This window comes from Kogia breviceps, chromosome 7 (assembly GCF_026419965.1).
Source record: "Kogia breviceps isolate mKogBre1 chromosome 7, mKogBre1 haplotype 1, whole genome shotgun sequence".
NCBI lineage: Eukaryota > Metazoa > Chordata > Mammalia > Artiodactyla > Physeteridae > Kogia > Kogia breviceps.
In genome coordinates, this window is record NC_081316.1 from 72,306,910 (window position 1) to 72,451,088 (window position 144,179).

Genomic DNA, 144,179 nt, shown 5'->3' on the forward strand with positions numbered 1-144,179 from the left:
GGGTTAGACTGACCCTTTTTTGTTGTTGTTTTTTTTTAATAGAAATTTTTCTTCTTAATAATTATTTTTTATTTTAATAACTATACTTTATCCTATTTTATTTTGTCTTCTCCCTTTCTTTCTTTCTTTCTTCTTTCCTTTCTTTGCTCCTTCCCTCCTTTCTTCCTCCCTTCTTTCCTCCCTTCCTTCCTCTCTTCCTTCCTCCCTTTCTTCCTCTCCTCCTTCCTTCCTCCCTTTCTTCCTCTCCTCCTTTCTTCCTTTATTGCTTTCTTCCTTCCTTCATTTCTTCCTTCCTTTCTTCCTTCCTTCCTTTCTTCCTTCCCTCCCTCCCTCCTTCCTTCCTTCCTTCCTTTTCTTTCCTTTCTATTTTTTCTCCCTTTTATTTTGAGCCATGTGGATTAAAGGCTCTTGGCGCTCCAGCCAGGTGTCAGGGCTGTGTCTCTGAGGTGGGAGAACCAACCTCAGGACACTGGTCCAAAAGAGACCTCCCAGCTCCACGCAATATCAAACTGTAAAAATCTCACAGAGATCTCCATCTCAACACCAAGACCCAGCTTCACTCAATGACCAGCAACAAACAGTGCTGGACACCCTATCCCCAACAAAGAGCAAGACAGGTCTACAGCCCCATCCATTAGCAGAGAGGCTGCCTAAAATCATAATAAGGCTAAAGACACTCAAAAACACACCAACAGAGGTGGACCTGCCCAAGAGAAAGACAAGATAAAGCCTCATCCACCAGAACACAGGCACTAGTCCCCCCAACCAGGAAACCTACTCAACCCACTGAACCAACCTTAGCCACTGGGGACAGCCACCAAAAACAATGGGAACTACGAACCTGCAGCCTGCAAAAAGGAGACCCCAAACACAGTAAGATAAGCAAAATGAGAAGACAGAAAAACACACAGCAGATGAAGGAGCAAGATAAAAACCCACCAGACCTAACAAATGAAGAGGAAATAGGCAGTCTACCTGAAAAAGAATTCAGAATAATGATAATAAAGATGATTCAAAATCTTGGAAATAGAATAGAAAAATTGCAAGAAACAGTTAACAAGGACCTAGAAGAAATAAAGAGGAAGCAAGCAACGATGAGCAACACAATAAATGAAATGAAAAAATACTCTAGATGGGATCAATATCAGAATAACTGAGTCAGAAGGACAGATAAGTGGCCTGGAAGATAAAATAATGGAAATAACTACTGCAGAGCAGAATAAAGAAAAAAGAATGAAAAGAACTGAGGACAGTCTCAGAGACCTCTGGGACAACAATAAATGCACCAACATTCCAATTATAGGGATCCTAGAAGAAGAAGAGAAACAGAAAAGGACTGAGAAAATATTTGAAGAGATGATAGTTGAAAACTTCCCTAATATAGGAAAGGAAATAGTCAATCAAGTCCAGGAAGTACAGAGAGTCCCATACAGGATAAACCCAAGGATAAACATGCCAAGACACATAATAATCAAACTGTCAAAAATTAAATAAAAGAAAACATATTAAAAGCAGCAAGAGAAAAACAACAAATAACACACAAGGGAATCCCCATAAGGTTAACATCTGATCTTTCAGCAGAAACTCTACAAGCCAGAAGGGAGTGGCAGGACATATTTAAAGTGATGAAGGAAAAAACCCTACAACCAATATTTTTGTACCCAGAAAGGATCTCATTCATATTTGATGGAGAAATTAAAACCTTTACAGACAAGGAAAAGCTGAGAGAGTTCATCACCACCAAACCAGCTCTACAACAAATGCTAAAGGAACTTCTCTAGACAAGAAACACAAGAGAAGGAAAAGACCTACAAGAACAACCCAAAACAATTAAGTAAATGGTAATAGGAACATACATGTCGATAATTACCTTAAATGTAAATGGATTAAATGCTCCCACCAAAAGACACAGATTGGATGAATGGATACAAAAACAAGACCCATATATGTGCTGTCTACAAGAGACCCACTTCAGACCTAGGGACACATACAGACTGAAAGTGAGGGGATGGAAAAAGATATTCCATGCAAATGGAAATCAGAAGAAAGCTGGAGTAGCAATTCTCATATCAGACAAAATAGACTTTAAAATAAAGACTATTACAAGAGACAAAGAAGGACACTACATAATGATCAAGGGATCGATCCATGAAGAAGATATAACAATTGTAAATATTTATGCACCCAACATAGGAGCACTTCAATACATAAGGCAAATACTAACAGCCATAAAAGGAGAAATCGACAGTAACACAATCATAGTAGGGGACTTTAACACCCCACTTTCACCAATGGACAGATCATCCAAAATGAAAATAAATAAGGAAACACAAGCTTTAAATGATACATTAAAAAAGATGGCCTTAATTGATATTTATAGGACATTCCATCCAAAAACATCAGAATACACATTTGTCTCAAGTACTCATGGAATATTCTTCAGGATAGATCATATATTGGTTCACAAATCTACCGTTGGCAAATTAAAGAAAATTGAAATCATATCTAGTATCTTTTCTGACCACAATGCTATGAGATTAGATATCAATTACAGGAAAATATCTGTAAAAAATACAAACACATCGAGGCTAAACAATACACTACTTAATAACGAAGTGATCACTGAAGAAATCAAAGAGGAAATTTAAAAATACCTAGAAACAAATGACAATGGAGACACGATGACCCAAAACGTGTGGGATGCAGCAAAAGGAGTTCTAAGAGGGAAATTTATAGCAATACAATCCTACCTTAAGAAACAGGAAACATCTAGAATAAACAACCTAACTTTGCACCTAAAGCAATTAGAGAAAGAAGAACCAAAAAACCCCAAATTTAGTAGAAGGAAAGAAATCATAAAGATCAGATCAGAAATAAATGAAAAAGAAATGAAGGAAACAATAACAAAGATCAATAAAACTAAAAGCTGGTTCTTTGAGAAGATAAATAAAATTGATAAACCATTAGCCAGACTCATCAAGAATAAAAGGGAGAAGACTCAGATCAATAGAATTAGAAATGAAAAAGGAGAAGTAACAACAGACACTGCAGAAATACAAAAGATTATTAGAGATTACTACAAGCAACTGTATGCCAATAAAATGGACAACCTGGAAGAAATGGACAAATTCTTAGAAATGCACAACCTGCTGAGACTGAACCAGGAAGAAATAGAAAATATGAACAGACCAATCACAAGCACTGAAATTGAAAGTGTGATAAAAATCTTCCAACAAACAAAAGCCCAGGACCAGATGGCTTCACAGGCGAATTCTATCAAACATTTAGAGAAGAGCTAACACCTATCCTTCTCAAACTCTTCCAAAAGATAGCAGAGGGAGGAACACGCCCAAACTCATTCTATGAGGCCACCATCACCCTGATACCAAAACCAGACAAAGACGTCACAAAGAAAGAAAACTACAGGCCAATATCACTGATGAACATAGATGCAAAAATCCTCAACAAAATACTAGCAAACAGAATCCAACAGCACATTAAAAGGATCATACACCATGATCAAGTGGGGTTTATTACAGGAATGCAAGGATTCTTCAATATATGCAAAACAATCAACGTGATACACCATATCAACAAACTGAAGGAGAATAACCATATGATCATCTCAATAGATGCAGAGAAAGCTTTTGACAAAATTCAACACCCATTTATGATAAAAACCCTGCAGAAAGTAGGCATAGAGGGAACTTTCCTCAGCGTAATAAAGGCCATATATGACAAACCCACAGCCAATACCATCCTCAATGGTGAAAAACTGAAACCATTTCCACTAAGATCAGGATCAAGACAAGGTTCCCCAATCTCACCACTATTATTCAACAAAGTTTTGGAAGTTTTCACCACAGCAATCAGAGAAAAAAAGGAAATAAAAGAAATCCAAATAGGAAAAGCAGAAATAAAGCTGTCACTGTTTGTAGATGACATGATACTACACATAGAGAATCCTAAAGATGCTACCAGAAAACTACTAGAGCTAATCAATGAATTTGGCAAAGTAGCAGGATACAAAATTAATGCACAGAAATCTCTGGCATTCTTATACACTAATGATGAAAAAAATCTGAGAGTGAAATTAAGAAAACACTCTCATTTACCATTGCAACATAAAGAATAAAATAGCTAGGAATAAACCTACCTAAGAAGACAAAAGACTTGTATGCAGAAAAGTATAAGACACTGATGAAAGAAATTAAAGATGATGCAAATAGATGCAGAGATATACCATGTTCTTAGATTGGAATAATCAACATTGTGAAAATGACTCTACTACCCAAAGCAATCTACAGATTCAATGCAATCCCTATCAAATTACCAATGGCATGTTTTACAGAACTAGAACAAAAATTTCACAATTTGTATGGAAACCCAAAAGACCCCGAATAGCCAAAGCAATCTTGAGAACGAAATATGGAGCTGGAGGAGTCAGGCTCCCTGACTTCAGACTATACTACAAGGCTACAGTAATCAAGACAGTATGGTACTGGCACAAAAACAGCAATATAGATCAATGGAACCGTATAGAAATCCCAGAGATAAACCAACACACATATGGTCACCTTATCTTTGATAAAGAAGGGAAGGATATACAGTGGAGAAAAGACAGCGTCTTCAATAAGTGGTGCTGGGAAAACTGGACAGCTACATGTAAAAGTATGAAATTACAACACTCCCTAACACCACACACAAAAATAAACTCAAAATGGGTTAAAGACCTAAATGTAAGGCCAGACACTATCAAACTCTTAGAGGAAAACATAGGCAGAACACTCTATGACATAAATCACAGCAAGATCCTTTTTGACCCACCTCCTAGAGAAATGGAAATAAAAACAAAAATAAACAAATGGGACCTAATGAAACTTAGAAGATTTTGCACAGCAAAGGATACCATAAACAAGACCAAAAGACAACCCTCAGAATGGGAGAAAATATTTGCAAATGAAGCAACTGACAAAGGATTAATCTCCAAATTTTATAAGCAACTCATGCAGCTCAATAACAAAAAAACAAACAACCCAATCCAAAAATGGGCAGAAAAACTAAATAGACATTTCTCCAAAGAAGATATAAAGATTGCCAACAAACACATGAAAGAATGCTCAACATCATTAATCATTAGAGAAATGTAAATCAAAACTACAATGAGATATCATCTCACACCGGTCAGATTAGCCATCATCAAAAACTCTAGAAACAATAAATGCTGGAGAGAGTGTGGAGAAAAGGGAACACTCTTGCACTGCTAGTGGGAATGTAAATTGATACAGCCACTATGGAGGACAGTATGGAGGTTCCTTAAATAAACTACAAATAGAACTGCCATACGACCCAGCAATACCACTACTGGGCATATACCCTGAGAAAACCATAATTCAAAAAGAGTCATGTACCAAAATGTTCATTGCAGCTCTATTTAGAATAGCCAGAATATGGAAGCCACCTTAGTGTCCATCAACAGATGAATGAATAAAGAAGATGTGGCACATATATATACAATGGAATATTACTCAGCCATAAAAAGAAATGAAACTGAGTTATTTGTAATGAGGTGGATAGACCTGGAGTCTGTCATACAGAGTGAAGTAAGTCAGAATGAGAAAAACAAATACCGTATGCTAACACATATATATGGAATCTAAGAAAAAAAAGTCATGAAGAGATTAGTGGTAGGATGGGAATAAAACACAGACCTACAAGAGGATTGCCTTGAGGATATGGGGAGGGGGAAGGGTAAGCTGTGATGAAGTAAGAGTGGCAGGGACATATACACACTACCAAATGTAAATTAGATAGCTAGTGGGAAGCAGCTACATAGCACAGGGAGATGAGCTCTGTGCTTTGTGACCACATAGAGTGGTGGGATAGGGAGGGTGGGAGGGAGGGTGATGCAAGAGGGAAGAGATATGGGAACATATGTATATGTATAACTGATTCACTTTGTTGTAAAGGAGAAACTAACACACTATTGTAAAACAGTTATACTCCAATAAAGATGTTAAAAAAAAAGTGTAAGGGGAATTGTAAATAAGTATATGAGGAAACAGGTATAAACAGTCAGTGACTCAACCAACCAACACATATGCTTATTCATGGTACATAGAACTATTCATGCATTTAAAAAATTTTATTTATTTATTTTTGGCTGCATTGGGTCTTCATTGCTGTTTGTGGGCTTTCTCTCTAGTTGCGGCGAGTGGAGGCTACTCTTTGTTGTGGGGCTTGGGCTTCTTGTTGCGGTGTCTTCTCTTTATCGTGGAGCATGGGCTCTGGCACATGGGCTTCAGTAGTGGTGGCTCACAGGCTCTAGAGCGTAGGCTCAGTAGTTGTGGCGCACGGGCTTAGTTGTCCTGTGGCATGTGGGATCTTCCCAGACCAGTGTTCCCTGCATTGGCAGGCAGATTCTTAACCACTGCACCACCAGGGAAGTCCTTATTTTTCTGTTTGAGAGCTGAGAATGTGTTATGGATCTTCATATCCTCTGTCTAGTAAGGTACTTGGCATATAGTAGATAGTTAAATGCTTAAACTAATACAGGGATAAAATAATTGATTAATTAAATACAATATACAGATTTGAGTTATGACCCATAAAAGGAAACAGCAGAATTTCATCCATTCACCCCAGTTCTATAAAAGTAGCCAAAATACCAATAGAATGTTTTACTGACATTTTTTCCTGAAGAATAAATGTTTACAAATTTGAGAAAATAATTACTGAGAAAGGATTCATTAAAAATAACGATAAATGAGAAAATGAAAGAACCAAGTACAGGACACTATCTACAACTAACCCTTTTAAGATTACATGAAATGTATTTAAAGGTTTCAAAAAATTATTTAGTAAATTTACAGGAAATAAAAAGTCATTCATGTTTGGTGAGTTAACTTAGAATAGCTGAACTAAATAACCCATGTTACTTATCTCCTTGAGCCCTACAGAATATAGACTGACAATGCCATGGTTTCTTCAAATGATAGGGAAGACAGTTTACAATGGAAAAAAGTTCAGAATATTAGAAAATATTAATAAGGTAATTAAGGCACAGAAAATATGAGAAAGGGCTTGTAGCTATGAAAAGGGCAGATGGCAGTTGACAGGTAGAAGAAAGATAAACAAGCCAATGTTTTGAAAAGTAGAGATTAAGTTCATGAAATGGTACTTTACTGGCAACTAGGAGACTTTGTTTCTTTTAATCTTTGCTCTAAATTATATTTCTTTCTCTAGAAGTAGAAAATAGAAGGTATACAAAATACATACATATTTATGTATGTATATATAACATATGCACACATATAACATGTACAAAAAACAGGACATAGGTAAGTATAAGTATACTGAACATAGGTAAGTGTAAGTATACTGAACAATTCTCTACTCCTTTAATTTCCATCCTTAAAGTAAGTAAATCCACTGGGTCTCTGGTAAATCACTTTGGCATCATTACTACCTTGGTAGCTATATATGATCTGGGAGAAACTTAATTTTTCTGCAGGAGTTTCCAGCAAGCTCAATTCCTTATAAGCAATACAAATATCAGGGTACTATTCTTAATTTTGTCAACTCAGTATAACAACAGGGTCCTAACTGAACTCATTGACAATCAATATAGAAACATTTGATTCACAAACAAAATGGTAAAAATCATCAGAGGCTGAAATTAAACTATAAGTTCTGTTAAATCACTAAAAATTTAGTTCAACTACTGAATTTCCTACAGTCAACCAAATAGATCTTTTAAAAAAAATTTAACTACTATCTAACATGTATAGATATAACTTTAAAATATAATTGAAAAAATTGTCTGCATTTTTTAAAGAAAGCCATTGAAAAATTGTCAATTCTTACCTAGGGACTCTTGGTATTTTTAGGTTGTGGGCTCCCTGGAAGTCATAATTCTTCTTATGGAATACTATAAAATATCAATATATTAAAAATAAAATCATTAAACATGGAATTCTACAATATCTTAAACTAAATTCAACTGTATATAGGTAGCAGCAGATCCCAAATTAAAGAGAAAAATAATTAATTTTTAAAGTAAAATGTTGGAAATTCCACATATGCTATTTTTACTCAAATTTGGATGAGATGATATAGCTAATATTCTCTTTTATATGGTAAAAATTAGTACACATCCTTGTGGTGAACATTTTGTAATATATAGAAATATTGAATGCACTATGTTGTGACCTGAAACTAACATAATATTGTACAATAAGTCAATTATACTTCAATTTTTTAAATTTTAAAATAAAAAAATAGTGCACATTCTTAAATAGCAGAGTTTGCTGTTATGCTCTCCAGTTAGCAAGCAATCTTATTAATTAGTATTGTTAACAGGCATCTGGGAAGACACAGGGTCTCTAGGCATGAGTAGAACAGACACCAGATTAAGTAAATCATAGTATCTGCAGTTCAGAATAGTGGTCGGAACACAGAAGAAGCTAGTGTCTTGCAAATAAACGAGGGTGGATGGAGTGCCAGGCAAGGCATGGGCAGGGAAGACCCAATCAGCACCAAAGAAGAGTACAATGGAAACACTTTTAAGTGACACTAGGATACCTACCCAAAAAGATAGAGTCAAAAGATGAGATTGATAAATTTATGTGAATATGAGCTGAGACTTTAAGATTCTTTAGTTCAATCCCTTCTTTTTTTAAAAAAATAAACTGAGGTTCAAGTATCTTAACGTGACAAATGTCATAGAGCTAGTTAATTGCAGATGCAACCATAGAATCCAGATTTCCAGAATTCTAATCCACCATTTTCCCAAGAAATTACCATGGGATAGACTATTGGGATAGATAGACATGTTCTAGGGCTCAAAGGAACAAAAAATTTTATTAATCAAAATTTGGGGCAAATATTCTTAACAACATATATTTCCTTTTCTGTTTTGTGAACTTTCTTTTACTCTCAGGAGACACATTCTCAAACCCACATATTCAGACACACAAAATTCAAGTTTATAATATTGAGATAAGAGTATTCAGCTATTTGTGAAAAATTATTCTTAAATTTGGTAAGTTAAGTCAGTCAGATTGGGTTCCATTTCCAGTAATGACAGAGTAGCATGTAGTAGACTAATCCACCCACAATTAACAATTATAAAATGTGGACGATATATATAAAGACTACTATTTAAAAACATTGGAGAGTCACCAAAAGCAGGGTAAAAAATGGAGTGGAGTTAAATCTCAAATGAGAGGGACTGCACTGGGTAAAAAATATATTTATACAGCTTTTCACCTAAAAGTACTATCCAGTCTGCCTGGTGTGGAGCAGCTGGAACTTAAGGAGAAAGAAAGATACAGTCTTAATATGTTGGGAAGTAAAAGGATGTATTTCAGGTCTGCAAGAGAAATTTGAAATGGGGGAGCACAGAAAGTGGTTTGCTATAGAGAGGGGAACACTAAAATCTGAGTAAAATTTTGCCAAATGCCTTAGTTGATCCCTGATCTTTGCATTCACAATGACCAGCAAGAAGGTAAAAAATAAAAGGCTGAAAGAAGTGAGCTGAGCTTTCAAGCACTAAAGGAGAGATAGAGTGTAGATTCAGTCCAGGCAAGCAAGTTTTCTGCTAGAGCAAAACCAACAATCTTTAGATGAAGACACAGAATCTAGAACCTCTAAAATGCATCATTTACAATGTCCAGGAGTCAATGAAAAATAACTAGACATGCAAAGGAACAGGAAAATGGGATCCATAGTCAAGAAAAAAAAAAGAAAAATAGAAACTGACATCAACGAGACAAAGGTTTTGGAATTAGCAAAGAAAAGACTTAATTGCCATGCAAATGTTCAAGAGGTAAAGGAAAATATGCTCACAAGAATCAACAAATGATGTATTAATACATAAATGGAAAATATATGTAAGAATCAAATGGAAATTATAAAACTGAAAACTACAGTGTCTGAAATAAGAAATTAACTGCATGGGTTTGATAACAGATTGGAGATGCAATAAGAAAAAAAGAGAAAATGTGAAAAACATATTAATGGAAATTACCCAATCTAAATAATAGAAAAAAGTTGACAAAAATGAATAAAGGTTCAATGCAAATCATTCTAGCATAACACAATTATATTTCCAGTAAGAGAAAAAATAATCAGGGCAAAAAATATTTGCACAAATAACAGCCAAATAATTCCTCAGATTTGGTGAAGAAGAATAAACTTACAGAGATAAAAATCAGCAAACCATGCTCAGTAAAATTTCAAAGGAGGAAAATCAAACTTCTGCAAAACAAAAAAAGAAAATCTTTAGTCCAACTAGGCAAAAAAGATGTATGATATATTTGGGATAATGGCATGATAGATATAGCTAACTTCCTGTCAGAAATTATGAATGCCAAAATACAACAAAATGACATTTAAAATAATAGGCTGAGAGGGGAAACTGTCCTGCCAGGATTAAATATCCAGTAAAAATATCCCCTAAATTTTTAAGGTGAAAAACCACCACCTTCACATAAACTGGAAGTGAATTTGTCAGCAGCAGACTTGTTGTATAAGAAATGCTAAAGAAAGAAAATCTACAGGAAGGAAAATAGAACTGTTAAATTGAAAAATATGTTAGTAAATATAAATGATTAATTTTCTTCTCATAATTATTTCAAAAGATGTGTGATTTATAAAGAAAAATTGTAACAGTATATTCTAGAGTTGATAATAAATATAAATATATTATCTACAACAAAATTACCAAGAAGAATGGGGTAAAGGGTAAAAGGATCTATACTGTTGCTAGCTTCTTACATTTTGAGAGAAATAATATATGGTAAACTTAAGTAGAATGTGATGAGTTAAAAGTGCATATTGTAATCCCTAGGGCAATCATTCAAAATAATACAAAGAAGCACAGCTCAAAAGTCAGAAAAAAATTAATACCAAAAAAATTTTTAAAGATACTTGACTAACCCAAAAGATAGAAGGACAGAAGGAACAGAGAAAAAACAGAGATTGAAAAATAGAGTACACATGGCAAACATATCAGGCAGAGATTGTAGAAAGGATGAAAGATTGAAAGCCAGCTATATGTTGTCTAAAAGAAACAAACTTGAAATATAAGATAAAGTAAGAAGTTGAAAAAAAGATGCATCAAGCAACCAGTAAGCATAAGAATGCTGGAGTAGCTATGTTAATATGAGCAATTTCTCAAGACAAAGAATAATACAAGAGATAAAGAGATCAATTTATAAAGAAGACTTAACAATCATAAATATGTGCCCAAATAATTGAGCTTCAAGTACATAAAGCAAACACTGAAAAACATTGTAAGAAATAGACAAATCTACAATCAAAGCTGAAGATGTTACCAAACAGAAGTGTCAAGAATATAGAAAATCTGAACATTTAAAACCTCCTTGGCCTAATAGATTTATAGAACACTACATCCAACAACTTCGAATGCATATTTTAAAAAAATACACCTGGTCTGTTCATCATAAAGACCATAAAACGAATGAAAGTCTTAATGATAGAGTCAAAACACTGAAATCCTGTATCTCAGAAGACAATATGCTCTGACCAAAATATAATTAAATTAGAAATAAAAAGCAAAAGGAAATATTGAAAAGAAAAAAGCCCCAATGCTTTTTATCCAATGATTATTTTATCAACTATTAAAGCTAGAAAATATGAGCAAATTAAATACAAACTAAAAAGGAGGAAGGATTAGTGTAGATATCAATGATATACAAAATGGAGAAAATTGACAAAGGCAAAATTTGGTTCTTCTAAAAAAATTAATAAAATTGACAAGTTACTAGTAAGGTTTATCAAAAAAATAAGAAAAAAATAAAAATTATGAATCTTGAGAATAAAAAATGGCCTATCACTAAAGACTCTATAGACATTAAAGGATAACAAAGGATCATTAACAGTTTTATGCCAACAAATTCATCTTGTTTCAAAATCCTTTACCAAAGATAAAACTTACCAAAAATTGAAACATTAGATCTGTATGGTCTTATATTTATTAAAGAAGAAAGTTAAATTTAAGAACACTCCCACTAATAAATTTAGAGGCCCAGATGGTTTTATGGGAAATTAAATCAATTATTTAAGGAAAAATTAATTAAAATATTATGCAAATATTTTTTAGAAATAGAGGAGGGGAGAATACATTCTGACTCATTTTATGAGGCCAACATAACCTAATACCAAATCATGATAAAGACATAACAAGACAAAAAAAATCACAGACCAATATCTCTCATGAATGTAGATGAAGAAAATCCTTAACAAAATATTATCAGATAGGATTCAATAACATATAAAAGAATAATACATTATAAGAAGGTAAAGTTGTTTTACCATTCAAAAATCAATTAATTTAATTCACTACATTAGTAGAATAAAGAGAAAACCATATGATTATCTCAAATGATGCTCAAAAGTTTTGAAAAATTTTAAAACCATTCTTGATAAGAACACTCAGAAAACTAAGGACAAGAAAATTCCTCAAAAGAATTTTTGAAAATCCTACAGACATTATCTTACTTGAGTGTGAAATATTTAATGTGACCTTCCTCAGATCAGAATCAGTGCACAAATGCCACACTCACTACTTTCATTCAATATACTTCTCAAAGTTTTAGGCATTGCAACAAAAAGAAATAAAGGATATCAAAATTAGAAAGGAGAATTAGTAAAAATTTTTATGGACAGATGACTTCATTGCTTTTATAAAAAGTCCTAAAGAATATACAAGGAAATAATTAGAAATAATACCTAAGTTTAGAGACAAGAGACTATAAAATTAACACACAAAAATTAATTGTATGTTTACATACTAGATCAAACAATTGAAAATGAGATTAATGAAATGATTACATTTACAATAGTGTCAACATACAATACAAATACATTTGACAAAAGAAATGCAAAATATCTGCATTGAATACCACAAAAATTTACTTTGGTAAATCTAAGTAAATGACTATAGATTGAAAGACAATATTTTATAATGTCAATGTCAAATCTAGCCAAATTGATCTATTTATTCAATGCAATTTCAATCAAAACCCAAGCAGATTTTTTGGTAGACATTAACAAACTAATTTTATTTTTTTTAATTAATTTTTTGGAGTATAGTTGATTTACAACATTGTGTTAGTTTCTGCTGTACAGCAAAGTGAATCAGTTATACAAATATCCACTCTTTTTTAGATCATTTTCCCATATAGGTCATTACAGAGTATTGAGTAGTGTTCCCTGTGTGTAGTAGGTCCTTATTATTAACTATTTTATATATAGTAGTGTGTACATGTCAATCCCAATCTCCCAATTTATCCCTCCACACCCCCTCCCCACCTTGGTAACCATAGTTTGTTTTATAAATCTGTGACAATATTTCTGTTTTGTAAATACATTCATTTTTACCCTTTTATACATTCCACATATAAGTGATATCATATGATATTTGCCTTTCTGTGTCTGACATACTTCTCTCAGTATGACAATCTTTAGGCCCATCCATGTCACTGCAAATGGCATTATTTCATTCTGTTTTATGCCTAATATTCCATTGTTTACATGTACCACAACTTCTTTATCCATTCCTCTGTTGATGGACATTTAAGTTGCTTCCATCTCCTGGCTATTGTAAACAGTTCTGCAGTAAACATTGGGGTGCATTGGTGCATTGGCCATTCTGACTGGTGTGAGGTGATATCTCATTGTAGTTTTGATTAGAATTTCTCTAATGTTAATAATGTTGAGCATCTTTTTATTTATTTATTTATTTATTTATTTTTTAGATTCCATATATATACGTGTTATCATACAGTATTTATTTTTCTCCTTCAGACTTACTTCACTTCATATGACTCTAGGTCTCCTATAGTCTCTAGGTCTATCCACCTCACTACAAATAGTTCAATTTCATTTCTTTTTATGGTTGAGTAACATTCCATTGTATATATGTGCCATATCTTCTATATCCATTCATCTGTCGATGGACACTTAGGTTTCTTCCATGTCCTGGCTATTGTAATAGAGCTGCAATGAACATTGTCATACTTGACTCTTTTTGAATTATGTTTTTCTCAGGGTATATGCCCAGTAGTGGGATTGATGGGTCATATGGTCATTCTATTTTTAGTTTTTTAAGGAACCTCCATACTGTTCTCCATAGTGGCTGTATCAATTTACATTCCCACCAGCAGTGCAAGAGTGTTCCCTTTTTTCCACACCCTCTCCAGCATTTATTGTTTCTAGATTTTTTGATGATGGCCATTCTGACAGGTGTGAGATAATATCTCATTGTACTTTTGATTTGCATTTCTCTAATGATTAATGATGTTGAGCATTCCTTCATGTGTTTGCTGGCAATCTGTATATCTTCTTTGGAGAAATGTCTATTTAGGTCTTCTGCCCATTTTTGGATTGGGTTGTTTGGTTTTTTTTGTTATTGAGATGCATGAGTTGCATATAAATTTTGGAGATTAATCCTTTGTCAGTTGCTTCATTTGCAAATATTTTCTCCCATTCTCAGGGTTGTCTTTTCATCTTGTTTACGATTTCCTTTTTTGTGCAAAACCTTTTAAGTTTTGTTAGGTCCCATTTGTTTATTTTTGTTTTTATTTCCATTACTCTAGGAGGTGGGTCAAAAAGGATCTTGCTGTGATTGATGTCATAGAGTGTTCTGCCTATGTTTTCCTCTAAGAGTTTTATAGTGTCTGGCCTGACATTTAGATGTTTAATCTATTTTCTGTTTACTTTTGTGTATGGTGTTAGGGAGTGCTCCCATTTCATTCTTTTACATGTAGCTGTCCGGTTTTCCCAGCACCACTTATTGAAGTGGCTGTTTTTTCTCCATTATATATTCTTGCCTCCTTTGTCATAGATAAGGTGACCATAGGTGCATGGTTTTATCTGTGGACTTTCTATCCTGTTCCATTGATCTATATTGCTGTTTTTGTGCCATTACCATACTGTTTTGATTACTGTAGCTTTGTAGTATATTCTGAAGTCAAGGAATCTGATTCCTCTCGTTCTGTTTTTCTTTCTCAAGATTGCTTTGTCTATTCGGATTCTTTTGTGTTTCCATATAAATTGTAAAAACTTTTGTTCTAATTCTGTGAAAAATGTTATTGGGTAATTTGATAGGGATTGCATTGAATCTGTAAATTACTTTGGGTAGTATAGTCATTTCAGCCATAAAAGGAGAATTCAACAATAACACAATAATTTGTGGGGGGCATTAGCACCACATTTACACCAATGGACAGATCATCCACACAGAAAATTAATAAGGAAATACAAGTTTTAAAAGATACATTAGACCAGATAGTCTTAATTGATATCTATAGGACATTCCATCTGAGAACAGCAGACTACACATTCTTCTTAAGTGCACATGGAACATTCTCTGGGATAGATCATATCTTGGGCCACAAATCAAGCCTCAGTAAGTTTAAGAAAACTGAAATCATATCAAGCATTTTTTCCAACCAAAACACTATGAAATTAGAAATCATTTACAAGAAAAAAAACTGTAAAAGACACAAACACATGGAGTCTAAACAATATGTCACTAAACCACCAATGAATCACTGAAGAAATCAAACAGGAAATCAAAAAATACCTAGCAACAAATGACAATGAAAACACAACAATCCAAAACCTATGGGATGTAGTAAAAGCAGTTCTAAGAGGGAAGTTTATAGCAATACAATCTTAACTCAGGAAACCATAAAAATCTCAAATAAACAACCAACCTTACACTTAAAGCAACTAGAGAAAGAAGAATAAACAAAATCCAAAGTTAATAGAAGGAAAGAAATCATAAAGATCAGAGCAGAAATAAATAAAATAAAGATAAAGAAACAATAGCAAAGATCAATTAAACTAAAACCTCGTTCTTTGTAAAGATAAACAAAACTTATAAACCTTCAGCCAGACTCATCATGAGGAAAAGGAAGAGGACTCAAATCAATAAAATTAGACATGAAAAAGGAAAAGCTACCATGGACACCACAGAAATACAAAGGATCATAAGAAACTATACAACAATTAATTGGACAACATAGAGGAAATGGACAAATTCTTAGAAAGGTACAACCTTCAAGATTGAACCAGGAAAAAATATGAAGTATGAACAGACCAATTACAAGTATTCAAATTGAAACTGATTTAAAAACTTCCAATAAACAAAAGTCTTGGAACATATAGCTTCACAGGCAAATTCTATCAAACATTTAGAGAAGAGTTAACACCTATCCTGCTGAAACTCTTCCAAAAATTGCAGAGGAAGGAACACTCCTAAGCTCATTCTACAAGGCCACCATCACCCTGATACCAAAACCAGACAAAGATATCACACACAAAAAAATTACAGGTCTATTATCACTAATGAACATAGACACAAAAATCCTCAACAAAATACTAGCAAACTAAACCCAACAACACATTAAATTGATCATACACCATGATCAAGTGGGATTTATCCCAGGGGTACAAGGATTCTTCAATATAAATAAATCAGTGTGATTTGACACATTAACAAACTGAAGAATAAATACCATATGATCATCTCAATAGATGCAGAAAAAGCTTTTGACAAAATTCAATACCTATTTGTGGTAAAAACTCTCCAGAAACTGGGTATTGAGGGAATGTACCTCAACATAATAAAGGCCATATACCACATACCCACAGCAAACATTATCCTCAGTGGTGAAAAACTGAAAGCATTTCCTCTAAGACCAGTAATAAGACAAAGATGTCCACTCTCACCACTTTTATTCAATCTAGTTTTGGAAGTCCTAGCCATGGCAATCAGAGAAGAAAAAGAAGTAAAGGAATCCAAATTCAAAAAGAAGTAAAAATGTCACTGTTTGCAGTTGACAAGATACTATATATAGAAAATCCTAAAGATACTACCATAAAAATACTAGAGCTCATCAGTGAATTTCATAAAGTTGCAGTATATAAAATTAATATACAGAAATGTCTTGCATTCCTATACACTAGCAATGAAAGATCAGAAAGAGAAATAAAGGAAAAAATCCCATTTACCATCACATCAAAAAGAATAATATATCTAGGAATAAACCTACCTAAGGAAGCAAAAGACCAGTACTCAGAAGAGTTATAAGATACTGATGAAAGAAATCAAAGATGACAGAAACAGATGGAGAGATATACCATGTTCTTGGATTGGAAGAATCAATACAAGATAATTTTGAAAGTTCAAAGAACCTAGATTATCCCAAACAATTTTGAAAATGTTGCCTGACTTACACTACCTGACTTACTGTAAAGCTATAATAACCAAAACAATGTGATGGCTGGCAAGAGAATCAACAAATAAATCAGTGAAACAAGACAGAGAGCCTAAAAGTAGATCTGCACCTATGTAACAATTAGATTCATGACAGAAGCATCAAAGCTACAATCCAATGAGGAAAGAAAAGTCTTTTCAACACATGGTGTTGGAACAACTTGGTAGTCATATAGAAAAAGATAAATCTTCACCCCGTAACTCACAGTACACAAAGATTAATTTGAGGTGGATCATGGATCTAAATATGAATGCTGAAATTATAAAGCTTAGAAGAAAAGAGGAGAATATTGTTGTGACTTGGGGGTAGACAAAGATTTCTTAGACTGGACACAGAAAGCAATAACCATGAAAAAAATGGCTAAACTTCATCAATATTTAACATTTCTCTTCATCAAAAGCTGCTGTAAGAAAGTGAACAATCAAACCACACATAGGGAGGATATATTTACAATGCATATATTCGAAAAAGGTGACAAAAGATTGGTATCCATAACATGTAAAGAACGACTACAACTCAATAATAAATATAAAAATAACACAATTTTTTAAATGTGCAAAAAATTTGAAGAGGGGCTTCCCTGGTGGCACAGTGGTTGGGAGTCTGCCTGCCAATGCAGGGGATGCAGGTTCGAGCCCTGGTCTGGGAGGATCCCACATGTTGCAGAGCAACTGGGCCCATGAGCCACAATTACTGAGCCTGCACATCTGGAGCCTGTGCTCTGCAGAAGGAGAGGCCACGATAGTGAGAGGCCCACACACCGTGAGAAGAGAGTCCCCCGCTTACCGCAGCTGGAGAAGACCCTTGTGCAGAAATGAAGACCCAACACAGCCATAAATAAATAAATAAATAAATAAATAAATAAATAAAAATTTTAAAAATTTGAAGAGATTCTTCAGAAAAGAAGATATACAAATGGCAAAAATGAAAACAACATTAAAAAGTTCTCAAAATAATTAGTCATCAGGGAAATGAAAATTAAGACTACAATGAGAAATCAGAACACACTCACAGAATGGCTAAAATTAAAAAGGCTAATAGCACCAAATGTTGATGAGCATGTAGAGAACTGAACTTTACATACAAGTTGGTGGGAATGTAAAATGGTACTTTGTAAAAGGGTGTTGAATTCTTTGAAAAAATAAAACTATACTTACCTTGTAACCTAAGTATTTACCCAAGAGAAATAATAAAAACGTGTACAAAAAGAAAAAAAGACATGTACAAGATTGTCCATAGAAAACTTATTAATAATAGCTAAAATTTGTAAATAAGTTAGATGTCCATCAGTAGGAGAATGAATAACAAACTATTGTGTATTTATACAAAGGAATAGTACTCGGCAATTTTAAAAAAACAATGAACTATTGATACATGTAACAGTATAGATGAATTTCAAAAACATTGGCTGAGCTAAAGAAGCCTTACACAAAAATGTACATATTGTATGATCCCACTTATATAAAGTTCTAGAGCAGGCAGAGGTATATAGTGGTTGCCTCAAGGAGTTGACTGAGAAAAGGGCATGAGGGATCTTTCTGGGGTAACGGTAATGTTCCATATCTAAATAGCTATTTGTATTTTAAAGGTGTATGCAATTGTCAAAATTCAGTTTATCTTCACCTAAGATTTGTGCTTTTAATTGGATATAAATATTATTTCAAAGGAAAAAACTGTAGGGAAAAGCTGTACTAGGTGTTAGGGGTAAGTCTGCTGATGGCAATTTTCTTTGAAATGCATCCAAAAATAAGATGCATGAATGGTTAGAGGAATGGAGAGATGAGTAAGTAAGTTAGAGGGCAAATATAATAGTATTGATGGTAGAATTGGTGTGGTGGGTATATGGGTGTTCACTATGATTTTTTTTTCAAATTTTCTGTTTACTAGCACATTTCCATAGAAAAAGGTCAAGAAAGAATTTATATATCCATACACCTATAAGGTATGCATTTCACTGTATATTGACCTCAAAAAAAGAGAACTGTAAAAAAGTGAGACTCCACGCCACTTATTCCTTGCACATTTTACTCTGTATCTTTGTACTCTTTTCTATGCCTTCTCCATCCTTTTCCTTTCCTCCTTTTTTCTCTTCTCCTTTCCATGCTTTCTTCTCTCCCTCTCCCTTCCCTTTCTCACTACTCTTTCTCCTTTATGCCACACCACAACACCACCCTCTCTCTCTTCAACCCTCTCTCTCTCCCCCCACCCACTTATATCCTCCAGTCAGAAACAGAAGTGGTGGTGGTGGGGTGGGGGGTGATACACAAATACATTTTTAAAGTATCTTCATTGTAGTGAAAACCATTGCAAATTAATGGCCATTCTTTTTAATAAATATACAATCTGATTGCTAAACCATAAAGATGTATCATTAATTTTAAATGAATAAAGCCATCAGCTAGTCCACAGACCACATTTTGAGTTCCACTGGTCTAGAGGATAGAGACTGTTGAAACGTTTTCTTTATTTCTTAACTGATATGTCCTAGGTGGCTACAACAGGGCCCAACACATTATAAAGAAGTATTAAGTAAGTATTTATTGAACTGCATGTGTCATGATACACCTAAGTGTGGGGTGTGTGTGTGTGTGTGTGTGTGTGTGTGTGTGTGTACACATGCATACTGTTAAATTACTTAAACAAGATGGCCATTAGACTGAGGGGGCTCTAATGCTGTGGCAGCCCATGTAAGCAAACCAAAATCCATGCCTATAAATGCCTCAGGTTACAAAATCATTAAGGACAACCAGTCACAAACAGCCAAAACGTCCAACTAGGCTTTAACCAGTAGCCAAGTAAATAATTTCTTTCTTTGCTTCTACACTTTCTCTAGATGTCTTTCTCCTGTCTTCTGTATTCCAAGTGCTCTAACCACTTCCAGTTTGGTGCTGCCTGATTGAAATTGATTTTTGCTCAAACTCTTAAAATTTTTAATATGTCTCAGTTTATCTTTTAACAGGGAGAGGGTGAAGAGAGGGAGGGAGGGAGAGAGAGGGACTGGAGGACCCCCCAAATAATTTTCTTCATGATTTTGTCCCAAGTCAGCTTTATCATTAACAACAAAACCATGTTGGAAAAGATAAAAATCATTCTACCCATAGTGATGAGCATAAGGCCAAGCCTGCAATTATTGGGGGCTCTGCTCAGCCCAGTGGTTCTATATCCTCTCCTGCTACTTTAAAAGATTCACTCCCTGTAAATGGTGTCGTGTTATGACTTTTGTGGGCCAAGGGCATCTTTGTCTTTGTGGGACCTTCCTCCATGAAACCTGTTAAAATTATATTTTATGACAATGTTGCTATGAAAACAAATATATTCCTGACTAGATTTATTATTATATACTTATTATTTTCATTTTTCTTCAAATTTAAATGATATTAAAACCTTTTTATTTTCATGGACCATTATAAGTATCCTAGGGCCCAGGCACTGTTCCTTCTGTGCTCAGTGGACAAGTTGGCCCTGACTGTTAGGGTTCTTTAATGAATAATAATTTTTGATAGTTTTCTAAAAAATTTTCCTTTCTTCAGCTGGCAACCTTTTAATTTCTCTTTCTGAGAGTAGAGAAGTCAGCCTGTTATACATTTATCTTCTTCTCAAGCAGAGCCTAGCTTGATCAGAGAGCTTCTATTGAATTGAGACAGTACAGTTTAATATGCCCTGGGCTTTTGAATGAGAGCAGTGCTCCTTGTCCTGTTACCTAATACAAATGAAAAGCCTACTCTTTCTCCTGCAGTCCTGAAATGAATTTAAAAATAAATATGAGTAGTAATCTTTTCTTACATTAAAAAGACACATCAGGGAGTCCAGTAATTTTTGAAAATATTAATTTGTATTACCTTTTTCTAGTAAGACCAAAGAATATGGAAGCTGATCATTATTCCAGGATAAGTATAGATGAAAACCATTCAGTCCAACATACCTATTTTGAGAACCTATATATTCTGCCTTGCATCCTAGGCACTGAGGTTATATGAAACATGAGTAAAGCAATATTTATGCCCTTAAGGAATGTGAAGTCTACACAAGGAAATAAATAGAGCAAAAAATACTATCAATAAAATGTGTTAAATTCTATAATAGGAAATACATAGGGAACAAGTGTCATGGAAGCAAAGAAAGCTTCAGAGACCATCCCCAACTATCCTTCTACTTCATATGAGCATTATCTATATCCACATCCACATCAGTGTCACTTGGGGTACATATCTGTAGGTAGAGTATATTTTTCCATTCCATTATCAGGCTTGGCCTGGGCCAATGGAGTATTAGCAGAAGTGATATTGTGCCAATCACAAGCAGAAGCTTTAAAATGAACTGCTCGTTTGGGCTTGGTCTGTCGAAGTTCTTCCCTTTGCCTCAAAAATAGCATGTCCTAGATAGGGACTATTCCTTCTTCCTGGATCTTAGAAGGAGAATATATGTGCACCCAAATAGAGCATAATCAGGCTGAGCTGCACAAAAACCACTCCACATATCATGAGCAAAAAACAAATGCTTCTGGTTGTAAGCTGCTGAGAACTTTTAAAAATTATTACAGGAAAGGTTGAAAATACATATACGTTTAGTCATCATAGTTTATCACAGATTTTCTATGACCATCCATACATCTGAATCTTAGAAGCAGAAAATATACTACTTAACTGGCATTGATACAATTACTTGGAAAATTAACCCAAAAACCATGATGGCTTACCATAGTTCTTTAAAATGATCCAGAAGATCATACCACAAAAATTATATGGATAAAAATCTGATTTTATGAACTTCTTGTGAAATTTGTATACTCATTATTTCCTGATGGCACTGTAATTGGTCCCACATCTTGGGGAAAGTAATTACGTGAACTGTACAAACGTTTCTATTTTGGTTCAATTATACCATTCTTGGAATTATGTTTTAAGGACATTTTTTTAATGAGAAAAAAGCATTTCATTGAAGAATGTTTTTCCCAAAATTATCCATGATGGTAGAAAATTATAAAATTATTACTAACTAGACAACGTTATATTGACATATTAGGGAAATTATGGCAAACCAGTTTTATAGAACGTTATTAAATGTTCAGCTGGTACTTATGAACCCCATATAGCAATAGAGCAAAGGTTTATGAAGTAATGTTAGTTGAAAAGAACAGAATAAGTTGTAATACACACTATAACTATGTAAAATATGCAAGCATAAGGACTAGAATAAAAATTAGAAAAAGTATTTAATATCCTATCACCTTAAGTCAACTAACTTTAATACTTTCTTTGATGTGTCTGATATGGAACTGGAAAAAACAAAATCGAATTATTATGGCAAAGAGGCAACACTTTCAATCCAGCAGCCCTCTCATACTCAAGTTCAGTAACTCACTGCCAAAAATTCTCTAAAGTTTTGGTTGCAAATCTGTGCCTAGTCTACAAAATTGTCTTTGCTTATTCAAATCAGAATCTTAGTTCAGAGTATTTTTAAACAACGTGAATATATATTTTAAAAGATGCAAAGCCAAAATAGAAAATATGATGTATTAGACACAATTAAAACAATTAAGAATATTTAGCTTGGAGAAGAGGAGATTTAAGGAGGTGGAAGATTTTTCTACTAGTACATGAAGATTTTAATTAGTCTATGGGGAAGAAAAGGCAGAAGTGTGAACAATGGGTCAAAATTAGAAAAAGAAACTATCAAAGTCATAAAAGGAAAAGGCCAAGTAATAGTTCCAGATTGTAACAAAATAAAGGGAAATGCAATGTGTTATCCTGGATGGGATCCTGGACCATAAGAAAAAAGCCTTATTAATACACGTAGAACATTTTCAGTGGGGTCTGTGGATTAGATGGCATTGTTGCATTAATGCTTGTATTTCTTTTTTGGACAGTTGTATGATGGTAATGTTGGGAAGGGTCCTTGTCCTTGGGAAATATTCATTGGAGGATGTATGAGTGATGGCACAATATGTCTGAAGCTTGTTCAAATGGTTCTGAAAAAGATAAATAATTAGATAGATAGATAGCTAAAGAGAGGATAAGTGTGGCAAAATATTCAGAATTCAGAAATCTTGGTAAAAGACAGACAGGTGTGGCAAGTTGTATAGGATCTTGAAATTATTTTAACATAAGTTACATCAAAAATTAAACTGCAGAAATAATCAGGAAAAATTCAATATGAGAAGTTAAATTTAAGTTGTCCCAGTTTGATAATTTCCCCTTGCCACTGGCAGAAATAAATCAAACCCTCTCAGATAAAATATTCTTCATCCAGATTTCTCAAGATTCCCAAAGATCAAGTTCAACTAATTATGATCTCACAATTAAAATTTACCAAATACATGAATATATAATTCACCAAGAGTCAGCAGAAATAACAAAAAAAAATTTAGAACTCTCAAGAATTTAGATATTGGGATTTTCAAATGAAGAATATAAAATGATTATACTTAATACTTTTAAAGAAATAAGTCTAGAATCAAAAATAAATGGGCAAGAAATAATGCACTATCAAAAACAGACAGGCATAAATGACAATGTACCAAGAGATCCTCCAGAAACAAAAATATAATTATTGAATTTGTAGGATAACTAATGAAAAAATTATTTAACTGGAAAATAGATCTAAAAGTTCATTACTCAGAATGCAGCCCAGGGGAGAGAGAAGATGGCGGAAGAGTAAGACACAGAGATCACCTTCCTCCCCAGAGATACATCAGAAATACATCTACACGTGGAACTGCTCCTATAGAACACCCACTGAACCCTGGCAGAAGACCTCAGTCCTTCCAAAAGGCAAGAAACTCCCCAATGTACCTGGGTAGGGGAAAAGAAAAAACAATAAACAGAGACAAAAGAATAGGGATGGGACCTACACCAGTGGGAGGGAGCTGTGAAGGAGGAAAGGTTTCCACACACTAGAAGCCCCTTCACAGGCAGAGACTGCGGGTGGTGGAAGGGGAGCTTCAGAGCCATGGAGGAGGAGAGTGCAGTAACAGGAAGTGGAGGGCAAAGCAGAGAGATTCCCGCACAGAGGATCGGTGCCGACCAGCACTCACCAGCCCGAGAGGCTTGTCTGCTCACCCGCCGGGGTGGGCGGGGGCTGGGAGCTGAGGCTCGGGCTTTGATCAGATCGCAGGGAGAGGACTGGGGTTGGCTGCATGAACACAGCCTGAAGGGGTTAGTGCACCATGGCTAGCCAGGAGGGAGTCTGGGAGAAGTCTGGAGCTGCTGAAGAGGCAAAAGACTTTTTCTTCCCTCTTTGCTTCCTGGTGCTCGAGGAGAGGGGATTAAGCGCACCACTTAAAGGAGCTCCAGAAATGGGCGCGAGTTGAGGCTATCAGTGCAAACACCAGAGATGGGCATGACACACTAATGCTGCTGCGGCCACTACCAAGAAGCATGTGTGCGAGCACAGGTCACTCTGCACACCTCCCCTCCCAGGGGCCTGTGCAGCCGGGCCATTGCCAGTGTTGTGGGATGCAGGGACAACTTCCCCAGGAGAACACACAGCACGCCTTAGGCTGTTGCAATGGCACACTGGGCTCTGCCACCACAGGCTCACCCTGCATCAGAATCCCTCCCTCCCCGTGGACTGAGTGAGCCAGAGCCACCGAATCAGCTGCTCCTTTAACCCCGTCCTGTCTGAGCGAAGGGCAGACGCCCTCAGGTGACCTACATGCAGAGGCGGGGCCAAATGCAAAGCTGAAACTCTGCAGCTGCGCAAACAAAGAAGAGAAAGGGAAATCTCTCCCAGTAGCCTCAGAAGCAGGGGATTAAAGGTCCACAATCAATTTGATGTACACTGCATCTGTGGAATACCTGAATAGACAACGAATCACTCCAAATTGAGGAGGTGGATTATGGGAGCAAGATATATTATTTATTTCCCCTTTTTCTCTTTTTGTGAGTGTGTATGTGTATGCTTCTGTGTGAGATTTTGTCTGTATAGCTTGCTTCACCATTTGCTTAGGTTTCTGACCATCCTTGGTTTTTTGTTTGTTTACTTTAAAATTTTTTCTTCTTAATAATTATTTTTTATTTTATTTTATCCTACTTTATTTTATTTTATTTCTTTTTTCCTTCCTTCCTCCTTTTCTTTCTTTCTTTTTCTCCTTTCTTTCTTTCTTTCTTTCTTTCTTTCTTTATTTATTTATTTATTTTTCTTTCTTTCTTTCTTTCTCTCTCTCTCTCTTTCTCTCTCTCTCTTTCTCTTTCTTTCTTTCTTTCTTTCTTTCTTTCTTTCTTTCTTTCTTTCTTTCTTTCTTTCTTTCTTTCTTTCTTTCTTTCTTTCTTTCTTTCTTTCTTTCTTTCTTTCTTTTTTTCTCCCTTTTATTCTGAGCTGTGTGGGTTAAAGGCTCTTGGTGCTCCATCAGGCATCAGGGCTGTGACTCTGAGGTGGGAGAACGAACTTCAGGACACTGGTCCACAAGTGACCTCCCAGCTCCATGATATATCAAATCATGAAAATCTCTCAGAGATATCCATCTCAACACCTAGACCCAGCTTCACTCAACAACCAGCAAGCTACAGTGCTGGACACCCTATGCCAAATAAATAGCAACACAGGAAAACAGCCCCATCCAATACCAGAGAGGCTGCCTAAAATCATAAGGCTAAAAACACCCCAAAACACACCACCAGACGTGGATTTGCCCACCAGAAAGACAAGCTCCAGCCTCATCCACCAGAACACACTAGTCCCCTCAACCAGGAAACCTACTCAACCCACTGAAGCAACCTTCGCCACTGGGGAGAGACACCAAAAACTACAGGAACTACGAACCTGCTGCCTGCAAAAAGCAGACACCAAACACAGTAAGATAAGCAAAATGAAAAGACAGAAAAACACACAGTAGATGAAGGAGCAACGTAAAAATGCACCAGACCTAACAAATGAAGAGGAAATAGGCAGTCTACCTGAAAAACAATTCAGAATAATGATAGTAAAGATGATCCAAAATCTTGCAATTAAAATAGACAAAATGCAAGAAACATTTAAAAAGGACCTAGAAGAACTAAAGAGGAAGCAAGCAATGATGAACAACACAATAAATGAAATTGAAAATACACTATATGGAATCAATAGCAGAATAACTGAGGCAGAAGAACGGATAAGTTACCTGGAACATAAAATAGTAGAAATAACTACTACAGAGCAGAAAAAGGAAAAAAGAATGAAAAGAACTGAGGACAGTCTCAGAGACATCTGGGACAACATTAAACACACAAACATTCGAATTATAGGGGTTCCAGAAGAAAAAGAGAAAAAGAAAGGGACAGAGAAAAAATTTAAAGAGATTATACTTGAAAACTTCCCTAATATGGGAAAAGAAATAGTTAATCAAGTCCAGGAAGCACAGAGAGTCCCATACACGATAAATCCAAGGAGATACATGCCAAGACATATATTAATCAAACTAACAAAATTTTAAAAAAATAAAAAATATTAAAAGCAGCAAGAGAAAAACAACAAATAACACACAAGGGAATCCTGATAAGGTTAACAGCTCATCTTTCAGCAGAAACTCTGCAAGCCAGAAGGGAATGGCAGGACATATTTAAAGTGATTAAGGAGAAAAACCTACAACCAAGATTACTCTACCCAGCAAGGATCTCATTCAGATTTGATGGAGAAATTAAAAGCTTTATGGACAAGCAAAAGCTGAGAGAGTTCAGCACCACCAAACCAGCTTTACAACAAATGTTAATGGAACTTCTCTAGGCAGGAAAAACAAGAGAAGGAAAAAACCTAAAATAACAAACACAAACAGTTAAGAAAATGAGAATAGGAACATACATATTGATAATTACCTTAAATGTAAATGGATTAAATGCTTCCACCAAAAGACACAGACTGGCTGAATGGATACAAAAACAAGACCCATATATATGCTGTCTAGAAGAGACCCACTTCACACATAGGGACACATACAGACTGAAAGTGAGAGGATGGAAAAAGATATTCCATGCAAATGGAAATCAGAAGAAAGCTGGAGTAGCAATTCTCGTATCAGGCAAAATAGACTTTAAAATAAAAACTATTACAAGAGACAAAGAAGGACACTACATAATGATCAAGGGATCGATCCATGAAGAAGGTATAACAATTGTAAATATTTATGCACCCAACATAGGAGCACTTCAATACATAAGACAAATACTAACAGCCATAAAAGGGGAAATCGACAGTAACACAATCATAGCAGGGGACTTTAACACCCCAGTTTCACCAATGGACAGATCATCCAAAATGAAAACAAATAAGGAAACACAAGTTTTAAATGTACATTTAAAAAGATGGACTTAATTGATATTTATAGGACATTCCATCCAAAAACAACAGAATACACATTTTTCTCAAGTGCTCATGGAACATTCTCCAGGATAGATCATATATTGGGTCACAAATCTACCCTTGGCAAATTAAAGAAAATTGAAATTGTATCAAGTGTCTTTTCAACCACAATGCAATGAGACTACATATCAATTACAGGAAAGATCTGTAAAAAATACAAACACATGGAGGCTAAACAATACACTACTTAATAACGAAGTGATCACTGAAGAAATCAAAGTGGGAATCAAAAAATACTTAGAAACAAATGACAAGGGAGACACGACGACCCAAAACCTATGGGATACAGCAAAAGCAGTTCTAAGAGGCAAGTTTATAGCAATACAATCATACCTTACGAAACAGGAAACACTTCGAATAAACACCCTCACTTTGCTCCTAGAGCAATTAGAGAAAGAAAAACAAAAAAACCCCAAAATTAGCAGAAAGAAAGAAATCATAAAGATTAGATCAGAAATAAATGAAAAAGAAATGAAGGAAACAATAGCAAAGATCAATAAAACTAAAAGCTGGTTCTTTGAGAAGATAAATAAAATTGATAAACCATTAGCCAGACTCATCAAGAAAAAAAGGGAGAAGACTCAAATCAATAGAATTAGAAATGAAAAAGGAGATGTAACAACTGACACTGCAGAAATACAAAAGATTATAAGAGATTACTACAAGCAACTGTATGGCAAAAAATGAACAATCTGGAAGAAATGGACAAATTCTTAGAAATGCACAACCTGCCGAGAGTGAACCAGGAAGAAATAGAAAATATGAACAGACCAATCACAAGCACTGAAATTGAAACTGTGATTAAAAATCTTCCAAAAAACAAAAGCCCAGGACCAGTTTACTTCACCGACGAATTCTATCAAACATTTAGGAAAGAGCCAACAACTATCCTTCCCAAACTCGTCCAAAACATAGCAGAGGGAGGAACACGCCCAAACTCATTCTGAGGCCACCATCACCCTGATACCAAAACCAGACACAGACGTCACAAAGAAAGAAAACTACAGGCCAATATCACTGATGAACATAGATGCAAAAATCCTCAACAAAATACTAGCAAACAGAATCCAATAACACATTAAAAGGGTCATACATCATGATCAAGTGGGGTTTATTCCAGGAATGCAAAGATTCTTCAATATATGCAAATCAATCAAAATGATACACCATATCAACAAACTGAAGGAAAAAAAAACATATGAGCATCTCAATAGATGCAGAGAAAGCTTTTAACAAAATTCAACACCAATTTATGATAAAAACCCTGCAGAAAGTAGGCATAGAGGGAACTTTCCTCAGAATAATAAGGGCCATATATGACAAACCCACAGCCAACATTGTCCTCAATGGTGAAAAACAGAAACCATTTCCTCGAAGATCAGGAACAAGACAAGGTTGCCCACTCTCACCACTCTTATTCAACATAGTTTTGGAAGTTCTAGCCACAGCAATCAGAGAAGAAAAAGAAATAAAAGGAATGCAAATCAGAAAAGAAGTAAAGATGTCACTGTTTGCAGATGACATGATACTATACATAAAGAATCCTAAAGATGCCACCAGAAAACTACTAGAGCTAATTCATGAATTGGGTAAAGTAGCAGGATACAAAATTTATGCACAGAAATCTCTGACATTCTTATACACTAATGATGAAAAATCTGAGAGTGAAATTAAGAAAACACTCCCATTTACCAATGCAACAAAAAGAATAAAATAGCTAGGAATAAACCTACCTAAGGAGAAAAAAGACCTGTATGCAGAAAATTATAACACACTGATGTAAGTAATTAAAGATAATACATATAGGTGGAGAGATATGCCATGTTCTTGGATTGGAAGAATCAAGATTGTGAAAATGACTCTACTACCCAAAGCAATCTACAGATTCAATGCAATCCCTATCAAACTACCACTGGCATTTTTTTACAGAACTAGAACCAAAATGTTCAAAATTTGTATGGAAACACAAAAAGACCCCAAATAGCCAATGCAATTTTGAGAACGAAAAATGGTGCTGGAGGAATCAGGCTCCCTGACTTCAGAATATACTACAAGGCTACAGTAATCAAGTCAGTATGGTACTGGCACAAAAACAGAAATATAGATCAATGGAACAGGATAGAAAGCCAGAGATAAACCCATACACATAAGGTCACCTTATCTTTGATAAAGGAGGGAAGGAAACACAGTGGAGAAAAGACAGCCTCTTCAATAAGTGGTGCTTGGAAAACTTGACAGGTACATGTAAAAGTTTGAAATTAGAACACTCCCTAACACTATACACAAAAATAAACTTAAAATGGGTTAAAGGCCTAAAAGTAAGGCCAGACACTATAAAATTCTTAGAGGAAAACATAGGCAGAAAACTATGACAGACAGAAATCACAGCAAGATACTTTTAGACCCACCCCCTAGAGAAATGGAAATTAAAAACAAAAATAAACAAATGGGACATAATGAAACTTAAAAGGTTTTGCACAGCAAAGGATACCATAAACAAGACCAAAGACAACCCTCAGAATGGGAGAAAATAGTTGTAAATGAAGCAACTGACAAAGGATTAATCTCCAAAATTTACAAGCAACTCATGCAGCTCAATAACAAAAAAACAAACAACCCAATCCAAAAATGGGAAGAAGACCTAAATAGACATTTCTCCAAAGAAGATATACAGATTGCCAACAAACACATGAAAGAATGCTTAACATCATTAATCATTAGCGAAATGCAAATCAAAACTACAATGAGGTATTATCTCACGCCTGTCAGAATGGCCATCATCAAAAACTCTAGAAACAATAAATGCTGGAGAGGGTGTGGAGAAAAGAGAACACTCTTGCACTGTTGGTGGGAATGTAAATTAGTACAGACACTATGGAGAGGAGTATGGAGGTTCCTTAAAAAACTACAAATAGAACTACCATATGACACAACAATCCCACTACTGGGCATATACCCTGAGAAAACCATAATTCAAAAAGACTTATGTACCACAATGTTCATTGCAGCTCTATTTACAATAGCCAGGAGATGGAAGCAACCTAAGTGTCCATCAACAGAGGAACAGATAAAGAAGATGTGGCACAAATATACAATGGATTATAATGAACCTTAGTTATTTGTAGTGAGGTGAATGGACCTGTAGTCTCTCATGCACAGTGAAGTAAGTCAGGAGAAAAATAAATTCTGTATGCTAACACATATATATGGAATCTAAAAAAAAAAAAAAAAAGTCATGAGGAACCGAGGGGTAAGATGGGAATAAAGACACAGACCTACTAGAGAATGGACTTGAGGATATGAGGAGGGGGAAGGTTAAGCTGTGACAAAGTGAGAGAGTGGCATGGACATATATACACTACCAAACGTAGGGTGGATAGGTAGTGGGAAGCAGCTGCATGGCACTGGAAGATCAGCTAGATGGTTTGTGACCACCTAGATGGGTGGGATAGGGAGGGTGGGAGGGAGGGAGACACAAGAGGGAAGATATATGGGAACATATGTATATGTATAACTGATTCACTTCGTTGTAAAGCAGAAACTAGCATACCATTGTAAAGCAATTATACTCCAATAAAGATGTTAAAAAAAAAAGAATGCAGCCCAGAGATATGGAAAGATAAAAGAACATTAAAAAGCAGTAAGCAACCTAAAAAAATAAAAAACATATATCTAATTGAAATTCCAGAAAAGACAACAACAAAAATGAGAGAAAGCCAATATTGGAAAAGATAATGGCTGAGGATAAATCCACTGGCACAAAATTTATCAAGAAAGATAAATATAAATAAAACCATATTTAGACACACCAAAATTAAATTTCAGGGCAATTAAGACAAAGAAAATATCCTGGTTATAAACTGATAAATTTTTTTCTGAGCTCATCTTTCTTATAATAATTTACAAAAGACAGACATAGAAGCCAACACACCACAAAAATAAATATTTTCTGATCCCTCCTCTATAACAAGAAGTTTATTAGGCATAAGATATTTGGTCCCCAAAACCAAAGGGGCTAATTTCACTGAATGTTTTGCCACTGCACAAAATAGACTGTCACCTTTCCAGTCTCTAATAGCAACTTTCTCACCATACATACTCTGATTATTAAGCCAATGCCAATTGCTTTTATATATTTTAGGTTGCTGTTAGGCATCGTAGTTTGAATAACAATTTATGTACAGATCAAGATGGTCCAGGTAATAAACGATTCCTGAAAGTTAAGGGTCCTAAAACAATAAAGATTTATTTTTCACTCTGCCAGTTGGTTAGAGGCTCTGTTTCATGTCATACTAACTTAGTGATTCAGGATGAGAAAGAAATCACCACTGGGAATGTCACTTTTGGTGGGTAGAAACAAAAACGCCCTACCTAGAAGCCTTTTGGAAGAAGTAATTTCTGTTCAGCTGCATAGAATAGAGTCATCAGACAGCTGCCCAGCTGTCAGGGCCAGATTTAGATTGACGTAAATCAGGTAAATGAGGCACTTGACTCAGGTGCTAAATTTAAAGGGACACCAAAAAAACTCAGCAATCAAGATGTCATGTTTTAATAAAATATTTTGAAAATCAAAAGTAATGAAAAACTCCACAATAAAAATGTGAAATTTTTTTAACATCTTTATTGGAGTATAATTGCTTTACAATGGTGTGTTAGTTTCTGCTTGATAACAAAGTGAATCAGTTATACATATACATATGTTCCCATATCTCTTCCCTCTTCCATCTCCCTCCCTCCCACCCTCCCTATCCCACCCCTCTAGGTGGTCACCAAGCACCGAGCTGATCTCCCTGTGCTATGCGGCTGCTTCCAAATAGCTATCTATTTTACGTTTGGTAGTGTATATAGTTCCATGCCACTCTCTCACTTTGTCACAGTTTACCCTTCCCCCTCCCCATATCCTCAAGTCCATTCTCTAGTAGGTCTGTGTCTTTATTCCCATCTTACCCCTAGGTTCATGACCTTTTTTTTCCCTTAGATTCTATATATATGTGCTAGCATACGGTATTTGTTTTTCTCTTTCTGACTTACTTCACTGTGCATGGCAGACTACAGGTCCATCCACCTTACTACAAATAACTCAGTTTCATTGCTTTTTATGGCTGAGTAATATTCCATTGTATATATGTGCTACATCTTCTTTATCCATTCCTCTGTTGATGGACACTTAGGTTGCTTCCATCTTCTGGTTATTGTAAATAGAGCTGCAACGAATATTGTGGTACATGACTCTTTTCGAATTATGGTTTTCTCAGGGTATATACCCAGTAGTGGGATTGCTGGGTCGTATGGTAGTTCTATTTGTAGTTTTTTAAGGAACCTCCATACTGTTCTCCATAGTGGCTGTATCAATTTACATTCCCACCAACAGTGCAAGAATGTTCCCTTTTCTCCACACCCTCTCCAGCATTTATAGTTTCTAGATTTTTTGATGATGGCCATTCTGACTGGTGTGAGATGATATCTCATTGTAGTTTTGATTTGCATTTCTCTAATGATTAATGATGTTAAGCATTCTTTCATGTGTTTGTTGGCAATCTTTATGAGATTAGAACACTCCCTAACACCATACACAAAAATAAGCTCAAAATGGATTAAAGATCTAAATGTAAGGCCAGAAACTATCAAACTCTTAGAGGAAAACACAGGCAGAACACTCTATGACATAAATCACAGCAAGATCCTTTTTGACCTACCTCCTAGAGAAATGGAAATAAAAATAAAAATAAACAAATGGGACCTAATGAAACTTAAAAGCTTTTGCACAGCAAAGGAAACCATAAACAAGACCAAAAGAAAACCCTCAGAATGGGAGGAAATATTTGCAAATGAAGCAACTGACAAAGGATTAATCTCCAAAATTTACAAGCAACTTATGCAGCTCAATAACAAAAAAACAAACAACCCAATCCAAAAATGGGCAGAAGACTTAAATAGACATTTCTCCAAAAAATGTGAAATTTTAAATAAAGACTGGCTATCATCTCCTTTAGGGTCAGTCTCAACTACAGAAAGCCCCTTTGCCCAAGGTCACGATCTTCCTGGTGCAGCCAGTGTCTGGTGACTGAGTGAGTTTGGAGTACAAAGGAATAGGCACTGAATGCTAAACTATAATGTTGAGTGAAAAAAGCACATTGCAGAAAGACACAAACAGAATGATACCAACTATTTTAAAATTTTTAAATAAATAAATAATAATAGGTATACAAACATATATACTAATATTATAACAAAATTTAAAAGAGTGATTAGCTTTCAGTGTTAGAAAAAGGACACAGGAAGTTTCTCTAGGTCTCTTTCCCCACAGGCGTGAAGATTTGGAGGCAACTCTAGGGCAAGGGCTTTCAAACCACCACCTACCTCCTGATACCTCTGGAAGGAAAAGCTGGCCCAGCTGAGGCAGGGGAGTCAAGGAAAAGTCTGTGGACTTGTATGCATCATATTCCTGGCTTTAGATTTTAAGAACATGGGAGAAAATGAACCGTGTCTCAAGATAATCCATTGCACAATGTTTCAGGATGTAGAACACTTATATGTGAACTATCCCAAATGAAGTTGGAGCATCCACATTGAAATTCCTTTGTATTGTGGCAACGAAGACCTTCAAAGATGGCAGAGGAGTAAGATGTGGAGATCACCTTCCTCCACACAAATACATGAAAACACATCTACATTGAACAACTCTTACATAACACCTACAGAATGCTGGAAGAAGACCTCAAACTTCCCCAAAGCTGTGCAGCTGACAGGGTCTTGGTGCTCTGGCCAGGTGTCAGGCCTGAGCCTCTGAGGTGGGAGAGCTGAGTTCAGGACATAAGACCCCCAGAGACACCCTGGGCCCACATAATATCAATCAGTGAGAGTTCTCCCAGAGATATCCGTTTCAACACTAAGACCCAATTCCACTCAATGACCAGAAAGCTCCAGTGCTGGACACCCATGCCAAACAACTAGGAAGAAAGGAACACAACCCCACGCATTAGAAGAGAGGCTGCCTAAAATCATAATAAGTTCACAGACACCCCAAAACACACCACTGGACATGGTTCTACCCACCAGAAAGACAAGATCCAGCCATATCCACCAGAACACAGGCACCAGTCCCCTCCAACAGGAAACCTACACAACCCACTCAACCAAATGTACCCACTGGGGGCAGACACCAAAAACAATGAGAACTATGAACTGGCAGCCTGTGAAAAGAAGACCCCAAACACAGTAAGGAAAGCAAAATGAGAAGACAGAAATATGCACCATATGAAGGAGCAAGGTAAAAACCTAACAGACCAAAAAAAATGAAGAATACATAGGCAGTCTACCTGAAAAAGAATTCAGAGTAATGATGCTAAACATGATTCAAAATCTTGGAAATAGAATGGAGAAAATAAAAGAAATGTTAAGCAAGGACATAGAAGAGCTAAAGAGCAACAAAACAATGATGAGCAACACAATAAATGAAATTAAAAATTTTCTAGAAGGAATCACTTGCAGAATAACTGAGACAGAAGAACGGATAAGTGACCTGGAAGATAAAATAGTTTAACTAACTACTGCAGAGCAGAATAAAGAAAAAAGAATGAAAAGAATTGAGGACAGTCTCATAGACCTCTGGGACAACATTAAAGGCACCAACATTTGAATTATAGGAGTCCTAGAAGAAGAAGAGAATAAAAAACGGACTGAGAAAATATTTGATGAGATTATACTTGAAAACTTCCCTAATATGGAAAAGGAAATAGTCAATTAAGTCCAGGAAGCACAGAGCGTCCCATACAGGACAAATCCAAGGAGAAACATGCCACGATACATATTAATCAAACTATCAAAAATCAAATAAAAAGGAAAAATATTAAAAGCAGCAAGGGAAAAGTAACAAATAACATAAAAGGGAATCCCAAGTAGGTTAACAGCTGATATTTCAGAAGAAATTCTGCAAGCAAGAAGGGAGCGGCAGGACATATTTAAAGTGATGAGGGGAAAAACCTATGACCAAGATTACTCTACCCAACAAGGACTTCTTTCAGATTGACGGAGAAATTAAAATGCTTACAAACAAGCAAAAGCTACAAGAATTCAGCACCACCAAACCAGCTTTACAAAAAATGCTAACAAAACTTCTCTAGGGAGGAAACACAAGAGAAGGAAAAGATCTACAATAACAAACCCAAAACAGTTAAGAAAATGGGAATAGGACCATACAGATCAATAATTACCTTAAATGTAAATGGATTAAATGCTCCAATTAAAAGACATAGACTGGCTAAATGGATACCAAAAAAAAGACCTGAATATATGCTGTATGAGAGACCCACTTCAGACCTAGGGACACATACAGACTGAAAGTAAGGGGATGGAAAAAGATATTCCATGCAAATGGAAATATAAAGAAAGCTGGAGTAGCAATTCTTGTAACAGACAAAATAGACTTTAAAATAAAGACTATTACAAGAGAAAAAGAAGAACACTACATAATGATCAAGGGATCAATCCAAGAAGAAGATATAACAATTGTAAATATTTATGAACCCAATATAGGAGCACATCAATACATAAGGCAAATGCTAACAGCCATAAAAGGGGAAATCAACAGTAACACAATCATAGTAGGAGACTTTAACTCCCCACTATCACCAAGGGACAGATTAACGAAAATGAAAATAAATAAGGAAAAAAAGCTTTAAATGACACATTAAACAAAATGGACTTAATTGATATTTATAGGACATTCCATCCAACAACAACAGAATACACTTTCTTCCCAAGTGCCCATGGAACATTCTCCAGGATAGATCATATCTTGGGTCACAAATCAAGCCTCTGTAAATTTAAGAAAATTGAAATAATATCAAGTATCTTTTCTGACCACAATGCTATGAGACTAGATATCAATTACAGGAAAAAAAGCTGTAAAAATACAAATACATGGAGGCTAAACAATACACTACTTAATAACCAAGAGATCACTAAAGAAATCAAAGAGGAAATAAAAAATACCTAGAAACACATGACAATGAAAACATGACCACCCAAAACCTATGAGATGCAGTAAAAGCAGTTCTAAGAGGGAAGTTTATAGCAATACCATCTTACCTCAAGAAAAAAGAAAAATCTCAAATAAACAACCTAACCTTACACCTAAAGCAATTAGAGAAAGAGAACAAAAAAAGACACCAAAAGTGAGCAGAAGGAAAGAAATCATAAAGATCAGAATCAGAAGCAAATGAAAAAGAAATGAAGAAAACAACACCAAGATCAATAAAACTAAAAGCTGGTTCTTTGAGATGATAAACAAAATTGATAAACCATTAGCCAGACTCATCAAGAAAAAAGGGAAAAGACTCAAATCAAAAGAATTAGAAACGAAAAAGGAGAATTAACAACTGACACTGCAGAAATACAAAAGATCATGAGAGATTACTACAAGCAAATATATGCCAATAAAATGCACAACCTAGAAGAAATGGAAAAATTATTAGAAAAGCACAACCTTCTGAGACTGAACCAGGAAGAAATAGAAAATATAAAGAGAACAATGACAAGCACTGAAATTGAAACTGTGATTTAAAATCTTCCAACAGGGCTTCCCTGGTGGTGCAGTGGTTGAGAGTCCACCTGCCGATGCAGGGGTTGTGGGTTTGTGTCCCAGTCCGGGAAGATGTCACATGCCATTGAGTGGCTGGGCCCGTGAGCCATGGCCACTGAGCCTGCGGGTCCAGAGCCTGTGCTCCACAACAGGAGAGGCCACAACAGTGAGAGGCCCGTGTACCAAAACAAAAAGCAAAAAAACAAACAAAAAAACTTCCAACAAACAAAAGCACAGGAACAATGGCTTCATAGAGAGATTCTATCAAACATTTAGAGAAGAGCTAACACCTAACCTTCTCAAACTCTTCCAAGTAAAGCAGAGAGAGGAACACTCCCAAACTCACTCTATGGGGCTACCATCACCCTGATACCAAAACCAGACAAAGATGTAACAAGAAAAGAAAACTACAGACCAATATCACTGATGAACATAGATGCAAAAATCATCAAGAAAATACTAGCAAACAGAATTCAGCAGCACATTAAAAGGATCATAAACCATGATTAATTGCATCCAAGAATGCAAGGATTCTTCAATATGTTCAATTCAATCAATGTGATATACTATATTAACAAATTGAAGGATAAAAACCATATGGTACTCTCAATAGATGCAGAAAAAGCTTTTGAAAAATCTCAACACCCATTTATGATAAAAACTCTACAGAAAGTAGGCGTAGAGGGAACTTACCTCAACATAATAAAGGCCATATATGACAAACCCACAGTCAACATCATCCTCAATGGTGAAAACCTGAAACCACTTCCACTAAGATCAGGAACAAGACAAGGTTGCTCACTCTCACCACTCTTATTCAACATAGTTTTGGAAGTTATAGCCACAGCAATCAGAAAAGAAAAAGAAATAAAAGGAATCCAAATTGGAAAAGAAGAAGTAAAGCTATCACTGTTTGAAGATAACATCATACTATACATAAAGAATCCTAAAGATGCTCCCAGAAAACTCTACAGCTAGTCAATGAAATCGTTAAAGTAGCAGAAAACAAAATTAATGCACAGAAGTCTCTTTCATTCCTATACACTAATGATGAAAAATCTGAAAGGCAAATTAAGGAAACCATTCAATTTACAATTGCAACAAAAAGAATAAAATACCTAGGAATAAACCTACCTAAGGAGACAAAAGACCTGTATGCCGAAAACTATAAGACACTGAGGAAAGAAATTAAAGATAATACCAACAGATGGAGAGATATACCATGTTCTTGGATTGGAAGAATCAACATTGTGAAAATGACTATATTACCCAAATCAATCTACAGATTCAATGCAATCCCTATCAAACTACCAATGACATTTTTCAGAGCTAGAACAAAAAATTTCAGAATTTGCATGGAGACACAAAGACCCCAAATAGCGAAAGCAATTGTGAGAAAGAAAAAATCGGAGCTGGAGGAATCAGGCTCCCTGGCTTTATACTACAAAGCTACAGTAATCTAGACAGTGTGGTACTGGGACAAAAACAGAAATATAGATCAATGCAACAGGAGAGAAAGCCCAGAGATAAACCCATGCACATATGGTCACGTAATCTTTGATAAAGGAGGCAAGAACATACAATGGAGAAAAGACAGCCTCATCAATAAGTGGTGCTGGGAAAACTGGACAGCTAGATGTAAAAGAAGGAAATTAGAACACTCCCTAACACCATACACAAAAAGAAACTTAAAATGGATTCAATACCTTAATGTAAGGCCAGAAACTATCAAACTCTTAGAGGAAAACATAGGCTGAACACTCTATGACATAAATCACAGCAAGATGCTTTTTGACCCCCCTCCTAGAGAAATGTAAATAACGACAAAACTAAACAAATGGTACCTAATGAAACGTAAGAGTTTTTGCACAGCAAAGGAAACCATAAACAAGACAAAAAGTCAGCCCTCAGAACGGGAGAAAATATTTGCAAACGAAGCAACTGACAAAGTATTAATCTCCAAAATATACAAGCAGCTCATGCAGCTCAATATCAGAAAAACAAAAAACCCAATCCAAAAATGGGCAGAAGACCTAAATAGACATTTCTCCAAAGAAGATATACAGATTGCCAACAAACTCATGAAAGGATGCTCAACATCACTACTCATCAGAGAAATGCAAATCAAAAGTACAATGAGGTATCACCTCACACCAGTCAGAATGGCCCTCATCAAAAAATCTACAAACAATAAATGCTGGAGAGGTGTGGAGAAAAGGGAACCCTCTTGCACTGTTGGTGGGAATGTAAATTGGTACAGACACTATGGAGAAGAGTTTGGAGGTTCCCTAAAAAACTAAAAATAGAATTACCATACAACCCAGCAATCTCACTACTGGGCACATACCCTGAGAAAACCATAATTCAAAAAGAGATGTACCACAGTATTCACTGCAGCACTATTTACAATAGCCAGGACATGGAAGCAACCTAAGTGTCCATTGACTGATGAATGGATAAAGAAGGTGTGACACATATATACAATAGAATATTACTCAACCATAAAAAGAAACGAAATTGAACTATTTGTAGTGAGGTGGATACACCTAGAGTCTGTCATACAGAGTGAAGTAAAGCCAGAAAGAGAAAAATAAATACCATATGCTGACACATATATGTGGAATCTAAGAAAAAAAAAGGTTCTGAAGAACCTAGGGGCAGGACAGCAATAAAGACACAGACGTAGATAATGGATTTGAGGACACAGGGAGGGATAAGGATAAGCTGGGTTGAAGTGAGACAATAGCATTGACATATACACTACCAAATGTAAAATAGATAGCTAGTGGGAAGCAGCCGCATAGCACAGGGAGATCAGCTCGGTGCTTAGTGACCACCTAAAGAGATGGGATATGGAGTGTGGGAGTCAGACGCAAGAGGGAGGATATATACGGATATATGTATACATATAGCTGATTCACTTTGTTATAGAGCAGAAACTAACAGAACAATGTAAACAAATATACTCCAATAAAGATGTTTTAAAAAAAAAGGAAAAAAGGACACAATATGGAGTGGTAAACCCTCAGGAGGCTTAAAAATTATTGATGATTCTTGACCTCTTGATTTAGGTAGTTTGTTTGTCTTAGGGTTGGTTTTTTTTAACATATATATTAAACTAACATAGGTAGATAGATGATAGATAGATAGATGAGCATTATAAATTACTTCATAACTAAACATCTAGAAAAATATGCATGATTTAATCCTATTTAGATTGAAATATTTTATATATATAATACTAAAAAAACATGCATATGCAAATATACATAGAAAACATTTTTCCTTGTTTTTTGAACCTTTTAATGCATCTGGCTCCCCAGTCGTGTTTTTTTTTTTTTGGCTCCCCAGTTTTTAAATTAATGTCCAAAAATTTTAATGATTATTGTTTTGAATAATCAATATAATGGTATATTTTTAAAAGTCTATTATCTAAAGGTATACTTCCACTGGTTAGACGTAACTTGAGAAATATTTAACCAAAACCCTAAGTCCATACAGAAACTGCAGAAAAACACATTCCCTTTGTTTCCCCAGGCTTGAAGTTAAATGACAAAAACTTAACATTGTCAAATAGTTTATATGCTTCAAATAGATGAGAAGAAAATCTCAAACATCACTCCTTTCTCTCCAATCAGTTAAATGTGCTCTTGGCATAATAAGCTTTTGATATCTATGGCATACAAGACAGTTGATTAGATATTTCTCAGGTTAGTCTGGCTTTTTTATTCACTCCCATTTACACATTTTGACCTGATGTGAGGTAACAAAAGTGGGTCTTGACAATCTATTCCCCAAATCAAACATGAGAGAGTGAATTTAAAAAGAAAACATTCTTTAGGAATTTCTATTACATCAGATTGCCATACTCCTTTCATTGTACTTCAACTGTATTCAGGGTTATGGAGGCAAGACGACGTTCCAGACCAACCTGATATACAGGCTTCTTTGAAAGTCTCTGGGAAGAAGAGGTGCGTTGGAGTGGGCCAGGTGTCATTTCTGTAGCCAAATACCATAATTCCTAAGTAGATATTATGAGGGCTGCTCATGTGACATTGAAGCAACAGGTCAGGCTAGTCAATTCTGAGAAAAGTCTGTTCACAGGGTAATGTCATTATGACCCAGTCAGTACCTGAATCAGGTAAATGCAACAATACTGTAGGAAAGGCCAACACAGTGAAAGCTCTGCAACAGCCATAACTTTGCTTAATGGTCCTCTAACTTCTTCCTGCATCTGTTTTCCACCCAGTGTTGTCTCTCTGTCACAGCTATATCTTAGTGTCATTATGCTCTCCCTCCCCTCTTCCCACTATCCAAACCTTTTTTCAGACAGTTGTCCTTTTGGAAAGAATCAGAAAAGTAAAATCACACTGATATATGTAACTGAAATAATGTATTAACTATTTTTAATAAAAGAATCTTTCTAACACAACCTCTATCACATGGCATAAGAACCTACCTAGAGTTTTTTGTTTATTGTCTGTTTCACTCCAGTAGAGTGTAAGCTTCATGATATCAGAGACTTTATTTTTCTAATTAATTGTGGAATCTCCAGGGAGCCTAAGACATAACACTATGTAATTCCCTCAACAAAGGTGCTCAACAATCACACCTGATGTTGATGGAGGTAAAGCCATCAGTGCACTTTAGTAAAGCCAGCCTAAAGAGGTACCTGTCATCCAGGCAAATGAAAAACCACCTTCCATTGTCTGCACACCCATGATCCTGTGATTTCTTCTCTCCTAAAATTTCATATCTCTTCTCTCCAAGATTTGATTAGTTAAAGAGCATCATATCTTGTCTGAACTAATAAAACAGAGCTGAAAATTTCCAGCTTGTGGTCTCACTTATTTTGTTAATTTGTAACTCTGATTTAATTAATTTCTCATAGGTGTGGGTAGAGTTCTTTTATCTAGAGAATATAACAATGTAGTACATAAGAACATATTGAGATTTTTTTTTTTTTTGTGGTATGTGGGCCTCACTGTTGTGGCCTCTCCTGTTGCGGAGCACAGGCTCCGGACGCTCAGGCTCAGCGGCCATGGCTCACGGGCCCAGCCGCTCCGCTGGCACGTGGGATCTTCCCAGACCGGGGCACGAACCCGTGTCCCCTGCATCGGCAGGCGGATTCTCAACCACTGCGCCACCAGGGAAGCCCCATATTGAGATTTTTAATTGTCGAGGCAGAACAGACTCAGAAGATAGGTTAGGGAATCTACTAATAATTGCTAGTAGTTTTCACAATTCTTCAGAAAAGTAACACTATTGTACTAAGTTAGATCCTTTGGAACACTGGATCTACAAATTAATGTTAAGGAATGCATGTGATCTCTTGCCAAATTCTTGAAATAATAGCTTAGTTGAAATTTTAAGCATCATTTTGAGAATGTTTCTATTGATTAAAAATATCTGCAGTTTCTCATTTTCCTTTCATTTTGAATGCAAACTCTATTCTAAGGTCTTTGATCAACTGTGTTATCTTTTGAAAAACTTTATTTTTTTCTTCCAGTTTTATTGAGATATAATTGACATACAGCACTGTATAAGCTTAAGGTGTAGAGAATAATGATTTGACTTACATATATCATGAAATGATTATCACAGCAAGTTTAGTAAATATTCATTTCATATAGATACAAAATTAAAGTGAGAAAAAATATCCTTGATTTGAAAATACTTAGGATTTGCTTAACAACTTTCACGTATAACGTAAAGCAGTGTTAATTATATTTAACATGTTGTGCATTACATCACTAGTACTTATTTATCCTATAACTGGAAGTTTGTAAATTTTGACTACCTTCTTCTAATTCCCCCTCCCCCACCCCACCCCTGTCTCTGGTACCCACAATCTGATCTATTCTTCTATGAGTTGGATTGTTTTTGAAGTATAATTGACCTACAACACTATGTTAGTTCTTCATAACATAGCATAGTGAGTTGCTATTTCCATACATTTGAAACTAATCATCATAATACATCATAATACATCTGTTACCAAATATATTACATAATTATTGAGTATATTCCCCACACTGTACCTTTCATACCTGTGACTCATTTACTTTGTATTTGAAAGTTTTGCCTCTTATTCTCCTTCACCTATTTATCTCTTTCCTCCAAATCCCTCCCCTTTGACAACTATCTGTTTAGTCTCTGTAGCAATGACTCTGCTTATTTTTAGTTATATATGTTCATTAGTTTTGTTTTTTAAATTCCACATATGAGTGAAATCATACAGTATGTGTCTTTCTCTGTCTGACTTATGTCAGCTAGCATATTACTGGTCCATCCAGTATTGTGTCAGCTAGCATAATACTGGTCCATCCAGTTCTAGGTCCATCCATGTTGTCACAAATGGCAAGATAACATTTTTTATGGCTGAGAAATATTTAATTATATATATATATATATACACACATATATATGTGTGTGTGTGTATATATACACCAAATCATCCTTATCTATTCATCTATCCATAGACACATAGGTTGCTTCCATATCTTGGCTATTGTAAAAAAAAAATGCTGCAGTGAACATAGGGGCACATATATCTTTTTGAACTAGTGTTTTCACTTTCTTCAGATAAATACCCAGGAGTGGAATTGCTGGATCCTATGATAGTTCTATTTTTAAATTTTTTGAGGAATATCCATAATGTTTTCCATAGTGGCTGCACCAAGTTACATTCCCACTAACAGGGCACAAGTGTTCCCTTTTCTCCACATCCTTGCCAGCACTTGTTATTAGCTGTTGTTTTAATAATAGACATTCTTACAGGTGTAAGGTGATATCTCACTATGGTTTTGATTTGCATTTCCCTAATGATTAGTGATTTTGAGTATTTTTCCATGTGTGTGATGGCTGTTTGTATGTCTTCTTAGGAAAAAAGTCTATTGAGGTCTTCTGCCCATTTAGTAATCAGGTTATTTGTTTATTTGATGTTGAGTTGTATGAGCTCTTTTTTTTTTTAGATATTAATCCCTTCTCTGATACATCATTTGCAAATATATTCTCCCATTGAGTAAGTGGCCTTTTCATTTTGTTGATAGTTTCTTCTGGTGTGCAAAAGATTTTTAGTTTGATGCAGTCCTATTTGTTTATTTTTGCTTTTGTTTCCTTTGCCTGAGGAGACATACCCCCCAAAATATTGCTAAGACCACTGTCAAAGAGCACATTACCTAAGTTTCCTTCTAGCAGATTTATAATTTTAGGTCTTATCAGTCTTTAATCAATTAAAGACCTAATTAAAAAATTAAGTCTTTAATCAATTTGGACTTTATTTTTGTATATGGTGTGGGCCAATACTCCAGTTTGATTCTTTTGCATGTAGCTGTCCACTTTTCCCAACATCATTTATTGCAGAGGCTGTTTTTCTCCATTGTATACCCTTTTCTCCACTGTAGATTAATTGCCCATATGAGTGTGGGTTCATTTCTGCAGATTGCAAAAGTTGTATTCTGCAACTTTACCAAATTCATTGATGAGTTCTAGTAGTTTTTGGTGGCATCTTTATGATTTCTGTGTACAGTGTCATGTCATCTGTAAATGGTGACAATTTTACTTCTTTCTTTCTAATTTGGATTATTTTTGTTTCTTTTTTTGTCCAACTGCTGTGGTTAGCACTTCCAATACTATGTTGAATAAAAGTGATGAAAGTAGGCACCCTTATTCCTGATCTTAGAGGAAATGATTACAGCTATTTATGATTAAGACATTAGCTGTGGGCTTGTCATATATTATCTTTATTATGTAGAGGTAAGTTTTCTCTACACCCACTTTGTGGAGAGTTTTTATCATACATGGATATTAAGTTTTATCAAAAGCTTCTGTGCATCTATTCAGATGATCATATGATTTTTATTCTTCAATTTGTTCATGTAGTGTATCACACTGATTTGTGGATAATGAACCATTCTTGCATCTTGTCATAAATCCCTCTTAATCATGGTGTATAATCTTCCTAAAGTATTGTTGAATTCAGCTTGCTAAGATTTCATTGAGGATTTTAGCATCTATTTTCATTAGTGATATTGGCTGGTACTTTTAATTTTTGGTGGTATCTTTGTCTTATATTGGTATCAGGGTGACGTTGTCCTTGTAAAATGAGTTTGGAAGTATTCCTTTCTCTTCAACTTTTTGGAATAGTTTGAAAAGTCTAGGTGTTAACTTCTCAAATATTTGGTAGAATTCAACTGTGAAGTTATCTGAGTGGACTTTTGTTAGTTGGAGCTTTTTAAAATTATTACTGTTTCTAGTTCATTACTGGTAATTTGTCTGTTCATAGTTTTTATTTCTTCCCAATTCAGTCTTGGGAGATTGAATATTTCTAGGAATTTGTCCATATCTTCTATGTTGTCCATTTTATTGGAGTATAGTTGTTTGTAGTAAACTCTTATGATCCTTTGTACTTCTGTGGTATTGGTTTTAAATTCTCCTTTTTCATTTCTGATGTTATTGATGTGGACACTTTTTTTTCTTGTTTTAAAGTTTTATGAACTTTGTCTATCTTTTCAAAGAAGCAGCTCTTAATTTCATTGATTCGTTCCTATTTTTTAGTGTCTATCTCATTTATTTCTGCTCTGATTTTTATGATTTCTTTCCTTCTACTAACTTTGGGTTTTGTTTGTTCTTCTTTCTCTACTTGCTTTATGTGTAAGGTTAGGTTGTTTATTGACATTTTCCTTGTTTCCTGAGGTAGGCTTGTATTGGTTAAACTTCCCTTTGATAATTACTTTTGCCATGTCCTATAGATTTTAGATTGTTGTGTTTTCATTTTCATTTTTCTCCAGATATTATTGGATTTCCTCTTTGATTTCTTCAGTACCCATTGGTGTTAGTAGCATATTTTTTAGCCTAATGTGTTTGTGTTTTTTCCCAGTTTTTTTCTTGTAGTTGATTTCTAGTCTCATAGTGTTGTGGTTGGAAAAGATGCTTGACATAATCTATACTAGTAAATTTATTGAGACTTCTTTTGTGGCCTAGCATGTGATGTATTCTGGAGACAACCATGAGCACTTTAGAAGAATGTGTATTCTGCCGCTTTGGTATGGAATGTTCTATATATACCTATGAAGTCCATCTGTTCTACCATGTCTTTTAAGGCCAGTGTTTCCTTACTGATTTTCTGTCTGGATGATCTGTTCATTAATGTAAGTGGGGTGTTAAATTTCCCACTATTATTGTGTTGTTGTCAATTTCTCCCTTTATGTCTGTTAATATTTGCTCTATGTATTTAGTTGTTCCTTTACTGGGTATGTATATATTTACAATTGTTATATCTATTTCTTGGATTGATCCCTTTATCATTATGTAAAATCCTTCTTTGTTTCTTGTTACATCTTTCTTTTAAGGTCTATTTTTTTCTAAGTATTGCTACCTTGGCTTTCTTTCCATTTGCACTGAATACTTTTCTCCTTCTCCTCACATTCAGTCAGTACTTGTCTTTAGATCTGAAGTGAGTTTATTTTAGGATATATATATAATATAATAATATATAATATACATATAATAATGTCATATATATATCATATATATATGACATTATTTTGTAACTATTCAGCCATTTTATGTCTTTTGTTTGGAACATTTAACCCACTCACATTTAAGTAATTATTGACAGGTAGGTACTTATTGCCACTTTGTTAATTGTCTTTGGGTTCTTTTTGTTCTTTTCTTCTACTTTTTCTCTCTTCCCTTGTGATTTGATGACTATCTTTAGTTATGTTTAGTTATGTTTGAATTTCTTTCTCTTTTGTGTGTGTATTTATTATAGATTTTTGGTTTGTAGTTACCATGAGGTTTATATGTAGCAATATAAATTTTATATATAATGTAATTATTTAAAATTGATGTTCTTTTGTTAGAAAACATTTTAACAGCCCTGCATTTTTACTCCACACCTCTTTATGTTTACCGTATTTAACATCATATTTTATTTTTTGTTTTGTGTATCCTTTAACTACTTATTTTGGATATAGTTGATTTTACATCTTTAACCTTTCTACTAGCATTATAAGTGGTTTATCTACTACATTTACTATATACTTATCTTTACCAATGAGATTTTTCCTTTCATAATTTTCATATTTCTAGTTGTTGCCTTTATTTATCTACTTAGAGAAGTTCCTTTAACATTTGTTGTAAAGCTTGTTTAATGGTGCTGAACTCTAGTTTTTGCTGGTCTGTAAAACTTTTGATCTCTTTCAAATTTGAATGGTAGCCTTACCAGGTAGAGTATTCTTGGTTATACGTTTTACATTTTATCACTTAAAATATATTGTGCCACTCCTCTGCCCTACAAAGGTTCTACTGAAAACTTAGATGATAGCCTTATACAGTTCCCTTATACATAACTTGTTGCTTTATCATTGCTACTTTTAATATTCCCTCTTTATCTTTAATTTTTACCATTTTAATTACAGTGTGTCTTGGTGTGGTCCTCTTTGGGTTGATCCTTTTTGGGACTCTCTGTGATTCCTGGACCTGGATGTCTATTTTCTTTCCAACATTAGAGAAGTTTTCAGCTATATGTCTTCAAATCTGTTCTCTGCCACTTCTCCTCTCCTCCTCTGGGGCCCTAATAATGCAAATGTTAATATGCTTGATTTTGTCCCAGAATTATCTTAATCTGTCCTCATTTCTTTTATTCTTTTTTCTATTCTACTTCAGAAATTCCACTACTCTGTCTTCCAGCTCACTGATCTATTCCTTTGTACCATCTAATCTACTGTTGATTCCTTCTAGTGTATTTTTTATCTATTGTATTCTTCAGATTTGTTGGTTCTTTATATTTTCTAATTATTTGTTAAGAACTGCTAACTTCTTACTCTGTTTGTCCTTTCTTCTCCTGAGTTCTTTGTGCATCTTTACGATTATTACTTTAAAATCTTTATCATGTCGGTTGCTTATATCCACTTCACTTAGTTCTTCTGGTGTTTTATTTTGCTCCTTCACTCTGTCACCTCATTTTGTCTAATTTGCTATTTCTATATATTTGGTAGGTTGGTTACATTTCCGAATCTGAGAGAAGTGGCCTTTTGTGGGAGAAGTCCTATGCATCCCAACATCGCACTCTCCTTTGGTCACTGGAGCTATATGCTTTAGGGTTTCCCTCTATGTAGGCTGTGTTGGTCATTCTGTTATTGCATGCTGACTATGGTGGGCACCTTGGTAGGCATGCTGGTCCCCAGTCCAGATGGTGGACAGGCTCACCTTGTGTTGAAGCTGCTGGCCCATTGGTGGGTGGAGCCAGATGATAAGGCTGCTGGCTATAGATTCCCAGGGGATCCTGGATCTAATGCTGTTCCACTGCTTGGCAGAGTGGGTCTTAGGGTAGCTGGATATAGTTCCAAGAGTCCCAGAGCTTTTGTCAGCCACCTGGTGGGTGAGGCTATGGCCCAAGTGGGGTCCTGGGGTTGATGTTAGCCTGCTGGTGCATGGGGCCAGCTTTTGACATGGCTGGCTGAGGGGCCCAAGACATCCCAGGTCTGGTGTTGGCCTGCTGGTGGGATGGGCAAGGCCTTGGGGGACCTGGAGGTGCTGTCAGCATACTGGTGGATGTGGCTGGGTCTCAGGATATTGCTGGGCTTGTGCCCACCCACTAGAGGATGGACTGGATCCTGGGGCTAGAACCAGTGCACTAGTGGATGGGTCCATGTCCCAGAGTCTCTGACTGCAGGGGCCTGGGGATTCCAGAGTTGGTGTTGGCTTGTAGGTGCACTGGGCCAGGGCTCAGGTGGTCCTAGGGCTGGTGCACACCTGCTGGATGTAGCTGTTTCCAGGTCTAGTGCCAGCTCTCTGGTGGGTGAAGGCAGGTCTTCGGGGGCCCATGGTTATACATATCAGGGGTCCTGGAGCTGGTGTTGGCCCACTGGTGGGCTGGGCTGGATACTAGGCCCTTTGGTAGGCTTAGAGTGCAGGGTGGCTTGGGGTTCACGGGTACCTAGGGTAGCTGGTCTCTTGTGGTCTGGGTCCTGGCCCACCCAGTCACTTGGCCTGTGGCATACCAGGACTGGTGCTTTCAGGATGGTAGGTGAACTCAGGTCCAGGTGCTAATAAGCTAGAGGGAGGATTCTAAAATGGTGCTTGCCAGCACCATTATCCTCACAATAGAACATTCTCCCCAAAATCACTGCCAACAATGTCTATGTTCCCAGAGTGAGTTCTGGTTGCTTCCTGCCTCTCCAGGAGACTCTCCAAGATCAGTAAATGGTTCTTACCCAGGCCCCTTTCAGATTAATATTTCTGGTCTTGGTCTCAGAATGTGTGAGATTGTGTGTGTACCCTTTAAGAGTAGTCTCTATTTCCCACAACCCTCTGACTCTCCCCCAAATAAGCCCCACTGGTTTTCAAAGCCAAACATTCTGGAGGTTCATCTGGTGCAGGAGCCCTGGGCTAGGGAACCTGATGTAGGGCTCACACCCCTTCTTTTTGAGGGGACCTCTGCAATTGTAATTATCCTCCCATTTGAGGGTCACCTATGCAGGGGTATAGTGCTTGACTATTCCAGGGTATCAAGATAAAGTATTATATTATAATTTTTCCTGCATAAGCCATTAAACTTTTGAAATTAAAATTATCACCTGTGTAATCTTATCTCTCAAATTTTAAGACCTGACCTTCCTACAATCTCAAGGTCTCCATCTGCATTTGGAACACTATCATTGAATATTTCCACTTGGTTTTCTACCTCCTCTTCAAAGCGAAAATGCTAACTAAAAATGTAATAGGAATCTCTACAGAGGGCAGAGAGCCCTGGAGCAAGATTTGGAAACAGGAAGTAGATGTTTTCCTGGGATTCCTTTCCTAATTCACGTGCTCAGGAGATGTTTTACAGAGACTGCTGGAAAAATTGGCACTGCATGGTACCCTGAGTTTGATCCATATCTGAAACTTGGCCCTAATTTCATAGTGAGATTAGAAGTCACAAAGCAAGCAAGCAAGCAAGCAAACAACAATAACAACAAAAACTTTAGAGGAGATCAAGATGGCAGAGTACGAGAATGCTGAGCTCACCTCCACACAGGAACACAGCAAAAATACATCTACATGTGGAATAATTCTCACAGAAATCAAATTGGAGACTGGCAGAAAAATTCTTCCACAACCAAGGCTGTAAAGAAGACCACACAGATCTGAGAAGAAAGGAAGGAGAAGTGATCAGGTTGGGACCCATGGCCCAGGGAGAGGACATGGAAGAGGAGGGAGATATCATGGGTTCAGAGTCTCTCCCTGGGGAGTGAGGGGTTCTAGCCACCTACCGAGCATGCAGACTTAGGGTCTGACACTGGGAAGATGAGTTCCTCTATCTGGTATGAAACCTAGTGGAACTTACAGGAGGGCTGTAAGAAACTGAGACTCACCTTCTGAAGAACATGCGTACACACTTGCTTACTATAAGAAAGAGGCAAAGGAAGCAGGTTGAAACTTGGACTCTGGTTGGTTTCCCACAACCACCCCAGCATGCACCCCAGACCATGGCAAGTGCCTACTCTGGCTCCTCTAGATCCAGGCACTAGGGCAAAGGCTGCCATTTACAAAAAGAGTATGCACTTTGGGAGGAAGGAGCCAACATGGACCTGGCACTGCTTCTGTAGGGTGAGGACATCCATTGCCGGTACTTGTGGATGTGGAAGATCGGGAACTGCTGGAGCTCAGACTGTCATGCTAAGAACATCTCAACAGGTGCCTCAGCTTGTGCTGAGCATCTGCTCTATCCACTCTAGCTCCAGCACAGCTCACCAATAAAGTTAAGGCTGCCATTGCCAAGGAGAGTGCACACTTGAAGGGGACAGAGCCAGGTCAGACCTGGCATTGCATCTGAATATGGCAAAGGCCACATTGCTGGCACGCATGGAGGTGGTGGATCAGGAGCTGTCTGGAGCTCTAAATTGCATGCTGGGACTGTTCCACTGCATGTTCCAGCCCACACTTGCTCCAGCCCTGCTCTCCTCTGGGGCAAAGGTGTCATTGCCAGGAGTGGGAGAGAGATACTTAGAGGGGAAAAAAAACCTGGCACAGACCTAAATCTCAGGTCTTCTGCTCCAGCAGCATGGGACTTAATCCTACCCCTGAGAAGGTGATGATGGCCACTGAGCATAGGAGAAGCTCCAGCTCACACCTGGCTCTGGATCTAAATCCCCATCTCCAGCTCTACTTCCCACCAAGGTGATAGCTTCCAGCACACCTTAGTTGAACACATGATCCATGCTTATTTCAAATCTAGCTCCCCTACAAAAGCCACTGGGCACAAGCTTACTGCATAGGAACACTCCCACACAAGGACACTCTTCAAGACCAGGATAGGTAGCTGCTTCACCTAATTTCATAGAGACAGAGAAAGTTAAGAAAAATGAGAAGACAGAGGGATTTGTTTCAAATGAAGAACAAGGAAAAAACAGTTAATGAAATAGAGATAAATAATTTATCAGATACAGAGTTCAAAGCATTAGTAATAAAAATGCTAATTGAACTTGGCAAAAGAATAGATGAACACAGTGAGATTTTAACAATGAACTAGAAAATACTTTTTAAAAAAGTCAGAGCAGAAGAATACAATAACTGAAATTAAAAATACACTAGAAGGAATTAACAACTGATTAGTCAATATAGAAGAATGCATATGTGATCTGGAAGATAGAAAAATGGAAATCACCCAATCAGAACAGCAAAAAGAAAAACAAATTTTAAAAATGAAGACATTTAAACCTGCTGTGTAAAAAATAAATAAAATAAAATTCAAAAAAATGAAGACATTTAAGGGACCTCTGGGACAACATTTAGCATATTAATATTCACATTATAGGGGATCTCAGAAGGAGAAGAGAGTGAAGGAAAAAGGCTGAAATGTATTTGATGAATTTATGGATGAAAAGTTCCTATACCTGAAAAAGAAAACAGATACCCATGTACAGGAAGCACAGAGTTCCAAGCAAGATGAACACAGACTTACAGCAAAATATATAATTAAAATGGCAAAATTTGAAGAAAAAGAGATAATTCTAAAGGCAGCAAGAGAAAACCAAAGAGTCACATACAAGGGAACCCCCAAAAGGCTATCAGCTGATTTTTCAGCAGAAAGTTTGCATACCAGAAGGGAGTAGTATGATATATTTAAAGTCCTCAAAGGGAAAAACCTAAAACCTAGGATGCTCTACCCAGAAAGGTTATAGTTAGAACTGAAAGAGAGATAAAGAACTTCTCAGATAAGCAAAAACTAAAATGGTCCATCAATACTAAACCAACCCTAAAGGTCTTTTCTAGGTGGAAAAAAAATGGCTATAACAAGAATTAAAAAATTATAGGGAAAGACAAATCTCACTAGTAAAAATAAATACATAGTAAAAGCCATGGATCAAACACTTAAATAAGCAAGTATGAAGATTAAGAGACAAAAAATTGTAAAAGCAACTATAAGTACAATAAGCATTTAAGGGATGAACATGAAGATGCAAAATATGACATCAAAAACACAAAACATGGGGGAGGGGAGTAAAACATGTAGATCTTTTAGAATGTGTTTGAACTTAAATGACTATCAGTTTAAAAGTAGATATAGTTATAGGTCAATGTATTTGAAACCCACAGTAACCACAAATCAAAAACTTACAAACAACAAATAAAAACTAGAGAGAAATAAAAATATAAGCATACCAGTAAAGAAAATCATCTAACCACAAGGGAAGAAATGAAAAGAAGAAGAGAGTGGAGAACTACAAAAACAACAAGAAAACAAGTAACAAAAGGGCGATAAGTCATACTTATCAATATTTACTTTAAATGACAATGGAATAAATGCTCTAATTAAAAGACATAGGTGGTTTATTAGAACAAAAAACAAGACCCATCTACATGCTGCTTACAAGAGAATCACTTCAGAGCTAAAGACACACACAGACTGAAAGCAAGAGGGGTGAAAAAAGATGTTTTATGCAAATGTAAATGACAAAAAAGCTGGGGTAGCTATACTCATATCAGATAAAGCAGATTTTGAAATGAACTGTATTTAAAAAGACAAAGAAGGGCATTATATAATGATAAAGGGATCTATAAAATAATGTTTCAAATCATATATGCATCTAATATAGGAGCACCTAAATATATAAACAAATATTAACAGACATAAAAGGAGAAATTGATGATAATACAATAATAGTAGGAAACGTTAACATCCCACTTATATCATTGGACAGATCATCCAGACAGAAAATCAGTAAGGAAACAGTAGCACAGTGGCCTTAAATGACATATTAGACCACTTGGACTTAACAAGTATCCATAGGACATTCTATCCAAAAGCAGCAGAAAAAATATTCTCAACAAGTGCACATGAAACATTCCCCAGGATAGATCACACGGTAGGCCACAAAAAAAAGTCTCAGCAAAGTTGAGTATAGAAATTATATCAAGCGTTTGTTTTTTTTTCTGAGCACAAGGGTATAAAACTAGAAATCAATTACAGGAAGAAAAACAGGAAAAACATGAACAAACAAGTGGAGAATAAACAACATGCTACTAAAATAAACAATGGGTCAATGAAGAAATGAAAGAGGAAATCAGAAAATACCTTGAAACAAATGAAAATAAAAACACAACTTCCCAAAATCAAAAGAACGTCTAGGAGAGAAGTTCATAATGATACAGAACTACCTCAAGAAACAAGAGAAAACTAGAACTAGAAAAGGAGAACAAGCAAAGCACAAAGTCAGCAGTAGGAAGGAAATAATAAAGATCAGAGAGGAAATAAATAAAATAGAGACCAAAAAGTGATAGAAAAGATCACTGAAACCAAGAGCTGTTTTTTTTAAAGATAAATAAAATTGATAAACCTTTAGCCAGAATCATTAAGAAAAAAAGAGAGGACACAGAAAAATAGAATAAAAAATGAAAGAGGAGAAATAACAATTGATATTTCAGAGATACAAAGTAATCGTAAGAGAATACTATGAACAGTTATATGCCAACAAATTGAACAACATAGAAGAAATGGATAAATTTTTAAAAACATGTAATCATAAAGACTGAATCACAAAGAAATAGATAATCTGAACAGACTGATCACTGGTAGTGAAATTGAATTAGTAATCAAAAAATTCCCAGCAAACAAAACTCCAGGAATGGACAGCTTCACAGGGATATTCTACAAACAAATAAAGAGCTAAAACCTATCCTCCTCAAATTATCCAAAAAGTTGAGGAGGGGTGAACACTTTCAATTTCATTCTATGAGGCCACTGTTACCCTGATTCTTAAACTAAAGACACTACAAAAAAATTATAGACCAATATCTCTGATGAATATAGATGCAAAAATAATCAACAAAATTTTAGCAAACTGAATTCAAAAATATATGAAAAGGATCATACACCATGATCAAGTGAGATTTATTCTAGGGATGTGAGTGATTCAATACCCACTAATCAATCAATGTGATACACCACATTAACAAAAGGAAATGGAATATCATATGATCATCTAAATAGGTGCAGAAAAAGCATTTTTAAAAGTTTAATATTCATTTATGATAAAAACTCTCACCAAAGTTGGTATAGAGGGAACATATCTCAACAGAATAAAGGACATTTATGGATAATCTATAGATAAGATTATACTGAATGGTGAAAATCTGAAAACTTGTCTTCTAAAATCAGGAAAAAGACAAAGACACTCACTCTTGCCACTTCTCTTTAACATGGTATTGGAAGTCCTAGACACAAAAATCAGACAAGATATAGAAATAAAAGTCATCAAAATTGGCAAGGAAGAGGTAAAACTGTTTTTATATTGCATATGACATGATACTCTACATAGGAAACCCTAAATTTGCCACTGAAAAACTATTAGAACCAATAAATGAATTCAGCAAGGTTGCAGAATACAAGATTAATATACAGAATCTGTTATGTTTCTATACACTAACAATGAAATATCAGATGAGAAAGTTTAAAAAAATCTTGTTCAAAATTGCATCAAAAATAATAAATAAAACACCTAGGAATAAACTCAGCCAAGGAGGTGAAACCTATTCTCTGAAAACTATAACACATTGATGAAGGAAATTGAAGATGATACACAGAAATGGAAAGCTATGCCATGGGTTATATCTTGGGTTGGAAGAATTAATATGGTTAAAATGTTCACATTACCAAAGCAATATATGGATTTAATGTTATCCCTATCAAAATATCCATTACATTTTTTATAGAACTAGAACAAATAATCCTAAAATGTATATGGAACCACAAAAGACCCCAAATAGCCAAAGCAATCTTGAGAAAAAAAAAAGCTGGCAGTATCATACTCCCTGATTTCAGACTATCCAACAATGGTACAGTAATCAAAACAGTATGATACTGACACCAAAACAGACACATAGATCAATGGAACAGACTAGAGAGCCTATAAATAAACCCATGGACTTATGGTCAATTAATTTACAACAAAGGAGGTAAGAATATACAATGGGAAACATAATGTCTCTTCAATAAGAAGTAATGGGAAAACTGGACAGATACATGTAAAATAATGAAATTAGACCATTTTTTCCACACCATATACAAAAATAAACTAAAAAGGGATTTAAGATCTAATTTTAAGACTGGAAACCATAAAATTCCTGGAGGAAAACATAGGCAGAACACTTGTTGACATAAACTGTAACAATATTTTTGGGGGATCTGCCTCCTAAAACAAAGGAAACAAACACAAAAATGAACAAATAGGATCTAATTAAACTTAAAAGTTTTTGCACAGTAGAGGAAACCATCAATGAAACAAAACTTACGGAATGGGAGAAAATATTTGCAAATGATATGACTGACAAGTGTTTATATCCAAAATATATAAACAGCTCATACAACTCAATATCAAAAAAACAAGCAACCAAATCAAAACATGGGCAGAAGACCTGAATAGACCTTTTTTAAAGAAGACATACCTATGGTTAACAGGCACACAAAGAATGCTCATCATCACTAATTATTAGAGAAATGCAAATCAAAATGATTAGATATCACCTCACATCTGTCATAATGACAATCATCAAAAAGTCTAAAATAGCAGATGTTGGTGAAAATGTGGAAAAAAGGAAACCCTAGAACACTTTTGGTGGGAATGTAAATTGGTACAGCTGCTGTGAAAAGCAGTATGGAGGTTCTTTTAAAAATGAGTAATAGAACTACTGTATGATGAAGCAACTCCACTCCTGGGTATATATCTGAGAAAAATGAAAACACTAATTCAAAAGCTACATGCAACTCAATGTTCACAGCAGTGCTATATACAATAGCCAAGATATGGAAGCAACCCAAGTGCTCATCAAGAAATGAATGCATATATGGGGAGGGGGAAGGGTAAGCTGTGACGATGTGAGAGAGTGGCAGGGACATATACACACTACCAAATGTAAATTAGATAGCTAGTGGGAAGCTGCAGCATAGCACAGGGAGTTCACCTCTGTGCTTTGTGACCACCTAGAGGGGTGGGATAGGGAGGGTGGGAGGGAGGGTGACACAAGAGGGAAGAGTTATGGGAACATATGTATATGTATAACTGATTCACTTTGTTGTAAAGGAGAAACTAACACACTATTGTAAAACAGTTATACTCAAATAAAGATGTTAAAAAAAAAAAGAAATGAATGCATAAAGATGCTATAGTATATATATATATATATATATACACACACACACACAATGGAATATTACTTAGCCATAAAATGAATGAAAATTTGCCTTTTGCAACAGTATGGATGGACCTGGAGTGTATTACGCATAGTGACATGTCTGACAGAGGAAGACAAATACATTGTGTACCACTTATATGTGGAATATAAAAAATAAAACAAACAAATGAATGAGTATAACAAAATAGAAACAAACTCACTTATATGGAGAACAAATTAGTGGTTACCAGTATGGAAAGGAAAAGGAGGAGAAGCAAGATAAGGATAGGGGTTTAAGAGGTACAAACTACTATGTATAAGATAAATAAGCTTCAGGATACATTGTACAGCAGAGAGAATATAGCCAATATTTTATAATAACTTTAAATGGAGTATAATCTATAAAATATTTGAATCACTTGTCTACACCTGAAACTAATATAATAATGTACATCAATTATTCTTCAATTTAAAAAAAAACTAGAAAATGGCCTTTCAAATATGCTTATGAAGAATATTTTTATAACTGAAGATTTGGCTCACCCATGGAGCAGATTAACTTTGTGTTCTTACAAAGCTATCTGAATGGTCTAATTAGTTATGAAATATAAAGCAGAGACTTGAGGATCCATGAAACTAGCTACCTTCTATGGAAATGTAAAAGTTTGGAGAAAGTTATATGCAAGTAGGACTCTCACAGCAACATAAAAAGGAAAACAAATGAATTGATAATTAGTGTGACTGAGCAAACTAATGCATGCATATGAATAATTCTATGCCAGCATTGAAAATGATGACCTAGAGAAGCAAGAACTACAATCCTGCAGCCTGTGGAAGAAAAACTATATTCAGAGGAAGATAGACAAGATGAAAAGGCAGAGGGCTATGTATCAGATGAAGGAACATGATAAAACCACAGAAAAACAACTAAATGAAATGGAGATAGGCAACCTTCCAGAAGAAGAATTCAGAATAATTATAGTGAAAATGATCCAGGACATTGGAAAAAGAATGGAGGCAAAGATCGAGAAGATGCAAGGAATGTTTAACAATGATCTAGAAGAATTAAAGAACAAACAAACAGAGATGAACAACACAATAACTGAAATGAAAACTACACTAGAAGGAATCAATAGAATAACTGAGGCAGAAGAACGGATAAGTAACCTGGAAGAGAGAATGGTGAAATTCACTGCTGGGGAACAGAATAAAGAAAAAAGAATGAAAAGAATTGAAAACAGCATAAGCGACTTCTGGGACAACATTAAATGCAACAACAATCACATTATAGGGGTCAAAGAAGGAGAAGAGAGAGAGAAAGGACCAGAGAAAATATTTGAAGAGATTATAGTCGAAAATTTCCCTAACATGGGAAAGGAAATAGCCACCCAAGTCCAGGTAGCACAGAGAGCCCCATACAGGAAAAACCCAAGGAGAAACATGCCGAGACACATAGTCAAATTGGCAAAAGTTAAAGACGAGGAAAAATTATTGAAAGCAGCAAGGGAAAAATGACAAGTAACATACAAGGGAATTCCCATAAGGTTAACAGCTTACTTCTCAGCAGAAATTCTACAAGCCAGAAGGGAGTGACATGAAACACTTAAAGTGATGAAAAGGAAGAACTTACAACCAATATTACTACTCTACCCGGCAAGGATCTCATTCAGATTTGATGGAGAAATCAAAAGCTTTACAGACAAGCAAAAACTAAGAGAATTCAGCACCACCAAACCTGATCTACAACAAATGCTAAAGGAACTTCTCTAAGCAGGAAACACAAGAAAAGAAAAGGACCTAAAAAAAAAACCCAAACACTTAAGAAAATGGTAACAGGAACATACATATCGATAATTACCTTAAATGTGAATGGATTAAATGTTCCAACCAAAGACTCAGGCTTGCTGAATGGATACAAAAACAAGACCTGTATACATGCTGTCTAGAAGAGACCCACTTCAGACCTAGGGACACATAACAGACTGAAAGTGAGGGGAGGGAAAAGAAATATTCCATGCAAAATGGAAATCAACAGGAAGCTGGAGTAGCAATACTCATATCAGATAAAATAGACTTTAAAATAAAAAATGTTACAAGAGACAAGAAAGGACACTACATAATGATCAAGAAATCAATCCAAGAAGAAAATATAACAATTATAAACATATATGCACCCAACATAGGAACACATCAATACATGAGGAGACTGCTAACAGCTCTAAAAGAGGAAATCGACAGTAACACAGTAATAGTGGGGGACTTTAACACCTCACTTACACCAATGGACAGATAATCCAAACAGAAAATTAATAAGGAAACACAAGCTTTAAATGACACAATATACCAGATACACTTAATTGATATTTATAAGACATTCCATCCAAAAACAGCTGAATACACTTTATTCTCACATGCACACAGAACATTCTTCAGGATTCATCACATCTTGGGTCACAAATCAAGCCTCAGTAAATTTAAGAAAATTGAAATCACATCAAGCATCTTTTCTGACAACAACGCTATGAGAATAGAAATAATTACAGGGAAAAAAACCGTAAAAAGCACAAACACATGGAGGCTAAACAATACTACTAAATGACCAAGAGATCACTGAAGAAATCAAAGAGGAAATCAAAAAATACTTAGAGACAAATGACAATGACAACACGATGATCCAAAACCTATGGAATGCAGCAAAACCAGTTCTAAGAGGGAAGTTTATAGCTATATGAGCCTACCTCAAGAAACAAGAAAAATCTCAAATAAATAATCTAACATTACACCTAAAGGAACTTGAGAAAGAACAGCAAACAAAACCCAAAGTTAGCATAAGGAAAGAAATCATAAAGATCAGAGCAGAAATAACTGAAATAGAAACCAAAAAAATAATAGCAAAGATCAATAAAACTAAAACCTGGTTCTTTGAGAAGATAAACAAAATTGATAAACCATTAGCCAAACTCATCAATAAAAAGAGTGAAAGGACTCAATTCAATAAAATTAGACATGAAAAAGAGGAAATCACAAATGACACTGAAGAAACACAAAGGATTATAAGAGATTACTACAAACAACTATATGCCAATAAAATGGACAACCTGGAAGAAATGGACAAATTCTTACACAGGTATAACCTTCCAAGACTGAACCAGGAAGAAATAGAAATTAAGAACAGACAAATCACAAGTAATGAAATTGAAACTGTGATTAAAAATCTTCCAACAAACAAAAGTCCAGGACCAGATGGCTTCACAGATGAATTCTATCAAACATTTAGAGAAGGGCTAACACCCATTCTTTTCAAACTCTTCCAAAAAACTGCAGGGGAAGGAAAACTCCCAAACTCATTCTATGAGTCCACCATCACCCTGATAACAAAACCAGACAAAGATACTACAAAAAAAGAAAATTATAGACAAATATCACTGATAAATATAGATGCAAAAATCCTCAACAAAATACTAGCAAACAGAATACAACAACACATAAAAAGGATAATACACCATGATCAAATGAGCTTTATCCCAGGTATGCAAGGATTCTCAACATATGCAAATCAATCAATGTGGACACCATATTAACAAATTGGAGAAGAAAAACCATATGATCATCTCATCTTTCCTCAACAGATGCAGAAAAAGCTTTTGACAAAATTCAACACCCATTTATGATAAAAACTCTCCAGAGAGTGGGCATACAGAAAACCTACCTCAATATAATAAAGGCCATATATGACAAAGTCACAGCAGACATCATTCTCAGTAGTGAAAAACTGAATGAATTTCCTCTAAGATCAGGAACAAGATAAGGATGTCCATTCTCACCGCTATTATTCAACAGTTTGGGGAGTCCTAGCCACTGCTGTGGCTAGAAAAAGAGAAGAAAAAGAAATAAAAGGAATACAAATTGGAAAAGGAGAAGTAAAACAGTCACTGTTTGCAGATGACATGATACTATACATAGAGAATCCTAAAGATGCCACCAGAAAACTACTAGAGCTAATCAAAGAATTTGGTAAAGTTGCAGGATACAAAATTAATGGATAAAATCTCTTTCATTGCTTTAAACTAATGATGAAAAATCTGAAAGAGAAATTAAGGAAACACTCTCATTTACCAATGCAACAAAAAGAATAAATTACCTAGGGGTAAACCTACCTAGGGAGACAAAAGACCTGTATGCAGAAAACTATAAGCCAATGATGGAAGAAATTAAAGATGATACCAACAGATAGAGAGATATACCATGTTCTTAGGCTGGAAGAATCAATCTTGTGAAAATGACTCTACTACCCAAAGCAATCTACAGATTCAATGCAATCCCTATCAAATTAACAATGGCATTTTTTACAGAACTAGAACAAAAAAATCTTAACATTTGTATGGATACACAAAAGACACCAAATAGCCAAAGCAGTCGTTTTTTTTTTTCCTGGTGATGTGTTTTTTCTTTGTTTTTTTTTTAAACATCTTTATTGGAGTATAATTACTTTACAATGGTGTGTTAGTTTCTGCTTTATAACAAAGTGAATCAATTATACATATACATATGTCCCCATATCTCTTCCCTCTTGCATCTTGCTTCCTCCCCCCCTGCATATCCCACCCCTCTAGCTGGTCACAAGGCACCGAGCTGATCTCCCTGTGCTACGAGGCTGCTTCCCACTAGCTATCTATTTTACGTTTGGTAGTGTATGTATGTCCATGCCACTCTCTCACTTTGTCCCAGCTTACTATTCCCCCTCACAGTATCCTCAAGTCCATTCTCTAGGAGGTCTGTGTCCTTGTTCCCGTCTTGCCACTAGGTTCTTCATGATTATTTTATTTATTTATTTTAGATTCCATATATATGTGTTATCATACGGTATTTGTTTTTCTCTTTCTGACTTACTTCACTCTGTATGACAGACTCTAGGTCCATTCACCTCACTAAAAATAACTCAATTTCCTTTCTTTTTATGGCTGAGTAATATTCCATTGTATGTATGGGCCACATCTTCTTTATCATTCATCTGTTGATGGACAATTAGGATTCTTCCATGTCCTGGCTATTGTAAATAGAGCTGAAATGAACATTTTGGTACATGACTCTTTTTGAATTATGGTTTTCTCAGAGTATATGTCCAGTGGTGGAATTGCAGGGTTATATGGTAGTTCTATTTTTAGTTTTTTAAGGACCCTCTATACTGCTCTCCATAGTAGATGTATCAATTTACATTCCCACAAACAGTGCAAGAAGGTTCCCTTTTCTCCACATCTTCTCCAGCAATTATTGTTTGTAGATTTTTTGATGTTGGCCATTCTTTGCATTTCTCTAATGATTAATGATGTTGAGCATTCTTTTCATGTGTTTGTTGGCAGTTGGTATATCTTCTTTGGAGAAATGTCTATTTAGGTCTTCTGCCCATTTTTGGATTGGGCTTGATTTTTTGATATTGAGTTGCATGAGCTGCTTGTAAATTTTGGAGATTAATCCTTTGTCAGTTGCTTCATTTGCAAATATTTTCTCCCATTTTCAGGGTTGTATTTTCATCTTCTTTATGGTTTCCTTTGCTGTGCAAAAGCTTTTAAGTTTCATTAGGTCCAATTTGTTTATTTTTTGTTTTTATTTCCATTTCTCTAGGAGGTGGGTCAAAAAGGTTCTTGCTGTGATTTATGTCATAGAGTGTTCTGCCTATGTTTTCCTCTAAGAGTTTGATGGTGTCTGGCCTTACATTTAGGTGTTTCATCCATTTTGACTTTATTTTTATGTATGGTGTTAGGGAGTGTTCTAATTTCCTTCTTTTACATGTAGCTGTCCAGTTTTCCCAGCACCACTTATTGAAGAGGTTGTCTTTTCTCCACTGTATATTCTTGCCTCCTTTATCATAGATAAGGTGACCATATGTGCATGGGTTTATCTCTGGGCTTTCTATCCTGTTCCATTGACCTATATTTCTGTTTTTGTGCCACTACCATACTGTCGTTACTAATGTCACTTTGTACTTTACTCTGAAGTCAGGGAGCCTGATTCCTCTAGCTCTGTTTTTCATTCTCAAGATTACTTTGGCTATTCGGGGTCTTTTGTGTTTCCATACAAATTGTGAAAATTTTACTTCTAGTTCTGTGAAAAATGCCAGTGGTAGTTTGATAGGGATTGCATTTAACCTGTAGATTGCTTTGGTTAGTAGAGTCATTTTCACAATGTTGATTCTTCCAATCCAAGAACATGGTATATCTCTGCATCTATTTGCATCATCTTTAGTTTCTTTCATCAGTGTCTTATAATTTTCTGCATACAGGTCTTTTGTCTCCTTAGGTAGGTTTATTCCTAGATGTTTTATTCTTTTTGTTGCAGTGGTAAATGGGAGTGTTTTCTTAATTTCACTTTCAGATTTTTCATCATTAGTGTATAGGAATGCCAGAGATTTCTGTGTCTTAATTTTGTATCCTGCTACTTTGCCAAATTCATTGATTAGCTCTAGTAGTTTTCTGGTAGCATCTTTAGGATTCTCTATGTGTAGTATCATGTCATCTACAAACAGTGACAGCTTTATTTCTGCTTTTCCTATTTGGATTTCTTTTATTTCCTTTTTTTCTCTGATTGCTGTGGTGAAAACTTCCAAAACTTTGTTGAATAATAGTGGTGAGATTGGGGAACCTTGTCTTGTTCCTGATCTTAGTGGAGATGGTTTCAGTTTTTCACCATTGAGGACAATGTTGGCTGTGAGTTTCTCATATATGGCCTTTATTATGTTGAGGAAAGTTCTTTCTTTGCCTACTTTCTGAGGGTTTTTATCTTAAATGGATGTTGAATTTTGTTGAAAGCTTTCTCTGAATCTATTGAGATGATCCTATGGTTTTTCTCCTTCAGTTTGTTAATATGGTGTATCACATTGGTTGATTGGCATATATTGAAGAATCCTTGCATTCCTGGGATAAACCCCACTTGATCATGGTGTATGATCCTTTTAATGTGCTGTTGGATTCTGTTTGCTAGCATTTCATTGAGGATTTTTGCATGTATGTTCATCAGTGATACTGGCCTGTAGTTTTCTTTGTGATGTATTTGTCTGGTTTTGGTATCAGGGTGATGGTGGCCCCATAGAATGAGTTTGGGAATGTTCTTCCCTCTGCTATATTTTGGAAGACTTTGAGAAGGACAGGTGTTAGCTCTTCTCTAAATGTTTGATAGAATTCGCCTGTGAAGCCATTTGGTCCTGGGCTTTTGTTTGTTGGAAGATTTTTAATCACAGTTTCAGTTTCAGTGCTTGTGATTCGTCTATTCATGTTTTTCTACTTCTTTGTGGTTCTGTCTCGGAAGGTTGTCCATTTCTACGAATTTGTCCCTTTCTTCCAGGTTGTCCATTTTAATGGCTTATAGTTCCTTGTAGTAATCTCTCTTGATCCTTTGTATTTCTGCAGTGTCAGTTATTACTTCACCTTTTTCATTTCTAATTCTATTGATTTGAGTCTTCTCTTTTTTTCTTGATGAGTCTGGCTATTGGTTTATTAATTTTGCTTATCTTCTCAAAGAACCAGCTTTAATTTTATTGATCTTTGCTATCATTTCCTTAATTTCTTCTTCATTCATTTCTGATCTGATCTTTATGATTTCTTTCCTTCTGCTAACTTTGGGGTTTTTTTGTTCTTCTTCCTCTAATTGCTTTAGGTGTAAGATTACATTGTTTGTTTGAGATGTTTCTTGTTTCTTAAGGTAGGATTGTATTGCTATAAACTTCCCTCTTAGAACTGCTTTTGGTTCATCTCTTAGTTTTTGGGTCGTTGCATTTTCATTATCATTTGTTTCTAGGTATTTTTTGATTTCCTCTGATTTGTTCAGTGATCACTTCGTTATTAAGTAGTGTATTGTTTAGCCTCCATGTATTTGTATTTTTTACAGATCTTTTCCTGTAATTGATATCCATGATATCAATTACAGGAAATTAGCATTGTGGTTGGAAAAGATACTTGATATGATTTCACTTTTCTTAAATTTACCAAGGCTTGATTTGTGACCCAAGATATGTTCTATCCTGGAGAATGTTCCATGAGCACTTGAGAAAAATGTGTAGTCTGTTCTTTTTGGATGGAATGTCTTATAAATATCAATTAAGTCCATCTTGTTTAATGTATCATTTAAAGCTTGTGTTTCCTTATTTATTTTCATTTTGAATGATCTGTCCATTGGTGAACGTGGGGTGTTAAAGTCCCCTACTATGAATGTGTTACTGTTGATTTCCCCTTTAATGGCTGTTAGTATTTGTCTTATGTATTGAGGCGCTCCTACTTTGCATGCATAAATATTTACAATTGTTATATCTTCTTCTTGGATTGATCCCTTCATCATTATGTAGCATCCTTCTTTGTCTCTTGTAATAGTCTTTGTTTTAAAGGCTATTTTGTCTGATATGAGAATTGTTACTCCAGCTTTGATTTCCATTTGCATGGAATATTTTTTGCCATCCCCTCACTTTCAGTCTGTTATGTGTCCCTGGGTCTGAGGTTGGTCTCTTGTAGACAGCATATATACAGGTCTTGTGTTTGTATCCATTCACCAGTCTATGTCTTTTGGTTGGAGCATTTATTTCATTTACATTTAAGGTAATTATCAATATGTATGTTCCTATTACCATTTTCTTAATTGTTTTGGGTTTGTTATTGTAGTTTTTTTCCTTCTCTTGTGTTTCCTGCCTAGAGAAGTTCCTTTAGCATTTGTTGTAAAGCTGGTTTGGTGGTGCTGAATTCTCTTAGCTCTTGCTTGTCTGTAAAGGTTTTAATTTCTCCGTCAAATCTGAATGAGATCCTTGCTGGGTAGAGTAATCTTGGTTGTAGGTTTATCCCTTTCATCACTTTAAATATGTCCTGCCACTCCCTTCTGACTTGCAGAGTTTCTGGTGAAAGATCAGCAGTTAATCTTATGGGATTCCCTTGTGTGTTATTTTTCTCTTGCTGCTTTTAATATTTTTTTATTTTTATTTAATTTTTGATAGTTTGATTAATATTTGTCTTGGCATGTTTCTCCTTGGATTTATCCTGTATGTGACTCTGTGCTTCCTGGACTTGAATAACTATTTCCTTTCCCATGGTAGGGAAGTTTTCACTTATAATCTCTTCACATATTTTCTCAGTCCCTTTCTTTTTCTCTTCTTCTTCTGGGAACCCTATAATTCGAATGTTGGTGCATTTACTGTTGTCCCAGAGTTCTCTGAGACAGTCCTCAATTCTTTTCATTCTTTTTTCTTTATTCTGCGTTGCAGTTGTTATTTCCACTACTTTATCTTCCAGGTCACTGATCCATTTTTCTGCCTTAGTTATTCTGCTATTGATCCCTTCTTGAGAATTTTTAACTTTATTTATTGTGTTGTTCATCACTGTTTGTTTACTCTTTAGTTCTTCTAGGTCCTTGTTAAACGTTTCTTGTATTTTCTCCATTCTATTTCCAAGATTTTGGATCATCTTTACTATCATTATTCTGAAGTCTTTATCAGGTAGACTGCCTGTTTCCTCTTCATTTGTTAGGTCTGGTGGGTTTTTGTCTTGCTCCTTCATCTGCTGTGTTCCTCTGTCTTCTCACTGTGCTTATCTTACTGTGTTTGGGGTCTCCTTATCACAGTCTTCTGTTTCATAGTTCCCGTTTTTCTGGTGTCTTTTGCCAGTGGCTAAGGTTGGTTCAGTGGTCTGTGTAGGCTTCCTGGTGGAGGGGACTCGTGCATGTGTTCTGGTGGATGAGGCTGTACCTTGTCTTTCTGGTGGGCAGGTTCATGTCTGGTGGTGTGTTTTGGGGTGTCTGTGGACTTATTGGTTTAGGCAGCCTCTGCGCTAATTGTGTTCCTGTCTTGCTAGTTGTTTGGCATAGGGTGTCCAGCAGTGTAGCTTGCTGGTTGTTGAGTGGAGCTGTGTCTTGTCATTGAGATGGAGATCTCTGGGAGATTTTTACCATTTGATATAACATGGAGCTGGGAGGTCTATTGTGGACGAGTGTCCTGAATTTGGCTCTCCCACCTCAGAGGCACAGCCCTGATGCCTGGCTGGAGCACCAAAAGCCTTTAATCCACATGGCTCAGAATAAAAGGGAGAAAAAAAAAGAAAGAAAGAAGAAGATAAAATAAAGTAATTAAAATTAAAAATAATTATTAAAATTTTTTTAAGTTAAAGAAAAAAAAAGGACAAACAGAACCCTCAGACAAATGGTAAAAGCAAAGCAATACAGACAAAATCACACACAGAAGCATACACATACACACTCACAAAAAGAGAAAAAGGGAAAAAATATATATATATTGTTGCTCCCAAAGTCCACCTCCTCAATTTGGGATGATTTGTTTTCTATTCAGGTATTCCGCAGATGCAGGGTACATCAAGTTGACTATGGATATTTAATTCGCTGCTCCTGAGGCTGCTGGGAGAAATTTCCCTTTCTCTTCTTTGTTCAAACAGATCCTGGGGTTTAGCTTTGGATTTGGACCCACCTCTGCATGTAGGTCTCCTGAGGGCATCTGTCCTTCGCTCAGACAGGACAGGGTTAAAGGAGCAGCTGATTCGGTGGCTCTGGTTCACTCAGGCCGGGGGGAGGGAGGGCTATGGGTGTGGGGTGAGCCTGCAGCCGCAGAGGCCAACATGACCCTGCACCAGCCTGAAGCGCACTGAGTTTTCTCCCAGGAAGTTGTCCCTGGATCGTGGGACTCTGGCAGTGGTGACCTGCACAGGCTCCCAGGAGGGAAGGTGTGGATAGTGACCTCTGCTTGCACACAGACTTCTTGGTGGCTGCAGCAGCAGCCTTAGCATCTCATGCCCGTCTCTGGGGTCTGCCCTTATAGCCACAGCTCACACCCGTCTCTGGAGCTCCTTTAAGCAGCACTCTTAATCCCTTCTCCTGGTGCACCAGGAAACAAAGAGGCAAGAAAAAGTCTCTTGCCTCTTTGGCAGTTCCAGACCTTTTCCTGGACTCCTTCCCGGCTAGCCGTGGTGCACTAGCCCCCTTCAGGCTGTGTTCATGCAGCCAACCCCAGTCCTCTCCCTGCAATCTGACCTCCGAAGCCTACGCCTCAGCTCCGAGCCCCCACCCGTCCCAGTGGGTGAGCCGTCAAGCCTCGCAGGCTGGTGAGTGCTGGCCAGCACCTATCTCTGTGCAGGACTCTCTCCTCTTTACCCTCCACACCCCTGTTGCTGCGCTCTCCTCCGTGGCTCAGAGGCTTCCCTCCTCCACCACCCTTGGTCTCTGCCCACGAAGGGCCTTCCTAGTGTGTGGAAACTTCTCCTCATTCACAGCTCCATCCCACTGGTGCAGGTCCTATCCCTATTATTCTTTTGTCTCTGTTTTATCTTATTTTTCCCTACCCAGGTACATGGGGGGGTTCTTGCCTTTTGAGAGGTCTCAGGTCTTCTGCCAGTGTTCAGTAGGTATTCTGTAGGCGTTGTTCCACATGTAGATGTATTTCTGATGTATATGTGGGGAGGAAGGTGATCTCCATGTCTTACTCTTCCATCATCTTTAAGCTCCCCTTGCCAAAGCAGTCTTAAGGGAAAGAAACAGAGCTGGAGGAATCAGACTCCCTGACTTCAGATTATACTACAAAGCTACAGTAATCAAGACAATATGGTACTGGCACAAAAACAGAAATATAGATCAATAGAACAGGATAGAAAGCCCAGAGGTAAACCCATGCACCTATGGTCAACTAATCTATGACAAAGGAGGCAAAGATGTACAATGGAGAAAAGACAGTCTCTTCAATAAGTGGTGCTGGGAAAACTGGACAGCTACATGTAAATGAATGAAATGAGAACACTCCCTAACACCATAAACAAAAATAAACTCAAAATGGATTGGAGACAAGACTGGACACTATAAAACTCTTAGAGGAAATCATAGGAAGAACATTCTTTGACATAAACCACAGCAAGATCTTTTTTGATCCACCTCTTAGAGTAATTTAAATAAAAACCAAAATAAACAAATGGGACCTAATGAAACTTAAAATCTTTTGCAAAGCAAAGAAAACTACAAACAAGATGAAAAGACAACTCACAGAATGGGAAAAAAATATTTGCAAATGAATCAATGGGCAAAGGATTAATATCCAAAATATTTAAACAGCTCATGCATCTCAATATTAAAAAAACAAAGAACCCAATCAAAAAATGGGCAGAAGACCTAAATAGACATTTCTCCAAAGAGGACATACAGATGGTCAGGAAGCACATGAAAAGCTGCTCAACATCACTAATTATTAGAGAAATGCAAATCAAAAGTACAATGAGGTATCACCTCGCACCAGTTAGAATGGGCATCATCAAAAAATCTACAAACAACAAATGGTGGAGAGGAAGAGAAAAGGGAACCCTCTTGCACTGTTGGTGGGAATGTAAATTGATACAGCCACTATGGAGAACAGTATGGAGGTTCCTTTAAAAAACTAAAACTAGAATTACCATATGACCCAACAATCCCACTACTGGGCATATACCCAGAGAAAATCATAATTCAAAAAGACACATGCACCCCAATGTTCATTGCTGTGGTATTTACAATAGCCAGGTCATGGAAGCAACCTAAATGCCCATCAACAGATGAATGGATAAAGAAGATGTGGTACATACATACAATGGAATATTTGCCATAAAAAGGAACTAAGTTGGGTCATTTGTAGAGACGTGGATGAATCTAGAGACTGTCATACAGAGTGAAGTAAGTCAGAAAAAAAATATCGTATATTAATGCATATATGTGGAACCTAGAAAAATCGTACAGATGAACCGGTTTGCAGGGCGGAAATAGAGACACAGATGTAGAGAATAAACGTATGACACCAACGTATGACACCAAAGCAACAGGGGGTTGTGCTGGTGGTGTGATGAATTGGGAGATTGGGATTGACATGTATACACTGATGTGTATAAAATGGATGACTAATAAGAAAGTGCTGTATAAAAAAAAAATAAAATGAAATTCAAAAAGAGAAAAGAAAAGAATGACCTGGATGTAAAATTACTAATCTGGAAAGATATTCCTAAAATATAAAATGACCAAATGCAAATATTAGATTTAAATAATATTTCAATTCCATCAAAGGAAAAAAAATTTCTGTGTATAAATAAAGAGAAAAGTAAGAAATGATATGCAGCCAGTAGTTAATACAAGTTATCACTGAGGAGGGAGACTGGCAGGAACAGAGGAGGTGAGTGACTTTCTCTTTAGGTGGTTCAAGGGGTAGAATTACGGGTGATTTTTATTTCATGTATGTTTGTGTTTATCTATATTGAAAAAATAAAATAAATAAAAACAGCCAACATCACTTCATTTTTATTCACTGATTTGTGAGTTTGGCAACATTTTATTTACAAAAAATTAATCATTTAAAACAAAATGAAAAGATACAGGTTAACATGGTGAGTGAGTAGACAATGTTTCCCTTAAGATTCTCTTTAAAATAGTCAAAGAGATACCAAAGTACCAAATCTAGTAAAATTCTCTTGCTTGATAAATATCTACTAACTGTCAGGTTTATGAGGATGGATTGAGAAGTACATTTTGGAGGTAAGTTTTATGTGTCCTACAGCTCTTGGTCACCATTTCAGAAATTAGAAGGAGATGCATAGCAGTTCACTGCATCCTGAAGTAACTGGTTGACAATGGGAAAGAAAGTTATAAACAGGACCTGAGACAATGTGGTCTTCATCAGTTATTTATTTAGCATCTACCATATGCCAAAACCCTATCCTCCATAGAGGTGATAAATCAGTGAATAATACAATGGCCAAGGACCTGGTCAGGTTTCTTTACTATTATGTTCCCAGCACCTAAATTAGCACCTGCCATATGGTAAACACTGTATTTCTGGCAGGCAGGGAGGGAGGGAGGAAGGGAGGAATGGAGAGAGGGAGTAAGAGAGAAAAGAAACCTAGAACCTAATCAGATATACAAGCATTAAAAATAAATACAAGCAAATCACCTTTCATCATGGAAGAATGAGGACCTCAGTGAACTACTCAACTACTCTAAAACAAGGAAAACACAAACAAAACAACTTAAATGAACCATTTTAGAACTCTGGCAATTAACTCAACCTACAGAATGAACTGAAAATTGTCTATCCAAGAATCTACTAAACCTTGGTAAGACAGTAGCCTTTGTGACACTTTAACTTGGAGCTATTCCTATCCATCTTTCCTCCCCAGTTCAGTGGCATAGTAGCCAAAAGCTGACAGCATTGCAGAAAATAGAAATAGCTCTGACTGTTTATGGAGGTCCATGAAAATTACTATTCTCAGAGCACAGTCAGTATTTTGTCCAAATTTTCACCTCTCTGAAAAATCTCTATTCAGAGAGTAGTGGCTATTTGATTTGACTCAGACCTCAGCTCATGGTTGGAGGGATGGGGTGTCCCTCAGGGGATTATGGAAACAATAGTAACCTGCTGGCAACATCCAAGGGTCCAAGGTTGTAAATTCAGATGGGGCAAACCAGTAGCTGGACAGGAATCCTGGAGAACTAGATTACTACAGGGAACTTTGAAAAGTCCAGTATATTCATGGAGATCTAAAAGCCTGTGTACATAAGCAACTGCCTCCAAAGGCTACAAAAATAAATATAAGTGTAATGAATATTAATAAAAGGCAAGAACCGATGCCAAAGGAGAACATTAAAAACGGCCCTAATCTAGAATGGTGGAAGTGAGTGAAGTGAGAAGGGCTTGTCAGAAAAAACATTCCCAAGCACATAAACTATAAAAGAAGATTTGGAGGATAAGAGGTAGTTAGTCATCTAGGTGAAATGGAGAAGGCAGGGCAGGAGGTGAAGATTGTGTCATTTCAGTGGGTAAGTATATTTTAAGATCTGAGGACAAAATACAGAACATGGTACATTCTATATAGAGCAGCAAGACTGAAGGGGAGACTGGTTTGAAAGGAGGCAAGAGGCAAATAGGGGTAGGACACATAGTCTCATAAGCCAATTTAAAAACCTTAAACATGATCCCAGGGGAAATTGAGAAGTTACTGAAGCATTTTAAGCAGGAAAGTTACATGATCACGTTCGCACTTTAGGAAGATCATTCTGGCTTCTGAGTGGAACACAGATGAAGATAGGCATGAATGACCAAAAGGGGATCAGCTATGAGGTCATTGCAGTAGTCAAGATAAAGAGAAGAAAATGATGAAGACAGGTTGGGTGGATATAAATGGATAGATTTTAAAGATATTTTAAAGGTAAAATTTGTCAGAATTTGGTGGTGCTTACCAAGATTCTGGCTTGAGCTTTCAGGTACATGGTGGTTTTACTTACTGAAATAGGAAAGACTGAAGAGAAGGAGGGTAGATGAATCAAGAGTTCAATTTGGGGCAGGTTGAGCTGGCCTTCTTTTGTAATTCAGGAGTAAAGTGTGAGAAGATAGAAGGGCCTAGGGAAGACTGCTGGGGAGAATCTATGTGCTTAAGGGATGACCAGAGAAAGTGGAGAGGAAAAGTAGAACTGAGAAGGAATACTCAGGAAGTAGGGAGGAATACTAGCAGAATGTGTGTCATAGAAATCTGGAGGAAATTTTCAAAAAGGAGGAAATGATTGATAGTGTCAAATGCAGTTGAGGTCAAGTAAGATAAAAACAAAAATAGTATTCTTTCAATTAGCACAAGGAAGTTGTTAGAAATCTGGGAGAGAAATTCCCATGAAGATGTGGGAGGTGGTAAAATTGGAGCAGATTAATGAGAAGGGAGTGGGAAAGAAAGCAAGTAGGCAAATAGAAACAGCATAGTTCATGTTCAAAACCCTTTCAAGATTTCAACTCATCGAGGGGAAAAGGGGAGTTCAGAGCAGAAGTTTCTTTGTTTATTGAAGTAAGAGTGACTGATGCATGTTTAAATATTGATGCAAAAGATCAGTATAGAGAAAAGCTGACTTGACAAAGAAAATACTCTATAGTGAAATTTCCTTGAGAGGGCAAGAAGACAAATATTTAAGAGTAAAGGTAAAGAAATAGGTCTTACATAAGAGACATTGATATTCCTCCTTCCTGTTATGTTGGAAGTGAAGAGGATATGGATGAGATCTGTATAGACTTGATGGTATAAAACTGAGGGACTTTCTGAATGAAAGTTTCTCTTTTATCTGAAAGATGAAAGGTGGCATCTTTTATGGAAAATGAAAAGTATTGGTGAGGAGTGTTGTAGGTCTGACAAAAATGAAAAATGTTTGAGATAGTCATTCTGAAATGAAAGAATGAGGTACTTGAATAAATTATTGGCAGCCTTGAGGGCTCAGATGGGACTAGACAGCCATGTCTGATAATGTGGCATTGGTTGCCCTGTTGCCATGATTTTTCACAGCAGTGTCCAGCTAGCTGCCCAAGTGCTCACACAGAGATGGACAGTTGGCTAATTAGAGATTTTGAGTTTGTGACATGGGTATAGTAGAAGCACAGTATGGCAAATAAGTGATTAAATTAATGTGTGAAGGATTCAAAGATTGATAGGGAGGAAAGTAGAAACAGGAAAAGGCTGATGGATAAGAGAAAATTGAATGATCAAAAGACTGTAGGTTCTGTAAATTCAAAGAGCAGACATACTGTGAATAAGTGAGAGTGGGATATTTTAATTAATAATCTCAGTGGTAGAGAGGGCAAGAAGAGTTGAATTTTGGCTTGTGTAAAAAGAAGTCAAAAGTTATTGTTTCATTCATTTTTTTGACATCAAGATCATAAGATTAGGGCTTCCCTGGTGGCGCAGTGGTTGAGAGTCTGCCTGCCAATGCAGGGAACACGGGTTCATGCCCCGGTCTGGGAAGATCCCACATGCCACGGAGCAGCTGGGCCCATGAGCCATGGCCGCTGAGCCTGAACGTCCGGAGCCTGTGCTCCGCAAAGGGAGAGGCCACAACAGCGAGAGGCCCGCGTACCGCCAAAAAAAAAAAAAAAAAAAAAAATCATAAGATTAAATAAAACTACACTCAGATGCCATTTTTCACCTCAGACTGGCAGAGATGAAAATATTCGATAATACTGTCAGCAACAGAGTACAGACTACAACAGAGAAACAGGCATTCTAATATATACATTGCTAGTAACTGTAGATTGATATGATCTCTATGAAGGGCAATTTCCATGAGGCAGCAGTTCCATTTGTAAGGATTTTACCTAAAATTAGTTTGCTTATGTGAGAAATGTCAGATGTACAAAGTTGCTTATTGAAACATAGTTTGTACTATATAAGGACAAGGTTGGAATCAACCTGAATGTCCTTAAATTGGCAAATAGTTAAATAAACTATGATCTATCTGTACAATAGAATTCAGAGAATTCACAGAAAATGATTCAAGGATAATCTTTTATGTTAATATGTAACAAATTCTAACATATTGTTAAATAAAGCCGTATGTGATTATTTGTATAAAAGGAGGGAAAAAAGAAAAAGCAGTATATATAATTGAAATATATAATGTAAAAACTATAAAATATATATAATTAAAAATACATAAAATAATATATTGAATGATACAAAAGAAAACTGAAAAACTAGTTGCCTTTATAAAGAGGAATTAAGTGGTCAGGAAAAAAGGATAGAAATTTTATCACTCTATCTCTTTCTATGCATTTTAAATTTAGACCCACACTATTAAATTTCTAATTCAGTTAGTTAATTAAATACATTCATTTTATTGTGTGTTGTAGTACATTATAAATTATGTATGTTTTACATGTAAACATGTAAAACATGTAGGCTTAACTCAGAATTTGTTCCTATAAATCACTATATGTGTGTATATTAAACAAAGGACAGAAAACAAACAGATATCAAAAAATATTTTTAAAGATATAAAATATATGACAAAAATAAAGGAAAATATATCAATTAAGTGTAAGGGGGTTAACCCTTCTTATAATTAATAAAGACAACAACCATAACAACAGATTAAATATGTTTATCTCACAAATATTTAAATATACTATTTTGTTTAATTCTCTAATCGTATGAAGAAAGTACTTTTATTATGCTTACTAAAAGAGATGAAGAAAATGAGAGTGAATAGGGTTAATTAATCTGCACAAGAACAAATAGCTAAAAATGAAGAATTATGTCTGCCTCCAAAATCAGCAGAGTATTATGGTATTAAATATAAAATTATAAACATCTTAAAGAAAAATACAGCCATACCGGCTTAAAGAATAACAATCCATATGCTAATTACAACTGCAAAAACAAAATCACAAATATGTTAAAAATAAAATAAATTATATACATGTCAGATAAATATAAACAGTAACAGAAGAAGTGACTGAGAATAGTAGGTGCTAAATCAAAATTTTTCAAAAATAGGAAAAAAGAAAAAGGAAGGGTTGGAGGAAAACAAATGGAGGGAGGAAGGGAGGGAGGGAGAAAAAGGATTTGTAATAGAGAAGTAGGATTTTAACTTCTGGTAAATGTGGTCTAGGCAATTTGAGCCAACCATCTCACTGAAGGCAAATGAAAAAAGAAAAAGAAAAATATATCTTAAAGTATCAATGCCCTAATGATACAATAAGGAATAATTTTGCCCAAATCTCGAAGCTCAAAAGAGGAAGCCTAGTTTACTAAGCCACTTTTTCCTTGAGGTCATTTGCAAAATAAGTTTTGATGGATTTGCAGGGAAGGAGTACAAAAGCCAAAGTTAGCCCAAGGTAATTAATCCCCTTCAAACTAGCCAAGGTCTGATATAACTTCCAAAGTGTTCCATCTTCAGAGTGAATTGAAAGTAAAATACCTCTTATGTAGATTTGTGGCCTGCATACATATCAACAGAATGGCCCAGAGGGCAGCACATAAGGACCAAGAACCAGCAGAAATAAAAGATCTCTAAAACCAACTCACAAAAACTTGAGATAGTGGAGTTATCAAAATTTATAGTTATAAAATAGCTAGGCTTACTATGTTTAAGAGGAGAGAAAAAAATGCTTGGAAATATCTTCAAGGAAGAAAAAAAACCAAAAAAAGTAAATTAAGCAAGAGGCCATAAAACTAGAAATAAGAACTCACATTAAAACAAATACCCATAAACAAGGTTTAAAATACCCTGTTTAGGGCTTCCCTGGTGGTGCAGTGGTTGAGAATCCGCCTGACGATGCAGGGGACACGGGTTCGTGCCCTGATCCGGGAAGATCCCGCATGCCGCAGAGCGGCTGGGCCCGTGAGCCATGGCCACTGAGCCTGCGCTCCGCAACAGTGAGAGGCCCGCATACCGAAAAAAAAAAAAAAAAAAAACTCTGTTTAGATCAAAAAATAAAATTAAAACCTAAGAAATTATGAAATATTGGTTTAAAACAGCATCCGACTGGCATCTCTTAACTCCGATTGTTAAAACTTTCCCATAATATAGCTTTTGAAGTGTCAGAAAAAGACAGGATAAAAAGAAAAGTTAGACTGATAATGGTAATATCAGAATCTGTAGGGAATATACACAAAACTACTCAGCTGATAGAACTAAAAAAAAATCCACTTAGGCTTTTTCTCACTTACATCTAAGAGTTGCCATATAAAACAGACACAACTTTAAAAGAGATATTAAGAAAATATTTCATATCTTCATCATTGCCTTCTGATCCGAGCATCCAATGAGAAGACACTCTAATAATCTGTATAAACAGTGGTTCTCTTCTTCCTTGCAAACAACCTTCAATTTTGCTTTTGGCAGCAACTAGTCCAGCTAAAAATGTCACTTTCCACCTGAACTTGCAATTAGGACTGGCCTTGTAACTTCATTCTAGCTAATTAATGTAAAAAGGGATTAAATGGGTAGAATTTTCAGGAAAAAGCATTTTAAGTGGCAGATTTTCATTGCACATGTTTTTATCCATTTTATTTGCTCTTTTTCCTGATTGTATGGCAATACAGCTGCTATCTTGTCACCCCAAGGACAAAAGCCTCATGGTAAGGATGGTGGAACAGTGAGACACAGCCAAGTCCTGGTGGCATCATTGTATCTTCATACCGGCCCTGGCTGCTTGTGTCTCCTTGTGGCCTTTTTGTTACATGAAAAACAAGCAAGCAAAAACACATGCCTATATGTATAAAACCACTGTCAGTTGTTTTTCTGATACACAATGGTGAACTCTTTTTGTAATTTATATATTTGGGGTCTAGAGCTCACAGAAAACTGAAGAGTTACCTTCTACCATTGAAGTCTGACTTCTGAGTGGTTAGAGGGCCTCTGTTCCTCCACGCTTCTGCCACTCAGAATACATTTCAACTCCTCAGGCTACATTCAAAGCTCTGTAGTCAAACATACTCCACCTATTCAATCATTTATCTGGATGTTCCTTATCATTAGTCCAACATGTTTCTGTCAAGAAAACTGCAAAGCCAAAGACAGTTCTGATCTCCAGTCTTTGTAAGTCACTCCTGTAAGATTTCCCAGACTGTCTTGTTCTTGTCAATTTCTCCCTTCTATGAACTCTCTTTGTACTTACTAGCTATATCACTTTGTCACTTAATACATCCTTCTACAATGTTATTTATGTCACATGTATATATCCTGTATTTTCAACCAGATTGAATGTTTTTATTTTTATTTATTTATTTATTTATTTATTTATTTTTTTTTTTTGCGGTATGCGGGCCTCTCACTGTTGTGGCCTCTCCCGTTGCGGAGCACAGGCTCCGGACACGCAGGCCTAGCGGCCATGGCTCACGGGCTTAGTTGCTCTGCGGCATGTGGGATCTTCCCGGACCAAGGCACGAACCCGTGTCTCCTGCATCGGCAGGCGGATTCTCAACCACTGCGCCACCAGGGAAGCCCTGAATGTTTTTAGATACATCTCTTTCAACACTTAGTACAGTGCAATAAGTAGGACATGTCTAACATCTTTGAATAAATCATGAAAAAATGATGAATAAATAAATCTTTTCACATTCCTGATTATAGTGATGATGATGCAAGTTTCTTTTCAAAAGGCTTATCACATCTTTCTCATTTCTACTTACTCCAAAAGAATATGAGGTATAACATGATAATACATCCAAGTGAATCACCTAGGCAACTCCATAATGGCATCCTTCAGAATACTGGACACCTGTTGTTTCTTATCCTCTCATATGAAACATCCTGTAATAATAAAGAAAAATGCATTACTGTGTGGCATCATTCTTTGTTTTCATCCATGTGAATTTTGTAATATTAAAATGGTTCTAGAAATTTGGATATTATAAAATATTTTTAAATTGGTGTGTGTTACATACTGAAGTGCAATAAAATATTTTGCTTCATTTTTCAAATAGAATAGAAAGTACTGTAATTCTTATTTCAATTTTAGATTTTTTTAAAGTAAGTATAATTATACTCTTTTACTAATGGAAACTAACATTCGCGAGGCATTTGTATTTATAAGGTGCTTTCACATCTATATCCTCATTGATACCTCTCAGCAAGATGGCGATTATTTCCATTCATATATGAAGAAACTCAAGTATGTAAAGTGACCTACAGTAAGTACCCAAACTGGAAAGTGTTTACAGGTCTTTTGATTCCAAATCCAAAGTGCATTTCAATACTCCCTTTGGGCTTCAAAGGAAGAGCTTCCATTGAATGTTAAATTTAAGATCGGGAATAATAAGGTACTTTCTATGGGTTTAAGATTTAACCCCTTTCTACTTTTTTTTTGTGAAGGAAAGAGTCATTACTATCTGACATGGTATTTAATAGCATAAGATCTAGAGGCAGAATACCTGGGTTTGAAGTCTTATTAGTTATAGGATGCCAGGAAAATTATTTAACTTCTCTTGTGCTTCAAATCACTAATCTGTGAAATCAATGCAATAATAGTACTTAGCTCATGGAATTTATGTGAATTATAAAGTGCTCACCACAGTATCTATCATCATACAGTCAATTTTCAAAATGTTATTATCACTATTATTATTTCTTAAAGATGACTAGCACTTAATTCTGAATAATATTTATTATCTATATACTATGCCCTGCACGTGGCACATTATCTTTGTGTCTCATTTACTTTTCCAAGTATTCAATCCTGCAAGGCAAATGTGATTATTCTCATTTTACAAACAAAGATACTGAAGTTGAGAGTGCGTGGCTAGGTAGCAAGTCCAAGGCTTCACCCACAGGTATTCTGCCTATGTTCATCTAATCTCAACCCTTTTTCTTTTCATCTCTGTCTGCTGCCTCTTTGATTGGGCAAATGGACTGAATTTCATGTGTGCCTTAGTTTGGTAAACTCTTACAGATGGTGTGTACAGTGTTCCCAGAGGACAGAATGCTGTTCTCCCCCAGCATGGGATCAGAGAGTCTTTGTGCTCAGCCAACGCACTGACTGAATCAGGACTGCCTGTGCTGCCCAAGTATAGTCCCAAGAGGAAGGTTGCTATTTACCCTAGGTCTTCTGATCATTTTATGCAACTCCAATAGCCACTGCTTTCAACAATGATTCTCTTACTCTAGCTGAAACGAAGATCAGTATGGGAGATAGATTTATGCTGAGAATACTGAGCTTAATCTTTCCCTCTCACCACCACCTCCATCCAATATAGACAACTCTAAGAAATCTAATGGATTTAAAATAATAATATACTTAAATTAATTTAGGTACCTTATCTTTTGTTTACTAATAAAAATCTTCACCATACAATTTACTTGTGAAGAGTTGTGAAGTGGTTAAGAGAAATGTAATTTACAGAACTGTAGAAATAATGTAAAAAATTTTCAAGGTATGGGAACAGACTGGAAGTAGCTGGAGGTCTCTAAAGTGGGACCTTGGTTTAGGAGGTAGCTGGATTGGTTTAGGAATTAAGATTATAGTGGGTATAAATCCTGGTCTCTAAATGCAAGTTTGAAAGATAGGGTCCATTATTTTCTTTCAGTCAAATTAAATCTGATTTTCTCACATCATTCATTTGACAAGAAACTCCATTCCAGTCTTAACTGGATCTCCCAAGATAGTACAAGTCAAAGAAGTGCCTGGTCCATGGTGCTTGGATGGAAGAGGAAGGACCTCTAGCCTCTTGTCCATTATGGCCACCATGATCACCCTCATTTTCAAAACCTACAGTGTCTAAAAGACCAGAGGGTCTTTGCTCTGGACTGTATGTTTGAAACAGGAATATTTACCAAGGTCAAGAATTGTAAAGCATACAGTTCAGCATCCCTAGGTAAATTATATGGCTGTCCCTTTTCATGTCTTTCCTCCTCAAGGCACCATCGCTAAGTGGCAGGACATTGCTTCCTCTATTCCAATCCTTACCTATTTTCCAGTTTCTTTTATCATCTTAAAATATTTTTCCCTCTCCCTTCTAATAACTCATATTCCTTTCAAAGTTACTTCCTTCTCCTCAAAAGCAATAATCACAACTTCTTAAATAATTTTTTTGAAAATTTGAAAACAAAGAATATTTAACAGCTAAATTTTCACCATCTGAGGTTAAGTGAAAACCTGCATGGCACAAAACTGTAGATGTCAGGTGAAAATATTCATTTAATATTTGTGTACAAATTCATATATAGAAAATAAAAAACTAGAAAAAATACATCAATATGCAAAGACTGAGAAAACATCAAAATGCTAACAACAGTTATTTTTCTCTTTATACTGATTTTTTTTCCATATTTGCTGGAGTCTCGCTGGGGGTATAGTAACAGGAAGCTGGAAGGTACAACAGGAGACAAGAAGAGGCAGCATATAACTCTACCTGAGGAGGTTATGAAATGACCTAGTTGTGGTCTCCCCAGCATGCTCAGTCAATGGCTAGAAGTATCCCTGGGGAGCATGTGTCTCAGTTTTAAAACTGCAGAATACTCAAAGTTGTGTTGGCTGGAGACTGCCACCCAACGACCGTCTTTGCTGTAGACTCTCCTAGAGATCTAAGCAACGCACCTTCACTGGCTTGCACAGTCTACCCCCTTGCACTGCAATGATCCACAAATCTATACTTGTTCAGGAGAAGCTCCTTTATGGTTCTTGTGGACATCTCCACCTGAGGGGAAATTTAGAAGTGGAAGTTAGTAGAATGAACTTCAGAACTATAGCACCCATTGGTTCAGTTAGTGTCAGGGCCACACAGGTACTCAACTTCCCCCTCCTCCAGTATCCATTCTAAATTTCTCTTTCAATTACATTGTTGCAGGACTTTGGGATATACTAGGTGGTGTGACTCAAACCCTCATTCTTAAGTGGTCTGGGATCTTGGTAATATTATCCTTCTTAAGCCAGAGTTGCTGCATGTGTTACAATTACAAATGGCATGGCATTTATAATTGACATGGGTAGTTACAATTGGTGTGGGAGAACCAAAAGATGTCCAATTGGATTATCTAGGCCCCACATGTATTATTCCTTACCTCCATTACGTATAAGCAACCCTACTTCCTCCTGTTTATCAGAAGCAATCATTTCTTATACACAAAGAATCCAAAGTGCAATCATATCTTGTATTTCAATTAGATCTTTGTTGTGTTCCCTGGCAAGAGTATGCTCCCTTCACAGATCAGGATCACTAAACCTGCATAGCCTAGAGCTGTCAGAACAGGAAACACAAATTCCTCCTGTGAGGTTGGGGTCGGGGGCTGGGGGGATGGGCACAATTTCATTTTATTCTTATGATGGACTAATGCTGCACCAAAATGAATCTTATGATTTAATTTCAGCAAAACTCTACTAATAGTCAGTAGTTCTGGACAGAGAGTCACATAGTACTCTAAGCCCAAGTATTCTGTTTCAGTAGGGCCCAGCGACATCCCAGAAGCTATTATTAGAAAGGTGTATAACTCTCTGCTGCAGGTGGCATGGTTCTGCTCTAGAAGCAGAGCCTGCATTGTGGTTTTCCCACTGGGGCTTACCATTAACTCTACCCTAAATCTTTTTCTACCCATGAAACCTTAACATCAAAAGGTCTGCTGGATTGCATTTGCAGTTAAGCCTGCTACAGAGTCTTTACCTGTTTTGGTCCCATTCAACACTGCCAGTAGGTATATGGATCATAGAAGTATTCCCAGGTTTAGAATGTATTGCCTTCACCACTCAAAGAGGCCTAGTGGGTGCTATGCTTACTTAATTATAACAGGAAATGCAAGATGCAGTGATAGGTCTTTTATTTCAGAGGAGATACACTAGCATGTCCCTGATAATGCTCCTAAATCTTTACTGAAGTAGCCAGTTCCTGAATTTCCACAGGGTTATTTATCACCCTTAGGGGTACATGTTTCTTACAAAGGTCTCCACCATGCTAACCAGCTCTTGCTCATTTTGCCTAGTCAGTCTGTGGTCATGGATTTAATAAATCAATATCATATACTCCAGAATGTCCAACTGGCCCAGAGTCTTCAGACTATATTATGGCCAAGCATGAGGGAGTTAACATAGCCCCAGGGCAAAACTGAATGAAAATATGAACTGTTTTCAGAAAAAGAAAAACTGCATTTGCTAAATCAAAAGCCACGTACCATACATCTGAGACCTTCTTAATCTGTTACAGTAATGATTCTGTATTCATCAAGTAAGCTGCAATTTGGGCTACTACTTTTTTGAGCTTGAAGTAGTCTACAATCATCTTCAACACATCTGGTCTGTTTAGGGGTTGGACCAGTGAATTAAATGGAAATATGATAGATACCACCACCCTGCAGCCTTTAGGTCTTTACTGGTGATACTAATGTCAGCCAACTCCTGTGATAAATTGTTGTTTTTAATTTACTACATTGGCCAGGAGGGCAGGAGGAACCAGTTTCAGCGACTTCCACTTGCCTTCCCCACTATGACAACTATTACCCCATAGGCCAAGGACTTAATATGGTGGTTACTTAAGTTGCCAAGAATTTTAATCCTTGTTATCAATTTGGGGACTAGGAAATGCCCACCAACCCAATGTAAACCAGACTTTATCCAAGATTCCATTTATCACCTGTCTCCTGTAAGCATGTTTGCAGTACACAGTGATCTAAGTAAATGGCTATAGACAGTGATGTACTGATAAATATTTTAACAATTAGCCCTCTGGGGATGGGTAGTGGGGAGAGGGAGAACAACCTCTTTCATAATGTTTGCTGATTTCCAGGGTGTAAATATTCCCACCATGGCCAGTTTTAGGCTTCCATCAAAGATCTGCAAAGAGATGCATGTTTCAACTCCTTGGACCTGGCAAGAGTCAGCTCCAGCACACTACTGGCTGTAGGTCCTTTTAGGGTAGAATTGCCACAGTATTATAGAATCTTACCCCTGACAACCCAGCCATGTCTTTATTCAGTGGATTCCAGATCTGAAAATTGACTCAGGTTCAGGAAGTGACACTAGCCCTCAACTTCCTGTTTCTCCATTCCTGCCTTCTTCTGATTGTAGATATTACGTAGCATCCTTGTTGGTTGTCCATTTGTTCTGCCCCTTGGGATACCATGCTCTTTTAAGCACCTCCACAACTCTGTGGTCAAGCACCCTTGACATTACCAGTTGTGATGGCAATTGTACCTGACTGGCTCCTGGTGAATAAGCACTGCCAATTGTCCTCTATTATTTTGGGGCTCTATCATCCCTATAGCCATAAAGGAATCCAGCTCTGTGACTGCTTTTCCTATCATTATACCTAGTCTTTAGGGAAAAGTAACCATTGAACTTATTAGTGAAGCTTGTGCCTTTACACCAGCACATCCCTGACAGCCTTGGTGAATGTCGTATCCTCTGGACTTATGAATAATTCTTTGGTGAGTTCTCTGGCCTCACAAAATATATCCATATCAGAATGTTCACTCCCTGAGCCTTTCCATTTCTTCTTCTACCACTTGCCAAGACAATTCAGGCATTTCTATTTCACTCCTTGTGGACCATCACTTTCTCTAAGTTCTAAGAGCCACCCTAGGAGTAAATTTTCCCTAACTCCTAGCATAACTTGTCAAGAAGTTAAATTCTGTGTCCTGAGAAAGTGCTTCCAAGTTAGTGAACTCTTGCTTATTCAATATTATTTATGAACCCCTTAATCAAGCACCCTTAAAATCAAATCCCAGACATAATTCTTTATCTCCTGCTATAAGCATGCTAGCTTATTCTTGCAGGTTCTTTGGGGATATAATCTTCTCTTGCTTATTAGGCTCAGCCCATCTCCACCGGGGTTATGCTGAGATTCAATCCTAAGAATTGGCCTGAAAGCCAGCAAAAGAGATGGGGGTAATGCTGTTGACTTGCAGAGGAGAGAAATCTATATTGTATTCCCATATTGGGGAAGTTCTAGCTCTTATTAGGAAGAGGTTGGCTACTTCATCAAGCTCTGGGTTCTAAGCCAAATTTCTTAGGGTGGCAGCCCCCAGATAACCCTATCATGTATTTCAGTGTTCCTAGGTTTTCCCAACCAGGGCCCTGACCTTAACATAACAGATCTCTCTGGACTGAGCATTTAAAATTCTCTGGAGCTCTTATTTTAAGGTCTGATCTTACTCCTCAGTTGTGCCCACTCTTCCACTACATGAAATAAGGGCCAAGAGCCCTGTGGCTCTCATACATAATCTTTTTAACTACTCTCATTTTTTTCAATATACCTCTGTTAAGCATCAATACAACTTACTGATAACCAGCCAACTGCCCTGTTCCTCTAGATATTGTTCCAGCCACACTTTTGAAATTCCTGAATCATCTCACTATCGAGGTCTTTACACCAGACTTTTTACCAGATCAGTATTGGTAAAAGTTTCAGCCATTGACCTATCACTTTGTGACAGGCTTTTCCATGCCTGACATCTACATGAGATGGAGTTCCTCTTGACAGCTAGGCAGTGAGTGAGTCAGTCCTCAAGCTCCATCTTACATACAACCTGGTTTCTTAGGTCATTGCTGGTATCATTGACACAGTTCTCCCAGAAAAAGATGTCAATGTGGATTCAGGCATGCAAGACATTTATTGGGGGTAAAATTTCTGTGAAAAATAAAGGAGAGAAGAAGGTAGCAGAAGGAGTAGGCATTGAAAGAAACGATAAACTCATACTGGAGTAGGCATTGTAAGGACCCCTGCCCTGACGGTAGAGGAAGTTCTTCAATTAAACCTCAGTTCTGTTTTCTTGGAAAAACTTCCTCGCCCATTTGTTTTCCATGGACATTGACTTGATTCTCTGACAGGAATAGGGTTTTTGACTATTACTTCCTATGTCATATCCATAATGACTACTAGGGACTATGCCTTCCCTGAGGGATAGTCAGGCAAGTTTGGAAGCCCAAAGTTTATGACTTGAATCGTCACAAAGTTTATTAGACTAGGCTCATGGTTTCTTTGGCAAAATAATCTCCTCAAAAATTTAGAAATCTGTTGATATATTTGTTTCCTATCAACTTCATGTGCCAACATAAGTTCTTTTCTAAACATAGCACATAGGCTAACATTGTTTCCTTGCTCTCTTTCTCCCAGGCCTCAATTTTACTTTAATTTGCATCCATTGAGACCATTTGAGTATAGGCTTGACTGAGAAGTCCATACCTCAATCTGCTCTTTTGCAGCAGGGCTAGGTCCCTTTGCTTGAAAAATCTTCATGAGAGACGTTTGAGCAACAAAAGTCCTCTCTCTTGACATATGAGGTACAAAAGTTTTTCTAAACCTGCAAGGTCCCAAAAGAAATTTCTCTTCCATTTAATCTCTGCTGGCAAACCTACCAATTCTTGATTAAGTTCATTTTTTTCCCTGCTATATATACCTTGCTAAAAGCATCATGGAGCAGACAACACAGGAAATTTTGACTCTTTACAAACACTTCCCTTAAAGTTTTAGGCCTAGTAAGCATTCATCCTGCCTTCAAATTTATCACAGGCAATTGACTTACCAAACACTTTACCACAACATCCAAGGATGGCAGATTTCAAGCTTAACTGCTAAGAAAATGTCACATAGTTTGGATTTCTCTTATGGTCAGAATATGGCTTGAAGTTACAAATTCTAGATAATAGAAAGGGTGATCTAACAAAAGAATCAAAAAATTCAGTGGCTTAAGAACTATACAAGTTTATATCTTTCTCATGAAATATTCTAGAGAGGGTGTTTCACAGGATTAGCAATTGATAGTAGCTCTACCATCTTCAACATTGTGGCTCTGATCATCATCTTTTCAAGCCTACAGAGCATGGAGGCACACATATAGAAGTCTAAAAGAGGCATAAATTACTTCTGCTCACATAATATTTGGGGGAATTTATTCATGTGAGATAATTCCAAGGGACTTGAGGAATGTATTGCTACAATTCTAGCTACAATTCTATCAGTATGAAAGAAGATAAGAATGTATTCTCATTGACAGCTTACTCTAAGCTTTCTGAACAGTGTCAGGTATTTCAAATTATCTTCTCAAATTCAACATGTCCAGAACATAGCTCATTATTTTCCCACATATTCAACTCTTCATCCTGCTTTTTCTACATCTGTTAATGGCATCACCATTCATCTAGTTATCCCTTCTCAACATACTGGAGTCATGGTTGGCTCTTTCCTCTCTTTCATTACCCATATCCAACTGGATGCCAATAAATTACTTGTTCTTCTTGGTTGGTGCCCTCCATGTCATTCTCTTTTTTCTGTTTCCACCTCACCAATTTAGGTTAGTCCTCATTACTACTTACCTCAATTGTTGTGATGACTTTCTGAGTTGTCTGAACAGCTCCAAATGTTGCCCAGTTTTCCATATAACCTGATGAAGTAGTCTTTCCAAAGCATATCTCTGAACTATTACCTTTATGTTCAGTGGTTCCTCAGGGCCTATACAAAATTATATACAAATTAACCTGCTATCCAATCTGAATAGTCTTGTATTCTGTGTTTTTGGCTTGTAATCCAAAAAGGATTAGCTGTCAATGCCCAAATAAATGAATGTGTTTTTCTACTTCCAAGCTTTTGCTAATCTTATTCTGAACTTTGAAATTCACTTTTCCCCTATATTTAGAGAAAGCATAGGCTCTGGTGACCTGATTTCTAATCTTAGCCCCACCACTAGCTTGTTGACATTGACGGGTCATGTAATATCTCTGAGCCTCTGTTTCATCACTTTTAAAATGAGAATAAAAAACCCACTTAACAGGGTTGTTTTTAGGAATAAATACAATTAACTTCAATGAAGTGCCTATAGATAAGTATTCAATTAAAGTCAATTTGCTTTCTCTCTATTGAAATTTTGCCTATTTCTATTATTACTTGCTTCATTAAGTCTATTGTATTAGTTACACTACTGCTAGTTTTGTCACAGATAAATTCCCAAATATCACTATGTTTGTGTAGTTTGGTTTGCTCTCTTAAACCTCTGCTATTGCCACAAGATAAGCATGTCCTGTGTAGTCCACTGGTCTAATGTGAATGAGAGATATATGGAATAGATCTCAACACAATGTGTAGCTGAAAAGAAGTACAGTTAAGACCTTAGTCTAGCCAAATCCTAGTCAACTCCTAAATGTGGGTAAGAGAATAAATGATTTGTTGTCTTAGGCCACTGAGTTTCGAGTGGCTTGCTATGAAGCATTACTGTAACAAAACTGATAGAAACATGTAATACTAAACATAGTACACTCAACAGACACTCAATAAATTGTACAAAGTTGATTTAAGTAAAAAACAACTGTAATCACAATACTGATAATTGTGTTCCCTTAAAGGAAAAAATTTATTAGCAAAAAATAAATTTATAAGACCCTCAGCTTTTTCATTGTCAGAAACAGGTGATTCAAAAACCAGCACCTTGGAGGAGGGTGGGACAAGATGGAGTAGGGAGATCCTGGGCTTGCCTCTTCCCATGAACACAAACCATAATTACTACTTCATATAGAGAAACTATCTCTGAGAATAACATGAGTACTAACAGAAAAGTTTTTCCACAACTAAAGATAAAAAGGAAAAGCCACTCTGAGATGGCCAGGAGGGGCAGAGACATGGTCTGGCCGAGACTCATACCTGCAGTGCTGCAGTCCATCAGTGGGAGGGATATCACAGCCTTGGAGGTTCTCCCTGAAGACCAAAGGATCTGAATCCCATATTGGGCTCCCCAGCTCAGGGGACTTGCACTGAGAAGATGAGCCCCATAGTATCTGGCTTTGAAAACCAGAGGGTCTTACCTCCAGGTGAGTCAGAGGAATATAGGAAACCAAGACTCTGCTCTTAAAGCATGCATGCAAAACCAGACTTGCTCCTAGTCCCAGCACAGAGGCAGCAGTCTGAAAAATGACATGATGGAGACTCACTGACTAAGTCTAAGTGCATGTGCCCAAGGGGCATGGGTCTGTTGAAACTTTCTCTGGGAATGGAGCACCTGGTGGGCACCAGTTTGTGTGTGTGTGTGTGTGTGTGTGTGTGTGTGTGTGTGTGTGTGTGTGTATCATCCTCGACCTACATGGCCTGGTACTGAGAGGAACCATTTCTGAATCTCCCCAACTAACCTGTTAGTAGCATTCATCTCATCCCAAGCTCACCTGTGGACCCAACAGAATCGGCACCCCTCCAAAGTGCCCCCCATTCTGCCAGACCCAGCTGCTATCCTCATTTGGCAGTGGAGCCTGCCCAAAGTGGCCCCCTTGCCCTGACAGACCTGACATGCACCCTTGGCTGGCAGCAAAGCTCCTCCAAAGTGGACCCACACCCTGCCAGTCCTTTCAGGTGCTCTTAGCTGGCAATGGAGCCTCTCCAAAGTGACCATACACCACACCAATTCTGCCTGGCACTAAAGCCTCTTCAAAGTGGCCCAGTGTCTTGCTAGTCCCACAGGAGCTCCTCCAAAGTGAATACTGCCTCTAGGGCTGGCACTGCACACTAGAGTAAATACAACAGTTGCCACCAAGCCTTACAGCCAGGCAGACCAGGAGCCAGCTCTGCACACTAGTGCAACCACAGCAAGCGAGGCCCAGACAACAGGAGAACACATGCAGAAGAACACAGGGGACATATCTGGAGCACCTAGCTCTGGTGCCCAGAGGGGAATGTGCTACTGAGCCACACAGGACACCTTCTACACAAAGCCACTCCTTAAAGACAGGGAGATGTAGCTAATTTACCTAATACATAGAAACAAACACAGAGTTAGGAAAAATTAAGAGACAAAGGGATGTGTTTCTAACAAAAGAATAAGATAAAAACTCAGAAAAATAACTAAACAAAACAGAAATAAGCAATCTTCCATATAAGAAGTTCAAAGTAATGATCATTAAGATACTCATGGAACTGAGAAAAATGGAGGAAAACAGTGAGAACTTCAACAAAGAAAAAATATTTTAAAAGTAATCAGAGCCGAAGAATACAATAACAGAAATAAAAAATAAACTAGAGGGAACCAGCAGCAGATTATATGATGCAGGAGAAAAAATAAGCAATCTGGAAAACAGGCTAGTAGAATTCACCAAATCAGAACAGCAAAAAGAAAAACAAAATCAAAAAGACTGAGGATGGTCTAAGGAACATTATAATAATATCAAGCATACTAAATTTCACATTATAGGGCTCCCAGGAGGAGAAGAGAGAAAGAAAGGGACAGAAAACCTATTTGGACAAATAATGGCTAAAAACTTTAGGGAACTTCACTTTTCCTAACCTGGGGAAGGAAATAGAACCCCATGTCCAGGAAGCAGAGAGTCCTAAGTAAGATGAAATCAAAGAGATCCAGTCAAAGACACATTATAATTAAAATGTCAAAAGTTAAAGGGAAACTCTTCAAATCAGCAAGAGAAAAACAATTTGTTACAAACAAGGGAGCCCCATAAGACTATCAGCTGACTTTCCTGCAAAAACTTTACACGCCAGAGAGAATGGCATGACATATGCAAAGTACTTAATGGAGAAAACAAACAAACAAAAACACCTTACAGCCAAAATACTCTATCTGGCAAGGTTATTAGGAATTGAAGGAGAAATAAAGAGTTTCCCAGACAAGCAAATATTAAAGGATTTCACAGCCACTAAAATGAACTCCCCAAAAAATGTCAAAGGGGACTTTTTTAAACAGAAAAAATAGACTGTACTAGAAATATAAAAAATATGAAAGTAAAAATATCCTTGGTAAAGGCAAAAATATAGTAAAGGTAGTGGATCAACCACCTATATATAGTATGAAGGTTAAAAGACAAAGCTAGTAAAATCATACATATCAACAATGATTAGTTAAGGAATACACAAAATAATTGCTTTACAATGTTGTGTTAGTTTCTCATATAAAAAGGTGTTAAAGATGACATCAAAAACATAAAATGTTGGGTGTAAGGAGTAAAAATGTAGTGCTTTTAGAACATGCTCAAACTTAAGCAACTATCAACTTAAAGTTGACTGCTATATACATAGGTTGTTATATAGGAACCTCATGGTAACCACAAACCAAAAACAGATAATAATTATACAAAAAATAAGGATAAAGGAATGTAAACATAATGCTAAAGAAAGTCATCAAATCACAAGGGAAGAGAGCAAGAGAAGAAGAAAATAAAAAATAAGAACAACAAAAATAACAAGAAAACAATTAACAAAATGGTAATAAGTACAAACTTATCAATAATTACTTTAAATGTAAGTGGACTAAAGGCTCAATCAAAAGACATATGGTGACAATGTATATATTAAAAAGACACACACACACATATATATATATGCTGTTTACAAGAGAAGTACTTCAAAGCCAAAGACACACACAGACTGAAGTTGAGGGGATGAAAAAATGGTATTCTATGCAAATGGAAACAAAAAGAAATCCAGGGTAGCAATACATATATCAGAAAAAATGGACTTTAAAACAAAGCCTACAAGAGACAAAGAAGGACATAACATAATGATATCGGAATCAATCCAAGAAGGACATATAACATTTTTAAGTATGTATGCACCCAACACCTAAATATATAAGCAAATATTAACAAACATAAAGGGAGATATTGCCAGTAATGCAATAGTAGAGGACTTCAACACCCCACTTACATCAATGGTTAGATCATTTAGACAGAAAATCAATAAGGAAACATTGGCATTAAATGACACCTTAGACCAGATGGCCTTAATATATATATACAGGACATTCACTCAGAAACAGCAGAATACACATTCTTGTCAAATGCACAGGGAACATTCTCCAGGAAAGATCACACGTTAGGCAACAAAAACGTCTCAAAAAATTTAAGAAGATTGAAATCATATCAAGCACCTTTTCTGACCACAACTTTATGAGTCTAGAAATCAACTCCAAGAAAAAAGCTGGAAAAAAAATATGTAGAGTTTAAACAACATGTTACTAAACAACCAATGGCTCATTGAAGAAATCAAAGAGGACTAAAACTGCCTGGAGACAAAAATGGAAACACAACATTCCAAAAATCAATGGGTCAGAGCAAAGGCAATTCTAACAGGGAAGTTTATAGCAAAACAAGCCTACCTCAGGAAATAAGAAAAATCTCAATTATGCAATCTAATCTTATATTTTAAAAAAAACTAGAGAAAGAACAAACAAGGTCCAAAGTTAGTAGAAGGCAGAAAATAATAAATCAGGTTGCACATAAATGAAATAGAGTTTAAAAAATTAGAAAAGATCAATGAATCTAAGAGTTGGTTCTTTGAAAAGATAAAAAAAAATTGATAAACCTTTAGCAAGACTCATTTAAGAAATAAAGAGAGAAGGCTCAATTAAATAAAATCAGAAATGAATGAGGAGAAGTTACAACCAACACTATGAAATACAAAATATTCTAAGAGGTGACTATAAAAAATTATATGCCAACAAATTGGACAACCTAGAAGAAATGGATAGATCCCTAGAAACATAAAATCTTCCAAGACTGAATCAGGAAGAAATAGAAAATATGAACAAACCATTGCTACTGCTGAAATTAAATCAGTAATCAAAAAACTCCCAACAAACAAAATTTCAGGACCAGATGGTTTCACAAGTGAATCCTACAAAACATTTAAATAAGACTTACTACTTATCCTTCTCAAAGTTTCCCAAAAGTATTAAAGAGAAAGGAATGCTTCAGAACTCATTCTACAAGGCCAGCACCACCCTGATGCCAAAACTAGACAAAAACACCACATGCACACACACAAAAATTACAGGCTAATATCACTGATGGATATAGATGCAAAAATCCTCTACAAAATGAATTCAACAATATATTAAAAGGGTCATAAACCATGATCAAGTAGGATTTATTGCAGGGATATAAGGATGGTTTAATATCCAAAATCAATTAACATGACACACCACATTGACAAACTGAAGTATGAAAACCATATGATCATCTCCATAGATGCAGAAAAAGATTTTTACAAAATTCAACATGTATTTATGATAAAACCTCTCTACAAAGTTGGTAGAGTGGGAACATATCTCAACATAATAAAGGCCACAAACCCACAGCCAATGTCACACTCAATGGTGTTAAGCTGAAAGAGCCCTAAGATCAGGAACCAGACAAGGATGCCCACTTTCACTACTTTTATTCAACATAGCAATGGAATTCCTATTCACAGCAATGAGACAAGGAAAAGCAATAAAATGTATCCAAATTGGAATGGGAAAAGAAAAACTGTCACTGTCTGCATATAACGTGATACTATACATAGAAAATCCTAAAGGTGGCACCAAAAAACTATTAGAACTCATCAATGAATTCAGTAAAGTTGCAGGATACAATATTAATATAGAAATTTGTTGAATTTCTATACATTAACAACAAACTATCAGAGATAGAAATTAAGAACATAATCCCATTTACAATTGCATCAAAAAGAATAAAATACCTAGGAATAAATCCTAGGTATAAGAGGGTAAAAGATTTGTACTTGGAAAACTATATGACAATGATGAAAGAAATCGAAGAAGACACAAACAGTTGGAAAAATATACCTTGTTCATTATTGGAAGAATCAATATTGTTAAAATGACCATAGTACCCAAGGAGACCTATAGATTCAATGCAACCCATATCAAAATACCAATGGCACTTTTCACAGAACTAAAACAAATGATTCTAAAATTTGTATGGAGCAACAAAAGACTGATAGCCAAAGCAATCTTGAGAATAAAGAACAAAGTTGGAGGTGTTATGTTCTTTGTACTCAAACTATCTACAAAGCTATAGTTATCAAAACAGTATGGTACTGGCATAAAAACAGACACATTGATCAATGGAACAGAATAGAAACCCAGAAGTGAACCCACACTTATATGGGTAATTAATCTATGGCAGACAAGGCAAGAATATAAAGTAGGGAAAAGACAGCCTGTTCAATAAATGATGTTGGGAAAACTAGACAGCTACATGTATAATGATCAAACTGGACCATTTTCTTACAATATATATAAAAATATATTCAAAATGGATTAAAGATTAAATGTAAGACTGGAAACCATAAAACTGGTAGAAGAAAACAGGCAGTATGCTCTTTAACATCAGTCTTAGCAATTTGGGGAGGGTCTATCACCTTTTGCAAGGGACAAAAAAGCAAAAAATAAGCAAATGGGACTACATGAAACTAAAAACTTTACTTTTAGTGAGAGCAAGGGAACTGCCAACACAATGAAAGGCAACCTACTGAATGGGAGAAAATATTTTCAAATCATATATTCTAGGACTTCCCTGGCGGTTCAGTAGTTAAGACTCTGTGGTTCCAATGCAGGGGGCACAGGTTCAATCCCTGGTCAGGGAACTAAGTTCCCACATGCCACGTGGCATGGCTAAAAACTTTTAAAAAAATCATATATTCTATAAGGGGTTAATATTAAAATTATATAAAGAAATGACACAATTCAATATCAAAACAACAAACAATTCCAATTTTTAAAATGGGCAGTTTTCCAAAGAAGACATACAGGTAGCCAACAGAGGCATGAAAAGATGCTCAACATCACTAATCCTCAAAAAATGCAAAACAAACCCACAATGATGTACCACCTCACTCCTGTCAGAATGGCTTTCACTTAAAAGACAACAAATAAGTGTTGGGAAGGATGTGGAAAAAAAGGAACCACTGTGCACTGTTGGTGGGAATGTAAATTGGTGTGGTCACTATGGGAAATATTGCTCAGCCATTAAAAAATGAAATCATGCCATTTGTGAGAACATGGATGAACCTAGAGGGTATTACACTAAGTCAAATAAGTCAGACAGAGAATTACAGATACCTTAATGAGTGGAATCTAAAAAAACAAAAGAACCAGAAAACAAAACAAAATAGAAACAGAGTTACACATACAGAGAGCAAGCTGGTGGTTGCCATAGGGAAGAGGAGTGGACAGTTAGGGAAAATAGGTGAAAAGGATTAAGAGATACAAAGTTCTAGTTATAAAATAAGCCATAAGGATGTAATATACAGCATTATACACAGGAATATAGTCAATAATACTGTAATAATTTCATTTGGTGACAGATAGTTACTGTTCTTGTCCTGGTGATCATTTTGTAATGTATTTAATGGATCACTATGTTGTGCACCTGAAACTAACATAACATTATACACCAACTACACTTTAATTAAAACAAAAACAAAAACATCACCTCAATGCAGTTGTTCAATGTCAATGTCAGTCATCCTGAAAATGGCAATAACTAGTGAATGGTATTGCAGAGCACAGGGGTATATGTAGTATACTTCTCCTTTAAAATGACTCATGTGGAATAAAGTGAGGATTCAATTTTAACTGAACTTTGAAGTTTTATGAAATCCTCATAATAAAATAAGTTATTGTTTATTTACCACCTTGTATACCATATACCAGATGCAACGATAGGTACTTGCAACACACTATCATATTTAAATTCAAATTATAAATTAGCCCCATAAAATATGTATTATTTTGTCCACAGAGTTTAAATTGCCCTCCCTAGGTCACACACTATGCAGGTCAGAGCTGGGATGCAAACATAGATAAGCCTGATTTCAAAAACATCATTTTCCACTGTGCCACACACTGAGAAAAAATTGAATTTACTTAGACTTATGCAAAAGGGTGCCAAAACTAACTTCACTTATAACTTTTTAAAAGTAAATTGTATTAATTATTCATATTTAACTTTGGTTAACTTCAATTGAGTACATACAGCACATCTGTTTAACTAGAGGTCACTTTTTCAGCAATCTCTGGATTCTTACAAATTCATTCATCTATTCATTTATTAAATAGAAGGTCATTGATCTTAAGAATGTTCCACATGCTGTTTTGGAAACTTGGGAGATAACGAAGAGCCCACAGTCCCTACCTGCAGAGTACTTACAGTCTCACTGGGAGACAGACATGCAAACAAATAACTCAAACTCGATAGTAATTAGAAAAATGCTAGTTAAACAATATTTACACCCATCGAATGTGCAAAAATTAAAATTCTGTATAATGCTGAGTGTTGGCAGGGATATGAAAACTCTGAATGTGGGAATCATGATACAGTACTACTCAGCAATTGTCTAATGATGATTTTTGTTTTAGATATGTTAAATTCTAAGTATCTGTGTGAAACCCAAGTGAGGGTATCAGATTGGAAGTTGGATATTAACAAGTTTAGAGTTAGAAGAGTGCTCTCCAAAAAAAGTATAATTTTATGAGTTTTCCATGGCTAAAGCCATGGAAGCCAAAACAAAAACAAAGAAAAACAACTAAATTTTGTTTGTTTTTTGTGGTACACTGACCTTTCACTACCGTGGCCTCTCCCGTTGCGGAGCACAGGCTCTGGATGCACAAGCTCAGCGGCCATGGCCCACGGGCCCAGCTGCTCCACGGCACGTGGGATCTTCCCGGACCGGGGCACGAACCCGTGTCCCTTGCATCGGCAGGCGGACTTTCAACCACTGCGCCACCAGGGAAGCCCACAAACAACTAAATTAAAAGGCCTCTGAACAGAGGAGATTCAACATCTGGTCACTAAATGTTATGCCTGTAGTGAAGACTTGGTGAGACTTGTTTATCATGAGCTTTTACTATGCCAACCCAAAAAAGGGAATGTGGTTGAGTCAGGCAAAGTGTTGGATGGGAATCTGCTAATGAGAGATGGAACTTTGAGTCAGCTGACCCAGGTCCATAGGCAGTCCTTAGACTGTGCAGCTTTTCTTTTCTTTGGATTATGAGGTCCTCTGAAAATTTCATGAAAGTATAAATCCTTCCCCAGAGCAAAGCAGAAACACATTTCAGCATGTCATTTCAGAGAGTTATGTATCCTCTAATTGATCCCAGGTTAAAAATACCTGGAAAGATTAATTATTATTGTGACTGTTTTCCCTTTCCATTTTTTTTTCTTTTTCACCTAATCAGGTTTTCCCATAATCTATCAACTAGTGTCAATGCCACTCACTGAAGATGGTAGGAAAGGTGATCTTGGCATTAAGGCTAATTCCATTGTGGCATAAGCTCACCACTATCCTAGACTGTCTCATTAGGTTTGGAGTAAAAAGGATCCAACTGATACTGTTCTTGTTCCTGGAAATTTATATAAAAGAAACCTAAACTCCCTTTTTTCATGTTCTTGTCTTTGTGTCTATATGATATGTTAAGCTGCTATTTATAAAGCTAAGATATCTTCTGGACTCCATTGCAGAGGCCAAGTGGCATATTAATAGTGACAAAGAAACTAAACTTGTGTCTCCTAGATAAGGAAATTAAATGCCTAGTGATTTAATCTCATGACTGGGTGACTGCCCTTCCAAGTAATGAGACAAGAACAACAACAAACAACAAAAACTAAAGCCTTGGTAATGAATGGTGAAAACTCTAGATAGAAATCCTTTCCTCCATAAAATTACATAAATTAATAACAGGAAAGAATGTTTAATCAAATGAACTTGTCGACCATTTACTATTATTTACACTATGTTATTTTCCAGTTCGGTTTTAAGTCTAGAATAATGGCTTTTCCACTTTTTTTTCCCTTGGAGTTCAGGGCATTTACTTCTGACGTTATCTTTTTTAATATCTAGCACATATTTTACTTTCATCCATCTATGAAAAAAGTGGCAAAATAGGAAATAGCACTAGATGGAAATCAATATATCTGGAATCAAATCCTACACCAGATAACAGCTTTATATCTTGGAGCAAGTCCCTATATCTCTCTGATTTTCTGATTTGTAAACTAAGGCAATACTCTTCCTGCATATGTGATAAGGTTGTTGCAAGGATCAAATGGGGTATTCAAAGCATTTTTGTCAAGTTTGGTTCAAATTTTTAATGAAGAAACTACTCAGACAAGTTGTTTTGAGTAAATACATAGCTTTGTTACAGAGCTAAGACCCATAACTTTGACTCAAAATTTGCTATGGAGGATTATCTGAGCCTCTTTGGTGATGAGCACTTGGATTAACTGCTTAAAGGGTGTGTGTACAAGGGTGGAATGAGAGATACTGCCTACATCCCCAAGAGACCAGTTGGATTAAGTTTAGATGGTTGTTGAACCACTTTATAAAAAGGGAGGACCCTAATAATTACAGGGCTTTTTGTTTTGCAAAGCATTGTTTACAAATTTGAGGCCAGAGCTTGGTTGTTTGACAACAGCAGAGATATAAAAGGCAGGAATCTAAAACAAAACAAAACAAAAAATGGTCATGAAGAACCTAGGGGCAAGATAGGAATAAAGACGAAGACCTACTAGAGAATGGACTTGAGGACACGGGAAGGGGGAAGGGTAAGCTGGGACAAAGAGAGAGAGTGGTAGTGTATATATGACATATAAACAGTACCAAATGTAAAATAGATAGCTAGTGCGAAGCAGTCGCATAGCACAGGGAGATCAGCTCCATGCTTTGTGACCAGCTAGAAGGGTGGGAGGGAGGGAGACGCAAGAGGGAAGAGATATGGGGATATACGTATATGTATAACTGATTCACTTTGTTATAAAGCAGAAACTAACACATCATTGTAAAGCAATTATACTCCAATATAAACGTTAAAAAAATAAAAAATAAATTCTTTTTCAAAAACAAAACAAAACAAGAAACAAACAAATAAAAAAGGCAGGGAGAAGGAGAGAGAGAAAAACCCCAATGTTTGGTCATTAAATAAGGTACTTGGATGAAAACAAAACTTTTAAATGGGAAATTGTATTAAATTGTTTGCTCTGCTCTGTGGTGTGAGATGTAAACTTTTTTATCAGTCCCACGTGAAATCTTTATTACAATCTCTCTAGCTCAGTGTTTCATGGAGGAGGTTTGCACTGCGGGGAGATGCTACAAAGCCCTAAGTTCTACATCAAGGCTGAGGCAGAACCAAACCAGAGGCTGCCTCCTGAAGGGCAGCCAGATAAGAGTTACATGGGGATTAACAGAGATAAAAAGATGAACACAGAGGTCCATAAATATGACTAATTATTTTATTGTTGTGACCAGACAGCTCCTGAGTCTGACAGAGAACTAACAATTTAGCATCCCAGAGAAGGGAGGAGTGGCTGTGTTATAATCTGTGGTCTTTCAACTCCTCACCATAGTTACAATGACTGTTTAGCTCTTTAAAGCTACACGGGGCAAAAAAGAAGATGCATTCAATGTGTTCCGTTTCCATCATTAAACTTTATTTTTCCTCCATATCCTCTTTCTACCAAAATATGTCTCAGCCATACTTTAGAATTAACCTCATAGAAACCTTTCCCTCTCCTCACTATAATTAGTTATTCATTCCAACACACCACAGCAGTAAGCATCTTTCTTTGATAAGAAAAAGCAGCATGAATCTATGGAGTCAGTTTAAAATAAACAACTACATAGGCATGTGAAAGACTCATCTATCAAAGCCTTTGAAATATTGTGAATTTTAATTGAAAATAAATTTGAATCTATTTTTGATTATTCACTGCTTTATTCACAGAATATCCAGCTTTATCACCATAAATTCAGAGTTGATTCTTGCTTTTACCTCTCTGTATGCCTAATAAAAATCTTTAGCTAGATGTATCAACTGGTTCATGAAGCATCTTGCACATGTGTTAAAGAGCATAGTTATTGAAATAATGTAACATTTCCTTTTTATTATGCCTACAAACCAGAAATGCAAGTTGGTTAACTTTTGGATTTTTATAGAGACTGAGGCACTACTGGATTTAGAGGATAAGAGCTGGGAGAGACTAAACATACTGAAATGTGAGGGACAGTATGCACAATGAAGAATTGTCACCCCCCAATGCCAAGATACCCTCATTGAGAGACACTCCCATATTTACTGAGATGGCAGAGGTTCACAGATACATTAAAAGAGAATTCCGACTTCTTGATCTTTGACACACCTATATGAAGAACTCCAAAGATTAAACTACTGTGGTTGTTATGCAACACTGCTTCACTCTACAGGTGATAAGTAGGGAGTGAGGTAGGACAGTATCCAATCTATTGCAGTCAGTCATACCATCATGAGCTTATGATGCTGGTTCACTTATCAGGGCAACCAAATATGCCAAGACCTATACCTACTATTACTAGCAAATGAATCAGAAACTGGGGCTTATTAACCGGTTGTTTTTAAAAAGTTGATTGAGTTTCTACTTTCTATTATTAAACCATTCAAGAACAGGTAAAATAAAACAATCATTTTATGTTTAAAGATTAAAGACACTTAAAGACAACACTGTAGATCTCTTGATTGCTAATGAAAGAATACTAAATGAAAGTAGATTTTGACAAAGATTCTTTGGTGCTATCCAGGGTCAGCAGGAGAGAGTTCTTTGATAATTATCAATGACCAGTATATAGGATATAGGAGGGGCACTCACACTGCATATTTGCCATTTGAGATATTTAAAACGTTCTTAAATTTCTTACAGTATGCATTATAATTGTAACTATAGTGAATCAATAAATGTGAGAGCTATATTACTATCAGATATTATTGTATACTATGTGGATAATAGGTGATGAATCCATTATTAAAGCAATTTTAATTGCTCATTTAAATATATGTCTTGATAGTGAAAATATAACTATATAGGATTAACTAATAGCCAAAGAGAGAGAGAGATTTATATTCTGGATCAATTGAATTATTGTGGTTCGGGGAGCACAACGCCCCAGAAACAAAGAGTATTATTCTTAATCTATGATGCATGACTTCTCTTCAGGAAAAAAATTCTTTGTCCACAATATATATTTTCATTGATTCTTATCTTCCCACTATTGTTGCTGAGGCTTTAAAAGTAATCACTTTAATGTGTTTAAAGCCTGGTCAAAAAAATCCAGGATGAGTTGAAGATTTTTGGTTCACTAAATTATTTCTAAATTTGTAAGGGATTTGGAAATCTGATATTTCTGATTTTACCAGAAATATTTATCAGACTCTTCAAAGCCTTAAGCTACACTAACTTGTCTTAAAGTTTAAGTAAATGCCTAATTAGATCCAAGATCTTGATATTAAATCCCACAAAGTTTCTCAATGGACTTCTCTGATAACCAGTGAACTTATTAGTTCTACCGATGCTATAACAGATAGTGAGGCTATACATCCAAACGCTAACAAACAATGCATATGGGCAGTTATACTATGAAAATATGGAATCGGTTAGCAGTTCTACTGTGAGATCTAGAAATAGATTAGATAGCTGGAATTAAAAGATGAATATTCTAAAATTAAATTAAATATTTTTGCCATTGCAAAACTCAGCATTGTGGTTAGGCTTACTATGCCTTATTTAGGAGTAGTTACTATTCATTGTGAGATTGTTGAATCAAGAACATCAATTACCCAGATACTGAGATGAAAACGTCATTAGTCTTATTTATTATCAATTGAATGTTGGCCACATACTTACCATACCTCTGAACCACTTCTGATTTATTTTCTTCCCTTTATAAGCTGTTTTAGCCAATCCAATTCTATTTATCTAAGATAAGAACACTGGATCTTCAAGAGACCGAAAGGAGATTTTATTAAATGATTATCACATAATGAATAAGAAGTCAGAGTCTTACTAAAAATATCTATCTGGGAACAATAAGTTTTTTGAGAAGTTTTTGAAAAAATATGTAATATATCTTAAGAATTATTTTAGTGTATGAAAAGAAAATTTAACAAGGTTTCCAGAGATTTCTTTTATAATTTTAAAAATTATAAAAATTCAAAGATCACATTAGGAGTGGATTTTTAACTGGAAGAATACAAAATATGCAATTGGAAAAATTCTAACCATGAACAAAAATTCAGAACATACTACACTAATTTTCCAACCCCAAGTTCAACCCTTGTTTATACTGATTTGTAAAATTAATTAGAGAATATTGGGGAAAAGAAAAATATAGCAATTAAAATGTTAGTGAGATGAACCAAATTCAAATTATGGGTGTTTATCAGAATATTCTTTAAATCAAATGACTATCACATTTAATCCTGGCCCCTACAAGATATTGTTTAGAATGTAGTTGGACACACTCGATTGGGCTGGTTATAATACATATTTTCCAGTATTTAATCACTTATGCCTTTGCTAAGTAGAAATACTATTACTAAGATTTTTATAATGTCTTCCAATTTACAAAATACTTACTCTTACCCTCCCTTACTTATTCCTAACAATATCCCTGTGAGATTGTACAGCTGATATCTCATTTTTATGCACTTGGAAATCAAGAATCCAAGTTGTTAAGTGATTGGACCAAAACTGCAAAAGTACTATGGGGCAGTAGATGGAGATCAATGATAGGTAACCTGCCTCTGGTTCCCATATTCTCCCCACCTCATCTCTCTCATCTTTGATATCTCCCATTAGCGGAGGAAGCCCTGATGAAAATATTGCAGTTTTTCAGCATAATGAAATGATGCACTGAATGGGAAGCATTCTAATGCTTAGATTCCTATATATGTGTGTATTCATCCATTCAGCACCTACTTAATGAGTGCCTACTATTTGCCTGGTACTGTTCTTGACATTGAGGGAACAGTATCAGCAGTGAACAAAATAGATGCAAATCTCAGCCCTCATTTTAGGAAAAATATATACATAATAAAATATAATATAAAATATATAAAATATATATAAAATATATATATATAAATTTATATATAATATATTTATATATATAATATATATAATATATATAAAATATATATAAAATATATAAAATATAATATATACATAATAAAAATAAAAGTACAGAGATGTAGTAAGTTAAAAGGTAGTAAATTACATAGAGGAAAAAAATTAAAAGCAAAGAAGGAAAGTAGGGAGTACCAGGAAGGTGGGAAGTTGGCAGAAGTGTGAACAATGGAGGTAAAAGCTTTGATGACAACTTGAGAATGGAGTTCAAAGCAAAGAAAACAGAAAGTGCAAAGACTCCAAGGCAACAATGAACAGGGATGGGTTAAGCAAGGGCCAAAAAAACCCCAGCATGATAAGAAATAAAAGCCATAGCAACAATGGGGGACCAGATGGAATGGGGCACTGTGGATTATTTTAAGAACTTTGACATTTATTCTAAATGGAGAGCATCAGAAGGAAAAATGTCCATTTCCAATCAGTGGTTAGATAGACATATATTTAGTATTGGTTCAAAACACTAATATAATATTTTATTCTTCTATATTTCCTAAACTTTAAATAGGAAGGATGGACAAGACACTACAAATATAACCACGGAGAAATGTTGAGTTATAATTTAGTAGTGGCTCTAAATATGGTAATTTAGCAACTGTAAATTGTAAAATAAAACAACTGCTTTTTCAGCTAAGTTTTTATCCTTTAAAAATGATCAGGTGCCCAGCAACCAAGATGAATTACACACTGTGGGAAGCAATAAATAGAATGGATTCACTGAGATCTAGGTAAAATGTTCATATGTTATCAAGGAGTACTAAAAATGAAATCAAATAATATGGCTTGAGTCAAATTCAGACATATATGTGATTCTGAGCAAATCACAAAACTCTTCTGAATCTCAGTTTCTTCTCTGTCTTGTCTACCTCCAAAGAGCATCATGAAAATCAAATGAGACACTGAGGATGTGTGTGTGTGTCTGTGTGTGTCTAAGCACTATAAATCATTATATATACAAAATAAATTATTATAAATAGCAGTAATGATACAATTTAGAAATACTCAAATCACAAGAAATTAGATTTACATATATAACTTAAATTAATTGGGACTATTAATTCTGGAGGGCTCCTTCTGCCCTTTTGGTAAATGAGGATGTTACCTAGAATCCCATCTAGAATTTCATGCAGTCTTGCTCTCCTCTGCTTTTACTCAGGCTACATATTTCCTCTAAACTCCAGTCCCATATTTCCAGATTATTGAGTTTATCCACAAGTATGTAACATTTAAATTAACATTTACCAAACTAACTTCACTATCTTTCTCCTTTGCCACCTCTCTCCATATAGTCCCTCTCTCAGTGAATGGAAATGCCGTCTAACCAATTCCTTAAGTTACAAACCTGACAGTCTTCATGTACCGCTCCCTATCCCTCACATCTTCCATCATTTAAGAACACTGATTCTAGAATCAGTGATTAATAGCTTGATTAAGACTTGGTACTGCCAAGCATTGAGACCTCAGCAAAAAAACGTTTAACCTCTTTGTACTTCAGTTTTTTTAATTTATAAAATAAGTGTTTTTTTCACATCTTTATTGGAGTATAATTGCTTTACAATGTTCTGTTAGTTTCTTCTGTACAACAAAGTGAATCAGCTATATGTATACATATATCCCCATATCCCCTCCCTCTTGAGCCTCCCTCCCACCCTCTCTATCCCACCGCTTTAGGTCATCACAAAGCATCGAGTTGCTCTCCCTGTGTTATGCAGCAGCTTCACACTAGCCATCCATTTTACATTTGGTAGTGTATATATGTCAATGCTACTCACTTTGTCCCAGCTTCCCCTCCCCCACCATGTCCTCAAGTCCGTTCTCTACTTCTGCATCTTTATTCCTGCCCTGTCTCTAGGTTCATCAGTACCGTTTTTTTAGATTCCATATATATGAGTTTGTGTATGATATTTATTTTTCTCTTTCTGACTTACTTCACTCTGTATGACAGACTCTAGGTCCATCCACCTCACTACAAATAACTCAATTTCTTTCCTTTTCATGGCTGAGTAATATACCATTGTGTGTGTGTGTATATATATATATATATATATATATATATATATATATATATACCACATCTACTTTATCCATTCATCTGTCGATGGATATTTAGGTTGCTTCTGTGTCCTGGCTATTGTAAACAGTGCTGCAATGAACATTGTGGTACATGTCTCTTTTTGAATTATGGTTTTCTCAGGGTATATGCCCAGTAGTGGGCTTGCTGGGTCATATGGCAGTTCTATTTTTAGTTTTCTAAGGAACCCCCTTACTGTTCTCCACAATGTCTGTATCAATTTATATTCCCACCAACAGTGCAGGAGGGTTCCCTTTTCTCCACATCCTCTCCAACATTTATTGTTTCTAGATTTTTTAATGATGGCCATTCTGACTGGTGTGAGGTGATACCTCATTGTGGTTTTGATTTGCATATCTCTAATAATTGGTGATGTTGAGCATCTTTCTTGTGTTTGTTGGCAATCTATATGTCTTCTTTGGAGAAATGTTTATTTAGGCCTTCTGCCCATTTTTGGATTGGGTTTTTGTTTTTTTGATATTGAGCTGCATAAGCTGCTTGTATATTTTGGAGATTAGTCCTTTGTCAGTTGCTTCATTTGCAAATATTTTCTCCCATTCTGAGGGTTGTCTTTTCATCTTGTTTATGGTTTCCTTTGCTGTGCAAAAGCTTATAAGTTTCATTAGGTCCCATTTCTTCCCATTACTCTAGGGGGTGCATCAAAAAGGATCTTGCTGTGATTTATGTCATAGAGTGTTCTGCCTATGTTTTCCTCTAAGAGTTTTATAGTGTCTGGCCTTACATTTAGGTGTTTCATCCATTTTGAGTTTATTTTTCTGTATGGTGTTAGGAAGTGTTCTAATTTCATTCTTGTACATGTAGCTGTTCAGTTTTCACAGCACCACTTATTGAAGAGGCTGTCTTTTCTCCACTGTATATTCTTGCTTCCTTTGTCAAAGATAAGGTGACCATAGGTGTGTGGGTTTATCGCTCAGCTTTCTATCCTGTTCCATTGATCTATATGTCTATTTTTGTGCCAGTACCATACTGTCTTGATTACTGTAGCTTTGCAGTCTAGTCTGAGGTCAGGGAACCTGATTCCTCTAGCTCCGTTTTGCTTTCTCAAGATTGCTTGGGCTATTCGGGGTCTTTTGTGTTTCCATACAAATGGTAAAATTTCTTGTTATAGTTCTGTGAAAAATGCCATTGGTAATTTGACAGGGATTGCATTGAATCTGTAGATTGCTTTGGGTAGTATAGTCGTTTTCACAATATTGATTCTTCCAATCCAAGAACATGGTATGTCTTTCCATTGGTTTGTATCGTCTTTGATTTCTTTAATCAGTGTCTTAGAGTTTTCGGCATACAGGTCTTTTGTCTCCTTAGGTAAGTTTATTCCTAGGTATTTTATTCTTTTTGTTGCACTGGTCAGTGGGAGTGTTTCCTTAATTTCTCTTTCTGATTTTTCATTGTTAGTGTATAGGAATGCAAGAGATTTCTATGCATTAATTTTGTATCCTGCTACTTTACCAAATTCATTGATTAGCTCTAATAGTTTTCTGGTGGCATCTTTAGGATTTTCTCCGTATAGTATCATGTCACCTGCAAACAGTGACAGTTTTACTTCTTCTTTTCCAATTTGGATTCCTTTTATTTCTTTTTCTTTTCTGATTGCTGTGGCTATAACTTCCAAAACTATGTTGAATAATAGTGGTGAGAGTGGGCACCCTTGTCTTGTTCCTGATCTTAGAGGAAATGCTTTCAGATTTTCACCATTGAGAATGATGTTGGCTATGTGTTTGTCATATATGGCTTTTGTTATGCTGAGGTATGTTCCCTCTATGCCCTCTTTCTGGAGAGTTTTTATCATAAATGGGTGTTGAATTTTGTCAAAAGCTTTTTCTGCATCTATTGAGATGATCATATGGTTTTTATCCTTCAATCTGTTAATATGGTGTAAATATGTTACACCCCAGGGTGAATATGAGGATTAAACATAAACACATCCCACACATATCATAGGACAGTTGTATACTAGGTGCAACATAACTGTTTTCTATTATGGGTATTATTTTTATTAAACCATACAGATTCTACCTTAGGATGATCCACTGGCTCTAACTTTATCCTCTTCTCCCATTACCAGAATCTTACTGCAAGCTTTCATCATCTCCTACTTAAATGTACATGTCTTATCTTTTTCATGTTTTACCACAGCATAATGATGGATCAACTTGTCTGCTTCCACTTCTAGACAATGAGTACTGGGAGCTATCTTTCACTCATTTTCATATCCTCAAAGCCTAGTATTGTGTTTAGCAAATGGTGTCTACTCAATAAATATTTACTGAAAGGAAAGAAGAAGCAAGGAAAGAAGGGTGGAAAGGAGAAAAGAAAAGAGAAAGAAGGGAAGGAAAAAGAAAGGAAAGAGGAAGGAATAGAGGAAGGGAGAGAATTAAAAAGTAGATGGAAGGAAGGGGAAAGAAAGAAAAGTGAAAAAGTGAGAGACGAAGAAGCATGAGCTGGTTTTCTTTTCAACAGCTTTTCTCTCTCTTTTTCTCCCTTTTACACCACTAGGAGAGTTATCATCTTAAAGCAAAATGTTCAAGTTAAAACATATGTTAAGAAACTTGATTGACTCCCTATTATGATAAAGGACAAATTCATACCATGGAATTTCTGTTTTCTAATTATCTTTCCAAATCAATTTCTACTACCATATCCTTAACCATTTATCCCATTCTCTAGCCACCCTAAATTTCTTGCCATTCCCTAAACCAATCAGAAACTTCCACCACTCAATTCTATTCCCTTTCCCTGGATGGTTCATCCTCTTCTTTGCCTGGCCAACTTGTACTTATCATCCTCTAAATCCCAGATCAAATATTTTCTCTGCTGTGAGGTTTTTTTAGATCCCCTTAAATTTACATTTCTTTCCGCAGAATTTTGTCCACCCCTCTACTGTAACACTTATCTTGTCGAATAGTTTGTTTCTTAATATATTGACACATATAGTCTGCTGCTTCTTGAGATCAAGGATTGTGTCTTGCTCATTTTCCCAACTTCTGACACACAGAGAGCTCTACTTGGCTGATTTCTTGAATGAACAAATGAATGATGAATGAAGGCATTGACTTTTTCCATTTTGTTTCTATATAGAGAAGTGGTTCCCAAATCTGTTTATGGACATATGTGATGATGAATCCAAAGGAATCACTGGATAAGTGAATTAAAGGTTTTAATCGGCAGAAATTCTGAATCAATCGGTCTCATGTATAGCCAGTAATCTCTATTTTAACAAGCTCCACTGGTAAGACTGCTTGTGCACCTTTTTCCCTGCACAGATATGTCCAGCTAAAGGGGTGGGAGCTGAAATCTAGCTCAGGCTCCTTTCTGGAAGCCAATTTTGTGTGCACTAGGAAAAAGGAGCACAGCTTTGAAGATACAATAAAGTATTGTGGACACTAGTTTGGTCCTTCTCAGAGGATACTGAGAGGATACTGAACTAAATTAGAAATAAAGAGGAATTTATTGATAATATATTAACCTGTAAGAGTATACAAAGAGTATACAAAGGTGAGTTGTGGAGATTTTAAAAAGATAACTAAGCAGTCATCATTTGAGGATGTTTTAAAACAACTGTTTGAAGATAAGGTTTAAAAAAGATATCCTTATATATCTGGCTTCCAATATATAACTGAATATTAATTACAAGAAATAATTATATGTGATCGTTTACTTAACAAATTCAGATAAAATACAGTTGTATTAGAACCCCAGAACTCAAATTATTATAATGATTTTGAGTTTCAAAATGAAGGTAATATGAGAATCTGTTTAAACATTAACAAAGATAAATTAATCTTCTAGGCTTCAAGTCAATTTCTCAAATGGTGTTTTCCTCTATACTTAGTTTAAATGGTTAATCAAATTATTACTCAGGATTTATAACATAAAATCCAAGAGATGCTTTTAAAAGCTTCATGTATTTGGATACTTTTTGAATACGTGAATACATTAGATACTTTCATATGCCAATGTTTCATATGTGTTACTCCCTTCACCTGGTCAGGCCATCCGTTCTCTCTTCACCTGACAACATTTCAGACATCCTTCAAACCCAGCTTAAAAATGCAGTTATATTTTAAAATATGTGTGTGATCGGCTCATTGCTATTATTTAATGAGATAAAAGCAAATCTGTGAGAGGAAGGAAGCAGGGAGACAGAGAGAGAGAGATTCTAAAGTTTAAGATCCTAAATGCCCAGATCAATGACTTTTACTATGCTGACATATATTTTGCTAAAAAGAAAATACAGAGTCATAGAAATGAACACATAGCTGGACTGGACAGTACAGTTGCAAGTTCAATATGCTATGGTGGGAAGCCAGGCTTTGTAGCCAGACCTTCTATAGTAATAGAATCTAGGGTCTGACTTTTATTGTGAGAACTCAAGCAACTCACATAATATCTCTCTGTTTGAGTTTCTTTAAATTGAAAATAGTATTAATATGAACCTTATTTTATGTTGTCAGAGCATTACATTAGACAATAAATATGAAGGAATAGCCTATGTCATACTGGATACAAATGGTTAAGAAATAGTCACTGAGAGATATTGAATGATGTTGACCAGGAAGTGTCATGGTATCCAGCTTTTTCCTAAATTAGGGGCAATCTATTTTCAGATCAGACTTCAATAATGAAGTTAATCTTCCCACCAAAAGAGCAGTATCCCAAGACAAGGCATAATGCAGAATGTTCATCAAGTAGAATACACAGAGCACTCATGTCAGACATTTCTATGCAGAACAAGCAGAAAAAGGCCATTTCTGAACAATTAATGCCAGATACACAGAGCAGGATAAGGAAAGCAAATTTTTCTCTACGATAAAATGAATAAAGTTTCTAAAATGAACTTTGAGGGAAGACAGAAGCTAAGACTTAGAGATTTTTGGTAAACAGTTTTATAACAAAACATGACTATCCCAGTATATGTGGTCAACAGTTATTCAACCTGCATTTGCTGAACTCCAATTGACGCAAGAGACTCTGCTATGGTAATGAGAAAGATACCCAAGAAACTTGTGGTTGAGACCAACCCACGATACATAGCAAAGGATTGGCATAACCTGAATAACAAGAGCAAAATAAAAATATAAACCAGACTGAATAAAGTCTATCTTCTTAATATAAACAAATACAATCACTTCAGTGAGGCATAGCTTGTCTTGTTATGCAAAGGAACTTGAAATTAACATTGGGACAGTTTCTTATATATAGTTTGCTTTTTGGTTGTCTGGTTATGATCTCACTAGTGTTGGTACAGTCCTTCTCAATTATTTTTTTTTCCCTTTTCACAAAAATCAAAACATAAAAGTCTCTCTAATTACTGCTATATATTGCTTTCTGGACTAAATGTTTACTATTTATCCATTGCAGTAACATTTCTTATGTCCAGAATAGGCATACCAGCTAAGGAATGTACAATTAGAGAATATAGTTTGGGAAAGAAATTTCACAGTAGCACATGTGTAAAGGTCTTTAAGGCAATTTGAGGAATAATTTAAATTGCCAAGGAATATTAATTAGGCTCATTTATTCACATCCTTCTATTCTTCTATTGTTGTAGATCATATATATTGCCCAAATTCTCAAGTTCCTTAGGATGAGATAAAAAAATTCTTTGACACTTAGTTTTTATAATAGGCTGTATAAAATTGACTAAAGATTGAAAATGCTCCTGCTAGAATCTAGGTACAAAAAAAGTGGGAAAGAAAACAATTTGGAAGTTCCCTGTAGCATGCCTAAACTCCTTCTAGAACACCATGACCCAGGGCACTGAAATACAGAAATATTTTAGGCAATTTCTGTTTTGAAAAAATCACCAGCCTGTTTGGTTTGAAGCCGTTGCTACTCCAACTTTACTGCATACAAATAAATAGCACAGAAAAACTGAAGATTTCAAAGTAGATTAGAAGAAGTCTCAAATGACTTTTAATGGAATATTATGTGCCCAAAACACAAGGGTTTAAATTAGTAGCTTAAAATGTTCCATTTACCACATACCACAGGAAGTAAGAGCCTTTTTTTGGTTCCTCTTCAACTACATTCCTCCAAATCCTTGACCAGCTGAACTATTTGTTCCAGGTCATCAAACCCCTTAATAACAACTTAAATTCCCAAATTTAGATTTAGAAAGGATATGGCTGGCTACATTTTTGTTGTCGGTTCATTTGGCAGAAAAAATAATGCTGCACATACACACTTGCATGTACACACAAACACAAACACCAATCATGCACATGCACAATTCCTTCAAAAACTTAGAGTGAATCTGTAGTGTCACAAGGGTAAGTATAAAGTGAATTTTAATTGTAAACCAACATCTGGCAACCATGCCAAATTCTGATTTAACTTTCAAAGTTTAAATTCTTTACAGTCTCTCCCGTGTGATGCCAAATTGTCTCAGTTCCCCTCAGATCTCTGGCTGACATGTGGCCCAACACCTCTATTGGCTTTAGGTAAAATTACATAGGCCAGCTTTACTCAATGCAACCTCTAAAGAAAAATCAGTTATATAAGATGTGAATTGTCACAAAGGGAGAAAAAGACCCTCATGGTCAAACTGGGCAATGTTCACTTAAATAAAGCTAAATGGGTTTTCTTTTTTTACTTGCTAATTGGTGGGGTTTCTCACAAATGTTAAAGAGCATTGTTCATAAAATGTTAATGTGCATTGTGAATTGGGAAATGGGTGAAGAGTCAATGCTAAATGTAGTATGTAGCATTTTCCAAAGTTACTTGAACATCTCCAATTAAAGGAGTGGTATTATAAGGCAGAGGTGGTTGGAAATGCTAAATTCTTTGCATTCAGGATGCCCCATCTTTCCTTTTCAGGGTTCTTTAACCCACCCCTTCATCCCCAATCATCATTCCTCCCACAGCTCCAACAGGTCCCCTGCACTCTCACGCTTTTACCCCTCCTGTTAGTAAAGGCTAATTTTCCTCCAAATGTTGGCAATTATTTATTATTCCTCTGGAGATTTTTCTTTATTTATAACAGCAAAACCTATAATTTTTTGTTGTTTTGCCATGTTAGGTAAGGGATATGCCCGATATATTTTTAAATTAAAATTTTTCATAGTACAATATCTGATTACAAGGGAATATATCATATATATGTTAAACATATTAATAAAAGAATGTCCATTAATCTACCACACAAACTAAGAAAAATAGCATAATAAACACATTAACACTTACCTAAGTGTTCCACTCCTCTCTAATCCTCATGCCACCAGAGGTAACCACTACACAAATTTTTGGATGCATTTTTCTCTTGATTTTAAAATTGTTAATAGTTTTTCACATATGTATCTATCCCTTAATAATGTACTTATTAAATAAGTACATTAAATAATGAACATTTTAAAAATGTAATAATCCTTTATTTTTGCTTGTTATTGAGATATATAAAAGTAGATTTATACCACATGAAATCTTCAATGACTTGAATTTTTCACTAAAGATACAGCCATGCTGTGTGTGGTAGGAATTCATTCTTTTTCACTGCTACTTAATATTCCATTGTATGAATATACCACAATTTATCTATTTTCCTGTCAATGAATATTTTGGATGTTTCTAGTATTTTGTTAGTACAAACAATAATTATACTATGAATATTCTTGTACATTTACAAGGTTTGCTTTAGGGTATATAATTAACTTTATTAAGTCACATGAATATAATGTTATTTATATAAGACTGTTAAACTTTAAGTATAAAGCCATGTTGCTCACTAAAGTGGATTGTACAAATTTATATCCCCACTAACAATATACATTAGAGTTCTTATTATTCCTACTCATCTGTAATGATTGCAGCTATTTTATTAAGTGGATATAAGTTTAGAATTATTATAAGTTCTAGTAAATTAAAACTATTTTCATTACATACTGACCTTCTCTATGCCAAAGAACTATTTTTGTCAGAGATGCATTTTTCTGATATTAATATAGATATCCTTACTGTCTTTTTAAAAGATATCCTTTTTTGGTTAACATGCCTGGCATATATTTTTCCAGTCTTACTTTTGGTCCATACATTTCTAGGTCTTCAAAAATAACATATAAAATATTTCTGTTGTTTATTTGTCAAGCTTATTCCATTTACATTTACTGTGATCATCGATATATTTGGTTTGTTATATTTGGATGTCTTATTATATTCATATGCTTCTATTACTCCTCTATTTTATTTTTATTGAATGATTTTTGCTGTTACACACTTTTTCTTCTATGGTTACCCCAAAAATTATATGATGTATACTTACCTTTAAAAATGCTAAAGTTGGGCTTCCCTGGTGATGCAGTAGTTGAGAGTCCACCTGCCACGAACACGGGTTCGTGCCCCAGTCTGGGAAGGCCCCACATGCTTCAGAGTGGCAAGGCCCATGAGCCTGTGCGTCCGGAGCCTGTGCTCTGCAACGGGAGAGGCCACAACAGTGAGAGGCCCACGTACCACAAAAAAAAAAAAAAAAAAAAAAAAAAAAAAAGCTAAAGTTACTCAGTATCTTAAGCCCTCAAATAATAGAGGGCTAGAACTCTAGATTCTTGCTTCCTAAAGTGTTGTCTATGGACCATCACCACTGGCCTTATTTGGGCGCTTGTTTGAAATGCCCATTCTCACATCCCACCCTAGATCAACTATTGTAGCTATTCTGCAGAAAAATGATGGACCACCTAAAATTTGGTTCAGATGTCAAGTATGATAATGTCACACATACACACACACACAAAGAGGTGTGTTTATAAATGTTTATTTTTTTCTTAAGTTTTAAAAGTTTAAAAAAACTTAAAAATGCTTATTACTCATATAATGAGGCTTGCTGGGAACAGTAGGGTGTGTCTCAAGCAGGGCTGAAATGGCAAAAAAGAGACAAGAAAGGAGACTTTTGCAGAGGTTTACGGTTGGGGTGGCCACAATTTGCACTGTGAGCTGGCTATCTAGACTACAGCTACAACCACTGGGATTGTTTCTTCTCTTGTTTTGGCTTATTAACTGGATCTGCTTCCTGCAGGTGAGCTTTTACTTTGACCTGTGCCATTTTGTCCTATGTTTACTGAGTCCAGCAGGCCTCTGTTACAGACTTAATCAATCTAATTCCGAAGTCATAATTAGCATATGGGGTGTGTGGCTAAGATGACAGAGTAGGAAGACCTTGAGCTCACCTCTTCCCACAGGCACACCAAAATTACAACTACTTGAAGAGCAACTATTTATGAGACAGACCAGAAGACCAGCAGAAAAAATCTCCTACAACTAAAGATATAAAGAAGGAACCACGAGACAGGTAGGCGGGGTAGAAATGCAGTATAGTCAAGACCATTCACTCAGGTAGGTGACCCAGAAATGGGAGAAATATTACATTTTCAGAGATTCTCCCCAAGGAACAAAGGGTCTAGGCCCCATATCGGGCTCCTCAGTCTGGAGGGCAGTGTCCTGCACCAGGAGGATGAACCCACAAAACATTTGGCTTTGAAGGCCAGTGGAGTTTACTTTGGAAAAGGCAGAGGGCTGTGAGAAATAGAGATTCCACTCTTAAAGGTTGCACACAAAAATCTCAAATGCTCTGGGACCCAGGGCTGAAGCAGTAATTTGAAAGGAGCCTGGGCCAGACCTACCTGCTGATCTTGGAGAGCCTTTAAGAGAGGCAGGAGGCAACTGGTGTTCTTCCTTCAAACATAGACACTGGTGGCAGACATTTTTGGGAGCTTGTTCTACCACAAGGACACTGGTACTGACAAGTACCATTTTAGAATCCTCCCACTAGCTCATTAGCCCTGGGACCTGGCCCCACCCACCAGCCTGTCAGCACCAGTACTGGGATGCCTCAGTCCAAAGTAACTAGCCAGGCAGGGACACAGCCCCACCCACCATTAGGTCAACTGCCTTAATACCTCCTTAGCCCACAGCCACCCCATGAAGTGGCATTGTCTACCAGAACCTGGCCACATATACCAGTACATCAGCACTAGCTGTGGGACCATCAGAGTCCTGCAGCCAGAGACCCTGGGACCTAGCTCCATCCACAAGCAGGATGATACCATCCCCAGGGACACCCCTGCTCCCCTCCATGAGCAGGCCAACATCAGCCTCAAGACAACTTGAACCCCACAGTCAGCCACACCAATATCCAGCCCTACCCACCACTGCAATAGTACCAGCATTGGAAAAACCTGGACCCAGAAGCCAGGAATGTCAAGAATTGGCCACACCCAGCAGTAGGCAAACACTAAATCTGGGACCTCCAGCCCCACAAGCACTCACCCCAGAACCAAGCTCTGCATACCAGTGAGCCAGCACTAGCTCCAGGATTGCACTGCAACCCCCAGGACTCTGCATCCAGCTGTCTCATGACCCCGCCCTGCCAACAAGCAGCCAATATCCTCTGCACATGGCTGGGCCTGGTAACCAATTGGACCAGGGGCCAGTCATGGCTACCAGACCACCCACAGTAGTCAGCCTGTCATAAAAAATAGGACCCATGCAGCTCACATAGGGGGTACCCTGAGAGCATATTGCTCTGGTGACCAAAGGGGAGCATACTGCCAGGATGCACAAGATGTCTTTTACAAAAGACCACTTCTCCAAGGTCAGGAAAGGTAACCAATGTACAAAATACATAGAATAAAAACAGTAAATCAGGCAAAATGAGGCAACAGAGCACTATGTTCCAAACAAAAGAACAAGATAAAACCACTAAAGAAGAAATAAGTGAAGTGGACATAAGCAATCTACCTAATAAAGACTTCAAGATAATGATGGTAAAGATGTTCAAAGAACCTGGGAGAAGATTGGATAAATAGAGTAAGAAGTTAGAAGTTTTGAACAAAGAATTAGAAAATATAAAGAATAACCAAATAGAAGTGAATAAATAATACAGTAACTGAAATTTTAAAAATACACTAGAAGGAATCAACAGTAGACTAGATGATACAGAGGAACAGATCAGCAAGCTGGAGGACAGAGTAGTAGACATCACTAAAGCTGAACAGAAAAAAGGATAAAAAGAAATTGAGGACAGTTTTGTTTTGGTTTTTTTTAGCCATAAATGCATGAGTTCATTTCTGGAAACTCAATTCCATTCCATTGACCTATATTTCTGTCATTATGCCAGTACCACACTGGGGTTTTTTTTGTTTGTTTTTTTAATAGATCTTTATTGGAGTATAATTGCTTCACAATACTGTGTTAGTTTCTGTTGTACAACAAAGCAAATCAGTCTTATGCATACATATGTCCCCATATCCCTTCCCTCTTGAGCCTCCCTCCCATCCTCCCTATCCCACCCCTCTAGGTCATCTCAAAGCACCAAGCTGATCTCCCTGTGCTATGCTGCAGCTTCCCACTAGCCATCCATTTTACATTTGGTAGTGTATATATGTCAATTCACAGGTGAATTCTACCAAACTTTTAGAGAAGAGTTATCACCTAACTATTCCAAAAATTGTGGAGGAAAGAACTCATTCTGTGAGGCCAGCATCACCCTCATACCAAAAGATAAAGACACCACATTAAAAGAAAATTACAGGCAAATATCTATGATAAACACAGATGCAAAAATTCTCAACAAAATATTAGCAAAACAAATTCAATACATTAAAAGGATCATACCCTATGATCAAGTGGGATTTACTCCAGGGATGCAAGGATGGTACAGTATCTGCAAATCAAATATTGTGGCACACCACATTAACAAATTGGAGAATAAAAACCATATGATCATCTCAATAGATACACAGAAAACTTTTGACAAAATTCAACATTCATTTATGATAAAAACTGTCAACAAAGTGGGTATAGAGGGAACATACCTCAACATTATAAAGGCCATATATGACAAGCCCACAGCTAACATCATACTCATGGTGAAAACCTGAAAGCATTTCCTCTAAGATCAGGAATAAGACAATGATATCTGCTCTCCGCAATTTTGTTCAACATAGTATTGGAAATACTTGCCACAGCAATCAGACAAGAAAAATAAATTAAAGGAATTCAAATTGGAAATAAAGAAGTAAAACTGTCATTGTTTGCAGATGACATGACACCATATAGGACATACTAAAGATGCCACTAACAACTGCTAGAACTCATCAATAAATTTGGTAAGGTTGCAGGATGCAAAACTAATATAGAGAAATCTGTTGCATTTCTATATGCTAACAACAAGCTATCTGAAAGAGAAATTAAGAAAGAATCCCACCAAAAAGAATAAAATACCCAGGAACAAATCTAACTAAGAAAGTAAAAAAACCTATACTTGGAAAACTATAAGAAACTGATTAAATAAATTGGATGTGACACAACAGATGGAAAGATATATTGTGTTCATAAATTGGAGGAATTAGTATTGTTAAAATGAGCATACTACACAAGGCAATCTACAGTTTAATGTAATTCCTATCAAAATACCAGTAGCATTTTTCATAGTACTAGAAAAAGCAATTCTAACGTTTGTATGGAAACACAAAACATCCCAGACAGCTAAAACAATCTTATGAAAAAAGAACAAAGCTGGAGGTATCACACTCCCTGATTTCAAACTATACTGCAAGACTACAGTAATCAAAACAGTGTGTTACTGGCATAAAAACAGACACATAGATCAATGAAACAGAATAGAGAGTCCAGAAATGAATGCACACTTATATGGGCAATCAATCTATGACAAAGGATATACAAAGAATATAAAATAGGGAAAAGGCAGCCTCTTCAATAAATGGTATTGGGAAAACTGGACAGCTACTTGCAAAAGAATCAAACTGGACTACTCTCTCACATCATGCACAGAGATAAATTCAAAATGTATTAAAGACTTAAATGAAAGACCTGAAACTGTAGACTTCTGGAAGAAAACAGAGGCAATAAGCTCTTTGACATCAGTCCTAGTAATATTTATTTGGATATGTCTCTTCAGGCAAAGGAAACAGAAGCAACGGTAAACAAATTAAAAAGCATTTGCACAGTGAAGAAAACTATCAACAAAGCAAAAATCCAGCTAATGAATGGGAGAAGATATTTGCCAACAATATATCTAATAAGGGATTATATCCAATATATACACAGAATTCATACAACTCAACATCAAAAAACCCCCACACAATTAAAAAATGAACAGAGGATCTGAAGAGACATTTTTCCAAAGAAGACATACAGATAGCCAACAGGCATATGCAAAGTTGCTCAACATCACTAATTATCAGGGAAATGCAAATCACAACCACAATAAGATATCACCTCCCACCTGTCAGAATGGCTGTTATCAAAAAGAGAACAAATAACAGATGTTGAAGAGGATGAGAAGAAAGGGACCCTTGTGCACTGTTAGTAGAAATGTAAATGGGTGTAGCCACTAAGGAAAGCAATATGGAGGTTCCTGAAAAATTAAAAGCACAACCACCATATGACCCACCAATCCCACTTTTGGGTATTTATCTGAAGAAAATGAAAACACTAATTCAAGAAGATATATGCACTCCTATGTTCACTGCAGTTCACTTGGCTATTGGCTTTTCACAATAGCCAAGATATGGAAACAACCTAAATGCCCACTGATAGATGAATGGATAAAGAAGATTTTATACATATATACATATATATATATGCCATAAAAAGGAATGAAATCTTGCCATTTGCAACAAGAAGGATGGACCAAGATTTTATGTGGAGTCTAAAAAAGAAAACAAATAACATACATAACTAAACAAAAATAGAGTCAGAGATACAGAGAACAAACAGGAGGTTACTGGGGGTTGGGGGAGAAAGAAATAGATGAGGGAGATTAAGACGTACAAGCTTCCAGTTGTAAAATAAATGAGTCAGGGATATGAAATGTACAGTGGGGGGAATATAGTGAGAAACTATTTAGTACCTTTGTATGGTGACATATCATAACTTATTGGGGTGATCAGTTTGAAATGTATAGAAACATTCAATCACTTTGTTGTACAGCAGGAACTAACACAGTGTTTCAGGTCAATTATACTTTAAAAACAAATAAACTCATAGAAAAAGTAATCAGATTTGTAGTTACCAGAGATGGAGGCTGGGAGAAGTGGGAATTGAATGAAGGCAATCAGAAGGTACAAACTTCCAGTGATGAGACTAATAAGTACTAGGGATGTAATGTACAATATGATAAATATAACACTGATGTATGTTACATATGAAGGCTGTTAAAGAAGTAATCCTAAGAGTTCTCATCACAAGGAAGAATTTTTTTCTATTTCTTTTATTTTGTATCTATATGAGTTGGTGGATATTCACTAAACTTATCATGATAATCATTTCATGATGTATGTAAGTCAAATCATTATGCTGTATGCCTTTTAAACTTATACAGCATTATATGTCAATTATATCTCAATAAAACTGGAAGAAAAAATCAAAATTATAATTGGCATTTAGAGCCAGGCATATGGTATTGGGGCCCTCATTAAAGTGGCCCTGGCTCCTGTTTTGTGACCCAGACCTACCTGTGATTCTCAAATTGAATCATTTGTCTTGATGCCAGCATAAGCCAATGACTCTTACCCTTGGACCATTGGCTGTATGCCTCAACCAGGTGGTACCTCCATTCTATAGAGCACTCAGGGGAATCACTGATACCTTGGGCAATATACTGGTCCATCATGTGGTTTCATGAGTAGAAGAGCAATTACTATGTGGCATGCTGAGGTCACTATGACTCCAAAAATATGTTTGCCTATGCCTCTGTTTCCTAAAATGATCCAGACAATGGCACTCCTGGTGCACAGTAAAGGGCTAATTCAATCATTGCCATGAGAAAGCCCTTTAAGTATGCTGGCATAAACTTGTTAATATAAACAGGGTAGGGAGAACCTCAACCTCTAAAATAATCCAATAACCACTCAGAAGGAAGTAAAGAAGAAAGCATGAAAGAAAGAGAAAGAAATGGAGGGAGGAAGGGAGGGAGGGAGGGAGAGAAAGAAAAAGAAAAAAGAAAGAAAGAGAGAGAGAGAGAAGGAAGGAAGGAAGGAAAGAGAGGGAGAGAGGGAGGGAGGGAGGGAGAAAAAGAAAGAAGGAAACCTGGATATAGGAGGAGAAAACAACAACAAAAAATGAAACACATCTATAATTTGACCCAATTGGAAACCCAAAATTTACTAAAAGAATTTATGCAACAAAAAGATAAAAGAGCACTGTTTGGCTCTTGCACTTCTACAATATAGGTCCTAAATTAAGTTTATTATCTGTTGACGTGCACAAATTGGCAAACTTTCATGGCCTTAATCAATACTGTGGTCCAAATTAAATTTATATCTGGGGTTCCCACTAAATTTAAACAAGAAATCCGCTATAACAGGGGTCCCCAACCCCAGGGGACCCCTGTTAGGAAACGGGCTGCACAACAGGAAGTGAGTGGCAGGCAAGTGAGCGAAGCTGCATCTGCTGCTCCCATCGCTCCCCATCACTTGCATTACTACCTGAAGCATCCCTCCCCGCCGTACCGTCTGCCCGTGGAAAGACTATCTTCCACGAAACTAGTCCCTGGTTCCAAAAAGGTTGGGGACCACTGCCCTATAATCTTAAGAGAACATAAAATAGAGGAAAACCATCTTGATCTTTGAACCTATTGCCGTGTCTAAATTTCCAATGGTCATATCAGCCATTGACTTAAAATATCCCACGGGAGGTTTGAATTATTTAACCCAGTGAGCAATAAAAATTAAATATTTCGCCCTTACAATTGGATTGACAAAATGGGACCTCATGAACCATCCCTCCCTAGTTAAAATAGTTAATAGTACCTAATTAAATTAAAACAGGACCGTCAAGAATTAAAATCAATTTTATAAGATCTATTTGGAAAAGGGATGATTAACTACCTCCATCGGTTCTCCATTTAACAGTCTTATTTGACTTTTTTGTAAACTTGGAAACAATTAATCATGCTTCAGTATTTTACCACAACCCTAATGCTGTGGTCCCACCCATTTAGGTCCTCATAAACAATATTATTGAAATTACTGACTCCATCTAATCAGCAACTGGCAAATATTTTACTACTATAGATTTGAATACTATATTCTGTTCAGTGCCTGTTTCAACAGTCTCTCACCGCAGTTTGCCTTCACCTTCAAAGAAACAATACACTTATGGGCTGAATTGTGTACCCCCCCCCCAATTCATATGGTGAAGTCTTAATGCCCAATACTTAGAATTTTGCTGTATTTAGAAATTGAGCCTTCAAAGAGGTAATTAAAGGTAAAATGAAGTCATAAGTGTAACCCTAATCCAATATAACTGGTGTCCTTATAAGAAGAGGAGATTAGGACACAGAAAACACACAGATGGAGGGGCAACCAGGTGAGGACACAGTGAAGAGGCAGTCATTTGTAAGCCAAGGAGAGAGGCCTCAGAAGAAAACAAACCTGCTGACACCTTGACCTTGGATTTCTAACGTCCAGACCTGTAAGAAAATACATTTGCGTTGTCTAAGCCACCCAGTCTGTGGTATTTTGTTATGACAGTCCTAGCAGATTCATACAACACTTTTCACTCAATGATTCAACAGTCTTGCCATAGCACACGACCTGTGCAGGTGAGATCTTAATGACATCCAACTTTCTCTTGGGGCACAAATATGAAATCATACAGATGACATCCTCCTCTGAAGATATTTACTTGACACAAACATTAAGGACATATAAATACTTACAAAGAAACTCACAAAAAGGGGGGATGGGCCATTGTCTCACACGTAGTGCAACGTTCTGCCATCTTGCTTAAATCCCTGAAAATTATTTGGTAAACTGAGGGCAGCTCCATCCCTGACACTGTTAAGAAATAACTACTCTCTTAGCAAACACATTAAACAAGCCCAGCCTCTTTTAGGCCTTTTAGGGTTTTGAAGGCAACATATTCTTTATTTATAAAATTTTACTTAAGTTGCAAACTGACCCACCTTGAATGGGACACCCTCTAGCAAAAGACTCTAGAATTTGTTCAGATTGCAATACAACTTCCAGCAGTGCTCCCTAGAAACTCCTTCATTGTAGATTCTTAACCTCCTCTCATTCCTCCTGGAGTCTCTGGCCATTCATGATGGCCTTAAGTTGCCTATGGGCTTTCTGATACAAGAAACTGCTCTCCTTGGTTCCATCCCATATGTTATTAGAGTGGTGACTATTGGCCACATACTGGACTTTCTTGGAAATAGAGGCTCTCACAGGCCCTGGGCTCATGACGCTCCTCATACCCAGTTTCCTGGGTTAAGAAAGCAGCATGCTGCAATCTCTGCTTGGCCACTGAAGCTGCCTTGCTACAGGATGGAGCCAAACCTGTGTCCCCTGGCATATCTACCTGCAGGAAGGGGTGGCTTCCCCTATCTTTAGTCTCTTGCCACAGGCCATGGTGCTAGAGGAAGTCAATCCTCTCACAGATCTCTTAGCTACCTAGTCAGCCCCTTGATATCAAGTGAAGAACAAACAGTCCATCTACCGTATACATAACACATATGAAGTTCAGTGGAGAGTTACTGCTTCTTATCCCTTAACCAGGATGTCAGCAAAATTGGCCAAACTTCAGGCACTCATATTGTTTATGGATGACCCAGTGAAAAGTCAGGTCCATCTGCATATTTTATAGACTCTTGTGCCATTGCCAATGGTCTGGCTGTGTGGACCAACCAATGGAAAAAACAACAATTCCTTGTACAAGTTTGCACCCTTCTGGGTAAGAATCCTTGGAATCTCTTGCCTCATAAATGCCAAAAATATAAATCAACATTACATCTATCTCTGCACATACTAAAGCAAGACACCCCTGATCCTCTGCAGAGTTCTAGATTTCATTGATAGTGATCAAGGCACTCATTTCACTTGTCAGAAGGAACAATGTTGGGCTCTTGAATAAGGCTTTCAATGGAACTTTCACTTCCCTTACTGGCCTCACAGAGCACGGTAATGGCTTACTTAAGTTCAAAATCAATTAAATGAAACAGAGAATATTTCAGTCATCAGTCACATGATGACTGGGGTGAACTGTAATAGGGTCTGCCTCCATTTTTTCTTTTATGTTGAGCTGCTGACAACTTTTAAGCCTCATGCCTCACTCTTCCCCTTCTGCCACACATCTGAACAAGATGAATAAGGAAGCCCAGGTGCTCCTTCCTTTGCCACCTGTGAGAAGTTCAAAGCCACTCATAAGAACCCTCATCCAGCCCACCACTAACTACCATAAAAACTCTAAGCTAGTTTCCTCTTCTGGTTCACTCAAGCCAATTTTGGAATGCTTGGCAGCTATGCTGTTCTTTCCAGCAAGCCTCATTATATGAGTAATAAACCTTTTCAACTCCTCTTGGGATGTGTGTGTGTGCGTGTGTGTGTGTGTGTGTGTGTGTATGTGTGATCATTAATCTCGACATCTGAACCAAATGTTTCATGGGCATGCTTCTTATTTCTTCAGAGTGGATACAACATCTGCTAAATGAGAATTCACTTTTAAAAAGAACTATTCTCAAGTGAATAAAATATTAAGCACTGCTCCAGACCACTTTAACATCACTGTCTCCTCCCAACAAACATCTTGTTTTTCTTTAGCTGTGTTCCTTTTTTAACCTATAAATAAGATAGTACTATTTTTATTATTTCACACAATATTTATCTACATGTTTACCAACATATTTGAGAATCATTTCTTCTTCAATGTCCTACCTCCTGTCTGTGGTCATTTTATTTCCTTATTTCTTTTAGAAGTTCCTTTATCTTATACCTTCCATTGTTGTCATTCTTTGTAGATGATCCACCTTGCCTCCTTGGCTGCTTTTAAAAGCTCCTCTTTGGTTTTGTGTTGTTTCATCACAAAGTGTGAAAGTGTAAATCTTTTTCTAATTTATCCTGTTTTGTATTTACTTTGTTTCCCTTATGTACAGATTCATGCTTTTCATGAAATTATTTTCAGCCATTATCTCTGCAAATATTGCCTCTTTTCTACTTTCTTTATTCTCATTTTCTGGCAATTCCTTCAACTTACATTATACCTTATTCTTTCCTCCATATTTCTAAAAATTTCTTTTATATTTCCATTTTTGTCTTCCTCTGTACTATATTCTGAATGATTTATTTCAGTTCACTAATTCCTCTTTCGGCTATGTCTGATCTGCTGTTTAACTTATACATTGTTTTTTTTAATTTTAACAATTATATTTTATACCTAAAATTTATATTTAATATCTTTTTAAAATCTTCCCAGTCATTTTTTGAAGTCTCTCTTTGCTTTTGCATTTTTATTCTTTTAAAAAATATATCTTTAACTATTTCATTCATAGTTATATTGTATTCCCTGATAATTTCAATATCTGAAGTGCTTGAGGAAATCTGTTATTTTTGCTAAATATCAGTCATGAAGGGTTCTTTTTTAATAATTTTGTTGATCTTGATTTTGAGATAAATTTGCTTGAGGTTAATCTGTGAAAATCCTGCAGCCTAAATAGAATTTTCCATCTTCCAAAGAGGATTTACATTGGCTTCTGCTAAAAGCCAGAGGTTGTTGTCAAGCTGGAATCACTTGGGCTTACATTAAAGATTCTAATGAGCAAATATTAGATTTCCCATCTTGTAACTGACAAAGAATTTAGTCTCTTAATGTTCCACTAATATTAGCATTTTCTTATGGAGGAACTTCACTTTTCCAGTTTGTTTTACAATTACTGCTCACTGCTCCTACTCCATCCTAAACTCATAAATTTATTTGAATATTTGTTATTTTATTTAGGAAATTATTCTTGTAGATTTTCTTTAACTTCCTTGGGTCTAGCAATGCCTGTGAAAGCAATGTTTTATTTAGGATCTAGTTGATTTGTAGCAGAAGAACCTTCAGAATTTACTTTACTTTTAGAAGCAGAAGTTTAATGATTAGAATATGAGCCCTTTGCACGGGAGAGATATTTACGCACAAAGGTAAGGTGTGCCTCTTAAATCACAGCCCAGAGCTTTCTTAACCTACCATCATAGGGGCAGTCCTTCTCTGACATTTAGGCAGAAATAAGAGACTCATTATTATGTAGGTCTTCCAGATTTCATTCTTTGCATTGTCTGGGATTATATTTTATTTATTATATTATATATATATTATATATATATATTTATATATATATTTTTTAATTAAAAATATTTTTATGTGATTGGTTATCTCTTTGGTTGTTATGTTTTGTTTTGTTTTTTGTTTCATTTTTAGGGCATTTAGTATTACTTTTCAAAATGCCTCAATATGCTGGTAATAATTACTAAAGAGATACTCTTCCCAAATTGTTTGTGTTCTCATTCTGATAAACTAAAAAACATTTTAAACTCTTTGACTGGTCTTATTGATTTGGAGATTTGATTTATACCTTGAATAAAAAGGCTAGTTTTTACTCAGATTTTAGTAATTACTAAATTTTCATTTGACAGCCCATCTTTCCTGAGCTTCAGTTTCCAACTGGTATAATTGTTGTACAGAATTTGGAATAGCTGTGTGCCAGCTTGGTTGTTTAGCATATAACTAATAGGTTACAATTATAACAGCAAAAACAGTTTAGAAGAGCAAATTAGTTTAGTAGCAGTTAAATTCAGAGTCATTCCAAAGAAAGATAATAACTTTAATTGAGTTGTATGTAAAATGGAAAAATTTCAAAACATAATGTTTCTAAACATCTTGTAGAAAAGTGACATTCTACCTATGATTGTCTTGTTTCATCATTTTTTAGCTACAGAGATAAATATTGTATATTAAAATTTTACATGAAAATATTTTGAAATGCTAAACAGCTCACAAAAATGCCAAGGTGACCTTCATATGTTAGTAAACTTTCAAAATATAGTTTTTCATATCTCTTAAGGGGGAAAAATTAGTTTCCCCATTTTATTTATTGCTACTTTTCAGGAGTGAAACAAGATTTTAAAAGTTTTTATGTGATTAAAATTACCAAGAAGTCATTCTTGCAATCTCCTGTAATAATTAAAAGGACTCCCAGGTATAATCATTTTCCTGCCCAGCAGGGGATTTCTATCTTTGAATTTTATTGTCATCAAATTTAAAAAATGTTTTATGAATTTGTCCTCTTGTCATAATGGACTAACTGCTAGTGAACTAACCTTCCTGCCATACACAACTACAAAAAAGTTCAGGATTGTGATTTGTGAGAAAAGAGATACAAAGGAGCATCACATTTGCCCAGGCATTCTCCATGTAGGCACATTAAGATTATAGCACTTAGAGGTTAAATCAAGCAGAACAGAGTGATCTTTCTGAGCTGAGAAGTAAGAGATTGGAGTTCACAGTAATGAAGCAGTTGGAATTTACAGGGTATATCACTTTGCTCATGAATCTGCAATTTTGGCAGGACTTAGTAGGGACATCTAATTTCTGCCTACTCAATCAATATGGGATAGCTTGAAAACTGTGGGCTGGAATCATCTGAAGGTTTTTGTTCATTCACATGTCTGGTGCTTGACATTGGAAAGACCCAAACTGTTGTAGGCTGGAAGAGCTGGAGCTCCTTGGGTATCTCCATCTCTTTGAGGTCTCTATGTGTTCTACAAAGCCAGAAATTTTATGGTAGCCAGACTTCTCATTTATCCACTCAGAGCCCCCAGAAAATGTATCTCAAGAGAGGGAAACAGGCAGAAGCTGAATTGCCTTTTATAACCTAGCCTTAGAAGTCATTCTTATTTTATTGATATGGGCTCTCTCCCTTTTTTTCTTGATGTGTCTAGCTAAAGGTTTATCAATTTTGTTTACCTTTTCTAAGGGCAAGTTTTTAGTTTCATTGATCTTTTCTATTAATTTTTTAGAATATTCATCACATCATTGTTTATAATAGCAAAAAAAAAAATGGAAGGCACTCAAATATCCAGTAATAGAGAAGTAGTTAATTACAATACTTCCACACAATAGACTATTTTGCAGCCAATAAAATCAGAATTTCTTTTTTTTTTTTTTTTTGGTGACATAGTAATAAGTCAGATAGCAGCAAACAAAAATTTTATTTATTTCTGCCCTGAAATTCACGATTTCTTTCCTTCTACTAACTTTGGGTTTTGTTTGTTCTTTCTCTAGTTTCTTTAGGTATAAGTTTAGGTTGCTTATTTGAGATTTTTCTTGTTTCCTGGAATAAGCTTGTATCACTATAAACTTCCCTCTTAGAACTGCTTCCAAATCCCATAGGCTTTGGATTGTTGTGTTTTCATTTTCATTTATCTCTAGGTATTTTTTATTTCCTCTTTGATTTCTTCAGGGATTCATTGGTCATTTAGTGGCATATTGTTTAGTTTCCACGTGTTTGTGTTTCTTACAGCTCTTTTTTTCTTGTAATTTATTTCTAGTCACATAGCATTGTGGTTGGAAAGCGTGCTTGATATGATTTCAATATTGTTAAAGAATATTCTTAAAGAAAAGACAGCCTCTTCAATATGAGGTGCTGGGAAACCTAGACAGATACATGTAAAAGAATGAAATTAGAACATTCTCTAACACCATACACAAAAATAAACTCGAAATGGATTAAGGACCTAAATGTAAGACTGGATACTATAAAACTCCTAGAGGAAAACATAGGCAGAACACTCTATGACATAAGTTGCAGCAACATTTTTGGGGGGGGATCCCACTCCTATAGTAAAGGAAATAAAAGCAAAAATAAACAAATGGGACCTAACTAAACTTAAAAGCTTTTGCACCGCAAAGGAAACCATTGGCAAAATGAAAAGACAGCCTACTGAATGGGAGAAAATATTTGCAAATGATATGACTGATAAGGAATTAATATCCAGCATATATAAACAGCTCATACAACTCAACATCAGGAAAACAAACAACCTGATTAAAAATTGAGCAGAAGAAATTTTTCCAAAGAGGAAATGTAGGTGGCCAACAGGCACATGAAAAGTTGCTCAACATTGCTAAGCATCATGGAAATGCAAATCAAAATCACAATGAGATATTACTTCACACTTGTCAGAATGGCTATCATCAAAAGGAACACAAATAAAAAATGTTGGCAAGCATGTGGAGAAATGGGAACACTTGTACACTGTTCATGACAATGTAAATTTGTGCAGCCACTGTGGAAAACTATATGGAGGTTTCTCAAAAAACTAAAAATAGAACTACCATATGATCCATCAATTCCACTCCTGGGTATATATCCCCCAAACATAAAACTCTAATTCAATAAGATACCTGCACCCAAATGTTCATAGCAGCATTATTTATAATTTCCAAGGTATGGAAGCAACCTAAGTGTCCATCAACAGATGAATGGATAAAAATGATGTGGGATACACACACACACACACACACACACACACACACACACACACAATGGAATACTACACAGCCATAAAAAATAATGAAATTTTGCCATTTGCAGCAACATGGATGGACTTGGAGGCTATGATGCTAAGTGAAATAAGTCAGAGAGAGAAAGCCAAATACTGCATGATATTGCATATGTGGAATCTAAAAAATACAACAAACTAGTGAATAAACAAAAAAAAAAGCAGACCCACCGATATAGAGAACAAACTAGTGGTTACCAGTGGGGAGGGGGAGGGGCAATATAAGGGTGGAGGAGTGGAAGGTACAAACTACTGGGTGTAGTATAGGCTAAAGGCATGTATTATATAACATAGGGTATATAGCCAATATTTTGTAATAACTGTAAATGGAGTGTAACTTTTAAATATTGTATACAAAATAAAAAATAATAATTTAAAAAACAAATAAAATAGCAATTTTAAAAATGAGAGTGGGAACAAAAATAAAAGAAGTCATTCTGTGATCTGACACATCAGAAGGCTACCCAAATTCAAGGGGAGGAGAAATTAGACTCCATCTTTTATGGGAGGGATGTCAAAATATTTGCATATGTGTGTTAAAACCACCTCAAGATCTAGAAACACACGTAGATTAGCTTTAGATGGAGACAGAAATTGTGTCATGCAGAAGACATAAATTGATAGATTGAGGAGGGAAGAGGAAGCAGGAAGACATGGTGGTTCTCAGAAATACATAATCACTGGATTATAAAAGTATACGGAATGCAAAATGTAGACCAAATTTCATACTGCCACCTTTGAAGAAGGGCCGATTTACCCAAAACTTCTTGAAAAGCATTATCTTTGGGCTGTGTGGAAAAAGAAGGAGAATCCTAAGGAAGAATTAGAAAGATGAATAAGAATATCAAATTGGGCCTAGTTTAGTTGGAGTGGTTGGTGCACGGAGGGCAGGGCAGTAGCCAGGCTGTAGTGAGAATTTAAAGCTCATAGGTAAAGTATAGAAACAGTGAGGTACAGGGAAATTTTGAGAATAGAAACATCTGATCTTGGGTGATTTCGTTCTAGAAGAACAGTCTGAATAATGACAGTAAATTTGTGTGATATATTTTTTAATTTAAAGGAAATCTTGGGCTTCCCTGGTGGCTCAGTTGTTGGAAGTCCGCCTGCCAATGCAGGGGACACGGGTTCGAACCCTGGTCCGGGAAGATCCCACATGCCGCGGAGCAACTAGGCCCGTGTGCCACAACTACTGAGCCTGCGCTCTAGAGCCCATGAGCCAGAACTACTGAGCCTGCGTGCCACAACTACTGAAGCCCACGCGCCTAGAGCCCGTGCTCCACAACGAGAAGCCACAGCGATGAGAAGCCTGCGCACCCCAGCGAATAGCGGCCTCCGCTCTCCGCAACTAGAGAAAACCCGCGTGCAGGGATGAAGACCCAATAAGGAAAATAATGCAATGTCAAACAGAGAAAGTAGATAAATACAAAAGTTCTTATAAAAAGTCTGTTTTGGTATGGAAACAAAAGAGAACAAGATGAAAAATTAAGCATGAAGGTCCCCAAGAAAGTGATATAGGAGGCAACAATGACAAAGACAGGAGAAAGAAAACAATTATGAATGAAGTATGAGCTTCAACACTAGTAAAAATAGTGAATTCTCAGGGAAAAGGAGGGAGAGATTTTATTACCAAAATATTCTATCTAAAGAAGTATAAAAGGAATTAGAGTTAGCCAATGGTTTTTCTTAATAAGCAAGGTTTTAAAGTTATCTAAAAAATCCATTAAATATATAAAAAGCATATATATATATAAAACATAAATATATAAAAAAGGAATTCTATCAGAAATTCCTTGTTAGTTGTGGGAAGTACAAGGTCTTTTTCTAGTATACAACAACAATATTCCATTATATGATAATATGCCAGGATTTCACCATAGCTATTGGCCAAGAAGATTTGTCAACATCTTTTAAAAAATTACACTATAATCACATAAGCAATGGATTTTAAACCTAGGTTCAAGAGACCATAAACAGGCATACAAGAGATTATGGGGTGAATAGATACCTGAAAGCACATTTTGAAGTAAGTTTTAAACATTTTTACTATATGTTTATTATATATCTAGTAATCTCAAAAGAATTGATTAATGAATTCAGTGAAAAGATGTTTGCTATTGTATGTAGAATATTTTTTTCAATTACTTGTTCTGACATTCAGGCACTGTACAAAGCAATTTACATCCACTACTTCTAGCCCACACAGTTACCTTTCAAGTGGGTATTAAAACTATCCCTACTTTCTTGTGACAATACAGTCTCATGGAGATTGACTACCAAGATTGCACAGTTTGTAAGTGTAAGAGCCAAGATTCGAACTCTGGCTTCTAAGGATGTACTTCATCATACTAACGATCCAAGCAAAATACAAAGTTCAGGATAAATTTAAAACCACATCTAATTAATTGCTCTAATCATACACACATGTACTGACACACACGTGTGCACACACACATGCATGCACACTCATATACACAAAAGCATCCTAGCACCCAAGAGGCTCAATGTTTAATGCTGGGGTCAGGAAGACACTCATTTAGGGAAATAAATTGACAATGAAAGAGTACATATATAAAACAAGCTTTTGTGAATGGAAGATGAACTGATTTTTTGTTTGTACTTTATTTTTTGTTCATTCTCAAAAATTATTCCAATTGGTAATGTTGGCCAATATAAAACCTAAGCTTACAATCTAGGCTATTTCAATATATTTCTATTTCTTTCTCATAATGCTGTATATATGTACAAGTGTTTATATCATATGTACATATATATATATATCTCCTTATGTGTCTATCTATCATCTATCTACCTATCTAGATAGCCAGCTATAGATCATCTCTCTAGATAGATAGATAATTGATAAACAAATAGGTACACAAATACATAATAAAGAGATAGAGTGTCAGAGGGATACAAGTCATAAATATTTATCATTAGGCTTGAGAAAATATTCATCAGCCTCATATTACCTTTAGAGACATCTATTAAAAATATTGGTTTGTTCAATAATAGTCAGTTATTATTTCAAAATTGTTATACTGATTGAAGGGAACTGGTATATTTATAGTCCTACAACTGTGTTTGTCTTAGGTTTACATTAAACTCGATTACTATAATTAATTTAATTTTACACTTTATAATACATTTTCAAAATGAGGTAGTAAATATGCAACTGATATCTGAGCTCATGGTGAGCTACAACATTGGCATGCAATTTGTTATATTTCACACACCAGGAAAGGGCTTCTCTCTGATGTCCCAAGAACCCATATAGTCCAGGAAGCCAGAAGTTGTAATTGTTTGTGAATATGCACTCTGGGTGAGTTTATGACTGGGACAAATGAGATCCTATTTTAGGACTATGACTTTCTAATTCTTCTTCTTCCAACCCTTGCCATCATGATACAGCTGTGAAAAAAGCAAAGTAGTCATTTCCCCTTTTACTCCCATTCTTTCAAAGGAGAGTAAACTATGGAAATTGTAATGTGATTTTTCACATTGACAGCTAGCAATGCTCACTGAATGGCCCTTATCTTAAATATTAAGTAAATTATGTTTTTCCAAAGTAGAAGCTTATATTTTAAGTTGACAGTGGTGTTTCGGAGATGAGAAAGCTGTCTTGGAGACAGCTACACAGATTCTTGCTCATTAGACATACATATTTCTGATAATTATGAAACCAAATTCATAATGCTGCCCTCTGGTGTAACAATAGAGTATAGAAATCAATATGAAGTTTGGAGTCTGATCAGGAAAATGGATCACCAGAAGAATCATATTGGTATGGTTATCAATGGTGCTACTAAATCTCTCCAAAGCTCAACTCAGGAAAGTTTGTGAATCCTCATTCAATGTCTATGATAGTGTTACATCAGTCCTTATAATTCCATGTCATAGTAAAACTCTGAAGTTCTTTGAATTGTAATCGTTAATTCTTCTATGTACCATAAAATTACATATGTTGCACCTAAGCAGGATTACAACTCTATAATGTCAAAAAATTTGAAAAGGAAAAAAAATTAAATTGTTTTGTTACTCTAATATACATACTATAAGGGAAATAAGGGATGAAGTGGAAACAAAACAGCCTTTGTAGGGAAGCAGATGGACTTCAAGTCCTATGCTTGTCAATTAACAGCTATGAGACCTTGGTTATTGTCTCTGAGGTTCTAATCTGTAAAATGGAATAATATATAGTTCATAGGACTATTGGGAGGATCAGTAATAACTCAGGTGAAGTTTCTAAGATGTAACAGGTATGCTTATTTAAGAGAAGTGTAGTTATTTAAATTAGAAATTGGGCTTTTAGTTGAATTTACATTTTAAAACAGAACTTAATATATACACACATATATAATCTCCAAATGATTATAGAATTTTAGGATTACATGTGATTTATATATCATCCCCCTACCGAATGTAAAATCTGATATAAAACCTTCCTGAAATGAATTAATTCAACTTTGCTTGAACCTTTCCAATGACCAAACCTCAAAAGGCTGCACTTGTTTTCAAAGCAGAGACAACTGTGAGTTAAGCACATCTGCTTCCTGATAGCTTTTCTATTGGTCTCATCACTTTTCTCCTTCCTTGGTTAATATTTGAAGTCATTATTGATGCATTACTTTGCTATCTGCCTTCCAATAGAGCTGTTCAAGCTCATCAGTCCTGCTCTAAAACTAGCTCCCAGGACTAAACACAACAATAGTCATGTGGGTTGGGCCACATCACAGTTCAAGAAAATTATTAGTCCTCTCCTGTTTTGCAAATCTATTACTTTTTAAATTTTTTTATGAAACCATAGGGGGCATTAGCATTTTGAGAAACTGTTGGTTCATGTTAAGTTCCATCCACCACAATTCTTAATTCTTACTTAATGGGTTCTTTACTTGAATATCTGATCATCGCTAGGTAGCAGAGAAGAGAATCATAACAGTAATTTGAGATTCCTCAACCTCATAATGCTTGGTATTCCTGATGCAATTCCTATTAATTTCACCTCCTTGAAAACAAAACTATAAAACTCTCCAGGCACAATTTGTAACAGAATGTAGTTAAATCTGCACCATAAATTTACTCTTTATGTCAGTGTTATTTACTCACATTGCCTCTATTTAATTCAATCTTAAGGCCATTAAAATCTCAAAGATGATTCAAATGTTTGTTTTTGGTATAATTCATTATTCATTTTTGTTTTTAAAGATGAAGACAGTTATGCTATCTTCAAATGAAATTAGTGCATTCAATAAGCAATACAATATTAAACATCTAAAGTTTTGCCATTATGGCAAGGTCAAATGTGGTATGTTTTACTCTACTGATTCACATTCATGACCCAAATGAGGTTACTACTTATGCACAGAGTACAATTAAATCAAGGTTAGACAAGAAGACTTCTCTAGTACAAGATGGAGCACTAAGAAATCATATAGTACTGTTAAATTTTGGATTAGTGTCATTCTTAATGACATATTATCTAGTTTTCCCAAATATTAACAAAGTGGATCTTTATCCCTACTACTGAGTTTAACTTTGTACATGATACATACAGATAATGTGATATTTTTTCAGTTATACTTAACTGTAGCTATGTAATGATTCACTTATTAAAATGGAAAAAATGTTCTTCTATAGTACATTTCAATCAAATATATAAAAAATAGGCCTCATGAGAAAATTTCCAAATTTTCCTCTTAAAGGTAGCCAAGCCATAATTCTGTTTAAGAATATACTCTCACATTAAAGTTCCCATATCTCAAATTATTTAATTAAGTACATACCAAGTAATACCACTAAAATTTGCTTTAAAAATTAAACTATTTAAAGGATATTCACAGAATATAATCAGAATATATCTTAATATTTATGTTAAGTTATAATAAAGTACAAAACATATATCAAGCAAGGTAATTTGGAAACTGTGTCACAGTAAATCAAGTTTTTTTAATAGTCTGGCATTTGTGCGTATATTAAGAAATAATTTTGCCTGTTGTTTCCCCCATTATTTTGAAGCATAAGTACAAAAAGTACACAACTAGATTTGATGTTTAATGAGTAAGAGTAGTTGACATTCCTGAATCTATATTTTGTGTTACAGTGAGATAAGTATATTGAAGTGGGTTAATCTAATTACACTTACATTGACCTCATTTATAAAAAAACAGCCACGGAAGCATATCACACACATGGAACAATTTCATTATTGTTTCCAAATCCTGGTTTTTCTGGACAGATATGTGTCAGTAGAACTGCTATGATGCATGGTGCATGCAACTGCTTATCTTAATGTCAGCTTTCACATGAAAAACTATTACACAAATTCTACCGTAATCAGAATGACTCTGTGTGTCAATTCAAACACCAGGGAAATGATTCTGCTACAGATTTTGAAATGGTAAGGAGAATTTTCTTCAAGATATGTATTCTTTTAACTCTTTTTACCCTCAGAAAATTTGCCAGCCTCTATATAAATGATTCTCTAGTCTACATGGCCACCATTAATCCCCACCAAGGGACTTTTGCTTAGATATTGCCACTCTGATGTCCACTGCCAAACCAAATTCAATTTATTAGAAATATAAAATAATACTTCTATGAAATTTCATCTTCTTTCAATCCCTCCCCTTTCTTTACAAAGTTAAAACCATTCTCCTAAACCTCCAGGTTCAAAAGTAACCATTGCATTCCCGTATTTCTAAAATCCACTTAGTCCACAAGCATAGTCAAAGCTACCTGTCCAGTATATCACTTCCTCTCCATTTTCATTGCCACTTCCCTAGTCAAGGTGTTCACTGACTCATGTGTAGTGGTAAACATTAAGTTCCATGGAAAAAATCCAAATCTTATTCTAAAAATTAGATCCTATTCCTGTTCAAGTTCTCACTCACAGTCCAAAAATCTTAATCAACCTTTAAACTCAAGTATATAATGAATGGTCCTTCAAAATCATAGCTCAAATAAAAGGATATAGTGAAAATAGTCAAACAGATGAACACAAATTAACATTTTTCCAAAGATAATATTAGTTTATCTTTCCACCTGGCTTATTTGTGTTAAAATGTCAAACAAATCAAACTACTGGGGAGAAAAGAATAATATGGAAACTAGATGACAAAATATAAGCATTTTCAATTCTTTCTGGAAGAAGATACAGTAAAATTGGAAGAATGGAGAAGGAAACTAGGCATAACTAATTTTTGACATATTTATATATACTACATATAGTATTATAGTACATGTGTGTAATATATATGTATATGTATTTTTTCCAATTAATCTTGCACATGAATGCATGGTGAATTTTCCAAAACAATGCCCTGAACATATCATTCTAGTGTTCAGCATCCTTCATTGTTCCTCATTGCCTACAAAATAAAATACACAAACCTTGATTTGAAATTTAAGGCTCTCATAAACATATCCTTAAGCCAACTTGCTTCTTAAATTGGTCCTGAACTGAATTAATCTTCTGGCTCCACTAACCCTTCTCTCTGTAATCATTCTTCCAATCACAAAGCTTAACACTTTTGTGTTTTTTGACTCCTCCATCTCCACTGGTTAGGTATCCAATAGTCACACAATTCACTTGAATCTATTTTCTTATCTCTATTTACATGGAAACAGCATGTATTAGTTCCCCTCCCTGACCCATATCTCTTAATGTTCACTTTCCTATAGTGTTATAAGATTGATTTTCCACTCTTGCCTGGACTTTTGTCTGAGCCTGTGAACATCTTCCTCTATTTATCTACCTTAAGTTTTAAGACTCCATGCTAGCTCAAATTTGCAGAACTAAGAGTCTCTTATCTGTGTATAAGAAACTCAAGTTGCCTTGGCTATTTTTTTAGATTTAATCTTTTGCTTTTCTAAGTCTATGTCACTGGCTTGCTTCTCTTCATTTATAGAAACCTCACTGGATGGTATACTTGGTTCACTTAACCCACAGTACACAACAGATTCTCTCCAGAACCACTCTCCTGGTTTTATTTTTTCAAGTCTACCCATGTTATTCCTTCTAGAGCCCCAGCATGAACATATGAAACAGATCCATGCTCTAAGACATTAAAAGCATCTACAAACATAATAGCTCATTGATATCAATGAAAACCTTATAACCATTAGTGGATTTCATTGGACTGGATAGCTCTCAGCTAAATCCAACTACAAATATCATAAGCTTTTCCAACAAACTGAATTTGTTGGAAACTCTTCTTTCAATTTCAGTGTAAGAATGTTGAAACTTTTCTGGGTCAAACAGATTTTACTTCATCCTAACTAATTATAAAAGAATGAAAAAATAGTACTTCGAAGGATTTGGAATTCAAAGAAAATACTAACAAAGTTTTGTTAGTTTATAATGGCAGGTACCTGAGCCTGATGAGTGCTTTTGACATGTAAAGCAAGTAAACTGAACACTTTTATTAAAATCTAAGCATTACAATGTGTATATTTCAATAAACATACATCCCCAAAAGGGTTAAAGTAAGGGTGATGGTAGCGGTAGTGGTTCTAATGACAGAATGTTTTTCCTGTAATTTTAGTTTTCTCTCATTTTCCAAGCCATAATCCTATTATTTTCTAACCAAGTGCAATTTTTTTTTTTACTGATTTTTTTATACTATATACTCTTAAGTTGTGACTGAATTTTTCATATATTTCTTTCTCTTGGTTAAGGTAACATTTGGTAAACTTAGTAAACAGGCTCTGGATTTGATTGTCCAGTTTCTGCACCTCATTTTTTCTCTAACATCCAGTAAACAATTACTTTGTCTTTTTATCTATGTTTGGCTTCTGATCCTTACCTGAGAACATGTATAGGTTCTGTTTCATCTTTCTTTCCCATATTTACATCTCCCTCTTACTGCTGGTTTCTCCCTAACAAAATATAGATCACCCATACTTTTTATTTTATTTATGAAGTGTTGTGGCAATATATGCTTAATTTCACCATGAAGAAAATGGACACAAAGTGTTAAAAGATTTGGCATATTTCCCAGATGAATAAACTTAAAAAATAAAAATATTGAAATAAAATTATAATTCAGCAAGTACTGAATAGGAATTGAAATACAGAAAGATTTTAGTGAAGACTTCTTTTTAGATATTGCAAATATGGAATTGAAACAATATGGTAAAGTGATCATATCATATCTGAAAGAAAATACTTTCAGAAGAGCAGCAAATATACTATTTGGATATGTTCTTGGTATTCATAAAACAGCTAGTCAATTTAAAATCTATATTGAATGAGTTTAGCCACATAAGAGAGCTTTAAACTTTATCTGTATTGTTTACATAGATGACATCTCAGGTTATCCAAAAGCTCCTTGATTAATCAAAATCAGGAATTTTCAGGGCTAGTTTTTGTTTCTCAATCTACTTTGAAACTTTCAGCATTGAACCACAATATCTTGAACACATGTATCCAGCAGAACTTCTAAGATGGTAAAAGAGGTTGTTAAGGATGTTTTACACCTCTTACAGTGCTATATTATTGCTTTAAGGGCACAGTAAACGTCAATCCTATCTAATGTGATGATACTGACATGAATTTAAAATGCTTTTAAGATTTTTCTTAGACTGATTCCAAGCTTGAAGGCAAAACTATCCATTAGTCATTATTACAATAACTCCTAAACTGATCTCTTGTGATTCATCTATATGATGGTATCATTGGTAAAGAGTTAAAAGTATCCATTATTCTTACCACATCTATCAAGGTGAATTGTTATCCGTTCCTTATTGAATTAGCACAACATTCACGTAGATAAGAGGTTAAAGATTCATGTCTGGAATTTCTGGTTTTATCTCTTAGTCCAATTAAGCTTTTAGCTCTTAGGCTTTGAAGGGTAACACAGTCATTATTGTGTCTATATTCCATGAGATCAGAGTGTATGCCTCATTTACTCACCTCTATACCTTTAGTGCGTAACACAGTGCTTGACATGTAAAAGGAACTTAATGAATAATTATTGGATGAGTAAATGACTGAAAGCTCATACAGCCAGCCACAATGACCTAACTAAAAAGAGACTTCATGAAGCATCTGGCTTATACTTCTATAAAGTATAGGCAATAAATTTGCTAGATTTGAAAAATTGTAACTAAGAATATAAAAGGGACACTTTTTCTCTAAGCCTTTGCCTTCTTTCCCACTAAATCTTACTAATCTTTCAAGACCTATCAATCAATGTGCCTTCCTTTCCAGGGATATCCTGACTCTTTCTTCAGGCTAGGCTAAGAGTTCATCTGGTATATAAATATAACTCATGATGTATATGGGGAATTAAAATCAGATCAGTATTATTTGAAAATGAGTGAGAGAGTGACGTGAGCTGAAGCTGAAGAGTTAGGTGGAGGCCAGGCACAGAAGGCCTTGTCCCAGTGCTAATGGGCTTAAAGATCACCCTGTGGGTGATATAAAGCCATTGAAGGGATTTAGAAAGTAGTGGCATTGACATATTTTAATTCAAGATGAATCATTTTGAAAAATGGTGTAGGTCAGGGTGGGGAACAAGTTTGATACAGAGATTATTTCAAGAATCTAGCTAAAAGATGACAAAAGTCTGAACACAACAGGTGTGAGGAGAGAAAACAGATTAAATAACTACCTAGAGGGTAAAATCAAAAGGACTTGATAATGGTTTAAATATAGGGAGGAGAGATGGGTCATCTTATTCATTATTTGAAGTATTTATTGACTATCTCCTGTTTCTAGGTACTGTATTAGGTAAGGGAGATAGGATGGTAAACAGGCACTTCTCCTGCTCTCAAGGGGTTTATAGTCTAGTGAAAGGGATCCTAGTGTTGAGCTGAGCAAGAGAGTGGCTCTTGATGACTTCTAAGTTCCTGGCTTAGACCACTGAATGGATGGATTATATTAACTGTAAAAGAAAATACAGGAGAATCAAGGTGGAAAACAAGATATGAAATAGTAAAAAATCAATTACAAGGCAACATATAAGTAACATAATATAAACTACTAATGAGATGATAGAATCTCATTTCCTTAAAATTAGTGTTTAAGACTAAATGATCTCCTAAAATTAAACTTTTATTATTTTATATCCTTTATTTGTAGGAAAACTCAAATTAACTAACTAAACAGCAATTAAAACTTTAAATTAGCAGAAAAAAGTAATTTTTTATCTTTAAAAGGACGCTTTTAATTTCTTGAATAGAATCATTTCTAGGAAAGTTATTTTAAATACTGAGCTCCCTTTAGTGAATTCAAATTGTGATTTGTCTTGCCAATTTTAGAGCTTCACAAATATTTTCAGAAATTCAACTCTCCCTTAGCTACTGCTAAATATTGAGGGAGCACAAAGCAAGGAAGTGATTAAGATGGAATGCATTGAACATGACTGAGAGTATGGAAAAGTGGGAACAAGTTCAGAAATTTAAATCAAGAGCACATGGGCAACAACAAACAATAAAATAGAATGGTCTTGAGGAGGCCTATTGGTAGAGGGCTCTGAAGTGCAGACTGAGAAATTCAGATTTGGTTTAATATGAAAGAAGGTATTTCTATAGTGGAGTTATCAGGAGAATGACTTAAACGTAATGTTTGAAAATATTATCATGGCAGTTGTATAGAGGATGGAGTAGAATTAGGAAGAGTAGAGGCAAGGACACCAAGGCTGTGATATGGGCAATTAGATGACAGGATCATGAGGTGACTAGCAGGGACAGGTTCAGTGACCCATCCCATGCAGGAAATATCAGCTAGATAAAAATGGGTAACTTGTTCCAGAAGAGTGCTTGCATTTTATGTAAGGGGTCCTGTGAGGTTATTCGAGAAATGTCACACTTTAGAGATGCATAGGAAGAACTTGGGATGTTGCAATTAACATGAACAGCTTCAGCAATTTCACCCCTAGGAAGCAGCATACTTGTAGAAGGAAGAACAAGTGATAAACCTTAGATCTGAAAGTACTGAGAGTATAAAAGACTTAGTAAGAGCATCTGTAATGACGTCACGTTAGCTGCACAAGTGTTGAGGAATCATCAGAAAACTATGATTACATTATTGACTCAGTCATTTATTGCATCAAGAAATGCTAGGTTTTCCAGATTACTAACAAAGGAAATGGGAACAAAGCACAAAACATGCCCTATAAATGATAATATACTTCAATGGCAAAATGTCAAGACACTGAAGTTTATGAGGTTAAGTCAAGGCAAGTTTCTCATTTAATTCTACTTTGCTTGTTGAAAAAGAAAGGGTGTTCTGGAACAAAGCATTTTAAAAAATGTATAAAGTCAACTTAAATATGATTTGGGTGCTCAATGTTAAAAATACTGTAGTCTGAAAAACTTCCTTTTAAAAATGTCAACACTTTCTTAATGGCACAGAAGAAAGTGTAGATGATTTACAAGGTATCTCCATGGATTCTGGTTAGCATTTTTAGAATAAGAGCAAATAAAGCCATGTTGACATTAGCTGGGCTGTTAATAATACAAACAGGGCAGAAGTAAAACAGTTCTGTTGGCCTCAGCCCAGACATTCTCTGTTAGCCAAATTTATAAAGTATACAACAGATGGCAAGATAAAAATGCTTTTTGTATTTTCTAAAATAGTAATATGATCAAATAAAAATATATGTTGTACCAACAAGTAGAAAAATACCTGCTCCATGTGTATGTTTGTATAGATTTCATTTAGTATCTAAAGTGTGGCATGCAGAGATTTTAAAATGAAAGGATTCCAAGTAAATTAATAAATTCAAGATGTAAAATAGAAAAATACTCTCCTGTGACTATGAAGAAAAATGTAATAATCACCCTTCTTGGTGTCTGGCATTATATCAAAAAGTTCTGACACAGATAATTATCTTAAGATTATTTAATGAAGATATAAAAAATATATTACATCAATACAATATAAAATATAATAACTATAAGCACACATTTGTGGAAGTGTTTTATCAAACAGTGCTGGTAGACTAGAGCAGTGGCTCTTAACTGCCAAGGCTGGGCTGACTGCATAGGTATGTGGGAAACATTTTAGAAGTTCAGATTCCTTGGCCTTGTCCTAGATTCAGTAGGTCTGAAAAGGGGCATGGAAATATGTAATTTTTAAAACCCCTCTTTATTTTTATGTTCAGTCATGCCTGCAAGTCACAAGACTAGAGAACTGACTGAGTAAATCAATAAAAGCTTATTAGAAGAGGTGGGCCTTCACTCACACAATAGTTTACCAAACATCATTTACTGAATAGTAACTATTTGCCAGGTACTAGGAATACAAAACTAAAAGTAAACCAACTATTAGGGAAGTTGTGATAATTCATGTAATAATAATTCATGTATGTACAAGATGCCAGGGAGCTCATGAAAGAAACATATTTTTCAAGAAGGATGCTCAGAATCAATTCCTGAAGGAAGTAAGGCTGCAGTTAAAACTTGCAAGACAGAGAAGAGAAAAGGATTTAGAGAAAAGAGGTAAGGGCAATAGAACAGCAAGTGTGAGGAGAGGAATAGCAAAAAGAAAGCTTACTGGCAAAGACATTTATTTAAATTAATAGTTTCTCAATATTCAAAAGTTTAAATATACAAATGATTTAACAGTTATTCAGGTACATTTCCCAAATGAATACACATCCATTTTCATAATGGAGTAGTCCCCAGAATATGTTAATGCCATTTTTGTCTTTCCTATTTTTTTGAAAATATGGGGAATGAAAAATACAGTATCCAGATCTGAATCCTAGCTTCACCATTTAGTAACTATACGTCCTTGAGAAATACATTTACCCTTTCCAAGACTCAATTTCTTCTTTTTAAAAAATATTATTTCATAAGCTTTTTATTAGGATTTAGGTGAAAACTGCATTGATTATTTCCCTCTCCACTGCCACCTCTGTTCCCAGTCTCAGCCAGTGGGAGCACCAATAATCCAACTGTCCAAACCAGAAACTTTGGCATTATTGTTGACTGTTCCCCAGGGCCACCAACCCCACATGGCACCTTTGTGGAATTTAGGAAAGCTTCCTCCTTCCTCCTGGCAGACACAGGCCATGTCAGAGCACACACTCAGGGGGGGCTGAGCTCAAATTAGCTTTCAGCATCCACTCATTTCCTGGGCAGTCACCCTGTGCAAGGCAACACCTGCAGAATGAGCACAGCATTCCTGTTCTCCTTTGCCTCAATGTCACATCCCACCACTCCCCCAAGTACTATTATTATTGGTTTTCAAACATGCTTTGAGACTGTACACTTCTTGCTACCCCCAAAGCTCCTCTTCTTCGAACTACTAACCCCTAAAACATGGATGATTTTTAACAGCTTCCTTACTACCTTTGGTCTAACTTCCTCTATAACCTACCATGCAGCCAGAATGAAACTTTCTAAAGACAAATATCAATCACCTATGTCTCTACTAAAAACCTGGCAATAGATTCCCATTGCCCTAGAAAAAAGTAGAGCATACTTCCTGGGTACCACTTCACAGAAATACAAGGTCCTTCATGAGTGATTATTCTCTGCTTACTTTGGATTCCTTTATCAGCACTCCCCACTGACTGCACTGCTTTTCAGCTTCATGAAAATTGTTCTGATTCCTCTGCTTCTCTGTGCATGCTGTTCCTTTTCTGCAACCTCAATCGCTTCCTTTTAAAAAAAAGTTTATCAAAATATAGTTGACATACAATATTATTTTAGTTTCAGGTATACTACATAGTGATTTGACATTTACATACATAATAAAATGATCAGCACAATAAGTCTAGTAACCATCCATCCTCATACAAAGTTATTATAACGTTATTGACTATATTCCTTATGCTGTATATTATATCCCGTGGCTTATTTATTTTATAACTGGAGGTTTTTAACCCTTAATCTCCTTCATGTATTTTGCTCACCCCCACCACTCTCCCTCTGGCAACCACCACTCTTTATCTATGAGTCTGTTTTCATCTTGTTTTGTTTGTTTGCTTTGTTTTTTAGATTCCATATACAAGTGAGATCATGCAGTATTTGTTTGTCACTGTCTGACTTATTTCACTTAGCATAATACACACTAGATTCATCCATGTTATTGCAAATGGCAAGATTTCATTTATTTTTGTCTGAGTACTAGTCAATATACATATTTATATATGTATAGAGATACATATACATATATATATGTAACGAGAATATATATATATTGTTTTTACTCATTCATCTGTTGATAGACATTTAGGTTGCTTCCATATCTTGATAATTGTAAATAATGCTGTAATGAACATTGATGGGTGTATACACTTTTGAACTAGTGTTTTTGTTTTCTTCAGGTAAATACCCAGAAATAAAATTGCTGGTTCCTATAGGATCCAGCAATTTACAATCCCAATTTTATAATCCCATCAATAGTACACAAGTGTTCCCTTTTCATCCCTTTTCATCATCACCAACAAGTGTTTGTTTGTTCTTTTGATGATAGCCATTCTGACAGGTGTGAAATTGTTTCTCATTGTGGTCTAGATTTGCATTTCCTTGATGATTGGTAATTTTTAGCATCTTTTCATGTGTTGAATGGCCATCTGTATGTCTCCTTTAGAGAAATGTCTATTCAGGTTCTCTTCCCATTTTCTAATCAGATTTTTTTTGATGTTCAGTTGTATGGGTTCTTTGTATATATTACATATTAACCCCTTATCAGATATAACACTTGCAAATATCTTCCCCCACTCATTAGGTGGCCTTTTCATTTTGCTGACAGTTTCCTTTTCTGTGCAAAAGCTTTTTAGTTTGATGTTATACCATTTGTTTATTTTTGCTTTAGTTTCCCGTGCCTGAGGAAACTGATTAAAAAATATATATTGCTAAGACCGATGTCAAAAGTGTAATGCCTTGGGCTTCCCTGGTGGCGCAGTGGTTGGGAGTCTGCCTGCCAATGCAGGGGACGTGGGCTCATGCCTCCGCCCGGGAGGATCCCACATGCCGCGGAACGGCTGGGCCCCATGGGCCATGGCCCGCTGAGCCTGCGCCTCCGGAGCTGGTGCTCCACGGCGGGAGAGGCCACGGCAGTGAGAGGCCCGCGTATCGCAAAAAAAAAAAAAAAAAAAAAAAAAAAAAAGTGTAATGCCTATGTTTTCTTCTGGGAGTTTCAGATCTTATATTTAGTCTTTAACCATTTTGAGTTTGTTTTTGGATATAGTGTAAGAAAGTATTCCAGTTTGATTCTTTTGCATTTAGCTGTCCAGTTTTTCCAACACCGTTTATTGAAAAAGCTGTCTTCTCTCCATGGTATATTCTTGCCTCCTCTGTTGTAAATTAATTGACCATATAAGTGTGGGTTTATTTCTCAGCTTTCTATTCTGTTCCACTGATCTATGTGTCTGTTTTTGTGTCAGTACCATACTGTTTTGATTTCTGTAGTTTGTGTACTATAGTTTGAAAGCAGGGAGCATGATTCCTCCAGCTTTGTTCTTTCTCAAGATTGCTGTGGCTAACTGGGGTCTTTTGTGGTTCCATACAAATTTTAGGATTGTTTATTCTAGTCTGAAAAATACCTTTAGTATTTTGATAGGAATTACATTGAGTCTATATATTGCTTTGAGTAGTATGGTCATTCTAACAATATTAATTCTTCCAAAGCATGAGCAGAGTGCATCTTTCCACTTGTTTGTGTAATCTTCAATTTTTTTCATCAGTGTCTTATAGTTTTCATAATACCACTCTTTTACCTCCTTGGTTAGATTTATTCCTAGGTATTTTATTCTTTTTAATGCAATTGTAAATGGGATTATTTTCTTAATTTCTCTTTCTGATAGATTGTTATTAGTATACAGAAATGCAACAGATTTCTGTACATGAGTTTTGTATTATGTAATTTTACTGATTTAATGTATTAATTTTAACAGTTTTTTGGTAGCATCTTTAGGATTTTTTATTTATAGTATCATGTCATTTGCAAATAGTGACAATTTTATTTCTTCCTTTCCAAATTGGATTTCTTTTATTG

At 35.9% G+C, this 144,179-nt stretch overlaps 1 long non-coding RNA gene across 2 annotated transcripts; it reads right to left on the reverse strand.

The window, feature by feature from the left end:
• Positions 1 to 7,868: 7,868 nt before the first annotated feature.
• Positions 7,869 to 112,296, reverse strand: LOC136794509 (uncharacterized). 2 transcript variants are annotated; one of them, XR_010841413.1, is made up of 5 exons: positions 112,153 to 112,296; positions 86,423 to 86,558; positions 77,865 to 77,937; positions 10,203 to 10,260; positions 7,869 to 7,930 (listed from the first exon to the last, which is right to left on the reverse strand). It is a non-coding gene; the product is annotated as an uncharacterized lncRNA (long non-coding RNA). The 2 variants fall into 2 exon arrangements; XR_010841414.1 differs by lacking the exons at positions 7,869 to 7,930; positions 10,203 to 10,260 and adding an exon at positions 68,287 to 68,385 and having other exon boundaries at positions 77,817 to 77,937.
• Between the last annotated feature and the right edge of the window lie 31,883 nt (positions 112,297 to 144,179).